Source organism: Lissotriton helveticus, chromosome 11 (genome assembly GCF_964261635.1).
Source record: "Lissotriton helveticus chromosome 11, aLisHel1.1, whole genome shotgun sequence".
NCBI classification, from domain to species: Eukaryota; Metazoa; Chordata; class Amphibia; order Caudata; family Salamandridae; genus Lissotriton; species Lissotriton helveticus.
In genome coordinates this window covers 116,143,597-116,287,775 of record NC_136072.1, presented here as the reverse complement: position 1 = coordinate 116,287,775, position 144,179 = coordinate 116,143,597, and positions in this window count along the sequence as shown.

Sequence of the window (144,179 nt, the reverse complement as noted above, 5' to 3'; positions counted from 1 at the left end):
TTTAGTGGGACACAGGCCCGACCTACGCCTTGCTTCTTGGTCAGTACCTGAAAGGAATACATCTCAAAGTCATAAGAACAACACTGCATTAAGCATCAATATCCATTTCCTCAGGTAAACAAAGGGACAGTTCCATAACAGAAACATCTCCCCGCTGTAGGAATAAACAATTAGTTAAGTGTAGTTCAAACATTTCCTTAAATATGAAACATTTCATTTGCCACAAAAGTATGTGGACGTAACTCTCCTCCTGTAATAGGAATTAAACATTTCATTAAGAATAATTATTCCATATAACAAGGTTGGGCATCCCTTTGGGAGAACTTCTCATTGGGCCCAGCTAACCATTGCATTAGCCAGCACTAACTAGGAGAAAACATTGCAATCTAGGTAACCATCCCCTTGTGCAGGTTTAACTGTATCAGGGCTACACCAACATTCCATCAGGGAAGTAGAAATCCCTACATTGAGCAGGTGTAAGTAGATCTCTGTTATAGCAGGGGTATGAGACCCTTCCCTGGGCAGGAGTAAACATTGCCTCAAATGAGGTCAACACCTTTCATTAGGCATAAAGTATTCCTTTAGGCATCACACACCATCCTATTACCTGATGCCTGAACAGGCAGGGCCTTCCCCCTATTAATCAGGAGCTTACAGGTAAAACATTTCCTGCAATAGAGATAATCAGTTTAGCAGAAGTAAAACACTTCACTGAGGGTAAAACATTTCATTAACCATTTCCTAAGGCAGGAATGAAACTCCTATGGCAGGAATAAAAACACGCCACTGCGGATAAAACATCTCATTAGGCAGTGTAACTATATCCTTATAGCATTAACGTTCCCCTACTCAGCAATCAACAGTTAACAACTCTTCAAGGCAGAGATAACCATTTTTAACAGGCAAGCCTGAGCTTAGAAGACTTGGTTTATGCATGTAAAGCCTTTTAGTAAATGTAAACATTTCTTTTAAAGCAAGGAGCACCTCACTCCATAACTGTGGGCATGTGCTCCACCTTTCAACCAACATGAATAAATGTTTCATTAGTCAGCAGACACAGTTCATTATGCAGCTGTTGGCGTTTCCACCCCCAGGCCAGGATCAACATTCTAATTCCTACATTAAGCAGGCATAAACCTTTCAGCACCCAAGAGTAATCTTGTAAATAAGTAGAGGTTATAACACTGGGGCAGGGGTGTAATAAAACTTCTATAGTTCAGAATAATCCTTGTTCCAAGCAGGAATAACCACTTCAAAACTCTTCCCCAATCATAGGTAACATCCCCCTAATCAGGAGTAAACATTACAGGGAAGGAATCAGGCATAGGCATTTCATTAAGTAACTTATAAATAGAACATTACTCATTGCTAGAGAGCAACATCTCATTAAGCAAGCACAGGCCTTGCTTTAGATTAGTAAAACATTTCTGTTAATTAAGGTGAACATTTCAATAAGCAATTCAGTAAAGCATTCTCATGAGCATTTTACTATGCCTTGGACTCCCCTATGCAGGGCTAAGCCATCGCAGGTGAACTCAGTATGTCTTTAGGCCTACGCCGGAACCAGGGCCCAAACAGTTAATGAATGGCAAGCCTGTCCTCAGGCATAAACAGTAACTTAATGGCCTCCACGTCACTAGAGGCACATAGGGGCCAACAGGTGAGCACTTAAGGTCAAAAATATAGCGTTTCTCTGGGGCCTACAAGAGAGCGCTTGGAGGCACAATTACAGCGCTTCTATGGGACATTCAAGAAAGCGCTTGGAGTGAAATTACAGCGCTTCCCTGGGCACTACCTCAGTTCCTCACATGACAGCGCTTGGCCACAGGCAATGCTGGAGACAGCGCTTCAGCAGGCAATCAGGTTTAGATAATAGCACCCTGCAGGTACAGCACTTCACAAGGCAGCAACCCCCTTCAGTACCTCAGCACTCTTCACAGGGACAGCAAAGGAGCGTTGGGGGAGCAGGGAGTCAGCGCTTCAGAAGGCAGCAACTTCTAGAGCCACAGAAGTTCTTGGTGACACAACGCTTCAGGGGGATAGCGCTTTTCAGGATTCACAGCGCTACGATATAGCAGGCAATTCACAGCAGAGGTAGCGCTCGGCAGACAGTTCATTCCAGGTAGCGCTGCTGAAGGGCACCACAGAATATAGCGCTTCAGGCAGGAATCACGCCCAGGATTCTAGCGCTTCACAGACAGCAGGGTGCAGGGCTATAGCGCTTTGGCCCACACGAGGTGGGGGCAAGACCAGCAGGTCTAATAACATTCAGTTCAGGGTGCTGCAGTTCAGGCAAATATAGCGCTTCAGAAGGCAGCAACCCCCTCCATTACTTCAGCGCTCTTCACAGGGTCAGCAAGGGCAGCGCTAGATATACAGGACAGGTGACACCCCAGTAGCAGGTTAGCAAGGGAGACCCCAGGTGACATCAGGAAACGCAGGGTCAGTACCGCGCCAATACCCGTTTGCTTCTTCAAAAGTCCTGTGATGATTTAATTTCTTCTTAGCGCTTTAGGTTTCTTGCGCCCTTGTAAATAGAGGCTTAGTTTCTTGTTGGTGTGATGTTTCTTGCGCCCTTGTAAATAGAAGCTTAGTTTCTTGTTGGCGTGATGTTCCTTACGCCCTTAGTTTTGTTGCTTGGTTTCTTGGTCCTTGAAGGGGGGAATAGTTTGGTGGCTGGTGTTCCAAGTTCTTCTCAGCCAATCCCTTCAAGTGGTCCCTGGGGGTTCCCTGCCGCGGGGTTAGGTCAGTGGGGGGGGGTACAGGATGCCTCAATACTTGTAAAGCAGCACACTAGGCCCTGTCATTCCAGCATCATAAGACCCTGCCCTGACCCCCACTGCCTATCCTCCTGCGTAGGTACTTCCCCAGGTCTCCCCTTAGTCCCTCTGACAGGAAAGTTTTCCTTCCTTTCCTTATACAGTGCCAGTTGACAGTTGGCAGTGGCAGTTGGTGTCACCTCACCTGTTCCAGAAGGTTCCAGGGGGTTCTAGGAGGTTCCACCATTCTACCTGTGGGCAGGCTGGCAGGCTAAGTTGATACATTGTTTGGAGGGTTCCAGCCAGGCCCTAGCCACTAGAATGCGCCCACTAACCCCGCTGCAGCAGCAGTGGTCAGTGGCAGCCATGTTAGGGGTATAAGACACCTGCATCTTAACATCAGTTTCACAGTACACAGGGCTTTCCTCACTACACAAGGCCTATACATTGTTGTTACCATGAGGGCATTCTGATTTAAAAGGGAAATAAAAAGGCGAAATATTTTGGGGAAAGGGCCAAGTCTCACACTGGCTATATGCAAATTAGTCTGTCCCTGGCCCAGTGCATCATGGGAACAGGGCAGACCAAACTACCAAGCCAATCCTTCACCAGAAAGGAGACAAGCTTCCGGGGACCGGTTTCTGCCATTTCAGGCGTCGTCGGCCCGGCTTGCTTGAATCCTGATGGAGCAGTGAGCAAGGGACTCATGTCTGAGTATACCCTTCCACGCTTATGGTGGACAAAATGATTCAGAAAGGGGGGTGGTGATGAACAGAGTGTCTGAATTAAGCAGACCACTCTTACCCAGTCCAAAGATCAGGGCTTGATCCATCACCGTTATTTAGCTCACTGCCCCATCCCAGCTCAGAACCTGGCTATATGCAAATTAGTCTGTCCCTGGCCCAGTGCATCATGGGAACAGGGCAGACCAAACTACCCAGCCAATCCTTCACCAGAAAGGAGACAAGCTTCCGGGGACCGGTTTCTGCCATTGTTCCCATCATGCACTGGGACAGGAACAGACTAATTTGCATATCGCCAAGTTCTGAGCTGGGAGGGTGCAGTGAGCTAAAAAACGGTGATGGATCAAGCCCTGATCTTTGGACTGGGTAAGAGTGGTCTGCTTAATTCAGGCACTCTGTTCATCACCACCCCCTTTTCTGAATCATTTTGTCCACCATAAGCGTGGAAGGGTATACTCAGATGTGAGTCCCTTGCTCATTGCACCATCAGGATTCAGGCAAGCCGGGCCGACGACGCCTGAAATGGCAGAAACCGGTCCCCGGAAGTTTCCTTCCCAGTACAAGAATTGGCTTGGCTTGGTAGTTTGGTTTGCCCTGTTCCCATCATGCACTGGGACAGGAACAGACTAATTTGCATATAGCCAAGTTCTGAGCTGGGATGGTGCAGTGAGCTAAAAAACGGTGATGGATCAAGCCCTGATCTTTGGACTGGGTAAGAGTGGTCTGCTTAATTCAGGCACTCTGTTCATCACCACCCCCTTTTCTGAATCATTTTGTCCACCATAAGCGTGGAAGGGTATACTCAGATGTGAGTCCCTTGCTCATTGCACCATCAGGATTCAGGCAAGCCGGGCCGACGACGCCTGAAATGGCAGAAACCGGTCCCCGGAAGCTTGTTTCCTTCCCAGTACAAGAATTGGCTTGGCTTGGTAGTTTGGTTTGCCCTGTTCCCATCATGCACTGGGACAGGAACAGACTAATTTGCATATAGCCAAGTTCTGAGCTGGGATGGTGCAGTGAGCTAAAAAACGGTGATGGATCAAGCCCTGATCTTTGGACTGGGTAAGAGTGGTCTGCTTAATTCAGGCACTCTGTTCATCACCACCCCCTTTTCTGAATCATTTTGTCCACCATAAGCGTGGAAGGGTATACTCAGATGTGAGTCCCTTGCTCATTGCACCATCAGGATTCAGGCAAGCCGGGCCGACGACGCCTGAAATGGCAGAAACCGGTCCCTGGAAGCTTGTTTCCTTCCCAGTACAAGAATTGGCTTGGCTTGGTAGTTTGGTTTGCCCTGTTCCCATCATGCACTGGGACAGGAACAGACTAATTTGCATATAGCCAAGTTCTGAGCTGGGATGGTGCAGTGAGCTAAAAAACGGTGATGGATCAAGCCCTGATCTTTGGACTGGGTAAGAGTGGTCTGCTTAATTCAGGCACTCTGTTCATCACCACCCCCTTTTCTGAATCGTTTTTTCTATTTAGCCATTTTGCTCAGTTTCCCTATATCTTCAACATTTATTACTTTGAATATTACTAAAATGTATACAGTAGTTAAGATATATTGATATCTGATTACCTTTACCCTTTACTCCTTCTTGTTTCCTTTCCCCCTTTTCATCTCTATTACTTTATGAGTTTGCAGACACATTTTTCTTATATTAACATTTTCTCATTATATTGTTGCATTTTATCTTGCATCAATAAACTTTCTCTTATACTAAAAATAGAGTGTCTCTCAGAAGGCACTGGATTTTTCAAAATTGTTTCCTGTTTTATTCTTACTATTCGGCTTCTAGAAGCTAAGGCGGTTCTCAGCCTTTCAAAGAAATGTTACATAAAAAGGAGGATCACACGTAGGTCAAAAAGTAATCTCGTAGGTTCATTGTTATGCAACCCTTGTTCCTTCACCCTAATTAGCTGCCTTTTCAGTAACTTACTTTTGTTCCCTTGTAATACATTATTACCAGCACTTAACTGCTCCCCTTCTTTAAGTTTTATAAATTCATTTAGCAGTCTAGGATTCCATACCTCTATTAATTCTTCTGGTCCTTGTAAACTTGACTGCTGCGTCCCCAGTGCTCTAAAGCATGTCCATGGATCTGAAAATGTTCTTGATTTAGCTACTATGAGACATTTGGATCTACAGGGCGATGATGTAGGATATAAACAAGAACTTCACATTACATCATAAAGCATTGATGTTCATTCTTCTGGCCAGAGGATCTTTTCAGAACTAGCTCCAAATACTATCTTTCTGTACCTTTCAGTATCTTTTTTTCAGTAGCCTTTTTATTTGTTTTCTAAAAAGCACAGTATTACTAGCGATTGAGAATTTCATTCCATTCTCTACTTTTTATTTTTGTCAAATGTCTAGCTAGATATTGCAATTTTAAATCATAAAATGTTCTGCATTCCATTAGCACTTTTCAACTTTTTGATTGCTGCCATCATTATATGATTTCCTTTCACTCTCCCAATCACCATTACTCAATTGTCATGGCTGTTATATCTTTTCAAATTTTTTGTTCTTGCCACAGAAATCTCGATCTCATTTAAAATCATAATTCTTGGGGATGCACAAACATTATACAATATGCTTCGTCTTTACCAGCAAACTACCAGCATTGTAGAACATAAAATGCAATGTTAAGCAAGCTAAATGTCTTGAAATTTGATTAAGCATTGCTTTTTTTTCTTTTGTTGGTATATGTTCATAATATTGTTACTTTCCTTAGCTTGTTTTTCAATTTTACAATTAAAATGTTGCTTTTTTGGCACACTCACAATTGTTTTACTTAAAGCACTTTCTTGAGTCACACTATCCTATTTCCATCTGTTAAGAGCTTTTTCTACTATTTCCCCACAATTTTTAAATATTGAAGTACTTTTTCTTTCCATCTACTCAGGCATTAACCTCTCAGACCCTGCGTTTTAGCATTTTGATTGTCTCCCATCATCTACCACCACCCCTACTAGCCATTCCTCTCCTCTCCCATTTAAAGGCACTGTTTGCCAGAGTGCCTTATTGTTGGAAATTGGGTTACTGGTTGAGGGGGTGAAACCCTGCTCAAGCAGAAACCACAATCTCTGTCAGGGTGGAAGACAAGCAAACCCCAAATTACCCTGTGCTTAACTCTTTGGTAGATTGGCGCAAAAGCAGGCAGGTTTAACTTAGAGGCAATGTATAAAGTAGTTTGCAGCACTTCAAACAGCAATAAAGCAAAAACACAGCACAAGAAAAATCTCACACAATTTTGGAAATATAGAGTAAAATGTAACTAATTACTTGAGATCCAAATGGCAAAACTCCAATCAGTAGAACCAGAGATGTGCTATTGTGTAGTTCCTACAAATATATATAGGATCTGCGCGTTTAGACAACATAAACTAAGGGATTGATGTTCAGACTGATTCCAGACCCCCAAAAGATATGTTAGTCTGTAGACCAGCTAGCTCACAGTGCCATTATAAGACCCACAACTTTACCAAGGAACGAATAGTTTCTGGCAACTATCAAACATAACAACCCTAAACCCTCGGGGATCGTGGAAACAGTACAGTACATTTCGCTCAGTCACTCGTGCTCTTTTCTTTTCAGAGAGATAGACAGAATAAATGAAGGGGATGTTTTCCATAACTATTTCTTGAACCGGTGTCATTCTAGTATAAAATACATATGCTGCGACAAACATTAGACAGAAACATATAAATGCGATTGCAAGCACCAACAGAGAAATAAAAGAGAGAATTCTACCATGGTGCTAAAACAGTGAATATATGCAGGCATATAGATACATGGCAGCAATCATTAGTACTCCTAAGATGCAAACCCTAACTAAGTGTGCCAACCCCATTACCTGGTGGGAGAGAATGAAGGACCCCGTCCTCGTCTCAAGTTGGACACCCCACAAAGGATGTCAGACCTCTGCATTCTGGAGTTTCTGCGTGTAGGGACTCCAGCATCTCTTGTTAGCATGGAAGCTTCTCCTCTGGTTCTCCCAGGAAAGATGTGGTGCTTATATACCCAAAAGGTACCCTCATGGGTACTGCCTAGATTTATGATGATAGTGTGGTCCTGTCGTACAAGGAAGACGATAGAGGTGACTTTTGTACAGAGTTATTATACAGAAGATGGTAATCCTGCTGTGATACTAAGAATCCTCATGCATAATAAATTATGCTAGTTTTCAAAGTAAACCACACGCCATTTATTCAGCACATAACTAACAAAAGGTCAGCGCCAGAGCCGTTATGTAAAGCAAGGTAGGACAAAAGTAGGTAAAAGGTCGTGCAGCTACCTAGGCCTATATTGGGGTATATTGGGGCTCATAACAGTGCAATTTCAACGTTTTACCTAAAAATAGTCCCTAAAAGCACAAAGACCCAACAGTGGCTATCTGGACGCACTAGCCTAGGAAAAAGTCACGAGTTCAGGCTGACTCTGATGGAGCATGGGCCAGCCACATGAACCCAGTTAGGCCCACTGAACAAAAGTGCCCTAAAATCTGGTTTGTGATTCGTTGCGAGATCCTGTATCAAGGATGCGTCACGCAGTTGTGGTTCTGAGAAGCTGCGGAGCTGCAAAGCGGAGTCCTGCATCATTGTTGAGGATGCCATCGATGAGGGGTTTATGATGCAAAGTCATGCGGTGAAGATGCGTCATGCACAGGCAGCTTCGAGGAGACGGCAAGCTGTTATGTGAGGACCAGCATCGGGGATGCATTGCACTGCAGTGGTTCCTATGCAGCTACGCGGAGATGCATCATGCTGTATCAGTTCTGCTTCACAGAACCACATATGGGCTGTCAGAGCACCTTCCTGTGCACTTGAAAGAATCCAGGACAGGGGTGGCACAACCTAGGGGGTAGGGCTCACAGCAGACAGAATACAGTTGCTGGGTTCAAGGTGGTTGGATCCTTTTCTGTTTGAGGCTCTGATCAGGAGGTCAGCCAACTAGCCCTAGGAGTCCCTCTGGTGGTCCTGGGTTCAAGATTTACGTCCAGTCCTATCACTCGGACAGCAGGGCAGTAGGCAGCAGGGCTACTACAAGAAACTTAAGAGGGTCCCTGAGATACTGAATGGAAGGGGAGGAAACAGGGAAATCAGTGTCTGTTCTTGTTGATTTCCCAGTAGGCAGCAGGGCAACAGAGTAGCAGTCCTTCTTGTAGAGCAGCACAGCAGTCATTTTGAGTCTTCCACAGGTCCAGAGGTGTACAGAATAGTTGGGTCTGATGGTGCAATATTTATACCTGGCTCACACTTTGATATAGGAGAAGGTTCTGTAGGTTTCCACCCCTAGTGTTGCTTGGCATTTCCTGCCTTTTTTCCCTTACCCTAGCTTGGTCACAATAGACTAGTGGCAAACCCTTTTGAGTGTGCCCTGGCAGTGCCTTTGTGATGCGCAGTGTGGTAGGCGACAACTCCTTCCCTTCGTCAAGTCAGAGATGGCCCCTCCTGCTAACACCTATGTTGCTTTGTCTCACTGTCTGGGAACAATATACAAAGACTAACTGCAAGCTACACCTAGTCATGTGACCCAGGAAACAGGCTGTAGGCACCAAATGGTTTAGGACACGAAAACCCTAATGTTCTAAAATTGGCATTTCCGGAATTCCGATTTAAATTTCAAGTATACTATTAAAGAGGATTTTAAATTACAACTCTTGAGACACCAAACTCAATGTTTCTACCTGCTTCCAATTGAAAGTGATCACTTAATAAATGTAATAAGGTAACCAAATGTTATCCTATGGGAGAGACAGGCCTGGCAGTAGTGAAAAACAAATTTAAGAATTTTCTTCACTACCAGGGCATGTAAAATTAAAAGTAGTTGTCCAACTTTTGAAAAACGCTTCACCTTATCCTATGGCTGTTTAGGTCCCACCCTTGGGGTAACTTATATGTATTAAAAATGAAGATTTAGGCTTGTAAAATGGTTTACTGTGCCAGGTCGCAATGGCAATTTACAACTGCGCACACAGGCTGCAATGGTAGGCCTGAGACATGTGTAAAAGCCTATTTAAGTGGGAGGCACAAACAGGGCTGTAGGCTCACAAGTAGCATTTAATTAACGAGCACTGGGCACATGTAGCACCACTTTACTAGGCACTTACAAGCAAATTAAGTATGCCAATTGTGTGTAAGCCAATGTTACCACGTTTAAAGGAGAGAGCACAAGCACTGTAGCACTGATGAGGAGCAGTCCTACAGCCAAACAAAATAGTTCTGAAAACAGGAGGGCAAGGGCAAAAGGTTTGGGATGTCCCAGCAGACAAGGTCAAGTCGAACGTATACAGTGCCAATGGCTCCTAACGCTGTCCCTGTCGAGAAGAGAGTAACCTTCAAGATACTCACCCACGCCTACAAATGCCTCCACAACACCGGACCCCAATATCTCAACAATAGAATCTCCTTCCACGTACCCAAGAGGAACCTCCAATCCACCGACCTTGCACTCACCAAACGCCCGAGCATCTGCAGAGCAAGAATGGGTGGAAGAACCTTCTCTTACATAGCAGCTAAGACCTGGAACGTGCTCACGATCGACATCAGACGTGCCCCCACCCTGCACATCTTCACGAAGACCCTCAAGACCTGGCTCTTCAACAGACCGGACCTGCAACCCCCCCCCCCAGTGCCTTGAGACCCTCACAGGTGAGTAGCGTGCTTAAACTTTATGACTGATTGATTGATTCTTCGACCATTGGTGCTAATGTCCACTTGAATTAAAATGTTAATTAATTATTTTTTTGTTCTGTTTTTTTACCTTTCTTTTATTTTTATTGTTCTGCATCTTTTCAAGTTGTTTTTACTTCCTCATTTGATCACTTGTTTTTTATCTTATTCTCTTCTCTTTTTGTGTATTTCTTGTTTTAATCTACCTTCATTTTTCTTTCTTCTTTGTTTTTTATTTTTTCCCGGTATGATATATTTGCACTTTCATAGATCCTGTACAATGTCATTCTTCTCATCTTTTGCTTCCTTTGCTTTTCTGTCTGCCTCAACTTTATTTTATCTTTCGGCTTACCCTACCCTTCTTTATCCGTCAGTTACTATTAACATTATGTTTCTGTTTTTTTCCAGGTCCAAATCTCATCTGTTATGTTATGGTGATTTGTGAAGTGCACTGTGCACTGTTACCCAAGAGGGTATACTGGCACTGGGCCAGCCTGGGGTTAGGAGTGAGTATTTGAAATGCCAGGTCTTCAACTTCTTACAGAACTCAAGAAGGAAGCATGAGGCTCGGATGTGTAGTGGCAGATTGTTTCACACCTTATGAACGATGTAGAAGGAGGCTTGACTGCCATATCGGTTTTTTGTGTATTTGTGTGATTATTTTATTTTATATTGTATGAATATTTTGCAACCGGGAATGTTGTCTCAAAACATTTGCAGATTATGTCCGTAAGGCATTTGCAAATGGGAGGGGTCCCCAAGGGGCCTCTTCCCTTTTGTGAATGGGGGCACCAAACATTTTTCAGAGCAGGCCCACTGAAATTTTTTTTTTTTTTAAACTCTTCATTTTTTTTAAATGCATCTAATTTTCCTTTAAGGAAACTGGCTACATTTTAAAAAACTGCTTTATTTAAAAAGCAATCACAAACATGGTGGTCTGCTGACCTTAGCAGGTCACTATCCCTGTGAGTGCTGGCCCATCCCAATGCGTCGCAAATTGTGACCCACCTCATGAATAGTAATGAGGTAGGTCATTTGTAACCCCATTGGGAAGTGCTAAATTTGTCTGAGACACATTAGCACAATTCATTATGTGACTCGATAAGTGTGAGAATGCATGCCTGCATTGAGAAAAGCAGGGGTGCAGTTCATCCCTGCACCCTGTGGCCGGCACCCCAATGTGCCTGCCACCGGGTGCAGGGATCCACAGAGGGGCACCATAGGTGCCCCCAGTCTGCCATTCGGCAGCCTTGCACCTATGGGGGCCTTGCTGGGGGCCCCTAAAGACAGTTTCCGACTGCCTTTTCGTGCCGGACAGACCGGCACGAAAAGGCAGTGAAAAACTGCCATTGTACTCCCTCGGTCACAAAGAGGGGACCGGGGGAGTACTGAAGGATTTACGGATGGCAGATCGTAGGCCATCCGTAGGCCATCCGGATATCCGAGTCGGATTCCTTTCTGACCGAGCCCATCGGAATGGCTCGGTCAGAAAGGAATCCGTCCGACACGTACCGATTCGGCATCGGCCCCTAAGTAGGCAGTCACAAATGCAGTTATCTTGCAGGCAATAGGTTCATGTTGTGACTGGTGCAGGAGGTGCACCAGGCCTAAAATATGTCAGAACTCCTCTCAACACCTAACATTGCCATTTTTTACAACTAAACAGGCAGTCACAATTGCACTGGCACCTGGGCCAAAAACTCTAGGGACCCCGCTAAACACAGATTATTGCTAAACTTTGCTACTAAACAGACAGTCACAAGTGCAGTTATCTAGCAGGCATTAGGGTCATGATTACAATGATGCAGCAGGTGCAGTGACACTGGGACCAGAAGCTCTAGGCACACCACTTACTAGCTAACTTTGGTATATTTTACTTCTAAACATACAGTCACAATTGCAGTTACCTTGCAGGCAATAGAGTTATGGTTGAAATGCTGCAGCAGGTGCAGTGGCACCGCGGCCAAAAGTTGTCAGAACTCCACTATACACCTAATATTGATATATTTTACTACAAAACAGACAATCACAATTGCAGTTACCTTTCAGATTAAAGGGGCAGGATTTCAATGGTGCAGCAGGTGCAGTGGCACTGTAGTCAAAAGCTCTAGGGATCCCACTAAACACAGATGATTGCTAAACGTTACTACTAAACAGGCAGTCACAAGTCACAAGTCACAAGTGCAGTTACCTTGCAGGTGCTACAGTCATGATTTCAATGGTGCAGCAGGTGCAGTTACACCGGGACCCAATGCTCTAGGAACCCCTCTAAACACCAAATATTGTTATATTTTACAACTGAACAGGCAGTCACAAGTGCAGTTATCTTGCAGGCAATAGGGTCATGTTTTGAATGGTGCAGCAAGTGCAGGGGAAACATGCCCAAAAGTTGTCCTCTAAACACCTAATATTGCTATATTTTAGTACTAAACACGCAGTCATAAGTACAGTCATCTAGCAGGCACTACAGTCATAATTTCAATAGAGCAGAAAGTGCAGTGGCACGGGGACCAAGAGCTCTAGGCACCCCACTAAACACTGATCATTGCTATATTTGACAACTAAACAGGCAGCTACAAATGCAGTTATCTTGCAGACACTAGGGTCATGATTTGAATGGTGCAGTGGCACCGGGTCCAAAAGTTGCAGAACTTTTTTTCTTACATTAAGGCTGCATAGCTTTTACTGTTTACCAATAAATCTTCTCCTGCCTGCACGCCGTTTGAAACATGCTTGTTTAACTCTGTTTTAGTAAGTGGAACTTTTAACTAATTTTCACATTCTTTATGCTATAGTTCCGCTTAAAAAATTGCAATTTATTTTCTGTCTCATGTGTTTGTCACTAATAAAATCATTTTGTTTTCTTTGTCATGTGTGTATTGTTGGTGCATTATGTTACATAAACCCAAACAAAGTGATTGGGGTGCTTTACATGAGTACTCTTGGTAGTGTTCTGAAGGGTTGTTTTAACCTCCTTCATCAGTAGGAACAGTTTCTGTATAGTATTACAGCACCAGACAACTACTGCAGAGTCATGGATTGTCAACACGGTCATGTGCCTGTTCTAAAAGTATTCCTCAAGTTTTGTGATTGCAGCCTGTTCCTTCTACTGGCCAGGAAGGGAGGCTTTATAGGTTCAAGAGCAGTGAATTTACAAATTCCAGCTGCTGGGCACTATTGTCGCATTGCGTCTAAGCTTGTCGTTGTGAGCGATTGTGTTTGGCGACTGTATAGGATGTGTGCTGCTGTTCTTTTTTCAGAAGGTATCTATTATTTTGAGAAACTTTTAAATAAAATAAAAACTGTTGTTTTCTTCTATTATCTGAGTGCCCCTCTTTTTTAACACTAAGGGCCCGATTCTGATGCGGGTTGGAAAGCTTCGTGACCGAATCAGTTTGGAAATGATTTCCAACCCACTTGGATCGGGAGAGTCTGACCGACAGAGTGCGATGCATCCGGATGCTTCCAGACACGATTCGGTTGGACTCCCATTGACTTCAATGGGAGCATATGTTCCTAACCGCATCATAAATGGGCCCTGGGTCGGGAAGACACGTTCCTGATTCGATTTGGAAGGAGCAAATGTCATTAGGAAGCCTTCCTAACCGCATCGGAATCAGGCCCTAGGTGGGAATCCTTTCCTAACCGCATCAGAATCAGGCCCTGAGTGTTTAGCTTATTAAGCTGGTAGATGGTAAGACTCTCTTTTTTTGGACTGGCCTTTACTGTGCAGCTTGTGTTGTTCTAGCAACAAAAACAAGTTATATCATTTGCTGCATTTTCCATTGGCCATATGAATAAGCTACATGGTAATTGAGCAATACTCTGTAAACTGAAGGAGGAGTTATTTTTAAATAGTGAGAATTTTGCCATTCATCTTTCCGTGGATGTAATATGCATTCATATTGATTTGCATATATTTAATGCACAATATTTTAGATTAATAATTGCTAAAAGGGTTTGAGTTCTTCTAAGTAATTCAAACAGCTTCCTGTATTTTCATTGCTACATAATATAGGAACACCAGCTGCACATTCTTAAAACAGGCAAATGCGTCATCTAATTTAGCTCGCTTTACTCCTGGTATTTTAGCTTAATAATTGATTAAAAAGGGGGTTTTAATTGTCCAAAGTGATTTAAACGGCCTTTTGTGTTTTCGTTGTTATATAATATAAAGCACACCAACTGTACCAACTGCACATTTTTAAAACAGGTAAAGTGCAGCTATCTAGCAGTCATGGTGCAGCAGGTGCAGGGGCACAGGGACTTATTATAACAAATGCCTTGAAAAAAATACAGTATTTGTTGCAACATACACATTTTAAGTATATAGCACAGTAATTGAAAATGTCACAGTAACTGTTTAAATGAAGAAAAATTGTAAACCATAAGTAGCACAATGCCAATGACAATGCCAGTGCAAATAATTACTCCATGCTCATTATTGTTTCAGAGTTGATGTTCATTTTTGTTTGCAATAATAAAAATAAAACAGTGCAAAACAAAAAGAAAACTTAATAAGAGAAATCTTTAGTAAAGAAAAACTGGCCATCTCAATAAAACAATAAGCTCACTTATAGTGTATGTTTCTTTCACTTATATTGTACAACTGCTCGAATACTCATTTGAAAATGTAAAGTTAATTTTCATTTGTTTATCTTAACAATGGAAAGTAACAGAATAACACCTTTTCATCTACTTTTTGTAATCTTGTTTTTTTGGATTGCCAAAAACAGCACTTACACTGCACTTGTATGTTTTTTCTTCCACCCTATACCTATTCTCCACATATCTGCCCCACTTTCATGCCTACTTATCAGGTACATGTTTTGTTATCTTTGTCCTCCACCATTTACCTAATCTCCCTACTTTATAATACCACTTGTAACCGCACAATATATTGCCATTTTGCACATAAACAAGTCAAAACACTTTAAAAGACTTTCTGTAACTTATATTGCACAACTACTCAACAATCTATAACTTACAACAAAAAACAGCTTATTGATAATCACACAGCAAAACCTAATGCATTTACTAATGCTTGTCTTTCAGTGGTGTGTCTTGGTGCCCACAAAAAACACTGGTACTCTTCTCTTGGAGCGAAGCTACGTCAGTTACTCTGTTGCACACTTATGCAGATACACTGTATTTTTTACTGATACAACTTTTTTACCTGCATTACCATACACTTTGAAGAGTAGAAAAAACATGTCTGATAAAAACTGCGTCAACATGTACTAAATGATGGGCATACGATTGAGACTTTATTTAAGCATTATTGACTTTACTAAGCAATATGTGAATTACCACAAATATTTATTAGGAATATCAGTTACAAATTGCAAGCCCTGATGAAGCTCTTGGTCTATGAGTGAAACGCATTGGCTGCTTGGCTGTATTATATGAAGAAATTCCAAAGAATAATAAAGAGATTAATTTTAATAACATCTTCTCAAGACCTTTGGAGCTTTCATTTTAGACTCATTGAACTAACTGTGGAATGTTGAATTGATCATGAGATGTTGCCTCTCCATTATTTAGTGATAAGTTATGAATTTCGGATTTTTGGACAGCTCACCTAGGGAGGTGGTCAACCTGTTTTACTAAAATAGAAAGGGAATTTACTGACAGTGTGGTAGAATAGTCCTTATTGTCTCACTAATGTGTGTGTGCCCTCTCCTTTAAACATGATAAAACTGGCCGGCACCTAATTGGCTCATTTTATTTACTTGTAAGTCATCTGGGATACTTGGAAAGCGGTGGTGCGTGGTTTGACACTACAGTTCATATTACAAAAAAATAAAAAGAAGCAAGATCAAAAACAACAAAATATATCGCTATTATTATAAGCTGAAGCGGCCCATATAACTGCAGTCCAATCGGGTTTATCCAACCAGGAGGAGCTCTTGCAAAATCTAATTGATCAAAGGGTATCTGTTAAAAAAAACTTAGGGAAAGTATGGTTAATAGATTTAACAAATATCGGGCTACACAATATGAATTTGGAGAACTTATGGGAAAGGTCCTCGGTCAGGAGGTAGCAGATGATCAGGCCAAAACTTATATCAAGGCAATTAAATCAGAAAATTGGATTTTATTTACAGAACCAAAGGGAATCTTAGAACAGTTTTTGACTTACTATAAGAAACTATATACTCCTAAGATTATAGTTAATGACCAAGACATACAACATTATCTCTCTAATACGAATTTGACAAAATTAAAAGAAGAAGATATAACTACTATGGGTAATGACATCAGCTGTGAGGAAATAATACTGGCAATATCTGCGCTACCCACGGGAAAAGCTACTGGGGAGGACGCGATTCCCTCGGAATTTTATAAAGTTTTCAAGGAACATTTAATCGAACCTTTTAGGGGCTTGATACAAGATATCGGCCAAAATGGAATAGTACCGGAATCATGGAATTTGACTCGAATAGTTTTTTTTCTAAAAAAGGATAAATCTCCTACTGAGTGCGGGTCTTATAGACCTATATCTCTTATCAATTCGGACGCCAAAATCTTTTCAAAAATTTTAGCTACTCGATTAGCACCAGCAATGACCGAACTCGTATCATGCCACCAACATGGTTTTATCCAAGGCAGAGAGACTACGTCACACATAAATACGGCTATCTCCGCTTTTGATTTAGTGGAAAAAATAGGGACTCATCTGGGTATGTTGCTTTTATATGCGCAAAAGGCTTTTGATCGGGTGGATTGGAAGTTTTTATGGGGGGTGCTGGAGAGGATGGGCTTAGGGGGGCGATTCAAACAATGGGTTCAAGCTTTATACTGTAACCCTTGTGCTAAACTAATGTACCTTGGCACACAATCGGAAATATTCTCCATACACAGGGGTACTCGCCAAGGTTGCCCAATCTCTCCTCTTTTATTTGCACTTTATATTGAACCTTTTATTTTTTCTTTACAAGTCAACCCTCAAATTATTCCATTAAAGCAAGGCACAAGTACATTAAAGGTAACAGCCTATGCAGATGACTTAGCCATATTTTCACCTGAACCAGCAAGAGCAATGATTGAAATAGAAAAAGAGGCAGACAGATTTGGTAAACTATCTGGATATAGGCTAAACGCACACAAAACACAGGTGGTGGTTAATTTTAATACAGGGGATAGTTTAATTGGGGTTAGCACGGTAGCTGTTTATTTAGGGGTTAGAATAACTTCGCGGGTTAGCCAAATAATCTCACTAAATTATGAGTTATTGTTTAAAGAAACGGCTTCCCTTTTAAAAAAATGGCACAAACTCCCGATTGGCATTATGGGTCGTGCAAATATAATTAAAATGAAGATATTGCCAAGATTCCTATATCTTTTCAGATCTATTCCCTTACGTATTCCCAATAGTTTTTTTAAAAGGTTGGACGGTCTTTTTAGTAGTTTCCTCTGGGGTTACAAGACTGCACGAAGAGCTATGTCTCTACTGAAGTGCCCTTTTGAACAGGGGGGCATACATTTTCCAGACTTAAAAATTTATTTTTGGTCTTCTTTTACAGCACGTGTTCAGAGCTTATTAATTCCCTCATGTTCAACTTTTTTTCATCAACTGTTATTAGGAGAAATTACCAATATGTATATTTATAAAACTACTGACCCTAACTATTTCAAGCGGGTTAGATTTAAAATGATACGGGACACTATCTTTATATAGAGAAATATTTTTAATAGCTGAAGCCAATCTTACTATCATAATAAACTACCGTTGTGGTGCAATCCAATGCTCCCGGAGATCTTTCATGATAATATATTACGACAGTGGGTGTTGTTAGGGATTCGGTCATTAGGGGACTTATATGATCACGCAGGGCTTGCTACATTTGAGAAACTACAAAATTTGTTTAAACTACCAGCCCATATGTTTTATAAATATTTGCAAATTAAGAGTTTTCTTTGGACGCATTCGAAACTGACTAGGATCGTGGAGTCAGATATATGGGACTTTCTATATCAGGACAGAGCTAAATGCAGGATCAGTTGCATGTATAAAATCCTTACTAGTAATCGAAAAGGGGATAGTAATAAATTAGCTTATAAATGGAGCATGATACTGGGCGAAGAAGTTTCGGAAAGGGACATAGAGCAAAGTTTAAATATCGTGCGGAAGTCTGTTCATGCTACTAACCTACAAATGCAGCAATATCATACTATTTGCAATCTGTATTATATACCAGAAAGAATAACTAAATGGGTTAATACCAGCCAAACTAGCACACGCACGAAGTGTCCTAAATGTGATCTCCAGGCTGCAAGTTTGATACACATGCTTTTAGAATGGCCTAAATTGAAAGATTTTTGGCAACAGCTCGCTAAAATCTGCTCTGAGAAGTTAGGGATTGAATTTATTATAAATTCAAGGGATATTATGTTAGGACCTCGTATGTATAGTTACCAACAAAACCGGCTAATATTGATATTGTTTGTGATGGGTAGACTGGTCATCGCTAGAGCTTGGATTGACATACATCCTCCTAATATTAGGGATCGGTGGGCTCTGCTGAAGGAGACATATTCAATGGAACATATATTAGCAAAGTCTAGGGGCTCACAGGCCCAGAATAAACTTAACTCTGTTTGGAGACTAATTTCGGAATATTTTTGATATGATTTAGAATTATTGTGATACATACGATCTTTCTCGTATTATTATAACTCTTATACTATTTGAATATGTTCTCTCTATAAATATTTCTGCTTATTATTATTGAATAAAACTTCTGAATAATTGAAATACTGTTTATATTATCTGCTGACTTGTTGCATAATAAAGATATTAAAAAAAAAAGTAAGTCCCTGATTGATGGTACTATATGTACCCTAGACATGTAAATTAAATGCAACTTGTGGGCCTGCAGCACTCATTGTGCCACCCACTAAAGTAGCACTCTAAAACATGTCTCAGGCCTGTCACCTGTAGGGCAGTTTTAAACTACCAATTCAACTTGGCAAAATAAACCTTTTCAGGCCTAAACCTTCCTCTTTAATACTTATAAGTCACTTCGGAGGTAGGTCCTAATAGCTTCTAGGCAGGATGCATGTTATTTAGAATGTAGGACATGTGTACTTACGTTTAAGTGTCCTAGCAGTGCAAAACATCTGAAGTAATTATCCACTGTGCTAAGACCTATTTATCCCAGTGACTAACACGGGGTTCCATTACTGGGGAGAGGAGTTGGCCTAACGGCTAGGGCGGTCGACCTCGAATCTGGGGAACTGGGTTTGAGTCGCGGCAATGACGCTGAACATCCTGTGATTCTGGGCAAATCACTTAATCTCCCTGTGCCTAACAAAAATGAATGTGTCCTCATGTAATGCAACTGGTATTATATAAAGCGCTCTGATACCCGATTCAGGTCAAGTGTGCGCTATATAAAACTCTGAAAATAAATTATTACATTTAATAAGTGCTAACTTTGGATCAGATAAGATCGAGATATGCTGTTTACACTCAAATGAATTATAATTTAAAATCCTCTTTACTGCTAAAGTCAGGTTTTAGGTCACAATTCTGAAAATGTCACTGATAGAAAGTTGCCATTTTCTTGTCTTGGCCATTTGCACCTTATGACAATATCCGGGAATCATGCTGTGAATGTCTCTGTTGTTGGGGTTTGTGAATCCCTTTCAGAAGGTGACACAAAGGGAACTAGATGTGGGCAGGTAAGGGCATTCCTGACATGTTGTGTGAGGACAGAGCTATACCCTGTCACATTTACATCTCAAATGGTCTTGATGCCAGCACACACACAGGAATTTGAGACCAGCCTTTAGTCACCCATGACAGTTTGAAGCCTTGACAGGGAATAGAAAGAACTTTCCAGAATGAGATTTTGGGGTAGGACAGGATGTCCCGCCACACACAAAGGCGGGCACCAGGTATAATATTGAACTCCCACAACAACTCTTGAGACCACTTCTGGACCTGCGAAAGACACAGAAACAAGCTGCTCTGCTGCCCTGCTTCTGGAAGGACTGTCCTGCTGTCATCTTGCCTGAGAAAAGAAGATTGGACCTGATCCTTGAACACAATACCACCAGAGTAATTCTAATCGCCTTGTTGGCTGGCCTCCTGGGTGAGCTACAGGGACACAACAAGCTTCGTAGACACCGCAATCTACCTGCCTGAGACTTCTGGTCCCTGTGGAGTGAGACTTACAGCCTGATTCATCAAAGACCAGTTTTGCGAGTCTATAATAGCGATTCATAAGGAATCGCTATTACAGACTCGCAAAACGGGATTCATGTAGGAATCACAAAAAGAATTGCGATTCCTACACATTCCCTATTTGCGATTAGCAAATTGCTAATCGCAAATAAGGAATAACTCCCCATTCATTCCTATGGGCCAAAAGGCCCACAGGAATGAATGAGGAGTATTCCTTATTTGCGATTAGCAATTTGCTAATCGCAAATAAGATAGCGATTTAAAGGGTGCCAGGGGTGTCCAAAGGACACCCTGTAGCACCCCTTAAATGCAAATTGAAACAGGTGTTGCGCACACACATGTCCAAAGGACATGTGTGTGTGCAACATGCAACTTAGAAAAAAGCTTTTAAAACCTTTTTTCTAAGTTTTCGTTATTTACCACGAGGTTTGACCTCGCGGTAAATAGCGGGCCGAAATTGCGAATTCGCAATTTTTAAATGGATGATGAATTGCATTTAAGGAATCTCAAATAGAGATTCCTTAAATGTAATTCCTCGCAAAATAGCGAAATCGCTATTACCGATTTTTGCATTTGGGATGATGAATCCCAAATGCAAAAATAGCGCTCGCAAAGGGCCAGATTCTCAGAATCTGGCCCTTTGCGAGCGGATTTCGGCTTGATGAATCAGGCTGTTAGTGCCCAAGTGGTGCCACCCCAGTTCTTGGATCATTAGTATTGTGTTCAAAGGGCCTCTACCTACCTTTTTCATTAAAATCTACTCTGAGAACCGAAGTATACCAAGACCTTCCTGCAGGCCGATCCAACAAAGATGCATCACCTGTGGAATTGCCATAGCTCTCGCTATGTTTTTCTCTGCAGCAGCAAATCATCTTCAGTGGGGTCTCCTGGCAACGGTATCTGACTTTGTGGAGCCCTCTTCAGCTGCAGCTTGCAGCCTCGTCCCACTCGGTTAATCCAAATTCCAGAAAAACATCTAAGTCCAAAGGTATAAATCTTAACAGGGCTCAACGATGAATCAGCAGCCCATCAACAACCTCCTTGGCCTAGAAATCTGGCTTCTCAAGCTCTGAGCTTTTCCACTTTCATTGATGGCTTCACTGAGGACTCAATAGTTATGCCTCCATTAGCCCCTGATGAATTTGGCAACTACAGCCCATCTCTCCATCATCAGCGATATCATTGAAAAAACACTCTATGCCCAAATTCAAAACTGCATCAATGCTAACAATCTCCTAAATGTGGGGGCGTGGCCATGCCAGCGAACATGATGGTTGCTCTATAACAAGCTCTGCTTGCCTGGCAGACAATCTGTCTCACTTCCGCCGCTCCCCGGGGTCATCCGATCTGGGTTGAGCCCCTAGCTGATACAGATCCGTAGCACCATCCCCATGCAATTTTCCTGTGCAACTTTAGAAATAGGAACTGGGGCCAATCATCGGACTTGAGGCAGCCTTCTTGCAGAGGGACTCAGAGGGCTGTGCGGTGACTAATTTCGGAGGAAAAAGGCGGGTTGAATCTCTGACATGGAGACCGCCTCTGTGAGACAGAGACCTTGCTTGCCGCTGTCTGCCCTGATAGCCCTGATGGAGGTGAGGTGTCGCAGGGCACCGGCGTGGTCGAGAGGCGGGGCGGCCTCTATTCAGTGCAGCGGCCTGACCACGGTGCTGGGCTTATGCCACGGCAGTACCATGGTGACGATGTCGGGCCCTGGAACAGAGAAGAGCTGGGCCGGTGGGGCAGAGGATGCAGCAAAGGACTGCAGGTAGAAGAGAAGCCTATCATGTGTGACAGGGGGCCCACCCCCTTTGCCGGTAGGGAGTCTTACACGGGGGAACCCTATGGTTGGACTGGGGAGTGAGCATCCTGCAAACCCCCCCGAATTTCACACAAGTCTTTGATACACAAGGCCCTTCCTCACCGTTGGCGTGGGAGGGTATGACCTGCAAGAGGCACCCCAGAGTCAGTGGGCCCCATGGGGGCTACGTTGAGGACCCCTGCCAGGACCAAATGGGCATTGTTAGCCCCCCTCTAGTGCTAGCCTCAGCCAATCCTGGACTGGCCAAGGATGCATGTACAAGATATCAGGTATATTCACTGAATTCTGTTGAGAAGGTGATGCATGCACTGTATTTTGCCTGCCCCTTGTTCTCTGGCCTCACAGGCAGACATTGCTAAAGGGACTCCTGAAGGCTTGGGGTCGCAGCAAAGCACCTCGGTGTGCTGGTTTGGGCCAACCTTGCTGGCTGGGGCCCCACTCTCCCATCTTGTTCAGGACACCATGAGTAGTCCTGCACACAGCACTGCATTTTTCTGGTGAGACATGGCCAGGGACAGCTGAGGCGGTTGCAATACAAAAGGCGGTAGTAGTGTATAAGGGGTCGCACCTCAGAAAAGTATGCAATTAGACTGGGCAATCGCAAATGTGGTTAGCTCTCATAGTAACTCTGAGCAATGGAACAATGGTTATGGAGCCACTAAGGGTAAAGGATGTACCCTACTACCTAGGGTACATGAAAACACAGGTACTGCCAACAGTTACTATGCAGTACAACATAACATAGTTATACCCCGGCACTCTAAAAGTTATATCCCTTCTAATGTGGAACCTTAATACGTTAACTTCACAAAATTATATCACCAATATGTCACTAGTAAACAACAAAGATGAGGTTGTGCAAAATACTTTCTTCTCTTTCATTTATACAGATATCTTGAGACATAACAATTTCAGTAAAAACTGTAAAAACTCCTGCTACAAAGAACATACAAATGGGGAGATATTGTACAAAGAGTTCAAAGCTATTCAGTCTTGATCGAGATGCGCGAGAACAGCCAACATGTGTTTCGTCACATCCAGTGACTTCCTCAAGGCTTTCTAGACAAGATTTAGTGCTCATGATGGTGGCTGATCCTGCTTCTTCATGTATTTTGTAGGATACGACCATGGTGTGAAACTCAACAGCATTTTTCGTATTTATCCCAAAGAAAATTCGACCTGTTTCACAAGCTGCAATTCCGGAGATCAACCTAATTAGTTATCCGAAATACTTATAGCGTAGATCCTAAATATATCTGTCTGTAGGATACAACTTATATAACAGATGTCCAGAGAGTGTTATAAATTGGCAGCACAAAGACAAATTCCAAGGTATGCTTGTCCCTGTGCACTTGTCGTGGTTCCTATGTTTAGTACTAAAAGGTAAGGGTGTCCCCAGAATTTTGTCTGTAAAACTGCATCCGTATTCAGAATTCCGACTCGGGCTATAAAAGGCCCCTCATAGTTGCTCGAGCGATTGGGCAACGTAGACTTCCAAATTCGTGTTTGTCAAGGAAAGGAGCTGAGGCGGTCATAGCCCGAAGCCAAGCTTTGGGCTGTATGGTACCCGTTTGCGGGTAGTGGTGTCTCTCCTACCTGAGTCAGGCTCTTCAGCATTTCCATTTCATAACAGCATCAACATAGCATGGGATAAACCTGCAGCAACAGCCTCCCAACAGAAAATCAACTACTTCACCAAGCAGCCTTCTACTACAGGGGAGGCAGGCTTGGTAGGAGGCGAAGCTTCAGCAGACGGAGATCCACAGACTTCATTGATTCTACATGCAATTCCAGACCTTAAGGTTACTCTCGAGTGCAAGATGCGGGGACTTAAGGTGACTTAAGGTGGATCTTGCGCTGATTAGACAAGACCTCAGGAACACAATGCGTAGAGTTACTGAAGTGGAAGACAGAGTGTCAGAGGCCGAAGACACAGTCAAATTGTATTAGGAATGCTTGGTCACTCTGCAGCACCTGGTAGGATAACTGGAAGTCCGCCCTGAAGATGGTGAAGAGAGGTTCGAAAGGAGGCTTCCACTCCAAATACGACATGTCAGGCTGCTTCATCGTGGAATGAGTGCACAGAGTGCTGATTTTCAAGCATCACATTGGTGCCTCTTCCAAACCATTTATTGTGCGAGTATTTAATTATGCTGCTAGGGATGCCGTCCTTCAGCTGGTCGACACACCTATCAATCCTCTCCAGTGATGATATTCCTAGACTATTCCTTGAAGATACAACAACAGCGCTAATACTTCCAGGAGCCTAAGCAACGAAGGAGAGCCATGGGGATCACATTCATGCTTCTATTCCCAGCCCGCCTGAAGGTCATAATTTTGACTCTCCTGACGTGGTATGGGATTGAATCAAGGGGAGACCTCCGTGGCACACAGCAGACGATTCACCTCCGGAAAAGAGGGGAGGTCCCGAGTGGTTGGTGGTGGACCAGCAAGAGAATGGCGCACAGCCTTGCGCAAACACTTGAGGCATAGAGAGCGGAGGGCCCGATCTCTGTGCCCTGACCATGCTGCTCCCAAGGAGCGATTGCCCACTCCCACAGATGGACACTCAGCGTTTTCTGGCATTGATGACCATCCACAGGCATCACCGGCTGCCTCGTAATGCTAATTGACAGTGGCAATAGTGGCTGATGTACACTTTCATACTGCTCGGGCTTCAATGTTCTAGTAGTCAGGGCCTTCATAAGGCTATTTTAGTTGGGGATGGTTTGTGTTGGGGAGGGGATATGGGAAGAAGGGATGATGCAGATCACACAATAGCCTTGTTGGACATGCGGATCAATGTGGATGTAGTAATGCAACAGGAAGCCCATTTTTGGAGTAAGAAATGCCCCTTCTTGGCCCACAAGGGCTATACTTAGGTGTACCACTCTGGGTTTCACATGGATCCTGAGGTACAGCCATCCTAATCCTGTGACGCGTCTCCATGGCAATCTCCAGGGTATGGCACGATGGCTGAGGCTACTATATGGTGGTGACAGGCACACTCCTTGGACACCTCTCTTTCTGATCTGTGTCTATGTCATACCCCCCTCACTTCCGAATTCCTGGTTAAACTTAGGAATCTCGTGAGGGAACTCCCCGAGACACCATGCATAATAGGTGACGTTTGCACTGGAGTGTATGATATGACCTTGGACCGCCTACGCTCCTGATTATCTTTGCACACAACTGGAATTTAACAGATGTGTGGAGGGCACATCACCCTGACAAGAGGGGGTATACCTTCTACTCGGGGGCACATTGCTCATGGTTGAACTACTTTTTTCTGCATGGCCGGGAGGGCCATTGGGTCGTCAATGTTCGGTTGCTAGCCTGAGGACACTTCAATCACTCACAAATGGTGATGGAGTTGGCTTGGGGATCAAGAGGGATGAGAATGAGGTGGCCACTGGACAGTTAGTATATCCCATAAGATGACATTCTGGAGATATACTAAAACATTTGGCAGCAATTTATAACTGACAACAAGGGATCTGTGATCTCCCATATCACGCATTTGGAGGCTCAGAAAGTCACCCTTCGGGAAGTATTATAAGCTACTCTAAAGGCTAAAAAGACAGAATCAGTCCAAAGGTCAGGGTCCTTGAAGAACCCATAATGGAATTAGAGCACCAATAACTGTCAGCACAGCAAGACTCCATATTGGAGATGTGCAGCATACTGAGACCGTTCTTTGCCAGGAGGTCATGCAGGGGGTGAGGGAGGCATGCTGGCCATGCGCAGTAGGGTTTACCAATAGGGTTACAAGGTCAGTACAATGCTGCAGTGGCTGTGCACCCCCAGAGAGGTGGGAGCCCCTGTTGCCTATTTTCTGCCAGATGGTGGCTCACGGGTGATTGGAAGTGAGCCCATCGCGAATGCCTCTGCGGCCTACCACCACTCCTTGTGAAGAGTGGACTCCATGAGCCCCCGCGCCAACCTTCATCAATTTGTATTAGATCTGCCAATGCCCCCTCTGAGAATGAGGCACTTGAGGTAGACATCACTTGCAATGAGCTATGTGCAGCTCCAGCTCAGCTACACGCTGGAAAAGTGCCAGGATCCAATGGCTTTCCAGCCAAGTTCTGGTGCCTGGTGTGGTCACAGACTGGCACTCTATTGCTAGAGGCATTCAGGGTGGCCTTGGAAGGAGGGGAACTACCACCAGATCTCAGGAACACCAAGATTATGGTATTACGGAATCTGGGTACAGAGGGCACTCGCAGCGGGGATTTCAGGTCAATCTCACTCTTGAACTCAGAAGCGAAAATCTGGGCCATAATGCTAGCCACCCACCTGGTGGGAGTCATCATTCCACTCTTAACAGTCTTGGTTCATGTTCCACTGTGCACCTGGGCACAATCTTCGAAAAGTTCATCATGTCATCGCCCTAAGTGAGGATTTTGCTGTGCGCCAACGACATCTTCTTGTTTCCAGATGACCCAGGCACGTTGGGCCTTAGATCGCTCGACATCTTAAGAATCTTCGGCTCTTACTCTGGCCTTAGTATGAACACCCAAAAAATGGTAATCTATCCCATTTCTCCTTGCTCGTTTGATATGCCATGGACGGAGGGGATACTGATCCTTCTCCTTGGGTCTATGTCACTGCTGATGCAACATGGTCATGCTAGAGAAACTTGGCACCGCAGTTGTCTGGCCTTGTGTGCGATGCCAGGTTTTGGTCCGCCCTGCCTTTGTCCCTCCTGGGATGCTTGGCTATTTTTAAAATGGTGCCCCTACCGCGCCTACTTTACCAACTGCAAAACCACCCATTTCCGAGAGACAAATATTTTTTCAAGAAAATCAACGTCTAGATATGGCTGTTACTATGGGGTAGTGGTGTGCCCCGTATTGTTCCAGGGAAATTTTGCAAACATACCTTGGAGGATGGGGTGCCCACACCAGACTTGCTCCTATAGTATAGTGTGGCCGATCTGCCTTTTGTAAGTGATTGGTGGTTCGAAGGCTTTGCAGATCTGGCATATGCCGCAGAGGGATGGTTGCTGGGTGGTCGGGGCCTCACGCACCTGCTGTACAGTGGCGCTGTTCCTATGATCCTCCCACCTGCCACACTGGTGGTGTTTGAGATTTGGAAAGTGGCCCTGGAGAAGGTGGGCTGGGCAGATTGTCTCACATTGGAGACTCCAATCTGGCAGGGCATTAGACTGCCACAGGTGATGGTTCAACAGGGCTTTCCAATATGGGACACTTTAGGCATCTCAACGTTAGGGGTGTGCTTCACAGTGGGACTCTTGAGTCCTTCCTACACAGTTCTTCCAATATCTGTAAGCTCTGTGATGCCCCACTCCCCACCATACAATCAGTGGATGATGTTCCCAAATTTTCCCCATAGGAAGCCGAAACCCTACCTACCAATCTCAAGGAACCATAGCTGTTGGAAATATATAAAATGCTACTGCGCAACATGCCCGAACCGATGGTGGGTGTGCGGAGAGCATGGGAGTAGGGACTAGGCCCATTAGATGATAATAATTGGAGGGAAGAAGTGAAGGCCCTCAGAGAGGACATTATAGGATCCCAATTTCAGGTAATTCAGCTGAAAGTTCAGTACAGAGTCTCCTATACCAGAGCTAGGCTCCATCACAAGGGCCTTATCTCAATGGGGAATTGCCTGAGGTGTGATCTGCACGGGGACTTACCTCACAAGTACTGGCACTGCCCAGCATTGGCCCACTTCTGGGGTGATGTGTTGAGGAAACTTGAGAGAGTGCTGGGATAAGATATTCCTCAGGACCCCTAGCTCATCCTTCTTCGGATGACCTGGGGGGTACATGCTATCAGAGGGTACTTTTGTGGCACAGCCTAATTGTAGCCAAGAGAGATATTGCCACGCCCCCCCCCCAGTGGAGGTATGAGCCATAGGCATGGACAACTGAATGGAACATGAATGTCCAATTTACCTGTCAAGGGGCTGCCCCCAGAAACACTTTAAGATTTGGAAGGATTGGGCAGAGTATATAGAGATTCAGTTGGAGCCCTGCACTGACAGGCCACGAACAAAGGATGGGGGTAGGGGATTTTGCAATGTTGCCGTTTCCAGTGCATAACCAAGGAGATAAGGGCATGTCTTGTTATAACACTTCACGTGATGTGGGTGGATTATGTACAGGAGTAGTACCACAGCCTTCTTTTTGTGTTACAATATGGTACTGTACTGTGTATGGGTGCTCAGCCTGCAGTTTTGTTTTTGCTGTACCATAAAATCATAAAAAATAATATTTTTTTAAATTTCAGTCCCCTACATGACTACCTAACTGACGTTAGATCAAGCTGCAGCATGGGGATCGCTACCTTACACATCATAGACAACACCCTCCTGCCCACACATGAAGATGACCCCTGCCACCTGATGTTGCTGGACAGCTCAGCTGCCATTGACACAATCAACAATTCAACCTTCATCCACCCCCTGAAGTCTCGTATACAATTCAGTGGAAATATCCTTTTCTTGTTCTTCTTCTACCATTCCAAGAGACACCAGTCAACATGAATACCTCCAGGTCTTAAAAGATTCCTATCACATCACACCATTCGAGTTTCTATATTGGCTCTTTTCATTCTCTACCTCCACATGGACCCATTGGGACTCTACTCACAGATGACAGCATCGCAATTCAACAATATGATGTCTAGCTCCTTTCTGTACCTCAAATCCAACCAAAATAAGAATTGTGTCACTTGCCAAGAACAACAAACAATCAATAGTACAAACATATCTCAATGACATTAAATATGACAGATTAGACCCCCAACTCTCAGAAGGAACACATTGCCAAAGAACAGAGACAACTTGGCATCAGCTTACTCTAATAACATTTTGTAAATATTTCTTCTAGAAAGTTACTTCAATACTATCTCATCTGGATGGTATTTATGCCCTGCTCTATGGCCTTCAAGACTCCACACAGGCACTCCTTAAAGGCCTCCTACACTCCACAGCATTTCTCATTCCCGACTGCACAGGTTGATCCTTATTCATAGCATGTCTATATATTAAATTATAACGTATTTGGGACTCAGCTCTCTTTTTCGGAAAGTCATCAATAGCTCTACTGACATGACTTCTTAGTCCATGATATTATAGAAGTAGCCATGTTTTGACAACTCATACTTCAATATTAATACAAGGAAAAGCAGGATTGAACAGAACAGGTACTTACTTGCAGAAGTAAGCTAAATGGAATTTTTCCTGTTAAGGCAAAAATAATATAAATAAATTGAAGGCTAACTTGTATAGACCTATTTACAATTGTGTTAATCTAACTACACAATGTGCATGACTAATTGCTTTTTCTGGAATGTGGGATGAACATGTGACAACCATCAGCCTTCCACATCAAACGTACAACATTTTCCAGTGTTTAATCTGGTTGAAAAGTACTACCTATATACCATAAACTATTGTTAATTCTAACTGCAGGTTTAATGAATATGCATGCTATTTAATGTCATGAATTTAGTTTAATAATTAATGCTGTGATTTTGCACACCTTTCTTTGCAATTCTGTAAAACTAAGATATAATATTGATAATAACAGAATAACACTATTAAGTAGATATTTCTGCTGCGAAAATGGGCATTCTATTAATGTAGCATTCCTTTGTTTTAACTTTCTCCTGACACTGGATTGCAAAAACTATTGCCTTTTTTGTTGTTGTTGTTTTTTTTAAAGAAAAAGTTTAACATGTAGTCTTTTTATTAAAAGAAAACAACACCTTAAGGTACTTGCGCTTTCTGGGCTGCCCACTTGTGCCTAAACAGAGAGTTTGAAATATGCACAATAAAATCCTCTGGCTTAATCTATACAATTCACCTTTGAATATTTCTTGGAAAACAGAGAGTCTCAATTCTATTGATGTGAAGAATGTGGGATGACATAGTGATACTTTGTCATAGAATCTCTTAAGAAGGGCATTTCACATTGTGCTTGAGAGAATGTGAGGGAATTCTAGGAATGACAGTTTATTTGAGTATTGCCTGATGGATGAGGTGCAATCAAGACCTCTGAAGAGTGTCTTTCCTTTGTTTGTGGTGAACATCAATTTTTTTGCATTGCGGTTGGCATGCCCTATTCGAGGATGATTGTACCTCAATATCACATTCCACGAAAGATACATCTTGAAATCAGCTCTTACTACGCTGTTGGATTGTATGGTTGCAGGAAGGGAGGAAAATTACTCTGGTGAGTACATGTTTCACTTCAGACGGGGGCTGGTGAGAGGTTTGATTCCTGATTTGACCTCAGTCATGCGATTAGTGCATGGTGGAAACCATCTGCGTTCCACTGCATCGGTTGAAGAACTGTGTGCCTAATTGGCTGTCAAAAGAAAGGATCACATTGGACAACAACTTACAGCTCCAGTGAAAACAACCTGAATGTGTGTGTGATTTTGCATGGTGGCCATCTTGACAAGTGAGTGATGCAAGCTCTACTTCCTGGAGAAAAAGGCCTTTTGGTATGCGTAATAATACACAGTGGCAATTTTAACAGTTAGGGTAGCTTTGTATTTATTGTAATGGATGCAATGAGATAGGAGCCATATGCATGTAACCACACCATTGTTTGTGGAGAAGAAATAGGGTGCACATGCCTGTTGACATCAGTGATTGGCACACCACTCTTGAAAGGATTAATTGGAGGCGTGATTGGTGATAGGCACACCAAACTATTAACTCAAGCATTTTTTAACAGTGGTTTCAGGATTACATTGAGCCTGTCATGATTGGTGATAATCACACATGGACATTAATCTGAAGCCATTTAGATTCCAGCTGAACAATTGATATATTTGCTCAATATATATTGAATGGACTCCTTAAGGTATATTTGGGAACACTGTGGGTAATGGTGGTCACCATTTCTCAAATTGGTACCACTTTGTTAATTGCTGTTGTTGCTGTGGGGTTTGCACAGTGGCTGTAGGTGTTGTGTGCCATTTTCTTTTAGTCACAAAGGAGTAAGGCGACAAGCAAAACGTCACTCCTCTTCCATTTTGCCTATGTAGTCCAGGTGAATGTGTGATCAAATGGCAGAAGTGGAAGAAAATATTTGCTAAATATGTGGTACAAATTTAAGTGCAGAATGCAAGTATACTTTATTGTTGCATTGCCTCGGTGGTGAGCAACAGGAGAAATTGGAAAATTTACCCGAGATAAGTAAAAGTGACCTAAGATCATTGAATGAACATGAAATCTCCATTTCAAAATGAAATCTGCATATCTTCCACAAGTAAACACCATTATGGAAAAATATTATTTTGGTCTGAGAGAGCAAGGTAAAGATGAATATGTGGAGGACTTTGAAACAGGTCTTCAGAAATTGGCCTCTAGTTGTAAATTTGCGGGGGGTAACAGATGAAAGGATAATACTTTGTATTACAGTGCTACAATGATGAAATAAGAGAAGAACTCAGATTGAAAGATGAACCATCTTTGGAGGAGGTGATTGAAATCGTCAAGGGTGTGGAACACATGGTGAAGTATGTTGATGAGTTAAGTAGAGGTAAGAATTATATGAAGGTGAGTCATGAAATGGTAGATGAAATAGTGAGTCAGGTTAAACCTAAAACTACTAATGTATCAGAAAGTAGAGCTACTCAGTAATTTAAGGGTTCATGATATAGATGTGGGAAAACAGGACACAAAGCAAATGCAAGTAACTGTCCTGCCTTGCAAGCTGTATTCAATATGTTTGGGAAAAATCATTTTTCCAATTAACATGAAGAAGGATGTCCGTTAATATACTAAAGAAATTGTATTTCATGTGGGAGGTGGCAAGATTAAGCATCCTACTGACAAAGTGAGCTTCAAAGGGGTTGTATTAGAGATGAAATTTGATTCAAGTGCATATCTCACAATGATTTCTAAGAACATATTCAATTTGAATGTCATGTATCTCCTGTGGGATATGGTGGAGTACCTATAAGGATGTTTGGATTTCTCATGGCATTTATTGAATTTGGTGTCAAATGTTGGCTGGCAAGGTTTACATATCAAGAAGGGGAGATGATTTACTGGATTTCCCTACTGCCTTGGGACCTACAATGAATAAAAAAGTTGTATTTTGAGCAGGCATATCAGCTAGAGAAGGGGATGAACCGATGAAACCCCAATTTAGGGAACATGCGCTCTTAAAGTCTGCTCAAGGAATGGAGCATTATTTAGTGCAGGTGGCTAACAGGCAAGACCAGTTTCTTCTGGCCAGGTTCTGGTTTAATCAGTTGCACCGCTTACTGGCCACACCCGGGGGAGGGGGTCAGGGTGGACCCCCAGCAATAGGCTCCCCTGCGGCTGCGACAATAAGTCTCTGCAGGACACCTTACATTTTGTTATGTTCTGTGGGTATTTTAGCTGGCCCAGAAAGAGGTTCCGACCACCACTGCTGAAGACACTGAATATTATGCAAGTACGCCCTGCTCCTATGTATTTGCAATTGTTCCCCAATGGACATGTTTTATCTGTTGTTGTGTTTCCTACAAGCAATCCTGGCTTCTAGGTGCTCTCGAACCGACTGAATATTATTTGCATGCATCTGGTCTTTTATCTTGTTTTTATCATATTTTTATGGAGTTTTTAATGTATATGTGTTTCATTCGCATGAATTTATATCTTTGTATTTTGCTCTTTTATGGTTGCTATGTACAACCAAATAAATATTTTATGATGCTGATACTGGGTTGGCCACATCAAAGATTGTTCAGAGTGACATTGAACCCTAATGCAGCACCACAAGTTCAGGTGCAAGAAAATGATAATACTATTGTATGTGCTTCCTAATGAGCTGGGTTGTCTTAAAGGTTATAAACATCACATAAAGGTAAAGTGTGGAGCAAAACCAGTTGTTGCCAAGGTGTGAAGGATACGCTTGAATGTGCAAGATGGGGCACAAAAAGAAATGAACGACTGATTAAATTGAAAATAATTAAACCAGTTGTGGCTCCTGAATGGTTGGCCCCTATTGAGGTAGCAAACAAAGCAAAGGGAGAGATTTGTTTATGTACTGACCTGCAAGCACCTAATAGAGAGGTTTTCTTTGACAGGTTCCCTCTTTCTAACATCGATGAAACATTGATGAAATCATATCAACGTTAGCAGGTGTCAATTTTTTCACAACAATTAACATCTGTCTACCATCAAGTTGAGCTAAAATCATCAAAAGGCATGACCGCTTTCATAACACCAGTAAGGACATATACATTTTTGAGAATGCCTTTTAGGTTAATCTCAGTGGCCTCTGTCTTTCAGAGAGTCATGTCAACTGAGCTTACAGAGGTCTCTGGGGTAAAATGCTATCAAGACAATGATTTGTGTTTTGGAAGTACAAGGGTACAGCATGACAGTTTGGCATGTGTTGTTTTGGGAAATTTTGGAAAGCAGGTTTGACCTTAAGGAGAAACAAATGAAGGCTATGTGTGGAGGAGGAAAATTAAACAGGTCATCACATATCAGGAACGGGGGTGTCTCCTAAAAATACATTGGTTGAGACTATTGATAAACCTTAAGAACCTTGTAAAAAATAAGAACCGGTTTCTTTCCTGGAAACAGTACTGAAAATGTATATCATGTTATGGAGACAAAATGGTGCATTTGAGGAAGATATTAGGCAAGAATACTAAGTTTTAATGGGATGAAAATTTCCAGAAAAAAATAATTTATGTGAAGGAAGATCTTAAGAATGTTCCTTGTCTACAAGCATTAGTACCTGGCAAGAAGACATGTTTAATAAGAGATGCCAGTGCTAAGGGAGTTGGGGCAGTTTTGTTTAAAAAAAGGAGCAGAGTTTAACATTTGATTGCTTGTGCCTCTCGGTGTCTTAAGGGATCTGAGGTAAATGACTCAGTTATTGAAAAGAAGGCGTTAGCTATCTATTCGGCGCTGGGAAAATTCTGAAATCTGATGTTGGGCGTGGAATTTAAGGTACTGTTGGATCACACACCATTGAAAGAATTTTTAGGAAAATATTGAAGATAAAAACCTGGAGGGTTGTTAACCATGGTCCATGTTCTCAGGGGAGAGGAAAGTGGTGAAATTGCTCAAAAATGCCATTAAAACTGATGATGGAAGGATGCAAAACAAGAGTCGAGTTGTGATGCTTCGGCCTCAGTGTGACTGTTGATCATCAGAATGGTGATGGTTTAGTTGGTGGGCATTTTTCTAATGAGGGATCTGCTGGGGTTCATGGGGATTTACATCGGAGATCAACAAAAGAAAGAAGAGTAAGAGTACATAAAACATCAATGTACATGAAGGTTATGTCTAAATTTAACTTTATAGTTTATATTGTTTTGTAAAAGAGGAAGAAGTGTGGAATGACATAGGGTGTTCTGTCACAGAACCTTATTAAGCTGGACATTCCACACTGTGCCTAAGATAATGTGGGAGAATTCTAGGGATGACAGTTGATTTGAGTATTGACGGTGGAGGATGAGGTGCAATAAAAACCTGCTTCAGCTTTTTCCCTTGGAAGAGTGTTTTTACCTTGTTTGTGATAAACACCACAAATAGGAATGTATAAAATTATACGGAAAGATCAAACTTTGGCAAAAATACCGACATTTTGAATATTTGAGTAAATTACACATTTTGGATGATAATATTGATGCTTAAAATATTGTTTTTAAAATATGCTATTTAACAAGGTTTTAATATGTTGTGTATCATATTTGTTTGTTATAAATTAACATATAAAGTATCGTTTTTTTTTAAGTTATAATCTGTTGCACATATTATGCTTTGTGAGTTGTGGGGTGTATTGGTGGTATTGGAAGGATAGTGTTATTTGTTTAATATGTGATAATTATTTTAAATTTAGTTTTTCACTTATTTCATTATGTTATAAATGTAGTTGACTTCAATATGGGCTGTAAGATTTATTGGGGGGAGTTTAAGATATGGTATTTTGATTAGAAAGTATTAGTCTTAAATATATTACTGATTTAAATTCCAATTATTTAATGTAATTAATTGGAAACAAATAAATACAAGTTAAAAAATATTGGAGTTCAATGATAGTTCATTTAATGTGTTTGCATTTACATTACTGAATTAAATACATTGATAATAATTTTGGACTCCCCTATTAAATGTGCTTTTCTCAAGTTCATTGTACTGGGGTTAGAACTAATATTTTTACCCCAGTAATATACAAGGTCTTTCTCAATAGTTAATAGGATTGGAGTTAAACAAGTAAAGTCTGACATTCCCTTCCCCAATATGTGCATAATTATTACAATAATTGAATGAAATTAGAGTATGCCTTACTAGATTTATTTATTTAATTTCAACCTTAACATCTTCTGACTAATAAATGTTTCTAAACCAAGGTGATTTTTACACATTTAAATAATATATTTTCATTGTTGTAATTTTTGTTAGTAAAATGTTGTTATCATGTTTAATATTTCTATGCGCATTTAATGTTATTTCAATGGTTAATCAAAGAATATGGTGCTAAGTATACTTCTTTTAAATTGGTAATTATATGTTTTCCTAATAAATATAAAGCACATAGGTACTAATATGTTCTTTTGCAATAATAACATTTTCTTAAAGCATATATTTACTTTCAATAAAAACATATTGTTCTGAATTATTAAATATATTTTGTAACACTATATTTGCGTAGATATTTTTCTAAATTCTCATGTCACTTTACTGTCATTTAAATGATACCACAATATTGTAGTGGGTATTTTGGTAGTAGATACGTTAACACTTTCTTTATTGTTTACAGTTTATAATATGGTTGTAGATATTTGGTCATTTTAATTTTAAGAATGAAAAATTGATATTTTGGTGGTAGATATTTCAGCATTTGTTTACGTACATAGATATTTTTGCAGTAGTTTGTACTAGATACATATATTGAGTGGGAGTCAAAGGGGAGGTTTAACATTTTTAACACCCCAAAGCTTACTCCTAAATATTGTTCAACAAATATCAAGGTAACTCAAAGCAATAATTTGAGAGATTCTTCTATAGCCAGTCGGGTACAATTTCAAACTAGTAATTCTGAGAATGATTTTGTTATCGTATAATACATTTCTAGCTGCTGCTTTAGATGAGATGCTGGTATGTCCAAGTGCTATGTAATGATCTCTGTATTTGTTCTAGTTTTACTCAGAAAACCATATTTTGCCAGAAGTGTTCATTATACCAAGGCACAGATATACAAATGTTTCATAGAATTCAGTGCAGCTTCCACAATTGCTGCTCTGCGTTGTGCAAGGTGGAAAACACAACGCACCAGCATTTCTGCTGGTGTCCATTCCATTCAAAACTTTATTTGGTCAGTAAAAACTGCCATAAAAGTACAATGACAATTATCAAAACATGATAAAATAGAGTTCAACTAAGAATACGATCAATAAAAACCCTCCCAGATATCAGCTCAGTGACACATCACATGAAAAAGATAAACAATCATAGGCCCTATACTATACCTTATACAAAAGATTTCCTAAAATAAATAGTTTTCAGAATAAAAAGGCAACACTAAAACATACAAAATGAGCATTTAGTGTAGATAGAAACATCTAGAAGCATCTTTATAATTTCTTATATTCTGTGCAACAAAAAGGGGTTTCAGATATAGGAATTGCAATTCCTTATAAAACTTGCAAAACAAAATAGAGTGCTATGTGCTTTGTTTGATTGTTCCACCGCGGGGGCAAGGAATCTTATCAGAGGGACATCATTTCATCTTCGTAAATGCAACCAAATGGTGAGCTATACCACATTTAAATCTAGTTAGAACATGCCATTTACATACATCACGTACTCATGGCAGCCATCCATTTCCATCAGGGACAGGTACAAAGTAACCATTGTTTTCCTCTTCTCATCGCGTAATCTGAGTTCAGACCTATGCTTTAAAAAGGTGACCTTAATAAGGTTGTTATTTAGGGATAGAACTTGGGATGGCTCTGCCCCTACTGACAAATTAAATATGGAACTATACACAGAGACTATATATGCCAACCTTGGAATACAAGAGGCATAGTCCAATTTTAGACAGTCAAGTATAATCAATTTTGTGAAGCTTGTTTCTTCTTTTGACCATATAGAGAGCCAAAGTAGCAATGGTTTCATTATAAGAAGATCCTCCAAATAGGACAACCCCACCTCTTTATGCACAATCAGAGACAAAGCTGAAACTGGCAAAGAAACCAGCCATTTTAAGAAGGAATTTTCTTCCACCTGTAGTGAATTACTAGAAGAGTAACCCCCACAATCCAGCCCCAAATGTATCACTGGTAAGTCCTTTATCTTTGTAGATCGCAATAATTTCCTTAATGGGGCGCTGACCCAATGTAGTTGAAAACCCATTTTAAGTTTAACATTTAAAATGTGTTGGGCCAAAGAGCCATTACTTGTAAACTGTACAAACCAGATAACAGAATGAATTCACTCTATCAATTAAAGAGCCTTCTATATGGAAGGGTCTACATGTGTTTGATTGATTTCCACATATCATTGTGAAGGTCTTTGTTTTATTAATTACCATATTTTTGGAAGCCATAAATTCTCCAAAGACTTTAATTAATTTCTGCAGTACAATAGGGTTCCTAGATATTGATACAACACCATTGGCGCATATTAACATCGGAATGGGGTGCCCAGAAATAAGGGGTGCATCTGCCTGTAAAGCCTGCAAAATGTCATCCACCCCATTGATAAAAACTGAAAACAATAGAGTGGCTAATACATAGCCCTGTCTGATACCATTTGTTACTCTAAAAGTAGGTGAACATTCACCCTAGGGACCATATTAGACTTTACTCTATAGAGTCTCGTAGGGGCAGGCCAAGAAACAAATAATCGCCATGTGGGCACCTAGACTGGTCAGAGTTGACCTGAAGAGGGAATGGTTAACCTGTCTAAATGTGATAATAAGATCAGCAAAGCAGAAATAAAGTGATCCCGGCTTAGCCCTGGTATTTTTCCCTATAGCAAGTCTAGGTTAACATATTGTTCCATTGTCCCTAAACCCCTCCTGAATCCATACCGAGCTGGTGACAAAAAAGAATTCTTCTATACCTATTCTTCCAACATCATTAACAAATCCCTGATCATCAATTTTACAGAGGAATCCAGGAGAGGAATAGGGTGATAACATTTAGGGTCCGATTTGTCACCCTTCTTGAAAATGGGAATGATTATAGATGGGGCCCAGGACTGAGGAACTGCATTTTCAGCAGCAGCATTAAAAACCCTTTTTAAGCCAGGTCTCCATAGTTGCTGAGATGCCTTGAAAACATCTACCGGTACCCCAACAGGGCCAGTAGGCCTTCCACTAGCACTTTAGTTTATGGCAAGGATAACTTCATCAATAGAAATATTTAGTAGGGATGGATGCCAACTCCAGGCTGTTTCTAGCTCCAAATCACTGCCCACATCAGTACATGGTTGCTCAAACCAACCCTTGCATTTGGATAGTATGCCTAGTTCTAGTCAGAAGTATATTAATGCCAACAGATAATAATTGTAAAACTATTAACATTCGCTCCTGGGTACTCCTTCTTCCCCTAAGCAATAACTATTCTCTGTTGTATTCATTTTTTTGCACAAGGCTATTGGGTTCGATTCCTGCCCATTTAATTAAGACTCCATTTGGCCTAACTGGAGTGATATTGGTGACTAGTGGTGAGTCTACCTATTTATGACTGCAAAACAATAAGGGTAATAATTTGGGTTGACCACTGAGTATAGTCGGGATAGTACAAGGAGTACCAAACATATTACTAGCAGCCGCAGACAACAACACGTGATCAATTACAGTACAGGTAGCTCTACCAGTAAAAGAGGGGATCCGTTCCCCTTTTGTACCACTTTTACTCTCAAGCATGAGAAAGCCGCATTTAAAAATTAGTAAATTTAACACATTACCGTAATCGTTATGACAAAAGTGCAACATGTCTTACCATACAACTTAGTAAACCTGCATACCTGCATCGCGGGTAGAAAACAACACTGAATATTAAAATTCCCTGCCCAGATTCAATTAAAGTTGGAATGAATTGGATGTGTACATTTTCCAGCCTTCGGGTAGAATGAAAAATGTTATTGTAAACATTAACCAGTACAACATCGGGTCCCCATTTAATAGTTAGCCATAACATCTGAGTATGTGGTCCAACTGAGGAAATTTGTTTAACTGTAACAGGGATGTTGTTTGTTAGGCCTTGTAGGGCTCCTATCGCCCTTCCCATAGGGGAAGGTATGGCACCGAAAAAATTGGAGGAATGACTCTCAACATGGAGTGGGTTCACACACCAGATTTCTTGAAGGCAAATAATATTCAACCCAGCGGTAATCATGATCCACTCTGGCACTCCCAGCTTATTATTTAGCCTGCATATGTTTCATGTAGCAAATAAATAGCAACCCTCTAATTCTTTGTTAGAGGTGGCCATCTGAAAATTCAACATTAGATGGCACATTATTACTATGTGGCTCACTATCCTCGATTATAGATTATATTCCCCCGTATTAACCTCCACCCGCATCATATTAATTTTGGCACCCACACTCATATCATACCACTCCTAATCACTGACCATACTATGGGGTCAATTAGGATGGCGGACGGATAAAGTCTGTCCGACATCCGGTCAGAGGACGGGACCATCCGCCACAGGGGCGGAGGTCCCGTGCCTTGAATTAGGATGCATCCGCCACAGTGGCTGGTGCATCCCGCAATGCTAAAAATGCATGTTGTGCGTTTCAAAGCACAACATGACAGGCACCATGCGGTGCCTGCCATGTTGTATTTTGAAACACAGGGGGGTACCCCCCAACCCCCCTTCACCCTGGGGGCCCGCAACGGGCGGCATTGCCGCCACAGAAAGGCATTGCCCACAGCACATCCTAATATGGCTGGCGGTGTCTGATAGACACCGCCACCATATTAGACATTTTCCGCTGCGGTCGCAAGGCGACCGCGGAGGAAAAGCGGCAGACGGTCTTCCCGTCCGCCGTGGTCCCCCCCGCCATTGTAATATGGCGGGGGGAAATAGGTGGCGGACGGGCACGGGTGGCGGACGGATCGCCACCACCTGCATGGCGGTGGTGATCCGTCCGCCATCCTAATCGGCCCCTATGTTTGAGTCAATTATTATCATGTAATGAAGCCAGCACAGCAAACCTTTTGGACGTGGCTAGTGGTGGAGGAAATGGATAAACATCCCTTAACACCTGTTGGTTAATTGGCCTAGAGTGATTTTATTGTTGTATAAGACATTTCTACCTGCTGCTTTCCACGAGATGCTGTTTTATCCAAGTGCTATGTAATGGTCTCTGTACTTGTTCTACTTTTACTTAAAAAACAATATTTTGCCAGAAGTGTTCATTATACCAAGGTACAGGTTACAAATGTTTTATACAATGTTGCACAGCTTCCAAATGTGTTGCCCTGCGTTGTGCAAGGTGGAAAACAAAGAGCAACAGCATTTCTATAAATACTGTCCTACTGCTGGTGTCATTCTCTATACTGGTACCCCAAAAAGGCAGGGACAGAAGTGAGCGTGTGATTTGCAGTGTACAATTTGTACTGGAGGCATACCTTTGGCTTTGGAGAACTTTTCACACTACGTTTAAGAAAGCAGCGTTAGAAATCTCTTCACGTAGATTGTGAATACTGAAAAGTAGTAAACGTACACAGAAGTGGAATCCACCCTTAGTCATTATTGTGCAATGTTCCTGGTATCTCACAAAAGGTACATTTGCATTTTTAGCTCTCTGAGGGTTCAAGAATATGGCCTGTGTGCAGTGGTCTTCTGCAAACTACCTATGTGAAATTTTAATATTAAAACTCCTCTTTTATGCAGAACAAAAGTGAAAATACATTCAATATTTAAGAGAGAGGTTGACGTTGAGATATACTAAGGATGTTGTTATTGAGCCCGGCAGACTAGCTAGTAGAAGTCCTTGTAGAGATGGCTGACTACATCCTCCTCCTATATTTTTAAATTATTCTTGATCAATTTTACTCGTTTTCAATTGTGGTATAGAAAAAGACACGTATGTTATCTGTGGTATTGCTTTTTAATTCTCAAGATTGTGATTTTCATCATGTTCATGATATCAACATCAAGGTGATCATTTTTAACAGCAAATATGTATTTCGGCCACTATTAGCCATGTTGCCCAAGGCTTTCTCAAGGCTCTTAAATAAATGTACCACATCTTATTTCTTGTACAATGCATGCAGGGTCATTAAGCAAATGTTTTGCAGCAGAAAAGCAAACGGAAGATGTTTTTTGGATAATCAATGTGTCAATATCCCACGTAGTGTACGTTGATATCCCCTGCCAATCTATCCTCATAAAATCTGAATATTGGGTAGTGTAGTACCCTCTATTATCGTCTTCTTGGTCTATGTCTCATCCCTGATTCTGCAGGTAATCTTCCTCTTGTAGAAGAAGTCTTGTAGGCTACTTTTTCCAGTAAACCTAATAAATGCAGAGAAATCTGCCAACAAGTTAATCTCTTGGCAATAAGATTAGGCAAATCTAGTCTATGTTTGTGGTTAATCCCTTTTTATGAAAGCAATTCATGTACCTTTCTCAAGATTTGGAGCAGAGGTTCTGATGACTGTTTTTCAGGAATGTGTACTTCAGTAGGGAGCTTCCCAAGGTTGGTCCATGTCCCTCTGCCTTTTGGGACATATTTATTGAGCACCTTGCACAATCAGGTCTTGCCAGATGGTGCTTGTTATGTTAATGGGAACCTGGAAATAGAAGGCATCTCATAAGGCAGTTGACTTGATGACTTAATCCCTCTTCAAAACATTTAGGCCCAGGCTTACTAAGGCTTTGCTCTGGTGCTAGTGTGACACAAAGTGACTCAAAGGGGCACATGCTATTAAATATACGATACACACAGTATCAGATTTACTAAGGATTTGTGCTGGCACTGGTGTGATGCCAAGTGATGTGAACCAAAGCAAAGTGTTGCAAAGCATGGCAAAAAGCAGCAATGGATTAACTTTCAAGCATAAATCATATTTTGCGCTAAAGGTTTATCTCTCAAGTTGCGCCCAAACCCCTTTGCGAATTACCTACATTTAATATGTGTGCTTTATCCTAAAGGACATAGCTTACATGTTTGTGCTGGTGTATATACACCTAGGAGTTTGTACTCGAGGGAGTACCTCCAGTACAAATCCTAGGCTAGTCGATGCCGAGCCTCCTCTGCCCCATAGTGCAAGGTCCTGTGTACATAAAACAGGCAGATTTAATGAAAGCACATTTTACTAAATCTGGTGCTACACTAACCTATTTTCAAGTTCAATAATTTAGAGCCTGATTACAATGTCGGTCGGACAAGCGTCCGACCACCACTGTAGCGGAAAGGGACCCCCCGACAAGGAGTTGGTGGTCCCGCTTCCATGATTAGGATGCGACCGCCTTCATGGCGGTCGTAAATGTATATTTTCTATTGCGGCTTTTGCTGCGGGCTACAGCACAAGCCACTATAGAAAAATACACTTTTAAAACATTCCTGCATCATGTGGCAGGCATCATAGGGACACGGTGCAGGGATTTGTAGCGGGGCACCATTGGTCCCTCCCAGACCCCATAGCAGAGGGCCAGGGGGGAAGAGACCCTGCTAGGGATCCCCAAAGTCACTTTCCGCCTGCCTTTTCATGGCGAGTGGACCGTTATGAAGGGCAGGGGAAGGCGAAATTGCAATCCCAACAGCGGAGGCGAGGCTGGCTCTGCTGTTATTTTGGGATTACAATTCCGCCCGTCTGGAGCGGAGTTGAATTTTCCCATGGGTTTCCCTCCAAAAGCCAATGCTCAGATCTCATAAAAAATGTGTTTCACCCAAACATAAGTATCAAAAATATTTATGTATTAAATATGTATGCCATGATTTGTATATTTATTTCAGATGTAGAATATATTTAAAACATTGATGTAGCACTATTTACTTAATTTTGGAATACATCTTTAATTGATGGAAATATAAAAAAAAAACAAATTTCAAAGTTTTAATTAAAATATACATTTCCACCTAGGGAAAATAAATAGCAAGAGAAGAAAGTGCAAAAGAAAACTGCAAAATCAGGCAAAGTGTACGCACAAGGAAGATATAGGGCAAATAGGAGAGTTGCAACAGCAGTGAAAGTTGAACAGTAGAAAGTATTTGAGTAGGAGTCAAAAACAGAACAGCTGCAAAAGGAAGAATTTCATGATGATGAGGAACAGGGTTAAAGGTGAAACTTGCAAAAGTATAACAAGAAAAAAAGGACCAAGAGCAGAAGAGGTGAACAAACAGCAAAGGTTGGACCTGTCAGTAGGATTTGTTTGGAACAGCAGGATGAGGTGAAATATAAAAAAGAGATAGGACAAAAAGTAAGGTAGGATGGAATGTAGAGCTCCAAAGGGAAGTAGTGGATGAGCAATAGAATGAGGCATATCACATGTAAGAGGTAGACACAAAAGTATAGGTGAAAAACAGGAAAATGTGTCAAGAGGGGTGAAACATTATGCTTAGCTGGACTATTAGAGGTGGCAGTTGTACAGAAAAAGAAAAGCACCTCCGGGTAAAGGGACTCTAAAGGGGGAAGCAGGATTGTAGGAAGAATTTAAAGAAAGGGAAATATTGAAAAATCAGGATTAGCTTGGGTAGCAGGGGACATCTTCCACCCACACTCCTGACATACCCATGCCCGAATTCCATCACTTACCCTGGTTTAGCCCCACCTTGTCGTCCTCGCAGCCCGCCATGATGTTCAGCATCCTTCAGAGAGACCACCCCCAGTTATTTTAGGGAGGGCTTCGAATGGTCCTAACCTCTCTCCCCCCCGCAGAACACTCGGGGAAGATGTTAGCTACCTTTTCCCTTTCCACGAGGATCAGATACTTCGGCTGCTACAACACTGAGTGGAAAGCAAATGCGCTCTGCCTGAAGATGGGTGGAGGAGCATTGTGAAACTCTTTAATAGGAAACCTCAAACCTATAGAGGCCCTTTAAACATGACGCTGCAGAAGACTTATTAGCCTTAGCTCTCATACAGGTTATTGAAAACATTAACACAGCAAAATATCAACAGCAGAAATTAAAATTTTATATCATGCCTTTATTGATTTGAACAAAGTATCTGTCACTCTAAAGTGAGGGACTGTAACTTTATTTTTATTACATGTTTATAAATGAATCGTTACAAACTGAAGGTACTATAAATATTGCTATTGTTCGAGGCCCTAGGGCAGCCTGTTTCAAGTGAGCTGATCTTTCCCTGTTTGCGATGTCCTAATACATCCATCCCTAATTGCAGGAACATGCGCCCCAAAAAATACTTTGTGGACGCAGTACTTGCGCATTACCAGGGGAACACTATAGAAGTTTGATGCACAAAAAATACTTAGAAATAGGGGTGGGCGCCGGTAAATGCTGCAGCGCGGTGGTTAGTTCACATTTTGAAGTGGAAAAACTGCAAACTCCATGGCAGAGCTGAGTTTACCACACACCACTATATAACAGAAGTATGGTAGATTCATGGCCATTCATGCAATCAATGCCTGTGATATTATTGAGCAAATAAGTATGACCTCTGAAACAGCCATGCTGATGCCTCTGGTGTCACCAACCAATAATTGTTCACTATCTCTCATGATTATTGACAAATCTTTTAAGAAAATGTGCATTGATCTGTGGCAGTAGAACCATAAATAGTGCGGACTGTATTCCAATCAGAGATGGGATGCCTTCTCCCCAGTAACATGATTGTGCTTCCCTCACCATAGAAACAAAAATGATGCTAGTTGAATTCCAATCAGAGATGTAATGCCTTCTCCCCACTAACATGACTGCTCATCCAAGGTATTCCTGACCCTACTCTTATGTTCACTTTAACATCTTCCAAGAATCTGACCAAAGACTTGAGGGTTGTAATCACACCTCAATCATCAGTTACCTTAAAAGGCATTTTTATGTCTTTCACATTTTCTCAAAGTTCCAGGTGTCCCATAGTTGTGAGCCAAAAACAATGTTCTACTGAGGACTTACCCTACACATTCCCAAAACCCTAGTGTTCTTGCAGTCATTTGGTTGGCCCACTTAGGGTCACATAAGTAGAAGTGGAGTGTGACCATAAGGTGTCTCAATATGAATTCTAACCCGTTCTCTGTTTTTGTCAGGTTGAACCTTACTGCTCGCAGAGGTAAACTGCAGCTCAGATCTATTAACATGGTTAGTCAATCTAAAGCTTACCCAAACATCTGCCCCAATATCTGTAATTTCTTTCAGAGGTCACATGACAGGAGTCAGAGTTCAAACAAAGGATGCTGCAACAGACATCTTAAGGCTTTCTTCCACTTAGCTTTTTTTTGCACCCCAGCTACTCTCACAAGTCTTCCGTGGTCACCTGGGGTTCAGAAGGTTCTTAAACCATGCAACCAGAAATATAAACTTGCATTTTAGGACCATAATGGACTTTTATTTAAAAGTCTGCTCTATTTTAATTTGCCCTGTACTGATGTAAAAATGATGATGTTTCCTTATCATGGTGCTAATTCACCCCATGCCTTATGCTCCCAACTTCCAAAACTATTTGCACTTTTACAGAAGATCTTGTGAATGGAATGTGTGCGTGACCATTGGTGGCTTAATTGGCATGATTCTTCAGTTTTGCTCTTTTCCCTTTGTCCCTGATTGCCCATGAGAGTGCCTGCCCAGGTGAGATAACTCACCCCAGTTGTATAAAAAAAACAATAGTTGCATACCCAGATATCTGATTTCTCTGTCTAAGGTACCCAGAACCAGACGACAGCAATCAGGTGGGTCAAAAGGCATTTTGTCTGGTTTTCACGTTTTGTTTTGCCCCTAACTGCCCTTAAGGGTAGTCTATCCTCCCTTGTTTGAAAAGATTACTTGTCCGAGATTATTCAAAGGCATTTAATAAACCTTCTTATAGTCTGTTGACAGGTTCTGCACCGGTAGTCCAAACCAGGTGTTTCTGTAAAGGACAAAACAAGCTAAGATTCACAGCCTATTATACCAGTCTTTTGCTGAGATGAACTTTAGAAGATTCCATGTGCATGTCATCATTCCACAGGTAAGTCATCATCTGCCCTATCGACTTCCACTCCCTTTCTCAACTACATGCATAATGCCATCTCAACCCACCTTTTCGGGCCTCACAAGCCTGTTTACGATCCCTAATGAACCTAATTCATCAATACACGACAGTTCACAAATATCACCGAGAAATAAAATAAATGTGAATAGAATCTTACATAAGGTAATGATTTCAGAATGTCCTGGTAAATGCTTACAGCTTACATTTATTTCTTTCATCAGATACCAAATACATTTTTTAACTATTTGCACTGAATAACAAAAAAAGCCTTTTTGTGATGCAAACTTTGTTCTAACCACTGATGATTGACAATTCTACCATCTCGTAATGTCTGTTAGCATAATTATTCAACAGAACCTCAGAGAGTTCCTTGCCAGCCAAACAAAAAAAGGAAAACCTTAAAAAAAACCTCTAAAGCATCCATGTGCATCTTGGCACAGAGCTTGCTATGATTTTCTAAGAAGTTTATCTGGCCAAAAATCAATGTGTGGTTATAGCACCAAATTTGCATTGTATTATCAGTCAGGCCAATGATAGGGCATGACCTACTTACTTCTATGCGTTAACATATTATGCACTTGCTTTTCCAGCATTTAACAGCACCTCAGTGATTCATTTATAATCAAGCCAATAGACTTCTTAAATCTGACAAGAATAAAGTGCAGTTGATAAGGAGTAAAATGCTTTTTGTACAGTTTATCTTCTTGATGACCTTATGGGTGATTTTTATTGTCCCCCCCTCCTCTTTTCTACTACTTTTTGTCCTCTTACATGGTGGCTTTTCATATCTTAGTCACATCCTAATCAACAATTTTCAAAGCCACTGTGGAAGTAGATATATTTCGTGAGCAACTGTTCCTCCATTTTATAAGTTGGACATGATTTTGCAGTTCATGTGAGTACGTTGCTCCTTTGCTCTTCGTCTGTGGAGAGACTCAGACCGTGTATGTGCTGTTGATAGCATGCAAACATCAAGTGCTGGATTTTTTTAGCTTGTGGTGTTGTATAGCGTTTTAGGACCCTAATGTAATTTTCCAGATTCATGCCCTTATATAGGTATAAAATACTGTATCCTTATATAGGCAGTGAGATCATAACCATATTAAGACATAACTCAAGTAGTCCTAATACGGCTTGGCTACTTCCACTAGTTCCGAAAATCTACAACGATTTCTTGGAAAAACCCGCCTTCAGCAGTCAGGGACCTCCCACTGCATAAATATTGATTTATCCAGGAGCTCATGGAGTTTTCAGAGAATTAAGTCTCTAATGAGGTTATGTCCAATCTTACGTCAAAGTCGGCACCTTCAAGGTATAAATATGCCCTCACTTGTCCAAACAAACAAACGGTGGTTTGGAGCAGTACGACTATCTACTTGTCCGACGCCCTGTTACAGCATGTGCCGAAGGAAGCCGACCCTTACCCTGATCTTTGGACTGGGTAAGAGTGGTCTGCTTAATTCAGACACTCTGTTCATCACCACCCCCTTTTCGGAATAGTTTTTGGCCACTATAGGTGTGGCAGGGTATACTCAGACATGAGTCCCTTGCTCACTGCTCCATCAGGATTCAAGCAAGCCGGGCCGACGAGGCTGAAATGCCAGAAACCGGTCCCCGGTAGCTTGTCTCCTTTCTGGTGAAGAATTGGCTTGGTAGTTTGGTCTGCCCTGTTCCCATGATGCACTGGGCCAGGGACAGACTAATTTGCATATAGCCAGGTTCTGAGCTGGGATGGGGCAGTGAGCTAAATAACGGTGATGGATCAAGCCCTGATCTTTGGACTGGGTAAGAGTGGTCTGCTTAATTCAGACACTCTGTTCATCACCACCCCCTTTTCTGAATCGTTTTTGGCCACTATAGGTGTGGCAGGGTATACTCAGACATGAGTCCCTTGCTCACTGCTCCATCAGGATTCAAGCAAGCCGGGCCGACGAGGCTGAAATGCCAGAAACCGGACCCCGGTAGCATGTCTCCTTTCTGGTGAAGAATTGGCTTGGTAGTTTGGTCTGCCCTGTTCCCATGATGCACTGGGCCAGGGACAGACTAATTTGCATATAGCCAGGTTCTGAGCTGGGATGGGGCAGTGAGCTAAATAACGGTGATGGATCAAGCCCTGATCTTTGGACTGGGTAAGAGTGGTCTGCTTAATTCAGACACTCTGTTCATCACCACCCCCTTTTCTGAATCGTTTTTGGCTACTATAGGTGTGGCAGGGTATACTCAGACATGAGTCCCTTGCTCACTGCTCCATCAGGATTCAAGCAAGCCGGGCCGACGAGGATGAAATGCCAGAAACCGGTCCCCGGTAGCTTGTCTCCTTTCTGGTGAAGAATTGGCTTGGTAGTTTGGTCTGCCCTGTTCCCATGATGCACTGGGCCAGGGACAGACTAATTTGCATATAGCCAGGTTCTGAGCTGGGATGGGGCAGTGAGCTAAATAACGGTGATGGATCAAGCCCTGATCTTTGGACTGGGTAAGAGTGGTCTGCTTAATTCAGACACTCTGTTCATCACCACCCCCTTTTCTGAATCGTTTTTGACCACTATAGGTGTGGCAGGGTATACTCAGACATGAGTCCCTTGCTCACTGCTCCATCAGGATTCAAGCAAGCCGGGCCGACGAGGCTGAAATGCCAGAAACCGGTCCCCGGTAGCTTGTCTCCTTTCTGGTGAAGAATTGGCTTGGTAGTTTGGTCTGCCCTGTTCCCATGATGCACTGGGCCAGGGACAGACTAATTTGCATATAGCCAGGTTCTGAGCTGGGATGGGGCAGTGAGCTAAATAACGGTGATGGAACAAGCCCTGATCTTTGGACTGGGTAAGAGTGGTCTGCTTAATTCAGACACTCTGTTCATCACCACCCCCTTTTCTGAATCGTTTTTGGCCACTATAGGTGTGGCAGGGTATACTCAGACATGAGTCCCTTGCTCACTGCTCCATTAGGATTCAAGCAAGCCGGGCCGACGAGGCTGAAATGCCAGAAACCGGTCCCCGGTAGCTTGTCTCCTTTCTGGTGAAGAATTGGCTTGGTAGTTTGGTCTGCCCTGTTCCCATGATGCACTGGGCCAGGGACAGACTAATTTGCATATAGCCAGGTTCTGAGCTGGGATGGGGCAGTGAGCTAAATAACGGTGATGGATCAAGCCCTGATCTTTGGACTGGGTAAGAGTGGTCTGCTTAATTCAGACACTCTGTTCATCACCACCCCCTTTTCTGAATCGAAGGAAGCCGACCCTCCAGCTGACACACTGAGAGACATTGTACTTTCTCCAGCCTAGAAATCCAGCTCCAGTGTTTCCAACCTGCCCTTGCGGGTTGTTGGGATATCGAGTCCTGAGAGAGAGATACCAGACCTCCTACATTCTAAAAACCAAGGTACGGAGCTGATTAGACCCTAAGAGAATTCTTGGATTAGATTCTTGGCAAAAGAATACTGAAACTAAGCTACACCTCACTTACTTCTTCCCTTGTACTAGACCTAGGTTAGGTACACCGGCGTAGGAGTATTTTAGAAGCACCAGTTGAGTACTTTTAGTCTTTATTTACTAATGTATGTATTCTATGTGTTTTATGGCTTAGAAACCATGTCATGCTTTTACAGTATTATTTTATAATACTCTTCGTACTGTACGCATTGTACTTTACAACAAGTATTACGATTGCAGCAGTTAATTTCTTATGCCTGAGAAAGAAGACTGTTCAATAAATACATTTTATTGAAAATGCCCGTCTCTCTATTTTCTCTGCACCTCTGGTGAAATGAAGCATGCATGATTGACTGAGTGAAATAACTATCTATTGTTTCCGCGACTCTAGAGATACATTTCTTATTCTGGGGAAACAAAGTTGTCATGATTTAAGCAGTTGTCAGAAACTAATCCCTTCTTGTGAATTAGAGAAAGTTTCTAGTGACCTCTGAGCTAGCTGGCACTCACAATTAAGTCTAGTATATTCGATAGAGACCTAGTAGACTTCATTCCTATGTCAAATCTATAGGATGTATTATTCCAATGCGCAGAGTCTATTGGGAATATAGGAACTACATTACAGTGGGTTTTCTCAGAATGTGCTTACAGGCAGTTTCAGTGCACCCTGGGGGTGCCTCCTAAATTACCCTCCTGATTATCACATGACCATAAATATTTACTGTTTGCCAACTGACTTCAGTGTAATGTTCTCCTACATGGCTCGAAATGTATAAAAGGCTGCTGATTGTACCTCGCAGCAGAATAGTGCAGTTGGTCGCTGGCTGTTCTCACTGAAGCTAAAGCAAATAAACTTTGCTTCCTGACTGCTTACAACTGTGTTTGTCCACACTTAATTTAGAATCAGAAGTTAGATTTAACACCACAAATAGCTTCTTCATTCAAAAAAATGTTTCATGATTTATCCATGCAATGTGTTGAAAGCTTTCTCAAAGTTCCAATCAGTAACACATACATTAGCCCTGGTTTGTGATAAAACATAAGCCCAGGGTGAAAATATTTGAGGTTTTGCAACAGCAAGACCTCAGCTAGATCGGTAAAAGTAAATAAAATAATGAATTAAAAAAGTATCATTGACTTTGGTATAACCACTCTAAAAGAACTTTCATTCCCGCGTACCACTAAACATATCTAACTTCAAAAGGGGATTGTTAAAATGTTTTTGCAATAATTGTTACATTTGTGAGCATGAAAATAGTTGTTGCTGTTGATATTAATTTAAAAATCATTTTAGGAATGAAGTAGTCAAAAACAACCATGTGTGGGTTCACAATCTCAGTGTAGCACACACTACAGAAGAATTGCCAAATTATTTCAAAGTTTAAAGAAACATGTTTTTGGGTATTTTACACTAAAATCCTAATTAACATATCAACTGTACCTCTGTAGTTCAATAACAAGTTTCAATCATTTTAATAGGTTTGATGGCTAAAATGTATTAGTGATGGTCAGGGAATTGTCCACATCTGATGCAGTATTCTTTTCCCACTTGCCATAAACAAACCTAAGAGTGAAAAAATACAAGTAGCATTGAGGATATGAACTATTTGTCTACTTGCTTTATACAATTGAAATGATGAGATCAGGCTCATTAACTTCTACCATAGCTTGTGATTTCCAATACAGAATGTTATTGCATTCAGTTTTCTGCTCCTCTAAAAGAAGCTCCGCAGCACTTCATGTTTTGGATCAAATTATTTCTGTATGTCTACACCATTTACTGCTGTGTTGAAAAACTGGCCCCTGCTATATCTTTTGCTTTCATAAGAGGCCATATGTTGCCACATACTTGCCTACCAGACACACATTTTTGATTGTTATTTGAAATTGCTGATCAGCCTACCTAGATGTGTCCCCTATATTTAAGCAAGTATTCAGTAGCTATATTGGTGGATAAAATCTACAATAGTTTGGACTTTAATCCAGTTTAAGAATCACCGGCAAAGACAGTGTACCCTGCTTCTTCATAATTGGATTAGGTACTTATGCAAGTCATTTGACATTTATGGGGTCTACCTTTTCCCTAATTTCGTTTTCTAGGTTCTCAAGCTCCACCTCATGAATACTTTCCAATTACCCTTTTGCATTTAGATCCTCTGTACTTAGTTTTGAAGTGTGCATTCCAGAATAGTTAATGTAAAAGGCATGTCTTGCTTTTCTGCAACAAGGAATAGACTTTTGTGATAAGATCCTTATTCTGATATATATTATTTCAAACCATATCCCATTCATTCCAACCTGCTACTATTGCTCCTAATTTTACAGTTCATTAATACAGTTCCTGAGATTGCATCCTAATCATTTACCCCCCTCCAAGGGGGACGCTAGTGAGCCCGACGCAAGATGGCCGCACTTTCGTGCAGCTCCGCCGGTCAAGCAACCACTATCCGCTAAATATCCACCCATCCGACAGTCCTTAAAAACAAAACCCCTGTGTGCTGCAATATCCTAGACGCAGATGGTGGCCCGAAAATTGGAAATTTGAGGCGGTAAAGTGTGGACAGAGCGTAAAGGATGAGCGGCCCGGCTGGGCCTATACTGTTGGTAAACACGTCGGAGGTAGGTCATGTGTCGACAGGCTGCCTTTGGGAAGCGGCCTGGACAACAACGACCGGCGGCTCCTGCAACCTAATCGCCAGTGTATTGTGCGCTCCTGGCCTGGCTGGGGGACACCCGGCACTCCCGTATAAGCCGCGACCGAGGCAGAGGTGATGTCTGCGGCGACCCAGTGAGGCCTGACCTAGGCGGAGGACGGGTGTAGCAGAGCTGATGGTGGAGCTCACCTGTGTGGACCGGGTGTGGCGCACAGCAGGGCCGAGACTGCTAAGGTAACATGCTCTGGGGCTTTAAAGGCGCCGTCGTGGAGGAGGACAGATCAGCAGAGGCTGACTAGAGGTAGGTGGCGTCGGGAGGCCTACTCGGATGCCGGAGCCGGACCTCTGTGTCGGCTACCGCTGGTCTGAGGCCTAGAGCTGCGGTGGAGGGTCCTGATACTTCGGGATGCCGCCAACAATTACCCGATTGGCGTAAAGAGGCCTGAGCTGCGGCAGCTGGGGTCGGTCTGCACACAGCCGGCGTGCTAAATCTGCCAGCCAAGCTTTGATGCAGCCATGTGCAGGCTGATTGTGCACTGCGAGATAGGCGGCCTCACGGAGGAGAATACAGAGGTTATAAAACTGAGATCCTCAGTGCGGGCTGCCAGGTCTCTGTGGGGAAAGGGGACACCCCCTGCAAATATTGCTGTCCCAATAGTGCCAGTGCTGTGGAGCTAAATCTTGGTGGCCCGTGGCTGGGGAGATTGTCTGCTATGTGCCGCGGAGAGAATCAGGTATAGCCATAACAGTGGAGGTGCTAAAGTCATGGCTGCAGTCCGGGGTGACAAACGATTGCTAATACATTAAGTGAGCTGCACAGTATACTCTCTCCCACCCTGTAGCATTGAAGCCTTACCTGCAAAAACTCAGAGCGGGTGCTCTACCTATATGACCAACTGTGACATTTCAGTCCCTCTGGCACCGTGGAGTCCCTACACACAATGAGCATATCGGAGAAGGGGCAATTGAAGCTCAAGTTTGAAGCAAAAAAGGTGACGCGATCCACACAGAGCAAACAGAGAGATTCGGAACCCAATACTACAACCCAGAGCTCCCCGCAGCTAACAGCGACTCTACAGGCTATACAGAAGAGTCTGCTCTCGCTAGATAGTAAAATGGACTCCCTGAATCAACAGATGGACTCCATGTCAGCCAAGCTGGAAAAACAAGCCTCCAGGATTACGGAGGCAGAGCAGCGCATCTCTACGGTTTATTTTATTTATTTTTATTTTGACAGTTTTGTATAGCGTGAACAAGACCCTTGCAGTTATCAGAGCGCTTTACAGGGCAAATGTAGGTGATTGACATATACATATAAATACGATGAGTTATACGAATACATTACTGATAACTACTAGAAACTAGCACATATCTATAAGAGTGTATAGTAAAGTTCAGGTGAATCTGGACAAGAAAATCAATTTCACAATTGTTTGAAAAAAGCAGCGGAAAAGTTCTGGGGGCAAGGCTTTCCAATTCCTTGGGGCCATTCCTGAGAAAGTACGATTGTATGTTTTGCTCTTGGAGAAACGTTGAGGTTTAAGTAGAAGATTATCAGAACTCCTAGTAGTTCTGTTACCACCCGATAGTACTAGTTTCTCCACAAGGTATCTCGGGGTTTTGTGGTGCAATGCCTTATGTGCATAAACAAAAGGAATCCTACTAGCAGGGAAGTGTTGCCCAACAAGGGTATGGGAGCACTTAGGCCCCGATGTAGGTAAAATAGATTTACCGATTTTAAATTACCGATTCATACCGATTCGGTAATTAAAAATCGGTAAATCTAAGGGGTTGAGATGTAGGAACATCCAGATGTTCCTGCTACCGAATCGGTAACAATCGGTATCGTGTCCCTACACTTACCGATTGGGTATCTACCGATTCGGCATTTACCGAATCGGTATGTCCCGAATCGGTATTTCCCGAATCGGTAGATACCCAATCGGTAGATACCGAATCGGTAATGGCATCCCATAGGAAAGCATTGTCAAAACCGAATCGGTAATTCCCGATTCGGTAAATACCGAATCGGTAAATACCGATTCGGTAAACACGTGATCGGGGAAACAAGGAAGTGAAACTACTGAAAGCAGCCAATGAGGTGGAAGCACCCTCCCCCACCCTAGCAGGGAGTGGCTACCCATGCAGGTGCAACTCATCAGAACTTTCTGGAAAGGAAGCCAGAGCTGAACAGGGAGACTGAGCAGCAGAGAGAGATTTGGGAGTACTGAGTACACAATCAAAATGGAAAGCAGCTCAGAGAGCCAGAAGGCTGACAGGAAGAGAAAGGTGAAGTTCAGCAGCTCGGAGCTGAAAGTATTAGTGGAGGAGGTGGTGTTGGTACACAGGCAGCTGTATGGGAGGCTGTCCCTCAGTGTACCAGAGTCAACAAAGAGGAACCTGTGGAGTGCCATCAGCGAGAGAGTGAATGCAGTTGGTGTGACCCCCAGGACATTGGATGACCTCAAGAAGAGGTTCTATGACATCAGGAGCCTCACCAAGAGGAAACTTGCGGAGATCAGCAAGCAGGCAGGACTGACCGGTGGCGGCAGGAACCCCGCGCCCCCCCTCACGGAACTGGAGGAACTGGTATCGACAACTATCGAGAGGGAGAGTGTGGTCGGAGTCGGGGACCTGGACAGCTCAGCCAGAGCCAAAGCTAAAGGTAAGAAGCATGCACAGCATGACACACCCTACCAGACACCTCCCCATTGGCCCCCGTGTACAGCCAAACCCCAGTCCAGTACTGCTAGCAATTTAAATGTGCAAAGCATGATGTGAAATGTAGCCAGCTAATGTAGGAACTTTTCACTTTGCACATGACACAGCAATGCACCTTAAGAAATAATCTGAGTAATGAACTTCACATGTGCAATGCATTTATTGTAGTGACAGTAAGACATTTCCACTCAGTTGACAAAATCTACTTTATTCCTAGGGCCACCATCAGGTAGTGGAGCAGCAGCTGCACAGGCCTCAGCACCAGCACCAGCAGACAGTGTGGTGGCAGGGCCAAGCAGCATGCCTGAGTCGCAGGAGGTGGAGGACAGCAGCGAGACTGCAATTGAGGATGACTCTGGACATTCCCTCTTGTTTCCCCACTCCCCCCAATTGTCCCAATCCCCAACACTCCTGTTCTCCCCTGAGAACTCACCCACACGATCCCAGCCAGCACCTGCCACAGCCACAGCCAGGAGGATAATAGTGGCCCCATTGTCCATCATGGAGGGAGATGCGGGTCAGGCACCAGATCCCACACCAGTCACACCTGTGGCACAGCAGCCCATACAGCAGACCAGCACCGAACGCCGCCGTCCACGCACTTCCAGCAGTGGCAGTGCTTTACCATCACGGGAGCCCAGCGTCTTCCAGGGGCTAGAGGGGAGCATGGTCCGGATACAGCGGATGCAGGCCAAATACATCCTTGCCTGTCACCGGCAACTGCGACAGCACAACCTGCAGATGGGGGAGTTAACAAAGGGGATTGTTGACTTAGTTGCAACCACCCGGGAAATAGGCACAGGTATGGGCAGAATGACAACTGCCATGACACAGCTGTGTGCAAAGTTGGACCAACATGAACACATACGGCGCAGGGATGCCCGAGTACAGAACCGGGGAATCAACAGGCTTGCGGCATCAACAGCCCTGCTATGCCGCCGTGGGGCAAATATGGAGGAGTGCCTCACTAATAACACTTCTGAGGTGACCAGGGGCATGGCCCGCATCACCAGTGCCATGGAGGCACTAATTATTTCAAACACTGTAGTCAATCCTGCCCTGGACGTGGCAGAGGCTGGGGACAGCAGCAGCCGCAGCAGTCCTGCCAGCACACTGTCCGAGCCGCGCCGGAGCACCAGGCGCTCGGCAGAGGCAGCCGGACACGCTGAAGGGGGGGAGGCGCATCCCAGTGGGTCAGCCAAGCGCAGCAAGAAATAAGACTGCCAGTGTGGGTGATGCAACCATGCACAGTTCCTGACCACCTATTGTTTTCTTCTTGTTCAATTGTTGCACATCAGTGCTGTCACGTTGTTCCTACATTAAAACATAGCATTTCTTCACTTTCACGACATGTTTGTGCATCTGTACTCACTCAGAAATAGTTGTCTGTTATCTCCTCACGTCTGTACCTCCCATCACTTGGTGTAGAGACTCCTGCAGGTTGTGTTAGTGGCACAGCTGTGTCATCGTCAGGGTCCTCGTAGTCAGACAGCTCTACCTCTGTGCCCTTCTTGACCGCAAGGTTGTGCAACATTGCACAGACAGCAATCATCTTGCAGCAGGTGATGGGGGTATATTGTCTAGCACCTCCGCTCTTGTGCAGGCATCTGAACCTGCTTTTCCAGATGCCGAAGGTCCGTTCTACTACATTCCTTGTGCTTTTGTGTGCACGGTTATACCTCCTTTGGCTGGGTGTTGAGGGGTTGAGGTAGGGGGTGAGTATGAATGAGCGGAGGGCATATGCACTGTCGCCTAGAAGGAAAAGGGGTAACATTACTCACATGCATACATGTACTTCACACAGCTATTTGGGTCATGGGGGTCTGACACTGTGTCTTACCTAGGAGGTATCCTTCACCAAATTCCCCTGCCGTCAGCCGTGCATAAATTCCGCTATTTTGAAAGATGTAGGAGTCATGGGTACTCCCTGGGAATTTTGCTACCACGTCAGTGATGACACACTTGGCATTACAAATCACTTGCACATTTATGGTGTGCGTTGACTTCCGATTACGGTATATATATTCTGTGTCAGCAGGGGGACAAATCGGAATGTGTGTGCCATCTATGCAGCCAATGATGTGGGGGAATCTTGCCATCTGATAGAAGTCTGCTTTTGTCTGTACCAGTTCTGCATGGGTTGAAGGGAAGGAAATGTAGTGGTCCATCCTTTCTATCATGGCGTCTAGGAACTTATGGAAGAACCTTGACAGGCTGCTCTGGGTCACCCCTCCTGCCACAGCAACTACACTTTGATAGCTGCCAGACGCAAGCAGGTGTAGGCTGCATAGCACCTGCACGTGCACTGGGATTGCGTGTGCCCTTGGGGTGGGGTGCTGCAACAGGGGTTTGAGGTCCCTAATGAGCTCCATTATGGTCTCTGGGTCCAGCCTGTACCTCTGTAGGATCTCTGGATCTGTCAGCATGAACAGGGTGATCCGCTGTCTATACACCTGCTCCTGTCTCAGCCATTCCCTCTCTCCTTCCTGCTGTAGCCGTAGCCGTCTTGCTATGACATAAAAAGCTGCCATGGTGCAAGCAGCAATGCATTTTGGGTCCTTTTTTGTAGGTTGCACCTGGTTACCACCTGATTCCAATCCATGGTAAATACCGATTTTTAAATACCGATTTTGACGCTAAATCGGTATTTCAGAGCTTTCCTACATCTCACTCTTCAGTTTTTCACACAGAATCGGTTTTATACCGAATCGGTAAAATTGCCGAATCGATAAATTTACCGATCGGTATTTTTATCCGGATTCGGAGTTTTTCCGAATCGGTATTATACCGAATCGGAGATTTTTCCGATTCCATGATTTTGACCGAATCGGTTTGTTACCGATTCGGTATATTTGCCGAATCGGGGATATTTCCGATTCGGTATTCTACCGAAACGGTTACCTTACCGAATCGGAATTTTTACCGATTCGGGCGGTTTTCTGACTGCTACATCCCGAGGGCTCGATACCGATCGGTAACGGCCGAAAATACCGATTTTCGGCCGTTACCGACCGACCTACATCGGGCCCTTAGTGTTTTGTAAAATACCCCTCACACACCAAAAGGCCCCTTGGTGTCATGCTTCATCATTGGGGTCTTCGCACCCCTCTATCGGGATGCGGCGTGCTGAGACCTACGACTACGCGGGAGCACTGAAATCAATGACCTGGTTCGTGGGTGTCTTAGAAAAAAACTTTATTCACAACCCCGAGGTGGCACTACTAAAAGAAGTGAAGTGCGAGGTAGTATCTGTCGTGGTTATGGACAGTACCTCATGTGTGCGTCGACATGTTTCGGAGCATGTGCTCCTTCTTCAGGACGGGGGCACAACTTCCCCACCTTACTCACGTTTCACTAGTTTGTAACAGAAAAAAATTTTTTTAAGTGTATAAAAAAGGCTATAATGTGCCTACAGCGTTTTTTTTGGCTCAGGATACATGCATTCGCATGACTTAATAGATACAAGTTGCTTGCTTCATGAGCACTCTAGAACGTCTGGGGGTTGATTGCTACTTTGTGCAATAAACTCAGGACGAGTTGTCCACCGTCTTACCCCACACGCTGCTCCACTTAAAAAATATTTTTTCACTTTTTGTTACTAACACAAAACTTTTGAGTTACAAACTAGTGAAACGTGAGTAAGGTGGGGAAGTTGTGCCCCCGTCCTGAAGAAGGAGCACATGCTCCGAAACATGTCGACGCACACATGAGGTACTGTCCATAACCATGACAGATACTACCTCGCACTTCACTTCTTTTAGTAGTGCCAAAACACTAAGTGCTCCCATACCCTTGTTGGGCAACACTTCCCTGCTAGTAGGATTCCTTTTGTTTATGCATGTAAGTCCGTGGAGTAAGAATCCTACTTCTATTACTCTAACTCCCTCCTTTGTTAATTTTGCAATGCCTTATGTGTCATACAAGAGAACAACAAGGGTTTGGCTAAAGCGCAGCAAGGCCACGCCACTATCAATTCAAACAGAACAAGATGCCAGTACTGCGTAGAACTTTAACAAATATCAGTGAACAATGAATCAAACAATTGTTCTTCCAATGACCTCCAATTCAGTCTGTATAAATCTTTTAATTACATTTTTTTGTAAAAGGATTTTTTGTTAGAAACATTCTTATTTACAATAGAGCAAAATTCGATATACATTTTATTTACACCATAGGTTTTACTTCATTGCAATTGCAATTTAGAGATTCCTTAAATTGCGATTTTTGCATTTGGGATGATGCATCCTAAATGCAAAAATACAGGTGACAAAGGGGCGGATTCAAAACAAAGTAATGGGATTGTTTGAATCAACTACAAATATAAGAGGCTTGAATTGTTTTACTGATCTGTTTTGTATCTAACTTTACTAATTTGTAAAAATAATAAAAATATTTTTGATACTATTCTACTGAGGTTGCATGTACATGTTGTCTACAATTGATATTTAGGTCCACCAATATTCTCATCATTCCTAAATGGTGATATTTACACATTAGATAATTTTCCTGTTTTAGGAATTTGTGTCAGGGGTACCCCTATTTTTACATACACTTATGGGATTGTTTTACATGGCTTACTGGCATACTGTGCATTTGTTTTACACGAGACCTCGCCTACATTAGTAATTGTGATTAGCTTCATACAGGAGGCCGGGTAGGATGGGAGGAGACACGGTGAGAATTCCTGTGTGACATGGAATGTGCGAGGACTCAATTCCCTGGAAAAGATACGACATGTCCTGGCCCAGCTAGACAGACACGACATCAAGGTGGGCCTCCTCCAGGAGACTCACCTAACTAAACACACTTAGGCGAGGGTGGGTGCACAGTGGGCTGGTTACCGCCTGGCCTCTTCCTATTCGTCCCATGCAAGGGTAGTTCTCACACTTATGAAGAAGGGTACTCCGTTCTTAGTGATTAAAACTGCCGTGGACGATGGTGCATGCTGTGTACTCACTCACGGTAAACTAGCAGATAGGTTGGCTACATTGGTAATTGTCTGCAGGCCCAACATTGATGATCCGAATTTCTTTGAAGGTATTCTAAATGTACTACGTGAATGGCCTTAGGCTGCAGTTATATGGGGTGGGAATCTCAACACTCACTTAGATCCTAGTAAAGACAAGTCGAGCCAGCAGGGGGGCCATTCGCCTCAGGCAGCCAGGGTTATCAGAAATGGTATGACTGAGCTAGGGCTTGTTGATGCTTGGAGGATCCACAATACAAACACACTAGAAGGCTCGCACGTATCATCTGCTTACGGAAGCTGGTCCCAGCTAGACTACTGGCTGCTAAGCGATGATGCGAATACATGTGTATCAGGTATAGATATACTCATCAGAACCCTGTCGTACCACAACACGGTTAAGTTGACTATACACATTCCAGGGACTGTGCCCAGCCAGTTCACATGGAGATTTCGGGCAGAGGCTTTGCTAGATCCCATATATAACACTATGATCCAGGAGGTCATTCTGTAATATTTTAGCATAATTAAAGGATCAATTAGTACTGCCTCCACGCTATGGGAGGCTTTTAAGGCCACCATTTGGGGGACATGTATCAGTACTAGTGCAGGTATAATGAAAGACATTAGAGGGCAGCTAGCAAGGGTTGAAGCTCTGCTGACACAAGCCGAGAGGGATCAGGAAGCTTCCCTGTGTGACGCCACTTTAGCACAATCAATTCCTAGTACTCGAATACAACGAACTGGCAGAGGGGGAGGTGCGATACCTGTCAAAACAACATGTGGCGCGTGCTTATGGAGAGGGTGGAAGACCTGGCCATAATCCTACGGACAAAATTAAGTACAGTGCTGCACAGCACACTATCACAAAAATAACTGATGAAGCTGAGACAGATCACTAAGATTCCAGGGCAATTTTAGAGCAATCGCAGGGGTTCTATACAGACCTATACACCTCTCGGGACTGTGCTGATCCTGCTGAACTGTACGGTTATCTGACAGATATCTCACTAGCCTGACTGTCTAATGGACAGCTGGACAACCTGTGCCAACCGAATGAAGCAGCCGATGTGCAATATGTAATTAAAGCTCTCCCGAATAAGAAGGCACCGGGCTCTGACGGACTCACGGGTGAGTTTTACAAGGAATATGTGGAAGAGCTAATACCACATATGCTGAATACGTATGAGGAGGCTTGCGAGTCAGGTATACTGCTGCTGTCCCTCAGGGAAGCACTGTTAATCACACTCCTGAAGAAAGACAAAACACCATTTAAATGCGAGACGTATCGGTCGCTCTCGCTCATAAATACTGATGCTAAGATTCTGGCAAAGTTGCTGGTCACCAGACTCCAGCCGCTGATGTAGAATTTGGTTTTACCGGACTGGGAGATCAGCTGCTGTATCACAGAGAAACTGAAACTGAATGGCAACCTGCGTATCATACACTTTAAATATATCCACCAGGTATACTATACACCAGTCAGGCTACATAAATATGGTCTCAGAGACAACAACACCTGTAAACATTGTGGCGCACAAGGAACAGACTTTCTGCACTTGGCGTGGGAGTGCCTGCGAGTGCATGAATTTTGGGTGGAGGTGGTGAACAAGCTACAGACTATGATTAATGCTGTGCTGGAATGTACTTCGCATGGGTGTCTTCTGGGTATCACCCCTGCACTAAAGGGTGTAATTGGCAAGCTCATGAATAGTGCGCTACTGTTGGCAAAAAGAAGGGTAGTGATGAACTGGGAAAGCAAGAAGGCTCCCAAGTCGGAACATTGGGTAAAAGACTTACTGTACTGCAAAGAAACTCTCAATTGGTATGCAGAGGAACTGCCAACGAGGTCGCAGCCCAAGGATATATGGGAACCACTAGTAAGCTATTTGAGATCAAGGGAACTATCTGCGCCAGTGGAGGAGGAGACATGAATGATTGTAAGACACTCCTAATGTCCTGATGTGTTTCTGTCATCTGTGCACAGCTATGGGGGGGAAGTACATTGGAAAGTGTACTCAGTGAGCCATGCAGGGTTTTTGTTTCTGTTTTTACTTCTTTATTGAAAATGATAAATATATATATATATATATTTTTTAAATGTACCCCCTCCAAACTCAGTAACTAATGTAATTATATGTTAAATACGAGTTGAGGGTTTCCTTAAAGAAAGATACGCTGTGCTTAGGGGAAGGTAAAAGCAGGTACTTTTACAAAAGGGGTAGACATGATTGTTCAATGATAGCAAAGTCAATGTGAACTGCATGAGCCTTGCAACATTAGTAGATGGGCCACTGAGAATCATGTGTCCATTCATATGATTCCAATTTGTCAAGACTTTATTCCTAAAGAAGTTGGGATGCATTCAGGTCACTACAATGTTTTAATAAAGGGCCCTCAAGTCGATTCACAGCAAAGCTTTGAATGTGTGGGAAGCTGCACCACATTTGAATCTAGGTGTGCAGATGGCCATTACATTCTGGGAGGTCACGTCAAGATCCTGACTGCAGGAGAGCAGTCACTTAGTGTCTTATGAACAATATCAAGCCATTTGAGTTTACTTTTGATCTTTCCATGGTAGACATTGTAGAGATTTCAAGTCACATGTGAAGTGTTTGGGCAATTTGAGCCTCAATGTACACCAAGCAGCATGTATTATGCTTTGAAGTGTTCTGACTGGAAATCCAATATAAAATGTATTGCTCTAGTCCAGTCAGGAGAACACTGCCTAAATCATCAAAGTGTTTTCATGGATGTGCTGCAACTGATGTGGGACTCCATGTAATATGATAGACTCGTTAAAGTATGATCCCTTAAGGCTATTTTGAAGTGTGAAATCAAGAAAAGTTGACTTTCAAAGAACACACCCAGGTGGCATATTTTCTGCACTGATTTCTGGGTGTCCTTGTTGGGTCATGCCAAAAGAAAGCAAGAGTGACTCCCATGTAATGTTTTCCCCAATTAATATGCTGCTCCGAGAGGAGGCAACAATAATTTCCAGGATTCCTCTCAACATTACCACATTTATTGTATATATTTATTTACTTATTTTTTGTGAAGTGCTACAAATCACCAAATAATGGCTTCACTGTACTTAGGTCGGGTATAAATGACATTTCTATATCTTGCAAGAAGCACTGAAGGTGACCTAAAGCCCATCAATCATCTAACAGAGAGTATTGTCAAGTTAGGTTGAATGCGATGAGTTCAAAAAGAAAGCAAGGCATTGAAAAGATGAATTTTAAAGCCAGTCGAAGGAGGAAGAGGTGCTATTCTTAGGTATCTGACTGGGCAGGACTGAAGGTTCCATAAGGGAGGGCGGAAGTGAGGTCCGGTTAGTACCCGACTGCCTAGTTGAAAAGATGGGTCTTTATTGATCTTCTCAATTTTAGGGAGTTCCATAAGGTAGGGACATGTGAGATGAAGAAAGGCCCACTTCATCTTTTGAGCCAGCAGGGTTGGAGCTGCAAAATTGTTTGCAGATATGAGGCGTCTGGGTGGTTGGTAAAGGGAGAAAGGTTTTGCAGGTTACTTGGAAAAGTGGCCATGGAGAGACTTGTGTACAAGGCAACATGCTTTGAAGGTCACTGTTAGACCTGTCAGCCATAGGGTTTTTCTTTCCCCAAACCTTTTGCCTTCACCCTCCTATTTTATGCTAAATTCGTTTTTGTTGGCCTTAGGTTTTTTTATTTTATCAACACTAACCAGTGCTAAAGTGCTTGTGCTCTCTTCTTTAAACATTGTAACATTGACTTACACCTGACTGGCATATTTAATTTACTTACAAGTCCCTTGTAGAGTGGTATACCTTATGTCCAGGGCACATACATTCAAGGTTACTAGTGGGCCTGTAGCACTTACTGTGCTATCCGCTTAAGTAGCTCCTGAAAACACGTCCCAGGTCTGCCACTGCAGCCTGAATGCAGTTCTAAACTGCTAATTCGACATTGCAACATAACCCCCTTGCCAAGCCTTAAACTCCCCTTTTATTGAATATGAGTCACCCCTATGTTAGGCCCTAGATAGCCCATGGGACAAGGTCCATTGTAATTAAAAGGTTGGACATGTACTTTTAAGTTTTATTGTCCTGTTAGTGAACAACTCCTAAACTTGTTTTTTTCACTACTATGAGGCCTACCTGTCCCATAGGATAACATCGGGTTGCTTTATTACATTTAATAAGTGCTGACGTTTGATTGGGAACAGGTAAACATTTCATGATTGTTGTCTGAGACATTGTAATTAAAAGCCCTCTTTAAAGGTTAAGTCAGATTTTAAGGTACAATTTTGAAAATGCCACTTTTAGAAAGTCTATATTCTATAAAGGGTCTAGCCCCCACCACGTGTTTATGGACCTATCCCCTTTTGTTCATAGTATACTTTTAGAAAAGTTGGCATTTTCCTGCCCTACATCATTTGGTGCCTGCAGTCTCTCCTAGGTCACATGACAGGGTGCATTTGGCAGTTGTACTTTGTTTATTCCTCCAAGACAGCCACACAACAGAGGGATTAAGGGTGCCTGGATGGGTCATCAACTGGCAGGATTAGGGGGGGCAGAGCTGGGGACAGCCCCACCTGCAACTGAATAGGCTGTGCTTTGCCTTCACACAGGTAGGGGAGTCACGAAATTTCAAGTACTTCAAAGGGAATTCTCTTGAAACTTCTCCTACTTCAAAGAAGGCACCAACTATTAATAAGGGACCCTCAGAACCACTCTTCAGTACACTCCTTGAACTGTGGATGCTGCAGAAGAAGGACTGCTGTGCTGCTTTATTGCCAGAAGTACTGCTACTCTTCTGCCCTGCTACCCTGTGGCCTGCTGCCCTGCTTTCTGAGAAGGAAGACTAGACCTACACCTTTCATCCCAGGCTAAAGTGGCTCCAAGGGTCAGCAGATTTTAAAAAAAATTCTGAGGGGCAGGGACATAACAAGATCCAGAGTCTCCCAACAACTGCCCAGCTGATCTGCTGCCTGGACCAGGAAATGGACCTACAGCTGAACCTTCCTGAGCCCAGCTGGCTTCTGCTGGAGTGAGTTCCTTACCCCCAAGAGATGCCCCTCAGGTCCTGGACCCTTGGTGTGGCCTCTATTGAGGTCCTCTCCAAAGAAAAGGAGGAATCCCGATGGTTTGGGCTCTTCAGAAACTCGGATGGATTAGTTTGCTCCAAGATCTTGCCGCTCGCCCACAGGACATTTCAGCAAACCTGACTCTTCCTGCCACAGCAATCGCAGCAATGCCCAGCAGCGCGAGATCGGCACTTCTCGCTATAGCAACGACATTTAACACAAAGCTCCAGCAACTCTTTCAGCAGGACTAACCTGGTCCATATATCCAGCCCCTGCTCCATCGTGGTCAGCATGAACTTGTGACCCTCATCCGGTCTCACAGTGGAGCTTTGTGCTTTTAGGCGCTATATTTACCTGAAATCTTTAAATTTAAAATTGCATATCTCTGGTTATACTGATTGGTTCTTTGTCATTTTGGTGTCAAATAATTTATTAAAATAAACTCAATTTTTCTAAAGCGGAGTGGGGTTTTTTCTTGTATTGTGTTTTCACTTTATTACTTTTTGTGTGCTGCCTAAATACTTTACACATTACCTCTAAGTCAAGTCTGACTGCTTTTGTGCTAAGGTATCAGAGGGTTAAGCACAGGTTAATTTAGTAAATATTGTGGTTCTCCCTGATGGGAATTGTGGCTCTTGCTTGCATAGGGGCCACCACCCCTTCAAGCAAAACCTTAATTCTCACATTCACACTTTCTTTTACAGGTAACCAGTGAGGGAATGAAGGTCCAGGTTCATTTGGTAATAACATTTCAAGCTAAACAGTAGATGAGTTGCAAAATGTTGAACTCTCTAGAATTTCCAGAGGGAAGAGGTGGGTAGGCCAGTATATAAGCTGTTGCAATGGTCCATGCAAAAAATGACCATGGAGGATTGCAGCCAGCAGTCATGCCACCAGCGTAGGACCGCTTCACATCAGGTGCACTGTGTGGTATCACCATGTCATGCCTGCCACACAGTACATGCAGGAGAATGGATTTGTGGAAGGGCACATCTTGAGCCCCCTGCCTCCACCCCCGTGGGCACATTTTCCTGGGGGCCCCGTTGGGGGCCCCTTTTCATACCTTTCCGCTAAGCATTTAATGACAGGCTTACCGCCATGAAATGCAGGAAAGGCAGGTTGCAATTCGCTCGGCACCTGCTGTGAATTCGTCCTCCAATCCACACCACCGCTGGATCCTGGAGGTGGCAGCGATCCTGTGGCAGTCTGACCACCACACTCATAATAGAGCAGGTGGACCTGCAGTAGTGCCTGAGGTCGGACCGCCATCTCGAGAATGGCAGTGCCAGGACTGCCGTACTTGTAATAAGCCCCTTTGTCTACATAGGCTATGGGGAAGCCAGTTGTGTATGCCAGGATAGAGGGAAGTGGAGAATTCCCGTTTTGTCACCATTAAGACATAGCTAGTTGTTCTGCATCCATCTGCATATGGAAACCCTATGTAACTACATAAACAACCTCAAATTACTAGTGCTGTTTTTTTATTAGCCAGAAGAGTAAAAAAATGCCGGATATAGGAGATTGTAACCTCTCTAGAGCATTAGTGGAATCATCCACAGAGGGTCATATTTGAAAGCTTGTCTATCTTTCAGGGGTGGCTCCTCCCTTATAGTGGCAGAGAGTCGCCCCACTGAAATGCCCCCAGAGACCAAAATAAAAGGGTTCCAAAGTTAATTATTTACCATTTTATTTTTCGCCACCCTGTCCCGAACGGAGTGTCAGGACAGATTGGGGCCTGCTGAATGGTAACAGCAGCAGCGAGTTCGATGGGCTGCATTTGCACATGTTTAACCTCTTGCCTGCGGGGCTAATTCCCCCGCTGTGCTGGGGGGGGAGGCGCACAGCGCCCCGGTGCTCGTGACGAGCTCAGCTTGTCATGAGCCACGGTGGCCGTGTGCTCATGACGAGCTGAGCTCGTCACGGCCACGCCCATTCCAATGGAACGCCCAGCACAGCAGGGGAATTATCCCTGCGTGGGCGCCGCGCAACGGTCATGAGGAGCTGAACTCGTCATGAGCATGGGAGGGGTTAAATTGCGCATGTCTCTTTGGCCACCTGCAAACTTTAAACGTCAGGCCTTCAGTGCGCTGTGGAGCACCGAGGCAGGCTGCCCCCTCTAATCGTTACGCTGAACTCATGCATGAGAGCAGGCCAGGATTGGCTTGAGAGCCTGCCTCAAGGAGAGAATACATTTTAGGACATCGTGCTCATTGCAGGAAGGTGTGTGTTACTTAAGTTTTTATTTTTTTTGTTACCTGCCTTACCAGCCTCGGGGCATGCCAGCCGCCACTGCCATCTCTACACTGAAAAGTTGCTTGTAAAACTCTAGAGAAACCTTGAAGGTGAATTAACCCAGAAACATAAAACGTCTCGTCCTGGAATGTAATGTTTTTTTCAGGTGGATGCAGGGTATGGAATTACATAGAAAAATATGTAATTTGAAATACTATGATATTTTGGTGTGCCTGCAGTATGTTCGGTGGTGTAACCTATGAACCGCATAATTATATATAATTCCAAAGCAGCCACTACTGCGCTCTGTGATTACACCGTAATGGTGTTTTTAGACTGTAAAATCCTGGCAGGTATAAGGAAAGAATTACTCACCCTGCATTATACTAGCATTACGGCACAGCTGGGTATTACAGCAAGGCCCATTAACACCCTTCTTAGCTATGACAGCCATGAACCCAAAATGTGCCTTTAACAGACATGCAAAACACGCCAATCCATTTTGAGGCTTAACTAATATCTTAGACAGGGTAGCTGTTAAAACTTTTTTTTTCACAAACTCTGAGGTTTATTCCAGAAACTGAAGTGTAGCGGGCTGCAACGTTCGTTGCAAACTTATGATCAGGTGTTTTAAAGGGATTCATTTATTTCAAGTCGAGTATCATCCAAGCCGGGTTGCACGTGCAATGGATTTCTGAATGGCGGCACGTGCTCCCCACTGAATGGAGGCGTCCGCGCGCGTCAGGGGTTAGAGGATGTTTCAATCGGCGTGAAGCACGCTTTTGAAGCCAGCAGGGTGCCTTTCTGAGATGCTCTCAATGCCTAATTTGATAGATATTGTGGCACGAGCTTTGTAAGCCCTCCGTAATGAAGAAAGTCAAAATTTCATAGATGCGCAGAGGAGGAGCTCTCACGGATGGAGTGTTTTTAAATCAGGTGTATAATTTACCCAGCATCAAACCGCGTGGATGGTGCATTACTCAATTGAACTCGAACGCGGATAGAAATGCTGTTTTTTTTTAATAAGCACTTCTTCAACTTATTGGCTCTACAATTATTTGCACCAAATTGCCAGCAGCTGCTGCCGTTTGGTGTTTTATCCCAGAAAAAAAGGGGAGTAACTAGTTACCAATCAACACACCATTCACTGGCTCCGCACTGCACTCAAGCTTGATTTCTACTTTTATTTATTATTTATTACTTATTAATTGGGATCCCTTTTTCCACAATATATGGGGCGGGGTGATGTAACTTTGTCACTGCTTTGCGCATTTTTGTCTGTGATTGCTGGTAAAAGTTGATTGAAATGAGTAAATTATGCACCGAGATTTTTCTGGGGAATCTTTTTGACCAAATAAAGCTAAAGTGTACGGCAATATTATAGAGTAAAGAGAAAACATATTTGCTGGGAGGAAAAATCCCTTTGTATGGTGATGGAAATGCACCCATGTGGTGAGTGCCCAACTATATTGATGCCTGGATCCCCTATGCTGATTGTTGTTGCCTTGGCCGAACATGGATCATGCGTGTGTGCCATGACATAGGCCTGTCTCATGGGTTGCGGTCTTTTTGGACAAGGAGGGGCACCCAAAGAGTTACCTTAATAGTGGTGAAAATGCTACTTGCTGCCTCTGCCAGGAGGTGAGCTGCATAAGCGTGGTGGTTCCAGCATACCATGTAGGCAGTGATAGGAGTAAGCAGGACCTTTTTAACCTGTGTCACTGAGTGAGGCTTCAGGGACGCAGGTTTAAAGTTCTGCTGTGGTGTGCTTAACTCACCCAAGGTCTGCATGGGTTTCGTGTGTAGCATTGCACAGTGCGGGGTTTGCTATACTTGTGCTGGGTGTGTATGTGCCTGTGAATGGTACAATACGGGTAGAATAGAGAGCTGTGCAGTGCGAGTATATTATATGCATGTGCTGTGCTGGGACTATGTCTGACTGTGAATGGTACAATACATAAAGGATGTACTGCTGTGTAGCGTGTGTATGCAAAATGCATGTATGAGTGCCTGTGAAGACTCTAGATTTCATTACAAGATATTCATGGCTCATTGGAGGTACATGAGGAGTGGAGGTAGAGAGATGCCCCCGGACAGATTTGTGTATTGCTGCCTTCTTGTAAGATGGGTGAGACACACTGGAGAAAGGGAGAGCCAGGCTCTTTGTACACTTCAAAGGGTCTCTTTGTTTGAGAGAGAGGTCACTGGGAAAGGGGCCTGGGCACATCCCAGAAAGATGGGGATGATAACAAAATCAAAGAATAGGAATGGGTTTCCTGGGGTAACCTTTGGATACACCTATCACCGTGGATTACATCCAGGTGTGAACCTCTAGTCACTACCATTGCCTGTGTTGTGGGCCTATCACATTTGGAGCTGGTACTGCTGTGACAGACTGCTTACTGGACGAAAGGCAGGGCAGAGGAGAAGGCATTACAAAAGGAAGCAGAGCCCCAACATAAACCTCACAGATTCAGATTCTACATCACATTTGGTGTCTGGGCATTGACTATAAGCCGGTCGGGTTATGTGTGGAGAAGGTCTGTAAGACTTCTGAGGTTGACCAGCACAGGGGAACAAGGCCTGCTAGTCTCCCAGCTGGGTGAGTGACCATCACCTAGGGTATCCAAGAACACCTGCACGTGGTGCCTGGAGTACAACCGCTACCTACTTGCCAAATCCAGCATGCAATGTGATGGAGTGGAGAGCATTAGGAGGGGACGAGGTCCAACGGAGGGATCCTGGTGTTTAGATCCCCTTAGTGGGGTGTGAGGAGTGAGAATTGAGGAGTGCGGTATGAGGAGACGGCTGCTGCACCAATTGGATAGTTGCCCATGTGCAAGGAAAAGTCGATAACACCTCGCATGCCAGACGAGGGCCGCCACAAAGTGAGCCGTAGGAATTGCTGCACTGAATGGAACATTGCCATGTGCAGTCTCATGTTGGCGACATGTTGGAAAATAAATTTATAAAACGTTTAAAATGGAATAAGGCAACTCAAATGTTATCGTATTCGAGAGGTAGGCTTGGCAGTAGTAAAAAACAAATGTAAGATTTTCTTACTACCAGGACATGTACAATTAAAACGTATATATGTGCTACATTTTAAACACATTGCACCTTGCCCTCTGGGATGTCCAGAGCCTACCCTAGGGTTGACCTATATGTCTTGAAAAGAAACATTTGCATCTGTCAAAAGGCTTCTTTTGCCAGGTGAAAATAGTGGTTTAAAACTACACACACATGCTGCAATGGCAGGCCTGAGACAGGTTTAAAGTGGACGGCACAATAATAACAATCAGTATTGCTGACCCACTAGTAGCATTTAATTTACAGGACCTTGGCAAATGTAGTGGCACTTTACTAGGGACCTACAAGTAAATTAAATGTGCTAATTGGGTATAAGCCAATTCAACCATGTTTTAAGGTGCGAGCACAAGCACTTTAGTATTGGTTTAGCAGTGGTAAAGTGTGCCGAGTCCTAAGCCAGAAAAAACAATGCCAGCAGAACAGGAGGTCTGAAGGCAGAATGTTTGGGGGAAACCCACACCAAGGATCCTAGGTCTAACACCATCCATATCTCCACCATCTATCTCAATACTTTTTACACCTGCAGACATTCATACATTTTCTGCACCCACACATAGCCAACCCAAACAGTCTCATCAAAATGTACTCAGACAGCATGCAGCAAAACATTGAATGAACCTTGCAATTCAGTGTGATCAGAGAAGACATTCAATTGAAATGGCTGACATACTTGTCTCACACACCCTTAGCACCATTTGCATTACAGAAATCTGTTCTTCTCCAACCACCACATGCATCCTTAATGCCGTTGTACCCTAAAACTACAACATTCAGCCCATCAAGTAGCAAAGTCATTGAGGTTGCCAGGTCAAGGCTCTGCATTTTACAGCAGCAACCAATGTCCTCCGTCAAGATCCTTTCCTGTCATTTGCTATATCCAGTAGCCTAGACCGACTCCTTCCACCTAATCTACCAATGAGATGCACCAACCTTTCAAATGTGAGTGGTCCAACCATACAGCTGCTAAATGGAACACTGACATGTGACAACTACTCCATATAGTTTTCTACTTCCTTTAAGTAAATTGTGATTGTCAAGAGGAGATGTCGGTGTAGTGATCATGGGTAATCTATAACTTGTGTGGTGCACAACAGCTCCCATTAAACTTAGTAGTGATTCATAAACATGTTCAATTATATTTTTCATACATTTCAGCATGCCTGACCGATTCAGGCACAAGTGCTGCAGAAATTGATTAAAAAAACATCACAATGTAATCACAATGCTCAGAAACACAAAAAGGCAAATAGTTGGACCTTTAGAAAAATAATTCAGATAATTCAAAAATGTCTAAACTTTCCTAATTCTACTCACAATTACTGTGTGCAATATGAAGGGCCTGATTAAAGTATCACCCGCCATATTAAGAGATCTCCACCGGCCCTAAGGATATCTGTCTGGCTTCACAGGAGCCGCTGCTGCAGTAGACAACTGAAAGGTTTCAGAGCAGCTGCAATGTTTCAGGTGCCACTCATCAAACTTTAGTTTTCCAAAATCCAATTCAATTAAAAAAATCTCTATTCGATATTGAAAAAAAGAACAGGATAAAAACAGTGCAAAGACAACAACATAAGTTAAAATAAAAAAAACTTCAATAGAGATAAAAATAGACAGAACAAATCACCATATTGTGCCTAATATATAATCCCAGTACAGCTCCCAAACACTGTCATTGACAACCATTATAAAAAAAAACATCAAAACATTTTCAAAACAGCTACCACTCCCTAGACTTCCTACAGCAGATTCATGTTTTTAAAAAGGAGGATCAAGTGACTGTCAATTTTATAATGCCTTGCTACACTTTTTAAAAGCCATTGGTTTCATGATATGTTAAAGAAATAAAAGAAAACAAGCATTTACAATGCAACGGTCTCGCCTTTGCAAAAGTTAGAGCTATTGGCATTGTAAATGACAACATTTTTATTTATGTGTTGGTTTTGAAACAGATAAATAAATGGCATTGTCATTTACAATGCCAATAGCTTAATCTCTCGCAAATGCGAGACCTATTGCATTTGCACCCACACACACAGAGCAACACACAGAGCCACATGCACCACACACACACACAGAGCCACACAGAACCCCCCACACACACACAGAACCCCACACACAGACAGAACCCCACACAATGCAAAAAAAACTTTTTTGCTCCAAACTTGTTTTGACTGACAGTGTTTTTCATTTTTCTCACCCTGAACAATAGGGGGAAAGAATGCTGGCATACTAAAGGCTGGACTTGTAAATGAATTATAAGGTCTAATTTGTAAAACTACAACAGAAGATCCCATAATGCAATGCAATAGTATTTCATTTGTTGCCATGATCCAAAGCATTATTCACAAGGCCGAAACGTGCTGACAATAAGCTCAATATCGGAGAGCAAAGTGTGCGACGTTCTATTTTGCCAATGAGGAAATCTATGATTCCTGGACCGTGCATTCCTGAAATTCTGGCACCGACGCTGTAGGGGCTGATTCCCACCACAAATGGCGCAGTAAGACAAGCAGATATGGGGATCTCCCGGAAAAAAGGACACACTCACATACAGCTATAGCTATTGCTGTCTCGTAACCACTTTTTATATTAATAAATGTATCAAATCTATTTCGGACACCGGAGTACATGTCAGTCTGTTTTGTGAATGGTCCTGCTTACATCACACATTTCCTCATTCACAAAACATAGAAACCACAGATATCCGCCGGCTTCGGGCCCTATGCTTCTGCTACTTTAACAAACCAAAATACTCTTCTGCCTCTCAACGTATGAGATATCCTTTTTATATAGCACATGGAGTCCCTTATGCCTGATATTTTCTGATCTTCTTTGCACTGGTCCCTCGGTTCCTCGGGTCCCACCTTCCTTCAACCCCTTTCGCCCAACATTTTTTCAGCCCCCTACCCCACCTAGATTGCACCATTTCAAACACTCTATTCCTTCAGTTTTTCTCTCATCTGAGGAATATGTTCTTGTCAGACACGTCATCTTACCAAATCAGAGAAATACCACTGGCAGTCTCCATCAAATCCAGTCACTATTGGGCACTCCTTACAAGTAACATGAGGCATGGCCTGTTGTGATATGTGTGGTAACTGCGGTTGAGCACATCAAAATTGTGAGTTTTATTATAAATATCGGCAGGTCAACACTCCAGATGTATATTGGAGGAAAAAGCTCAGTATTTACTGGAGCATGCAGATTTTGGTGCAGTAAGCTCCAAGGTCCACCTTATTACCCAAAAATTAGCAATATATATTTATCGTAACTGAAATTCCAACTCAGCCGCGTCAGATTTGATCAGAAGCAATAAATATCACACCAAGAACTGGGGTCTCATAATGACGGCCTCAGATTCCACGAGGCCGCGCTTGCCAATTTTTTTCCAGTGAAACAAGACCGAGAAAAAGTGGCAAAACGTGAAATTATGTGGTAAAAACAGATTCTGCACATTACAATTCATGCGCCATTTGATAATTCAAGAACACGAGGTATTTACCACACGTGGTAAATACCTCGCTCTGGGTTAATCAGCTGGAGCTGGGAAGGCCGGAGTGAGGAAGCCAGGCTGCTCTATTAACTTGAAGTTAATTATGCTCTGTCAATATACACCAGCGGTTCCACTGTGAGGAGAATGTGGATTCAAAAGCCAGTGCTAGAGAACATATCCAGTTCTCAGTAATCTGGCTGTGGCCACTGTCATTAGGTTCTCTTGCCCTGTGCAATGCTCACTCGTGGACTGAAACCCTTTCCAGAGCTGAGGCTTCAGAGCCACGGCACCTTTAGTCATCTCTTCTGCGGACAGGGGGTGAACGTTCAGCTTACTGCAGGAAGATCCAGCAGAAGGCTACCTCTTGCTGTTGCGCCTCCATGTCCTGTGAACTGATTTTGCGATGACTGGCAACGATCCTTTTATTAAAAATGTAACTACAAATGTGTCAGAGGACTCGCTGAGGAATTCATGTGTTTTAGGGAGGAAAAGTGCAGATAGCACTGCTTGGAAATTGCAATGGTGGGACAAGTGTAAAGGAGCTGAAGGGTGAACGGGGGAACTTAACAGCTGTTAGTTAGCTCCGGTCGCGAGCTCTCCTCGTGCATCGTGGCTCAGCTGGGGCTGCCGCGCTTCTGCGAGAACTGGCTTCCTGGGGAGCGGGATCAGTTTGTGCTCGTTCTTGGGGAAAGTCAGCCAGGGAAAGCCTCAAAAACACTATAATCTGCGAGAAGCAGCAGCCAGGAGATGACATAAAAGGACCCCTGATGACCCTGGGAAGGAGGTGGGAGCGGGTCCCGTTAGAAGGCAAAAATATTACTAGCACCAATGGTGCTTCTAAACAGAAATCAGCCACTCCAGCCAAACTAGATAGGAGAGGGAGACCCGGTTGAGAGAGTAGTGTGAGCAGTGTGAACAGATACACACTGAGAAGTAGAGGTGTTTGGGAGAAAGGTGATTCTGTTTTGGGCTCGCTTATCGCCAGGGAAAACCCCATGTGGGGTCACCGTCCCCACAAACAGAACAAGGCACTATTACCTCCCAGGCTGTACGTGCTCCCCGCGACTCTAAAGTAACAAGCACTCACCCGAGGACGATTTCTGGATGATTTCTTCCGGCGGGCGGCGGTCGGGGGAAATGAGTAAACGCCTACCTCCCAATGACAGAGAGAAAAGGGGCGGGACTTAAAAAAAGACTCAGAAACCCCCACGAATCGCGTTGTGACGGGGGAAAGAGTGATTGACAACCATCTCTTCCAATGGCTAGCCTCCATTTACGGAGCTAGCCAATGGAAGAGAGAGGCGGGACAAAGCCCCGTACTGTCTAACATAAGATTTCGCCTGCGCAGTGGACGCCAGGCGAAACCTAAAAACCTGGCGGGGAGGGGCATTGAAAAGTGCTCCGTGCCCCTCTCACTGAAGGGGGCATTACTTTATTTTCAAAAAGAAAATCCTGGTCTGGGATTTTCTTTATAAAAATAAAAATAATATTGTAAGTTTGCAGTATGGCTCCGACAGTCAAACTTACAATGCATTGACGTAACTGTTGTGATGGTGGTTCTTGCCACTGCTAGAAATGTCTGCAGGGCCGGCGGGTATTTCTAAACTTGACTGGTGGCACCTCTGTTAAGGCGACAGAATAATTTACTTTGTCGCTACGGTGGAGAAACAGCGAACCATCACGATTTAACATGGTCCCTTAGTTCTCTTGCTGAAAGACCCTCTGCATTTTAGGACGGGCTAATCTCTTCCTGTCAATTGTCTTGCGGCCCATATCAAGGGCTATGCCTGCCAAAATTCAGGACAATACATGTAACATAAAAGTTATGCAGCAATACAACATACTACAGAGGAGCAATAGATATGCAGCAGCCTGCCCCTTGCACAGCTTCACTGACATATTCAGGTTGATGCCACAGGGAGGAACTCACTGCTGTTGCTGATTGACCACAAAACGTAATTCAAAAGCAAAAATACATCTCCACATTCACATCAAATAGTAACTAAGGGAAAAGTATGGATTTCAACAAAATACCCATTTTGGCAACAACATTTTTTATTTTGTTTATTCAGAGTTTTATATAGGGCGACCATGACCCAAAGGGTATAAGAGTGCTTAACAATTACATAGTAGCAAAATTACGACAAAAGAGAGAGGCGTCAACACAAAGGAAAAAAAATGTACGTTTTCACTCACTTAATATTACTTCAATCAGATATGGGAATTATTTTCTTTGCCTCTCAAAAATGCCAGCTCTAGTCTTAAATTTTGAAAGTAAGGTGTAGACATTCCAGATTGTTACCCAGCGTCCCTGAGCTCTCCAAAGTAGCCTTCTGCCGCAGGTACGGCACATGCTCTGAGTGCGGTTTCCACAGAGTTTATAAAATCACCTCAAGATAATATCACTAGCAAATCTGTCATAAATATTAGAAATATTTCTGTTTGCCTATCCATTCTCTCCTTGACATTGGAGTCAAGCTAGCCTGACTGATGAGGGATGAAACCCCGAGACCAGTCCTAGGATGCTTGTTTCTGGTCCAGGGAGAACCTGGCCTAGCAGTTCGGGCTGGACTGTTCCCATGGGAAACAGTGTCAAGGCTGATTTGCATATGGCTGGGTTTCAACTGAGATGGCACAGGGAGCAAAAAAAATGATGGATTTAGGCCCAGATCTCTGTACTGGGGTGAATGGTTGACATTGGTCAGCATTCTGTCCATCAATTGTTCTTTTTGCGTCTGAAATATGTATCAAGGAAGATGTAAAGCCACGATGCATGGGAACTACAGCCATCTGAACACATAGTACAAGATTTGCAGTCTAGAAGAACAAAGGCATTTCATCCCAACTAGGCTCGCCCCAACAAATGCCATAATTTTGCCCAAAATATAGAAAATGTAAAGTCCCTAAATCAGAGAGCGATTGCAACACATGAGCCAACCTTTTGTAAGCGGGATTCTGCGGAAACTTAAAAATAATAGTCTGTTTAAAAAAAAACATTATGAGGCATTATACATCGTACATTATATAGCATGATTTCTAAATGCAGTGCCTGAAACATAGGTATTGTAGACGGTTTCGAAGAGGAACTCACAAAGTAATATAGAAGGCTAGCGACATTGGTAAAGCCTGGAGCCTTCTTGCTCTATAGCTGCTAAGATGTGCCCAGCGTCTACTGGGAACACTGGGTGCGCAGCAGACTGTATGTAGGACTATACGATGCGCAGTAACCTAATGGAAAACAATCACCATAAATCTTTGACAAAAAAAATAACAGCAGCTTTAAATACATCCATCCTTTACGCATCCAGCAAACTCCATCAACCATATAATTCTGTAAGAAACTAAAGACTCATCTCTACCCTGCGTAACCTCCTGGGCTACCAGACTCCTATTAAAAACTGCCCCCACCCCCTACCATAATTTTGACTTCCTACACCCTTCTAGAAGTAGCACTCCCCCTTTCTGTAAACTTCATTCGTACTATCTTTGGCATCCATTGCCTCTTACTGTTCAGCTCTCCGCTGCTTTGCAGATAGGTTTGGCTACATGAGTACCATACATACAAAAATACATACAGACACAATGCCAAGGGGCATACTCTTTCTACTCTATTTAATATCCCATTAGAATTTCTGTGCCACAAAATAAAATGTCAGCAGAATTGCTGCCCAGCTTGTCCTGTCTTTTCCCCGCAGGCATTTTCTTTTGCAGAGAGCACATGCTGTTCAACCCCTTCAGGTCTCCGGAAGAGGCCTGGGGCCACTTGCTTCTTGATTTTACATGCTGCCAAGAAATGGCTAATTGTCACTTACAAGTGATTGGAGTAAATGATGTTCTTATGGAAAGATTAAAATAAGAACCATTCACATCCGACAGCGCCTTGCCTCGTGGGATGTGTCCTACACACTACACTCCAGCACAAGGCTTCCCCCAAAGGTTTAGAACCAATGTTAGTAGTTTCTACAGCAAACGTTTCTTTTCAGACAGCAAACACGTCATTGGTGGAAATATCTGAATCATTGTGGACCAGAAATGGACCATTACCGTGATTTTGTTTCTGCGCCTAGGTGAGCAGGAATTGAAACAAGCGGGAGGCGGCTCGGGCGCATCACGTCTTCCCGAGACGTGCGCGTTCACAGAGCTGAATCGGCTCGTGCACAGGCCAGTAGCGGCTCGTGCACATCTCTATCTCCCTTGCCAGTTAACACGGTGACTATAGAACTCGCTGGCGGGAGCGCTTTGCGCTCCAACGCCAGCTCGACCTAAAAATTACCATATAATATTGCAAAAGAAGATAAAATGCAATGACTGAACTGGCGTCCCATCACAAGGGCAGGGGGGCAGCTTAGAGTCCCACACCTTATGCTCCCCAGGGAAGCACAGGGAGCGCCAAACTGTGCCAGGCCTGAGGCAGAAAAAGAATGACCTCTTCCAGCGTGTAAACTCAAATTTAAATATGGGGCGGATACTCCTGTCGATAAATTAACTAAAAATCCTGGACAGAATTCTGGTGTAAAGCAGTATCATTTCTTAGGGAGAAAGCCAACTCTTCGAAGCAGGATTTAATCAGCCTCTTCTCTATCTTGCAGATGAACTCTGGCACGGAAAACAATTTTCTAAGACCAATATCAGGAAGAGTCTTATTGATATAGTTTAACCAAGGAATTGACAAGCCATTATCCAGACCAAAAAAGCCATGTATAACCTCTTTGTTGAAAGGGGCATTGTTATTAGTCCATAAATTCACCCACAACAATAGAGGGTTCAACTTAATGAGGTAAGAAATATTGTCCAAATGAAGCTCAGAATGCAAAATAAAATTAGAACTAGAGGGTGGTACATTCAATAGTCGCCTACAGAACCTATTTTCCTCTGTCTGTGTAGCGGAGGAATTATGATAGCCCCACACCCCTTCCCCATAGGTCGCTGTGGGAACACATTGCAGATTGTAGATCCTTAAAAATGGGGATATAGTGCTCCTTACCTCCTCCCTAGCCAAATTTAATGAGGAACCTGCCGTCCTTCGAAATTTCACATGTGTGGTATTTACCTGTAGTTGCCAGGAATTACCGGCATCGAATATAATACCCGGAGAGCAAAAATTGTGCACCGAGCCTAAGCATTGCTGATGCATCACCAAGGAAGACCAGCTTTTCGGCCCTGGGCTGCTGGCCGTTATGTGGGAATTCCTGAAGTTGATCTTCATGTCTAGGTTGCTCATAAATGTAACAAACGAGCTCAAAGCCCAGGGCGTCCTGGTCATCATTACTGAATCATCTGCATATAATAATGCCGGGACGGGGAAATTAGCAATCCTAGGGACATCCTTGACTGAAACAGACAACTGAGTGGAAATATTATTAATGTAAATAATGAATGTCATGGGTGCCAGAATGCACCCCTGATACACCCCGCTATCTAAGGGAAAAATGTCCAATTGTTCTCTTGATTTGCCATACTGTACACAGGCACTCAAATTCTCTCGTAGGGATTGCATTAAATTAACAAAAGAAATGTCAACCCCAAGATTAAGCAGAATCAACCACAATTTGCTTCTCTTCACCCTATCAAAGACTGATGGCAGGTCCATAAAGGCAATCTCCAGTGGGTATCGCCTTGCGACAGTGTATTTGCTCACTATCAGATGTAGATTCAAGCACTGCTCCACTGTATCTAACCCAGGACGAAAGCCATACTGATGGCTGGACAGAATATTGTCGTCATTGACCTAATCCTTAATACGTTTAAAAATAACCCTCTCCAGAATCTTCCCAGAGCTGGCAATAGGTGAAATAGGCCTATAACATGACATGGATCTTCTGTCCTCTTTTATAAACCAGATACAATGGTAGAAAGGGTCGAGGTCTCCGGAGTCAACAGGTGAGACCATTGATCAGGATTACATTTGAATAAATCCATAGGAATCCTGTCAGGACCAGGGTTTTAACATTTAAACTATATTTAAAAGCAACCGTGACTTCTTGGAGGGTAACCTGAAAAGTCAGCGAATCTGCTAGAATTTCCTCTATTCTGTGTCTGCATTCTATATCATCATGCATGTGATAAATCGCAGTAAAATGCTTAACCCAATCCTGTCCGGAGAAGTCCCCATCAAAAGATGGTTAGCAGGAGCATCTCGCTGACGAAGATGATTAACTATATCACAGAATACCTTGCTGTACTTGTGAGCAGCCGCATGCTCAAGAGAATCCCAATCCTTGACAAACATGGTATGCTTCCTCTCTTTAAGAACCAACTTTTAAGCATGCCTCACATCTCTTAGAGCCCCTGCATCTCTGGGGGTTCTGGACAACTTCTGCCTCAAATTGCGATTAGCGGTTGAGCATCTAGCATCAAACCAACAAGAATACTCAGGCACTGAGGTAGTGGGTTTCAATAGTTGGCTCCTAATTGTAGTGTCACATAATAGCTGAAAAAATCAGGAAGAGTGTCGCCCGGAGCACTACTTAAACAGCCCAAGAAGACCTATAGATGGTTTTTGATAAAGCACAAAGTGTAGCCTCTGGATGCTTAACCCCTTCAGCGCTGATGACAAAGCCAGCTCGTCATGGGCGTTACCTGCGCTACGCGGATGACGAGCTGGCTTTGTCACAAACCGCGCGATTTTCAAATTTCAGCGCACAGCGGGAAAACCCGCTAGCACGGTAGAGGTTAAGAAACCGCACCACTCTTAACCCATCCCTAGAATGCTTATTAATGTGATCAGACTCCGTTTGAGGGTTATCTCTACACAGAGGGAAGGCCCCCATAAGTGAAAAGGCATTGGTTTCAATTATCTCCCTAGCAAGACACCAATTCAGTAGTTACCTGGATGCAACTATATCTATCTATCTATCTGGTCATTTGTAGAGCGCACTAGTCACCCGTAGGGTCTCAAGGCGCTGGGTGGGGGGGGGGGGGTGCCGTTACTGCTCGAACAGCCAGGTCTTGAGCTTCTTCCTGAAGGAGAGGTGGTCTTGGGTCAGGCGCAGGTCGGTCGGGAGTGAGTTCCAGGTCTTGGCGGCCAGGTAGGAGAAGGACCTTCCTCCTGTTGTCGCTCTTCGGATGCGGGGGACGGCGGCGAGGGCGTGGCTGGTTGATCTGAGGAGGCGCTTGGGAGTGTAGAAGTTGATCCGGTTGTTGAGGTAGCTCGGGCCTTGGTCGTGTAGGGCTTTGTGCGCGTGGGTGAGGAGACGGAAGGTGATTCTCTTGTTGACCGGGAGCCAATGCAGATCTCTCAGGTGTCCGGAGATGTGGCTGCGTCGGGGGATGTCGAGAATGAGTCTGGCCGAGGCGTTCTGGATCCGCTGGAGTCTCTTCTGGAGCTTGGCGGTGGTTCCGGCGTAGAGGGCGTTGCCGTAGTCCAGTCGGCTGGTGACGAGGGCCTGGGTGACCGTCTTCCTCGTCTCGGTGGGGATCCACCGGAAGATCTTACGTAGCATGCGCAGGATGTTGAAGCAAGACGAGGAGACGGCGTTTACTTGTCTGGTCATGGAGAGGGAGGAGTCCAGGATGAAGCCCAGGTTGCGTGCGTGGTCCGTCGGTTTGGGTGCGGTGCCCAGGGCGGGGGGCCACCAGGAGTCGTCCCAGGCGGAGGGCGAGGAGCCCAGGATGAGGACCTCCGTCTTGTCCGAGTTCAGTTTCAGGCGGCTGGTCGTCATCCATTCGGCTACATCTCTCATCCCTTCGTGCAGGTTGGCTCTGGCGGTGGCGGGGTCGTTGGTCAGGGAGAGGATCAGCTGGGTGTCGTCGGCGTAGGAGATTATGTTGAGGTTGTGTTGGCGTGCGATGGCCGCGAGGGGGCTCATGTAGACGTTGAAGAGGGTGGGGCTCAGCGAGGATCCTTGAGGGACGCCGCAGATGACTTTGGTGGCCTCTGACTTGTACGGTGGTAGGCGGACTCTCTGTGTTCTTCCGTCGAGGAAGGAGGTGATCCATTCCAGTGCCTTGTCCTGGATCCCGATGTTGCCGAGGCGCTGTACTAGGGTGCGGTGGCAGACAGTGTCGAAAGCCACGGAGAGGTCCAGGAGGATGAGGGCCGCTGTTTCTCCGTCGTCCATCAGAGTTCGAATGTCATCGGTGGCAGCGATGAGGGCGGTCTCGGTGCTGTGGTTCGCTCGGAAGCCAGACTGTGAGGGGTCGAGGGATCCATTGGTCTCGAGGAAGGCGGCCAGCTGTTTGTTGACGGTCTTCTCGATGACTTTGGCCGGGAACGGGAGGAGCGAGATGGGACGGTAGTTCTTGAGGTCGGTGGGGTCTGCTGTGGGTTTCTTGAGCAGAGCGCTGAGTTCGGCGTGCTTCCAGCTCTCAGGGAAGGCGGCGGTGTCGAAGGAGGTGTTGATGATGGGGTGCGATGACAGCGTCGGCCTTGTTGAAGACGTGGTGAGGGCAGGGGTCAGTCGGAGATCCGGAATGGATGGAGTTCATTGTGCGGATGGTGTCTTCGGTGCTGATCGGAGTCCAGGTGCGGAGGGTGGTGGTGGGTGGCGTTGTTGCGGTTGTGGCTTGCGTTGGTTGGTTGCTGAAGCTGTTGTGTATGTCCGCGATCTTGTTGTGGAAGTAGGACGCGAGGGAGTTGCAGAGGTCTTGTGACGGGGTGATGTCATTGTTTCCGGCGTTGGGGTTGGAGAGCTCTTTCACGATGTTGAAGAGTTCCTTGCAGTTGTGTGCGTTGTTGTCCAGCCGTTCCTTGTATGTATTTTTCTTGGTGGCACGGATCAGTTGGTGGTGTTTCCGGGTGGCGAGCTTGAGGGTGGTCATGTTGTCCGTAGTTGGTTCCCTTCTCCAGACTTTCTCGAGGGCTCGACAGTTCTTCTTGGAGCTCTTGAGTTCGTCGGTGAACCATGGTGTTTTTCTGCTGCAGGGTCTGCTGGGTGGGGTTCTCAGAGGGGCGAGTTCGTCCGCGCAGTTGTTGATCCACTTCGTGAGGTTGTCGGCGGCCTGGCTGGGGTTCGCTGAGCTGGCGGGAGGGTGCTGGCTCAGGGAAGTGGTGAGCTGGTCGGCTGTGATCTTGTTCCAGCTTCTCCGGGCAACCTGTTGCTGGTGGTGGTGGATCGTCGTTCTTTTGAAGGTGAAGTGGACGCAGCTGTGGTCCGTCCAGTGGAGTCCTGTTGCGTGGCTGAAGGTGACGTCTTTGCTGGATGAGAAGACGGCGTCGAGTGTGTGTCCGGCGAGGTGGGTGGGGGTGGTCACCAGTTGCTTGAGTCCGAGGTTGGCGAGGTTGTCGAGCAGCCTGATGGTGTTGCGGTCGCTGTTGTTCTCCAGGTGGAAGTTGAGGTCCCCCAGGAGGATGTAGTCGGCGGAGGGGAGGGCATGCGGGCTGACGAAGTCGGCGATGTCCTCGCTGAATCGTGTGCGTGGACCCGGGGGTCGGTAGATCAGGGTGCCTCTGAGGGTGGTCTTCGGGTTGGTGTGGATCTGGAAGTGCAGGTGTTCAGCGGTGGTTAGGGTGTCGTCGGTGTTGGTCGTGATGCGGATGGTGTCTCTGTGGATGATGGCGATGCCTCCTCCCGTCTGGTTGGCGGTGCGGTCCCTCCGGATGATCTTGTAGCCCTCTGGGATGGCGATGGCGATGTCTGGGGCCGAGGAGGCGTTCATCCAGGTCTCGGTGAGGAAGGCCACGTCAGGGGCGGTGGTGTCGAGGAGGTTCCAGAGTTCTACGGCGTGTCTGTGGACGGAGCGGGTGTTGAGCAGGATGCACTTGAGGTGGTTGCTGCTGATGTTCGGCTTGGCGAGTGCTGGTGCAGGGTGAGTCCGGATGCAGGTGAACTTGCAGGCGTGGCAGCTGAAGGGTCCGTGGGTGTGCCTCGGGGCGGCTCGATGACATCCTGGGATGCGGCCGGTGTTGAGTGCGATGAGATCGGCGGCATTGTAGGTTCGTCGGGTCGGCTTCCGTCGGCCTGGGCGCGGTCCAGGCGCGGACGGCGCAGACGGGCTTACCTTTGGCGCGCCTTCGGCGCACAATCGGCGCGCCCGCTGCGCGTCAACGCTGCGCGTTCGCACGGTCGCCATATAAGGCGAAGTGCGCGGGTGGGCGGAGCAGCTGGGAGGCGGGAGCGGGGAGGGAACAGAAGGAAAAAAGGGGCGGGGTCGGCGGTGGTGGCGGGAAGCGGGGGGCGGGGAGGAAGGCGGGAAACAGGGAGGAGAACGGGCAAACCTACGAAAAACAAGCACAAATGATGGACAAAAGATACGCTTAACACGGGGAAAAACTATGGAAGAAAACAAGCACAAATGATTGACAAAAGATACGCTTGACACGGGGGAAAACTATGGAAGAAAACAAGCACAAATGATTGACAAAAGATACGCTTAACACGGGGGAAAAACTATGGAAGAAAACAAGCACAAATGATTGACAAAAGATACGCTTGACACGGGGAAAAACTATGGAAGAAAACAAGCACAAATGGATGACAAAACAGAGCAGAGCAAACGACGGCAGGGTCAGCCGGCAGCGAGGCAGGCAGCGAGGCAGAGGGCACAGCAGAGGGGCACACGCAGCAGCTGGTAGCCGTGCGGCGCGGGGGTGTCCCACAAGTGGGTCACACTCACCTGTGTCGCACGGTCGCCATATAAGGCCAAGTGCGCGGGTGGGCGGAGCAGCTGGGAGGCGGGAGCGGGGAGGGAACAGAAGGAAAAAAGGGGCGGGGTCGGCGGTGGTGGCGGGAAGCGGGGGGCGGCGAGGAAGGCGGGAAACAGGGAGGAGAACGGGCAAACCTACGAAAAACAAGCACAAATGATGGACAAAAGATACGCTTAACACGGGGAAAAACTATGGAAGAAAACAAGCACAAATGATTGACAAAGGATACGCTTGACACGGGGGAAAACTATGGAAGAAAACAAGCACAAATGATTGACAAAAGATACGCTTGTCACGGGGAAAAACTATGGAAGAAAACAAGCACAAATGGATGACAAAACAGAGCAGAGCAAACGACGGCAGGGTCAGCCGGCAGCGAGGCAGGCAGCGAGGCAGAGGGCACAGCAGAGGGGCACACGCAGCAGCTGGTGGCCGTGCGGCGTGGGGGTGTCCCACAAGTGGCTATAAGGCTATAAATGACCCACGTCCAACTTCCCTTAATGTAGTCTTACGGGGCCCAGTACCCCGAAAATACTCCAATACATCCACCAGATCCAATTTAGCAATCAATCTCTTGGGCTTGTGCCATTTGGCAGCCCCCCTGGTGCAGGCAATTGAACTCACACAACCTATCTCCCCTATGTAGGGTTGTGTGCAGTCTAGTTGTTGTTGGGCGGAGCTAGGGGGACAGAGGAAGAGGAGGAGCGGCGACAGGAAAGGGTTAGTTAGAGTAGGGACGGGGAACTGAGAAGAAGTGAAATAAAGAGCTCGTGATCATTGATTATCGTGTAGCGTCATTCTTGGTAACACGACGCTACAGCTGGCGACGAGGGTGGGATGGTGCAGTCTGCCACCCCTAAACCCCGACAACGAGTGACCCGTCCCCGGACAGCACACCGAGAAAGTCGCCGTCGCGATAGTGTCCGGCCAGCGGTAAGCGCTCGATGCTCCGCGATCAGCCGATCGCGTGGAGCCCAAGCGGGAGAAGCCCAGTGAGTGAAGCGCTAGCCAGCGCTGAAATTGCCCCCGCTGAATTGCGCAGTCGAGCGCTAGATTGTGGGGCCCACCTCGAATGCGCGAGGTTGCTTGGTGTGGAGGATTAAAGAAGATCGGGAGCCCACCCCGATCTTACCTTCTGCTCCAGGGTCCACGGAGCGTGTGGAGGTGCTGCCGATTGCAGGGACCGGCCGCCGGTGAGTCCCGGTTGAAGCGTGAGCCTGCAAGAGTGAATGAGCCTGAGATCTCGTGGGAAGCGAGATGTTCATAGCGGCGGCCATCTTGGAGTCAGGCGGTGAGCCCCAATCCCTATTCAAAGCATAGGGTGGCCATCTTGAAGTCAGGCAACAGCAAAAAATAGACAAGCACGAGCAAAGGCAACAGCAAAAAAATAAACAAGCACGAGCAAAGGCAACAGCAAAAGTAAACAAGCACGAACAAAGGCAACAGAAAAGTAAACAAGAACAAGCAAATGCAAGAGAAGAAAGAGAAACAAGCACGAACAAAAGCAAACAAGCACAAGTAAATGCAAGAGAAGAAAGAAAACAAGCAAAGGCAACAGCAAAAGAAATGAAGCATAAGCAAAAGCAAAGGAACAGAAATCAACAATGTCGACGTCACCACAAAGGAACGCGGCGAATGCGGAAGCAGTCACGCTAGTCACGACCAGTGTCTCGAATCTGCATACTCCTGAACCACTGGCCCTCATAGCTGGAGGGGGCATGGGACCCAGATGGGAGGAGTGGTTGGAGGACTTTGAGGACTATATGAAAGGATCAAAGGTCACGGATGAAGAAGAGAAGTTAATTGCATTGCAAAATCTGGTCGGGAAAGAAATCAGTAAGTTAATCAAGGAATTGCCACCTGCTGAAACTGGATCATACGTAAAGGTGCGAGATGCCCTGAACAAAAGATTTTTACATAAGAGAAATGTGGACTATGAAAGGTACATGTTTCATCAAGCTCGTCAAGAAAAAGAGGAACTGATGAGTACGTTTATAATGAGACTGAGACGACTGGCTCGGTATTGTGAGTTTGATACATTCTCCACAGAGGATGCCATAAGATTGCGGATAATTGAAGCGTGCCAGTCAGAAACCCTCAGAAGGCGACTACTACGGAAAGGTCACAGCCTGGATGAGATTGAAGAGATGACCCGGGTACATGATCAAGCAGAAGAACATGCTAGAAGAATGGAGACGGGACATGGTGAGAGGCGGGAACAAGTGCATCAGGTACAAGCCAAGGACACTCGCAGACGCTCTCGAGATCGACACCGGACATCCAGGACATCGTCCCGTCAACATTACACAGGGCGCAGACGCCGTGAGTCTGGCCGTGGAGACAAGAAACGAGATCGCCCCCGCAAATGCTATTGGTGCGGATACAACTTTCCGCACACTGATGTATGTCCAGCACTCGGTCAGCAGTGTTGAACATGCGGAAGAGAAAATCATTTTGAGGCTATGTGTGGAGAATATCGCAAGGAAAGGATGAAGGAGACGTCGAGATCGTCTCGCCCTGACACAAGGCGGCATCATGTGAAGGCAGTTCAGGATCATCCAGAGTCATCCTCTGTTTCCTCACACTCCAGCAGAGAATCTCGCAGGTCTCAATGGGAGAGAAGATCTCCATCCAGAGGATCCAGGTCAGCATCTCGGGAATCGGTGTATACTGATGAGTATGTCTGCATGGTAGCTGATCCAGATCAATTAAAAAAGTACCCCAGACTAGATATAAGTGTGGGAGCTCATCCAACCAAGTTCGTAATGGATAGTGGGGCCTCACTGAACTATATTCCTGTGACTGAATACATCAAAATGAAACGCCACCCACCTTGAGCCCGGCCTATGTCAGAGTGTTCACGTGGATGTAGAAGAAACCTCTCCATTGCCTGGGGAAATTTGCAACCACACTCAAGCACGAAACCACCTCTGTGCAAGCATATATGCATGTAATTGAAGGTCCGGAGGCTGACTGTCTCCTCAGTTTGCCCACAGCAGAGCGTCTTCGCCTGTTCGAAATTTTGTACAGAGTAAGTGATGATCCAGACATCATACACAAGTTCCCTAAACTCTTCACCAGACTCGGAAAAATGAACAAGTGCCAGATCCGGTTGCACACAAATGAACGAATACATCCCATCGCACAACATCACAGGCGAGTACCCTTCCACCTTCAACAAGCTGTGGAAGATGAAATTCAAGAGTTATTGCAAACAGACATTATTGAGAAGACAGAAGGGCCAACACCGTGGGTGTCACCAGTTGTCATCGTGCCAAAAAAGGGCACACCCGGGAAAGTGCGCCTGTGTGTGGACATGAGGCTTCCCAACACGGCCATTGAAAGGGAGCGTCATCCAGGACCCCACCTGAGCGATATGATTTCATCACTAAATGGCGCGAGAGTCTTCTCCAAATTAGACTTGAATAAAGGTTACCACCAGTTGGAACTACATGAGAAATCGCGATACATAACAACATTCGCCACTCATCTAGGGCTGTTCCGCTCAACAAAGACAAGTGTGAGTTCCATCAATCCACTCTTAAATTCTTTGGTCACGTATTTTCTAGAGCCGGGATGAAGCCTGATCCTGAGAAGGTGATAGCCCTAAATGATACCAAAAGTCCACAAGACGTGAGCGACATTCGATCGTTTCTGGGCATGGCAAGCTATTGTGCCAGATACATAAAGGACTATGCCACCATCAGTCACCCGTTACGAGCCCTCACCAAACAAGGACAGCCATTCCTTTGGACTCCTCAATGTGAGCAGGCCTTCCAGGAAATCAAACGTGCAGTTGAGTCAGCGGACAATCTGGCATACTTCAACCCTAAGAGGAACACTGAGATCACGGTGGATGCCAGCCCTGTTGGATTGGGTGGCATATTAGCTCAGTTTGACAATGAGACAGACCAGAGGCCCATCGTTGCCTATGCGAGCAGAAGTATATCGGACACCGAGAAAGCCTATTCCCAGCCAGAAAAGGAAAGCCTTGCGGTTGTGTGGGCGTGCGAGCACTTCCACATTTTTATATATGGCAAACACTTTACGCTAGTGACCGACCATCAGTCACTAGTGACCATCTTCGGGAATCCCAGAGCCAAAATGCCACCTCGAATTGAGCGCTGGGGTTTGCGTTTGCAAGAGTACACTTATACCATAGTGCACAAACCAGGAAAATCAGCGAATCCGTCTGATTAAATGTCGAGACACCCTCAAGCATCACAGGCGTCACGTCCATCTGTGGCGGAAGAGTACATACATTTCGTTGTGGACCAGGCCAGACCACCGGCGGTTCCATTGGAGGGAATATGTGAAGCCACCGCTCAAGATGACATCCTTCAAAAAGTGATGCGCCGATTGCAGACCAATCGATGGCGTCATGACAGTGAGGAGGAGGTGTGTGATCCACGCATCCGCCAAGAGATGCAGGCTTTTAGGCATGTGAGTGAAGAACTATCTTCCAGCTCAGAGGGGCTCCTACTGAGGGATCAACGGATCGTCATTCCTATGCAAGTCCGACAGGGTGTCATCAATTTAGCCCATGAGGGTCACCGTGGAGTGGTCGCCACAAAAAGAGCGCTGAGAGAGCGAGTATGGTTCCCGCTACTTGACCAGATGGTGGAGCTCACTCTAAAAGACTGCCCCCAGTGCCAATTGGTTAATCAAGGAGATCCTCCAGCGCCCCTACAGATGTCAAGGTTACCCAGTGGTGTATGGCAAGAGGTCGCCATGGACTTTTATGGACCCATTCAATCGGGCAAATATGTCTTAGTAATAATGGACGAGTACTCCAGATTTCCGATAGCCCAGTTTGTGTCATCTACCAGTGCCACCAGCACCATTGCGGTGTTGGATTAAGTGTTTGCTGCCTGGGGTGTTCCTAAAGACCTCAAGACGGATAATGGCCCCCCTTTCAATGGTCACGAATTTGGAGAATTTGCGAAACACCTACATTTCAGGCATCGCAGGATCACTCCCCTATGGCCTCAGGCCAATGGCATGGTGGAGCGATTTATGGCCACTTTAAAAAAGACATTCCAGCAAGCCACCAGTGACAAGAAGGACTTACAAGTGGCTCTCAATGAAGTTTTGAGGGCATATCGAATGACACCTCATGCCACCACGGGAAAATGTCCTGCCACTCTCATGCTAGGACGACCGATCAGAACACGGATACCCATGTGGGAAGGGGCCCTGCGACCGGTATCACCAACAAGAACACATGAGGAGATAGTAGTAGCTGACCGTGAGCGCAAGAACAAAATGAAATCCTACGCTGACACTCGGAGGAGAGTCAGATCTCCATCTCTGCATGAGGGGGACTGTGTGCTAGTCAAGCAGGAACAGCAGAAAAAGACAGATTGCAAGTTCAGAGCTGAACCCTTATTGATCACTCAACAGAAAGGTACAATGATAACGGCAGAGTCAGAGAACAGGAGAATTACCAGGAATGCGTCGCACTTTCAGCGGTGCAACCCTACTGTTAAAGATGCTCTCCACAAAATGACTGAGATACTAAATACCGAGAGATCTGGCAGTGCAGCTGCAGGACAGGGATCTGAGACTTTGACTGAAGCTGAACCTGAAGAGAGAGGTGTGATTCTACGACCCAGATGAGATATTCCACGACCTGTACGGCTGATCGAAGAACTATGACCAAGTCAGACCTCATTTTCTATTTTGTTAACAAAGGGCGAGATGTAGGGTTGTGTGCAGTCTAGTTGATAGTGGGCGGAGCTAGGGGGACAGAGGAAGAGGAGGAGCGGCGACACGAAAGGGTTAGTTAGAGTAGGGACGGGGAACTGAGAAGAAGTGAAATAAAGAGCTCGTGATCATTGATTATCGTGTAGCGTCATTCTTGGTAGCACAACGCTACACCCTAGTCCATCCCTCATTTTGGCAGTAAAACCTCAGCTTAAGAAAAGCCACATTCGTGACACTTGCACCCCCCTGCTCCTGTTTATAGACCTGTGATAAAATAAAAAAGGTCTACAAATAAACTGCAAGAGGAACTTGAAAAATCATTATTATAAAAATGAATCATATAAAAACAAAATGCATTGGGCTTATCTTTTACCCTGGAACGAATGGCTAGCTGTTTTCCAAAATCAAACTCCCAATAGAGCGGGGGACTGTTATTTTGGAGGACAGTTTATTCCACCACTTTTGTGGTGGAATTCCGTGTTCTTAAAATTCTTTAAACACATGGTTCACAAGCCTTTCCCTGATCCTGTCTTTATGCAAGTCTCTGTAAGGTGGAACCAACAAATCTAAGTAAAAAGGTCACTACAGATGTCTTTATCCAAACCACCGCCTAAAATAGGCCAATATAGTGCAAGCCACGGGTCTGATGTAAACGTTGCCAAGGTTAAATCTTACCTTGAATTACAAAATCAGATATATTCTTCTAGGAAACTGTATTCCACAGAAGGCTCAAATAGAGCTGCAGATCGTGTAGATATTGAAGATGGACCACTCAAGAAAACACTCAAATGCAGACTTGACTGGGCGCTCTGATAGGACTAAGTGCATCAATTGTTGGTCCACATTCAGGATCCTCGCAGTTCATTCAACTACATTTACAGGATACAAAGAGAATCAAATGACTCATTGAAGCAGTATCATTTACTATTCACAATCTGTCCTACCTTTGCTGTAACAGTATGGAGGTATAGAAAGGATTACTCTTTCATCTTTTAATGGGAGTGCTTTAGTTTGGTTCTTAACAGGCTTGCAGAAAAGTTGCAATTTCAGGGAGATGTTAAATGAAGACTACACAAAAGGTAGCTTAGCTGTTTGCAACACCTCTCCTTGCATGGACACTTTGAGATATGTGAAGATGGATCTCAAGAGCCATTGGTCCTCACCCTTAGGGGATCGCAAGAATGCATTATGACTATATGAAACAAGAAACAGAATCATGGTCTCTGTTATGTGATGACAACAGAAAACAAATGAAACAGTGCCAAGGAAAGGGGTCAATAATTCTTATAGACACAGGCTCATAAGTACATTAGAAGAGTCTATGCAAATGCACAAGTCAAGTTGGTAAATTCTGGAATCATACACAATGATTATAAATCATCCTTCTTAAGTATGTTTTGCTATCAAACTATAGAACTTTTTAAATGGTAAGACTTTTGATATTTAAATCATGGATCGATAGATAATAATAAAACGTCTTTAGATGTTTACTGCCATTAGGATCTAAACAAATATATCTTTACATTCATTTCTGGCAACAGATACACCATATTAGTTCAGATATATCAATGTATATAATCAGTTCTCTCGCCTGTTTTTACTCATGTTCCCAAAGCAATTTACAAAGCTTGGTAGTCACCTTAGCTCTAAGAAAAAATAACATAGCACATTCAGAGTTTCTGAACCATACATGTCTTAAACCAAAGAGCAGGAGAACAAAGATTGAAGCTTTCTTCTCTCTCTATAACTCTATTTTCAAAAAGCAAAAATATGTTCAACCTCCCCTTTGCAAGTATACATGGTTCATTGAAAGAAAGTAAAAATAGTTCCATAGTATGTTTTGCGAAAATTCAAGAGGTGATTAACTGATTCTTTATATTTAATTGCATCAAGGTAGGTCATTGTTTTCTAAGATAGAAAGAGGAACATTGGGCATAATGTACTAACCTATTTTGATGTTGCAAATGCTGTGAGTTGCAAAATTGGAGTGCTTACAGACTTTTTCGACCAGGGTTTGTGAACAGAAAGATTGTTACACAAAGCCCAACTGGAACAGATTTCATCTCCTCACAATGGTTAAGTCACTTTTTTATGTAATGGTGTAGGAATATTTCTGTTCATTTTGGCCCCACATTTTAGAGATACATTTTGGATTAATAAACCTAGGGGCATATTTACAAGAGCTTATCGCCACCAGGACGTCACTTTTTGTGACATACTGGTGGCGATAAGCCCTTCGTCTTATTTACAAGGTTGCGTTAAGCCACGCCGCCTTGTGAATAAGACCCCTTTTCACGCAGCACTTAGCATGATAGGGGCAGGCAATGGGTGTTGCGGTGGGCCTTCTGCCACACCACCCATCACTTGTTTACGCTGTCCAGAGAAAACCTGGTCCTATCTTGGCGAAATGAGCAGACATGATTAATTTCTTCTCGTTTTTGCTGTTTCTCTGTGTGCTGAATTCTGCAGCACACTTAGAAATAACAAATCGCAACTAGTGATTGTTCATGTGCAGGAAGGTGTCCCTTCCTGCACATAAACAATCATTAAAAAATGACGAGTTGCAACTCCAAAGTGTGCTGCATAAAACAGCACACATAGACATTACTTATTGTTTATGGGCAGGAAGGGACACCTTCCTGCACATGAATAATCATTGCCTGCGCTGGCGCAAGGCAACCAAATTTAGCACCAGCCCTATCGGAAACGCAGGGGTTCTCTGCATTCTTGTAAATACGGCGCATCCCTACTTTTGGAAACTGTCAGAGTGCAGCATGCAATCTTGGCTTAACGCCGCACTCCGACAGTTTCCTTGTAAATATGCCCCCACGTTTTTAACCCAAACATCATCAAAAGACATTTTTGTAATGGTGATTATACATTTTTGGTATAACAAAGATCCTCAAATAATTTAAGAAGGGGAACATTTGGGATTTGCATTTAACTTTTGCCCAGCACATAATTCGTTTTAATTACAGGATGCAGGTGCTGAGCAGTGTACCACTGCCTTACATTTTCATTGGGGCACCCAAGACAATCTTAACAACCTTTATGTATTTCACTTTCACTTATAACTGTATAATTACTTCCAATAGCACTCTTTATTCTAATTTTTTAACAGAAGCCACCCATATTGGAACATCATTAAAAAAAAGCTCCCATGCTAAAGTGTAATTCAGGGGTCACCCCTTTTGACAGGAAAAGGGCTTGCAAATATCTCTGTATGAGTTCTTGCCATGAAAATCTGGAATTAAATGTAACCAACTTTTTGACCTTGATCATTAGTTAAAGCCAAAATCTCAGAAATTAACTGCTACTCACAATCTTGATCTATCTTTATTAGAGGTGATATTTTAGCTCTTTTACAGATCAAAAGGTTATAAAAGTGACAATTAACATTTGCTATGGAGCATCCATGATATGTCAGTGTGGTCTCTCCATTTCCTCTACTTGCCCCTTTCGGACCCTCCAGACTGTTGTGTATTAACGTCGAGTAATTACTTTGTTTTGCTGTTTATCACAGAAATGAGTGCTCATGTATCAATGTGATTTTTTTGGGAGATGGTGTACTCAGTTTGTGGTGTCAGCATTGTTCTATACCCAAAAGTATTTTCCCCAAATTCTGCATGTCTCAGTAATTACTAGGCCTTTTCCTCCAGTAAAGTTAGGCAAAGTTAACCTGCCAAAACTGACTTGGAAAAAATTGCAGGATGCAAAGCTTATTGGACCTGGTAATTACCCACACAAAAAGTTCCACTGTGGTTAGAATTCTGATCCCTCAACAAACAGGAATTATTGCAAGCACATTCTGCCCCAAACAGGAATCAGGAACAAAGGCTCTACCTCAAGTAGTGGAACTTTTGCTTCTTCATAAACAGGGTGAACATACTTTACTCCATTTTGATATTTAGGACAGTTATGAACCAGACTCCAAAAGCTTCTTGGAAATTATACTCTTAACTCAGTCCAGTAATGTTTCTCATGTTTTTTTCGCAACTCAGTTTTTCTGGTCTATACCATACACAGAAAATGGTTTGTGATTAGGGAGTGGAAATTCAGGAGAAATTCACATCTAAAACAGCGGTAAGACACATATACTTCTAAAAAGCTAAGTTATTGCGACCGGATGATATTTTGTCTAAGTGTATGCTTGGAATTACAATTGGAGTCATCCAAATGTGAATTTCCATATACAAAGCTTCCAGATGGAAAATCAACGCATAGCATGCAGTATGCATAGCCAGTGTTATATTATTTTAGACATTTATTAATAATATTCGGATATATTATTTTTGCCAGATGAAAATCCTGTTTTCATATTTGTCTCTGTGTTTTACACACACCTTGGAAAATTGGGAATTTGGAACTCTATCACAACTTTTTGCAGTATTTTTTGTTCACATCCTTTGAGAATAGATTTCAGAATGACCAGATCTCTATTGATTATCCTGTAGAATGTATCTATTTTTAGTACACATTAGAGAGGATGGGTTTATCACACTCATTTTGTTTCTCTTATCACTGCCCTACCACAGTTATAGGTTGTGGGACGGCTGTCTTCAATATGGCAGAATTGATACTCAGCCGTGGTCGGTAGGGGAGTACCTGCCGGGGCGGTGACATGGGGAGGGGGAGGGGCAGGGTGGGTGTTAGTAATGTATGGATAATGGAGGTTTGCAGGTAAGTAAACATTTAAATAAATCAAACGAATTTTGTTGCGCGCACTGCATTGCATTTGGGGATGCAGTGCGCGCAACAAAATTCGTTTGATTTATTTAAATGTTTACTTACCTGCAAACCTCCATTATTCATACATTACTAACCCCCACCCTGCCCCTCCCCTCGTCACCGCCCCGGCAGGTACTCCCCTACCGACCGCGGCTGTTGATACTGGGGAAACCCTTCTTCACAGAACACCAAGAAATAATTATGCCTTTGAGAGACCCACCCTCTTTAAGTTAAACCTTCTGATGCCATGATCACCAGCTTTTTACCTGTCCAGGTCTGTTAGGCACACCATGGCGGTCCCAATAGGAAAAGTGAGTAAAGGTCACAAGTTCCGAAACTAACAATGAATCCCATTTTTATTTTATGATCAATCACCTTAACCTCTTAGTTGTCAATTATAAGGCAACTGTAAAATAGTTTAGCAAATGTGGACATACACAAAGAAAATGAGGGAAGCAGAGCAGAATAACAGTTTTGGTGGTTATTACCAAGAGATGCAGTGGCCCTTGTGTGGCACTGTGCAGTTTTCTTCTGTGGCCGCAAGCTTTTATAATGGTTAGTAAATTGATGCAATGCTTGGCCTCTTTTCCCTTGGTGTCTTTGAAAAATCTAAGCCCAGTCCCTTTAGTTAGTTAATAATTCAATTACTGCAACATTTTTTAGGCCAATCACCACTGAAGTGATCCCATCCCAGAGAGGCAAAACTGGACTGCCCCCTACCCCCATTTCTAGTTAGTTTGTGGCAAATATGCCTCCATTTTTGGAGGTCGATGTACCTTATCTGCCAAAATAAGGGGATGCGAGGGCACACATTGTAGAGTAACCAATGATAAAGGTATTTTAAACGTTATGCAGAGAGTACTCAAGTACTCAAGACACAGGTACTTTCACTTGCGGATTAGGTGAAGACCTGCCTAGTTATACATTTTGGCACATATATCGATGTTTTCTTTTGGTAAAAGTTGGTTGAAGTAGGAATGGAAGATGGAGACTGGTGAATTGGAGGAGGTTCAGTCATGTGTATCTGGGAATGACTGTAATAAGGGAGAAATATTTGAAAAAGTGCTTGGCTAATGACTGTAAGGAGGAAGGGATATTTGTAAAAGTACTTGGCTAAGGGTAACGTAAACTGTGTTTACATTTTTAGGGGATTGCACTGCTTTAACTATTTGCATGGTGGGAGCTCAGTGTTCCTGATACTCAAAGCATTTGCTTTGAAGCCCCACAAGTATTAGATGAAGTTGATTTATGGGGTGCTAGCAAGCTGCTGTTGAGTAGATAAGCTTTTGGATGGTAAACCATAGGGGAGGAATTAGGCTCTTTAGCCTGGAACTCCATTGTCAGAAATCTCTAATAAACTAGGGGTTTTTGCATAGAAGGCTGGAAGTTAACCTTGAAAAAATGGGAGGGTTCTTCAGATTCCACTTCCAGGGCATCATTAGAGCAGGAAAATAAGAAACCTCTAAACAGGGGGAGGGAAAACAATAAGTAAGGCAGATGGGTTGGAACAATTGCATTAGCTATTAAATAAACATGGTCTAGAGAACCTCTTGTTGCAAAGAGTTCAAACATCTTTGGACATTATAGTATGGCGGAGATTTTAATTGCCATTTCGAACCCCTGGAAGGCTTAAGGGAGGGTGCCCTTACCACCGAAGATGATTTTTGGGGTGTCCCACCATGTTCATCCCCCTACCCCAAATCCTGGTCCCCACTCGTTGTGCAAATCATGCCCCTCACTTTAAACTACGCACTGAGGGCTTGTAACGGCCGCACTCCGTCAGATTGTCCCTCATCGTGCACCTTCAATAGGAAGGGTCACAAATCCAGGTTGGATTACATTCTTGTCGACATTGGGTCATGGTCCAGGGTTCAGGACTTTAGAGTATCTCCCAGAACTGATAGTGACCACAACGCTCTTATATTAGACCTGAAACATCCAGCACCTTCTGCTGACTCGCTATCTATTAATCACAAGGATGACCCGGGATATCTGGCCCTTAGCTCTAACAGGCGCAGGGTAAAATGGGGGAAAATAGTCAGTACCGAAGAAAACATAAATCAAATCTTTGATATTGTACTCCCGAAGTTTGTGGAATTGGATGAATTAATTAATCAGTCTAGATCCACGGACTTCAATCTCAAACTGGGCCAGATACACGCAAATCTAGTAGGCTCCCTATCAGAGGTTTTCTATCCTGTGGCAGTTCCACGGTGTAAAAAGACACGCACCTCAGCTTGGTACAACTCTTCCTGTCGAAAGGCCAAGAAAGAATTAATTGCCAATATCAAGGCAGGGTCAGATAAGGGTTCCCTGGTGAATAACGGCACGGGAGAGGTTAAAGCTGCCGTGGAGCCAAATATTGTGCCATCTGTATGGGAAGCCCACTTTGGCAAACTGTACTAGGACAGAGTATTGCCCGACAATGAAGTGGCTCCTGATGATATAATCACTCCTGTATCTGGTTTAGAATTCACTCTTGGTGAGGTAGTTGGTGCAGTAGAGAGATTGGCAATGGGGAAGGCCCCGGGTTTGGATAGGTTGCCCGGTGATCTTTTCAGACAATATCCTGAAATTTGGGGCCCGTACCTCCTTATTCGTTTTAATGCCATCCTGGGGGGTATGGAAATCCCCTGCACTTGGCTGGGAGCAGAGATAGTGCCAATTTACAAAAAGGGCTCTCCTCTTCTCCCAGCCAACTACAGGCCGATTCGCCTCATAGACGTGCCCCAAAAACTCTTCTCTCGTCTCCTTTTGGACCAGCTCCTTGATTGGATGGAGGCAAACGAAATCCTTAGTCCCCTCCAGGCTGGCTTCAGAAAGAACACGTCCACCATGGACCAGATCTTCCGCCTCATCCTCCTGTACTGGAAAACGGTGAGGATTGAGGGGGGGAGGCTATACATGGTGTTCGTGGATCTGAGGTCAGCCTTTGACTTGGTCCCACGGAAAAAACTATGGGAGGTCCTAAAGGAGCTGGGTGTACCAACCCAGCTCCTGCATGCCATAATTAGGCCCCACAATGGCAATTATGCGCAGGTTAGGTGTGGGAGGGATGGAGCGCTGTCCTCAAGGTTTCCTGTTCTCAGGGGGTAAGGCAGGGTTGCGTTTTGGCGCCGACCCTGTTTTGCCTCTTTGTGAACAGTGTTATATCCTACCTTGAGGACGTAAAAGATAATGACGCCCCTTCTCTGGCAGGTAGGAGGGTGCCAGCCATCATGTTTGCCGACGACACCCTCCTGCTTTCCAAAAGCCCGATGGGGATCCAAAGGATTCTGGATGGATTTGGTCTTTTCTGTAGTCAACATGGTCTAGAGATCAATACAGAGAAGACCAAATTCATGATTTTCAACCCATCACCAAAGAGAAGACCATATCCCACCCTGTGTACAGCAGCCTAGAAAGGGTTACAACCTTTCAATATTTGGGGGTGACTCTGCACGAGAACCTATCTTGGGACCTCCCAGATAGCGAAATCCCGGCTAAAGTTGTCCCAATTATCTGGTGCTATCCTGAAGGTTGCAAATACTTCAACCTTCAAACCTATAAGTCCAGCACTGGAATTGTATAAAGCGCAAGCCAAATCGTCCGCAATGTACGGCAGTGAGCTATGGGGGTATAGAGCAGGTCTAGATCTCGCCAGAGTAGAAAACACCTTTCTCAGACACCTACTGGCTCTCCCCGTGGTACACCCTTGATTCCTCTGAGATTGGACGTGGGTTTACCCTCTATCACTGCTGAGCTGGAGTCTAAGCCAGTAAGATTCTGGCACAGGCTCTGGTCCACCAGCGAGCTTGAACATTATAGGAGTGATCTTACCCATGTATTGGCCCTGAATCAACGAGACAGAATCCCTTGGCTGGCCTTCGTTAAGAAGGAACTGTACCATTTAAATCTGTCTGAACTCTGGGAAGCTCCAGCATCGGGCTGCCAAAGGTTATCCCGGAAACGTCTAGTCCAAATTTACAAGGAAAAAAGTCTCAATTCACTTATGACCTCGACCAATAACGGCACCCTAACTGAACGTTTCCTGCAATCCAAAAATTCTTATAAGTTTGAGGATTTTATGGATATTATTTTCCCAATTCTTGCCAGGAAGCTGTTTATACAGTGGAGGTTTGGCACCTTACCCATCAAAACTTTTACCTCCAAATGGCTACAGAGGGATGATAAATCCTGTCCGGGTTGTAACTCCCATGATGAGGAAGAAATCCATCTTTTTTTCTTTTGTCCTGCATATTACAGACCTAGGAAATATTGGTTGGTCCCTTTATGCAGGAACTTGGGTTTCAGGAGCCGCATAGATGCTTATAGAGTTTTAAGAACTAGTACTCTGCCCCATGTAGTTTTTGCTGTGGCGAAATTCATTATGGCTATGTGGCTTATCAGGAAAACACTGTTAATTGCACAAAACCCTAAATTATGAATTTGTCCTTATAACCATGGACTCTGCTTTTTAATAATTCATGTATGGTCTTCTCCTGATTATGAAATGTATATTTCCTCCCTCATCATGTCTGGAACGACTCGCTATTTATTTTATGTAAATGTGTTTTTACAATTCTAATTCCTTTTTTAAGTGTTGTTAAAATGTATATATTATGTATCTTTTATGGTCTTGTAGACCGAAATAAAGAATTTTTGGATTGGATTGGATTATAGTACAAAGGCATGTAAGAGTTTTGGTTGTAACCAGGTAGGGATCTTGAATGAAACAAAAACGTCTGTGATGTGTATAACAAGCATACACTGATTCGAATATTACACACTTATATGAAGGTTTTTTTTAGATCATGTGGGAAGAAACAAATGACTCCTTTTTAACCACTTGGATGCTAAGCCTATTTGTTGATTCCCATGTAATTTCCATTGAAACCAATGGAAACTCCATGACGAGCTGGGCTCGTCATGAGCGTCGAAGGGGTTAAGGCTTTGAAACGTGGATCTTTTCCACCTTTTCCACTTTCTGTGCTCATGACGAGTCCAGCTCGTCATGCTGCACGGTGGTCGTGTCCTCACGACGAGCTGGACTCGTCATGCTGCTGTGGCGCCTCCCACGCGTGGCGAATTCCTCGCATGTGCGAGCGTTCTAAAGGAGTGTGCGGAGTCATGACAAGTCCCGTTCGTCATGAGCACAGCTCCACTGTGCAGCATGACGAGCTGGACTCCTCATCAGTACCGCAGCGCCGCGTGCAGCCCCTCCCCCCCCCGCACCACAGGGGAATTAGCCCTGCGTGGAAGGGGTTAAAATATGCAGACAGTAACAATTGAAAAGGTTTGCACTTATTCAAGCAGTTTAAACAAAGGGGCACATTTATTAAGCGTTCATGCAGTGCAGCAATCCACCTTGCTGCGCTATGAGAAAGGGCAGGAATGCGCCGCATTTAAGATGATACGACTCAGTCCTGTCCTTTTCTTTATCTGGCACACAATTTGCTGCCTAGTGCCAATGCAGGCACCCTTGCGCCATGCTGCAAGGGTGCCTGCGTTGCAGACAGGACTTTTTTTGTGCAGGGGGGGACACAAAAACAATCCTCTGAGGCATTTTCCTCTTTCTATGTGTACTGCAGAATGCAGCACACATAGAAAGAGGAAACAATGAGGAGAAATAAAAATATTTCTTCTCGTTATGCCTCACATGGGAAGGCGTAGCTTTTTGACGCATTCCCAGGTCAACCACTAATGGTAAAAATAGCAATTCGCCAAACTCCATGGGTGGATGCATGGAAACAGCCACGCTCCACCCATGGAACACCTCCATGGGGCAGAGTAACGCAATACAGCAATTTGCGCTGCACTGTGTTACTCTCGATTTTTCAAGCCGTGGAGGGCCACGCACAATGGCCTCGCATGGCTTGATAAATCTGACTTACTTGTTGCGTCGCCCTTGCGCCCTCTTGCGTGGTGCAAAGGTGGCGCAGCTCATTGATAAATATTCCCCAAAAAGTCTACTCTTCCTCATATACTATTGTTTTGCAGAAAGTACTTGGACTTGTGATCCAAGTTTTATAAAAATATAGTTGAATATTCAGCAGTGAGTAAAAATGAGGATCTCCTTAACTCCATGGTTAATTATATGGATTTTTGTGTTTGGTTTTCTCTTGTGAAAATTTGACTAATCCTTGTTTCTGTTTTTTGTAAATTTAAGACTCAGTGTTCATCCTGACAAACGGTATTGTATGGTTGTAATGCATTTTATATTGTTGTCAATAATCCACACAATCAAATGTTTAAATTGAATTACCAAGAACATCTAGGATTTATTTCCTCTCCTGACAATTACGAAACGTACCACATTATAAACTATCAATTACGCAAAAATCTGTCATACCCTACTATGAGCTGTGCGCCTGTAATGCGTGGTGTTTGCAAATACCACAACAAAACTGTAAGGGTACCAGTGGCGGCCAGCACTGATCAGGGATGGCAGTGCGGAGAGGCTGCAGAGGCTGGGGGAGGGGGTAAATAAAAAATGTAAAACGTAACTCCTGTCCACGTCGTCATATCCTCCTCGGTGCGTTTCTTCACTCCTTCCTCCCACTGGAACAGGAAGGATCCAGGAAGCACCCAGACTCTCCTGAGTCAATCACAATGCTGCAATGCAACGTTGTGATTGGTTGAGCGCCGTGGTTGGGTGCTCAGACGTGGAATGGGGTCGTGTGCATGTTTTCCACCCAGGCTGTAATACAGCCTGGGTGGAGAGCATGCTATGTGCACATGAATGTTTGGCTGTCCCGAGACGGCCGGCCAAACATTCATGCGCATGTAGGGAGTGAAAACCACTCCTCCCCTCCCCTGTTCCTTTAGCAGAGCAGCCCTGCATGCTTCCCAAAGCTGCCGTGCCCGCAACAAGAAAAAAAAAATTAAAATAACATTGAATTTTTATATTTTTATTTTTTCTTACAATGCTGAATGGCAGTGGAGCAACGCGTCTCCGTCTTAGCGAAGAAACCACCACTGAAGGTTACCATGTTTTTGTTCCTCAGTAGCAAGATAAAAACATTTGAAGGTACAGAAACTAACATAACAATACACTAATTAGTCTAGTGCTTTGGTTTTTCACTCTCTGTTTTCAGTCTCAACTTGTGCAATACAGTTTATTTTGTTCATAAAATGAAATGGAGCATTATCAACTTCAGATTAGAATACCAAATTTAAAATGTTTCATTACTTGTCCTTGTTTACAATTCTTCAAAGATGCAAATAGAATTGGCTTGCACTGTGACTTCACCTACCTCAACATTAGCATTTACGGTTCCTCCATGTGAGTTTTACAAGTTGTCCTCATCCAACCTATCCTACATTCCAAGATGCAAGGAGTACTGTACTGTATACTGTGTGACCAGAAAAAAATAGATCCTTCATTGTATTACAGACTGCTATTCCCCAAATGGCAGACATAATATTTAGTTTTATGACACTAGCAATGATTTGCAGAAATTACTAGAGCAGTATGGATATTATTGAGCTAGTGAGGGTCTGGCTATGTCCATGTTTTAGAGGCAAAACAAAAGTGATTTCTGGTCTTGTATGTATCTAGATTGTCATTCTGTAAAAAAACATAATCCAACACATCAGTAAGAACCTCCAAAAATTGAGTATTGTATACAGGTTTTAACAATGTAATTGTGATTTGCAAGAACATGTATACACACAATGTAGAATCTGGCTCCAGTACTGTTTATTCAATGTGGGATGTTAATGGTGCCGTTAAAAGAATCCATATATATAATTGTAATTGGGTAACAGTGAGGTGAAAAACATTCCCTCATTCACAGTTAATCCATCTAGAATTTTATGTTATGTATAGTCCCTCTGTAGGGGCAGAAGAGTAATGGGAGAGCCACATATAACATGACCACTCCTCCCTGTCCCAAATGTAAGCAAAATACAAGGACTTTGGCTAACCACCCCACCACCCTCTGTGCCTCCCCAGGCTCCACAGCCCTAGAACTGTACTAAGGCATGACTGCACTGACATTCTGTCTGAGAGCCCTGTCAGAGAATCATGGCTTACCTTTGTGCAACCATAGCAAGCTTGGAAAGCAAAAGTAGTTTTCCACTGTTCTAGACCTGTTATCCTAAGAATATTTATCACTGTGTGAGTGTACAGAGAAAGGTGATGGGGCAAGCCATGGCAAGTGGGGCAAGCCATGGCAAGTGGGGCTTTGCACCCCCTGTTCTGTTAAATAGCCACTGCTACCCTCCTCCTCCCACAATCAGGTACACATCTGCTGCCTCCCCAATGTCCAGGGTCGATTTCAATTGGAGCCCAGCTGTGTCGAGCACTCACACCTGAGCAGGAAACGTTACTGTGCAAGGGTTTCAGGCACAATGTGTGATTATGCCCCTTCACTATGTGACCTGTAGGTGAGGAGTAGTAGCATATGAGTTGTAAGGTCTGCTGTTACTACATCATAGCCTTAAATAACCAGTTTTAAATATTGTATTTGCACTAGTGGCTTACAGGGACAGCCATACATAACAATACTTTTCCCACTAAAAGAGTTAAATCGTTCAGTGTGTGCATTGATTTGACCACTTGCAATGTTCAAAACGACAGTAACCTTTCTGATGCTAATAGCACACAGCTAAAGATGCAAGTATGGTACCTGTTTTACTGCACTTAATCCGTATTGCTGTCCTGCAGAGCTAGTCCACGAATTTGATTACTATCATATTAGTATCCAATTAGAGAAAAGTGGTGTATATCCAAAGTCAAACTCTCATTATTTTCAGTATTGATATTATTAAACAATTCAAGTAGTGTCCTAAAATAAGCAAGAACAGATATACAAGTATGGAGTTAGAAAAGTACCAGGTTAACATGTATGTAAGTTATTTTAGCTAAGAGTTTTAATTCAAAGAACCACTAGTCCCATGCTTGTGGAAAATACCACATTTTTATTTGACGCTCATATTCTTTATAAAACGGCAGGAGTCATCTTAATAGCTGAACCAAGCTGATCTTACTCCGAAATTTCATTAACTTAAATAATGTTTCCTAGAAGTAAAATGCATCATGGGTGTTTTGAGGATTAACAGGTTTTTTGTTAATTATTTACAACATTGTATCAATATATGTTTTCCTTCCTTGTCCTCTTCCTGTGTTATTTTTCTATTAGTCCTATGCAACTGTTAAATGCTCAATACTGTGCATATAGTTACTTTAAAATGCCTTATTTTGCAACAAGGCTTTTCTGCTGAATTTCAAACATACACAAAATAGAATATATATTTTTCATTGTCGTTCTTCCAGTGCAACATAGGTTGAATGTGTATATGTTATTGATCAGTTGATGACATATACAATTATAAATGTGTAACAGTGAATAAGGGGGATGTTTTTCACCTATTGGTTCTAAAATACATCAAAATAAGAACGAAGCTCGAGTTTCCATTTATGTCACTCACAACCCTGAGATGAAAAACATCCCCTTTATTCATTTTATGCACATCTTTAATTTGATGTTATGTGTAGCCCGGCAAAATCATCTGCCCTGCTGCCAATATCTATGCAGGAGCAGAAGAGTAACGAGGGAGATTTATATAACATGGCCTCCCCTTTCAAGAATAAAGAAAACACCTATCCTTCTTCCATCAATCCCCTCGATCCTCCATATTCAGATTCTTCCCATCTAAATAGAAAAAATATGATTTGGTGTTCCACAACCTTTCCTTATTACCTTCTCTTAACCCTCAGTCTCCTCCTTCAGCCCAACTGACTTAAGATAATATCTGGGCTCTGCCAGCCATCCCCCCACTCATGTGTCTATAACCTCACCAGCAACATGAGAGGTCACATCAACACTATTGCAAAAAATGCCAGATTCCATCGGAACTATCTCAGGAAATTGAAACCGTTCATCGACACTGCTGACCTGAAAACGGCTGTCCAAGCTTTGGTTATCTCAAGGATTGCGTATGGGTGCACAACTCTATCAGGGCTCCCTAAGATTTCAACAGCTCCACTAAAAGCCTGCCTGAATGCTGCAGCAAGACTCGTAACAGGTACAAGAAAATTTAACCACATCACTCCACATCTTAAAGCACTCTAATGGATACCATACGAGGCAAGAATTCAGCTAAAGATGGCATGTATTGCACACAAAGCTCTACACTACAAAACACCACTTTTCCTTGCCCAGAAAATTACGATTTCTGGAGGCCTTCAATCTTCGAGGGGGCAGGTGATTTCCTACTGAAACCAGCAATTTTCAGGAAGAAAAGAACGTACGACAGAGCTTTCTCTGGAGCTTTGCCAAGAATTTGGAATGCGTTGCCTCCGAATATCAGAGGAATCACCTCGGTCTTGAAATTCAAAAAATAGGCTAAGTCTTTTCTCATGAGTAAATTCCTCCCTTAACTAAACGGGTTCTCTCTCTGCTCCATTGAGACCGTTTAGTCATTCCTGAAGCAAATATTTTCAGCTGTTCTAATAAGTGAAGATAATCAGGAGATTGGACAGCTATTATCTGAGTAATGACTCCAGAGATAGCACAAGTCATCGGGCTTTCACCAAGTCTCACCTATGGACCTCAGTCAGACCTGGTGGGATACCCATGTCCATACGCAAGACTCAGGGACGCTGGCTAAAGAAGGTACCTCTATTGAGCCACATGGTTATTGGTTTGGTTTGTAACTGTCTTCGAGTTCTGACTTCACGTTTTCTTTAGCGATGTTATTACATTTTATATGCAAGAATTTCATGTACTATTATAACCTAAGTGGTCACCTAGTAAAACTTAATATGTATATTATTGTAAATTTGTAAACGATGAACGAAACCGATTGCTGATGAATTTGTAAAGCGCTCTGACACCCAGGATTGGGTCATGTTTGCGCTATAGAAAACACAAAATAAATAAATAAAATAAGCCCCAAAATTACAAAATAAATGATATGGCCCCATTTCTACTACTAGAACCCGCTGTGCTTTCCTTCCTTGCTCAGAGCTGAGCTCTCCACTCATATGAGAGTGCATCATGCATGTGTGTGTGGAGACCTGGGAGAGTAGAAAGAAGATGCAAGGGAGACCAAAAACCTACATTTCGTACCTCCACTCTGTTCTCCATAAACCCATGTGAGTTACGGGAATCATGGGAAAAGTAAAGAATGTCCCCTTGTAACATCACAACAGTGGGAAACAACTTTTGTTTCAAACTGTGATTATACAATACCACTTAATAATCCTAAATATATTATTTAGAATGATGAAGCAGGTGGTTGTACACTACCAGAAAGCTGCATTTTGAATGGTTATTAACTCGTTGTTATCTAGTAGATATCAACGAGTTACTAACCAATCAAAATGTATCTAGTCAGGAAATTCATAGCTAATTCTTGAGACAAGCCTCATTACAGCATCAACTCATTACTATGTCTTCTTCCCTTAACAGCTGCCTGTGACTATCACAGAGCTGTAATAGAAAACTGGATTTTTAATCTGTCTCACAGAATCTGCCTGTACTAGGAAAAACGATGCTCCAAAACAGCTTCAGAGACACTCACCTTCCTGTGTAGAAGGCTGAAAAAGAACATGAAAATTGTTTTTTCCCCAGGTACTACAAGTTATGAAATAAATAAGCCTTTTCGTTTGTTCACGTAATATATTTTAAGTTTTCCAAGTCTTCTGCAGCTCATGACAGTTTTGATGGTTTTAAAATAATAGCCTCATTGTTCTCTCTGATTTACAATGCTATGTATTTTAAAAATGTCAATTAATTACATTTATAATATATATAAGATATATTTATATACATTATACGATATACAGTGTAATATTTTTTATAGGCTCTCTCGGTCTCTAATTATATTTACTTATATATGAATATGAATTCACCAGAAAAGTCACCACAATTTCCTTGAATTAGTATGGCACCACTAACAAATAGTTTATATTGTGAATAACATCTATTATTACCCTTTCTATGTGCAGCTTTTTGTTACCCTTTTTAAAATAAAAAGGTTTATTGATTTTATTCATAACAAAGGCCTGGGTATATCAGGATATATTTCCAGCAATTAGCAGGTAAAGTCTGGTGAAATATATGTCACCACAGTGCCGAGAGACACTATCCAAAATCCGGATATGAGAGAAAAAAAAATTGTAAACATGCACAGTAACATATAGGTGATAATTTTACATATGCCTCAAGGGGTACTGGAAAGCGGATACAGTCAGGCAATAAATTAATCTATTCCAAGCAACCAAGCCCAAAACCTACTCCCCTCGTGCAAAATCTCATCTCTAAGCTCATAACTGGTTTATACATAATGGAACATTTCTTAGTAGGGACATTCATCTCCCGAGCACTCCCATCCAGTAGCGGTCGGTGGTGGGAGTAGCTGCCGGGTGGTGATGTGGGGATAGGGAGGGGCAGGGTGGGTCCGTATGGATTACGGAGGATTACAGGTAAGTAAACATGTAAATAAATAGAACTAATTTCGCATTTGGGGATGCAGTGCTCGCAATGAAATTCATTTTATTTATTTATATGTTTATTTACCTGTAATCCTCCATAATCCATAGATTACTAACCCCCAGCCGGCCCCTCCCCCTCCCCACGTCACTGCCCAGCAGCTACTTCCACCACAGACCGCTACTGCCCCCATCCAGACATCTGGGCATAATTCTGCTGGGGTCAGTACAGCGTTCAGCTTAGTCATATAGTCCTCTCATTGTTCCATGAGGTTACACCTCCCGTCCCTGGCCAATCTTTTTGACATCCTTAAAACAAGTTTTTCACCACAATAGACTTAAACGGAACAAAAAGGAAAGAACCTTATCACCAAAAAATCCAGCAGCTGTGCTTAATGTAAGCTTCCTCTTAAATAGTCCCATGACAAATACACCATTCAACAGACATTTTGTGAAATCACCCCAATGTTAAAATTTTGATTGCAATAGCAATATAATCGATCAGAGGGGGAACTCCCAGGTAGCTACGATCCGGGTGGAATAGGGCCCTCTACTTTGCCTTGCGTCCTCTAACTCTGCTCCAGTAAATAAATGCCAGAGAGTACCCTCCCACCTGGATAATATTGCTTAAGTATAACTTAACAATATATGTAGAAATAAAATGGCAACGTTTTATGCTATGGTATGGACCTTTATATGTATATCACTATATTGCTACGTTAGATGATTAATTATAAAACTATAATGCTGGTAATTTATTTTCCACTTTCGATACAATATGTTTGTATGCAGTCAAAGTATTTGAAATGTTCATGCACCCCAAAGAAGTGCTCCTCACTAAGAATTATCAAGAACTCATTTTAATCCGAATAGTTTACATCCTTAGTCCACATTCACAGTTAGTCTTCTAATCTTTATTTTGATGATCCGCATACTACAAAGTCACAAAAGTTTGAATGTAAGTCATATTTCTTCCTTTGAGCTGATTGACAAATGTATGTATGAATAGTGGATGTAGTACTACAGGAATACTATTTTTTATGTGAAATCATTTTAGTTTGCATCATAGTTCTTAAGTGCTAACTGCGGAAAGTACCACTTGCTGTGGCCAGACAGGGAAACTGATTAGTTAAAGCCTGTGACAGTATCCCTTCCTGCACAAAAACAATCCTGCTTCTGAAGAAGGCACACTTGCACTACGGTGCAAGGGTGTATCCATAGGTATAGGCATCACACAGGGTGCCAACACAAGGAGAGAGCAGAAATGCACCATATCTTTATAAATATGGAGCATTTATCCTCTCTTCCGTTCACACAATGCAGTGCAGCAAGTTTCCTTGCTGTGCCATGTTGAGTGAAATACTAAATAAGCCCCTCTGTTGGTACTGCTGGCTTACACCATTGACTGATAGCCGAAGGAACACAGTCAACAGATGTCAGATTGTACACCCTATTCAGGTCAGATGTGCCAACATCGTATTTCCATGTCAGGGAAAACCTAGCAGTGTTTATGGGGGCACTATGTTTGCTATTTACAAAAAGGTAAAGTTTACTTGTCAGTGGATTTGCTTGTGCATAGTATTTCCTCAGTATGGAGAAAGTTGGAGTGTTCAAGGGTGGAGATGAGTGAAAGCTTACAATCCAGTTGGTTAGTACGTATTCACAAATTTGCGATACATACCAGTCCCATCGGCAATTGGATATTTACTCTTTTTCATGATAGGAGTAAGTGCCTATACGGATTTGCATGAGATGTATAGATGTGTAAATCCTATATTATACATGTTTACATGCGTATAGATGGGGTTAGCACAGCATTTAAATAAAATTCTATAATGACTCAGTGGAAACTGTCTGTGTCCATCGGTGGTCTGGAATCCTATGTAATCTCCATAATAGACACAAATGTACTCAAATTAGTAAATTGCTATGTTTTGCAGGAAACTTAAAGAACACTCATCATAATATATTTTAGTATTAGAATGTAAATAACTTGTAAATAAATTAAAGTTAATGTGTTTGACAAGCAAGGTAAATTTGTTGATGGTCTTAGCAAGCTTTTATATGGCAGTTTGGTAAAAGATTTTGGGGCATATTCTCAAGAACGTGTAATAACCATCGCAAAAGTTACTTAACGCAGCTTCCAACATGACAGTGTATCGCAGGAAAATTACGCTGTGTTAACCAAGCATTCTCATCACGGCGGTACCATGTGATACTCTCCAGATAATGTGTGACCTAACTGCGTTAAAATCAACGCCACGCCACAAAAATGCGGAACATGAACGTAAAAAAAGCTGCGATGAGGCCAATCACGATACTGAAATTAGTGAAAACCAGCTACATGCCTGGAAGTCACATGTGCCAGGTGGGAAAAACCACCATAAAAGTAGAATAAAAACTGACAAACAAATGCCAAACAACAGCAAAGCACAATGGACGTTGCCGGCGCAAGGACGGAGGAGAACCAGAACCCCACAAGCCCCCCCCCCCCGCCCCCAGAGGACCTGCCTGGGACCTCGGGGTCAGGGAAGGCCAAGGAGAAGAAGAGTAGGAAGAAGCGCTTCAGTCCACAGGAAAACAGGATCCTGATAACGGAGGTGGTCGAACACCATCAACTACTGTTCATCACCTGTCATTGGCAACCAAAAATGAACTATGGCAGTCCATCGTGGACAAATTGAATGCAGTGGGAGTGCTTTAGAGGACAATGGAAGAGGCAAAGAGGCACTGGAATGACGTCAAGCGCAAAACCAAGCTGAAACTCGCCATGGATGACATGGAGGAAATGGTGTCCACAGTCATCAGTGGGGAGGCAGTGACTGGAGTCGGGGGACCTGACACTGCTCAACATGACCGGACACAACAGCAACATGGTGAGTAACGACCAGGGACTGGGGGGACAGGGGAGATGGCCACAATTGCACACATGCCCAATTAAGTAGAGCACATCCGCAGACAAACCATGCCCTAGGCCCTCAACACCCACCAACAGACCAATGTACCCAAGTATGACACATCTCAGAACTGTATAAGCACAGAAGGCAAAGAAACACTGCCGGAAAGGGATACGGGGCAGCAAAACAGAGCAGCAGTGGCCACCCTCCGAAATGCAGCACACAAACATAACATAAAGAGCACAGCAACACTGACAACAATGTGGCACAAACCGCAACACGTCCACAACAGAACACAGGACACAACAGGTGCCAACTGGGTGTAGACACTGGCCAAGCACAAGTGGCATTGCAGGGAAATGTGAGACGACAATGTGCAAGTACGAAAACACACACGTCTGTCGTAGAAATGTCCACTGTCCCCCATCAAATAGGCAGCTCCTCCCAAACAGCTACGATGTACACAGTCATGCATTCTGTACAGGGCCGGACTGGCTACCGGGCAGTTGTGTGTGCTGCCGAGCTGGGGGCTATTTTCTCTGTGGTGGGGGCTGTTTTCATTGATGGGGACCTGCTTGCGCATTGAAATATAAAACGCAAAACGAATTTCGTTTTTCACGCGCAGGTCCCTATCAACGAACTTAGTCCCCAGCTCGGCAGCACACACAACTGCCCGGTAGCCAGTCTGGCCCTGATTCTGTATGTAAACATGTACAATGCGACAACACAAATGTGAACACATTGTTAAACTGCATCTGCCCTTCAAATTGCAGAGGGACAATCAACACCTCCTGCAGAGCAGCCTGACCCTCTCTTCTCTGATGACAAAGAGGACCACCACAGCTTCGACTCTGATGCCCGCCAAGAGTTCATTGACAGCCTCCGCAGCCTACCTCCAGGAGCAGGACAGCCCAGCTGCAACGAGGGCGCCCCACCCCCTGCACAGACCACACAGCAGGTAGCACCAACCACCATGGCTGCCTCCCAGGACCCCCACGAAGAACACATGGCCTTCCAACGCCATGTGTTGGGATGCCAGAAGAAGCTGGCTGAACAGGTGTTGATGGGCTTTGACCGCATGGCAGACAAACTAGATGCCATACGTGGGTGTCTAAGTCCCATCAGGGAGCACTCACAATCCCTAATGGACACCCACAGTCCGTTCCATGCTCTCCAACGAACCGTGGCTGACATCGCCAAAGTCCTGACTCATAGACAAGAATGACTGACTACTCAGAGTGGCTCCATCGAGCTAGCCCATGAGTTGGAAACATGCGGAGGCTCATGGAGAGCATGGAACGGGCCAATGCGGAAAGAGCGGCTGCCACGGCTGCACACCAGTGAGTGGTAGCTGGGTTCCTCAATGACCTCAAAACCATCCTCTTGGCATTGCTGCCACAAGGCCTGGTGCTGGTTCATGCTGTTGCTACCACTACATCCTCATCTCGGCCCCCTGAAGTGTCAATGGTAAAATGTTATTGATTGTGCAGTTGACAACTTTTTTTATGCATGGCAGTTTTAACTTTTATATTGGTTTTTAAACTTTGTTATGGATGTACCTTTCAGCTTTTATGATTCCCTTTGTGATTTTGAATAAAGCTTACTTTGACTTGTACATATATATCACAAAACCATATAATTTCAGCAGTTACAGTTACCTGAATTAACTATAAGTTACACCCCCTCGATGCACAGCTTATAACCTCACATATTACATCACTCATGACATTTTCAGTGACATCACTGATGAAATCACTGATGACATCTCAATTGGCATCACTAATGAGCTCATCTCATGAGTGTGTTTTGTAAAGGTTTCTAAGACTTAACAATATATACTAAGCTACATCATAAGTTACATTACTATTCTTTCTGTACTTGTAATTAGTCATACTGTTTCTAGCATATCTCATCTGAGTGGCTGTGTGACTGTCTGTATCAGTGTGTGAATGGATGTCTGAGTGGCTGCATGGTGTGTGAGTGGCTGTATGGATGTGTTAGTGGGTATGTGAGTAGCTGTATGGGTGAGTGAGTAGGGTGTCTGAGTAGCTGTATGAGTATATTATTGGCTGCATGAGTGGCTGCATAGGTGTGTGAGTGACTGTGTGAGTGGCTATGTGGGTAACTCAATGGCTGTGAGAGTGGATGTATGGGTGAGGGAGTGAGTGAGTGAGTAAGTGGTTGTGTCAGTGGCTGTATGGGTAAGTAAGTGGATGTGTGAGCAACTATATTGGTGATTGAGTGGCAGTGTGAGTGACTCTATGGGTGAGTGTGTGGCTGTGTGAGTTTCTGTATGGGTGTGTGGGGTATTGTAAGGGTGTATGATCAGGTGTGTAAGTATGACTGGATTTGTGAGAGGCAGTATTGGTGAGTGAGTGGGTGCATGAGTGGCTGTATGGGTGAGTAAGTGGGTACATGAGTTACAGTATGAGTGATTGGATATGTGAGTGGCTCCATGGGCTGGTGATTGCTTGTGTGAGTACTGGTATAGGTATGTGAGTGGGTATGTGAGTGGGCATGTGAGTGGCTCTGTGGATGATGTCATCAGTGACGTCATTTGAGTTGGAGTGATGTCATCAATGATGTCACTGACCATGTCATCAATGATGTAGTATGTGAGGTCATATGCAGTGCATCGCGGGGGTGTACGTTATAGTTAACTCAGCTAACTATAACTGCTGAATTTCTATGTTTTTTACAAGTGAAATCTGAGCCTAACTATAACATCCCTGTAAACCTTGTTTTTTTCTGTGAATTTCTACAGTTTTTTAAATTATATTTCCTAACTATAACGTCTCTGTAACCTTTGTTTTTTTATACATTTCTAAGGATTTTTCACTTTTTTTCCTAACTGTAATCTGTAACCTTTGAGAGTGCGTGTTATTGAGTGCATGACTGTCTCAGTGGGTGTGTGAGTGAGTGCATGAGTGTCTCAATGGATGTGTAAGTAGGTGTGTGAGTGGGCCTGGTAGTGGCTGCTTAAGTGTATCACTGGGTTGTGGGTAGGTACGTGAGTGTTTGGATACATCTACGAGTGGGTACATGAGTGTCTGAGTGGGTGTCTCAGTGGGTGCATGAGTGTCTGAGTGAGTGTGTGAGTGGGTCTGAGAGTGTCTAAGTGGGTTTGCAAGTACCTCCATGTGTGTGTGAGTCAGTCTGTGAGTGAATGCATGGGTGTCTGAGTGGGTCTGTGAGTGGGTGCATGAATTTGAATGGGTTTCTGAGTAGATGCATGAGTGTATCCGTGAGTGTCTCATTGGGCCAGTGAGTAGGTGTGTCCGTGAGTGGTCTTGCAAGTGCCACCTTGAGTGTGTGAGTCAGTCTGTGAGTGAGTGCATGAGTATCTTAGTGGGTCTGTGAGTGTGTATGTGAGTCTCTGAGAGGGTCTGTGAGTGAGTGCATGAGTCTCTGAGTGGTCTGTGAGTGGGTGTGTTTCTGATTAGGTATGTGAGTTTCTGAGTGGTCTGTGAATGGTGCATGAGTCTCCGAGTAGGTTTGTGAGTGTCTGAGTGCTCTCTGTTCTGCCCTTTTCTGGTCTGTTTTTTTTCTGCAAGTTTTTCTTCCCTTTGTTTTGCCTTTCCTGCTCGGTTTTCTCCCCTTTGTTTTGCCCTCTTCTGCTCTGTTTTGCCTTTCCTGCTTGTTTTTTTCTACCCTCTGTTTAGCCTTTTCTGCTCATTTTCTACTGCGTCGCAGACCCCCCGGGCCCTGGGGACCACCACCTGCCCAGGGCCAAATATAATCTTTAAAGTGGCAGGGGGGCTGTGTGGCCTCCTCCCTGACCACATACGGCCCTGGGTACCACATCCCATGGGGCCCAGCCTTAACTCAATGGTGGAGGGGAGCCAAACATACCCCCTCCCTAGGCCCATATTGGCCCCGGAGACCCCATCCCCCAGGGCCCAGCCATGTGTCTCTGGATGCCCTGGTCCCAGCCAGAGCACACAGTGTGCACAATGGGGACCCTGAGGGGAGCCTCAAGGCCCCTCCAGTCCCAGCCATCTCCCGCCTGCTGCGGAAGACATCAATGCTGCTGCAGGCAAGGAGCTGCTGGAAATGCAGCTCCCTCCGTGTTGGAGCAATAGTTGTATCTCTTTCCCTGCTCGCATTTCTGAAGGCAGGGACAGAGATGAAACCTCCGCTTCCAGCGGGCAGGAGGTCTTTGACAGCTCCTGCCCGCTGGAAGCAGAGTGTTTACTCTGACTTGGCGGGAGCTGTCAAAGCCCCAATTTGTTAAATGTATTGCCCTGTGGAGGTGATGTCCCCCAAGGTTGTAGTAAGCCCAGGAGTGGGTCCACGCTGCCCCCCCTCCATTATGTAAATAAAGCCCCTTGGAGGTGGTGGTAATTGGGCCCTAAGTGCTTTAAGAGGGGGGCCCCATGCGCATAACCTTTTCCATTAGCACTGGAAAAACTTTGTGTAGATTCATCAAACGACAGAAAAGATATAGGCAAGTCAAAAACGCTTTTCCTATGGAAATATGGGAGACTGCTAGTGGGTAATATATATGTGTGTGTGTGTGTGTGTGTGTGTATGTGTCTGTGTGTGTGTGTGTATGTGTGTGTATGTGTATATATATATATATATATATATATATTCACTGAAAAAAACATAAGTTTCAGGCATGTTATAGTTAGAAATTAGCATTTACAAAACCTTAGAAATTCACTTAAAAACCATAGGTTTCAGGCACGTTATAGTTAGAAATTAGCATTTAAAAAAACCTTTGAAATTCACTGAAAAAAACATAGGTTTCCGGCATGTTATAGTTAGAAATTAGTATTAAAAATAACCTTAGAAATGTACTGAAAAAAACATAGGTTTCAGGCATGTTATAGTTAGAAATTAGTATTAAAAATAACCTTAGAAATGTACTGAAAAAACCATAGGTTTCAGAGTGAAATTCCCCCGTTAAAGTTAGTTCAGCTAACCATAACTCATGCCCCTGCAATGCACTGCTGATGACGTCACATATTACATGACTCATGACATGGTCAGTGACATCACTGATGACATCTTAAATGACATCACTGATGACATACGCCACGTGATAATTTCATGCATCTTCTCACACCCTAATATAACTTTTGATATACCCACTCTAAATTACAAACTGCCATTCTCAAAAACATAGACCAGAGCTTTCCAAAGTGTATGTCGAGACACAGTACTGTGTCGCCTCCCATGTGTGGGTGTGTCGTGCGACGATGACATAACGTTGCTGGCATATTAGGGAAAATGCTTGCATTCAGTGACGCAGTACAGTACAGCGACGTACACGGAGGAAGGAGAAGCTGAGCGCACGTCCTTATTCCCTTTCCGACACAGAGACCACGGAGCCGCCTTTGCTCCCCAGGCGCTTGATAAGCCAAATCTTCGAAATTTTAAAACTCTATTTAGGCCGCACTGGGATTGCATTTACAAGTGGGTTGGATTTCAACAAACCCTCTAATTACAGGTTGGTAATGGTTTAAAGATCGAACTACCCCTCCTCTAGCCCCAACCCCCTCCATTGTAGATTTGAGCAGGTCAAAGCCCTGGGTATCAGATTTGAACGGGTGTGATAAATACCATCTATCCATCAATTTAGGGTCGCTACCCGACAAGTATTTTACCATTCTGGCTAGTATAGAAAAAAGAACCTCGAGATAACCATCAAAATCAGGTCCCAAATCTGCCTGAAAAAGTCTTCAAAGGAAGTGGTAGGCTGCTGGGAAATGGGGCATGCAATCATGGCAAGGTCGGTGAGTGAAAATAAAAACGTGAACACTGCACTGCGCAAACAGCCAGATCCAAGTAGCAAGCACTACACAAAAACACATATATATAGATTAACATTATTATTACTTCCAACCTATTTAGTCTATCTTACCCTCACTTACAGTGTTATAAAACTATTACAGCAAACAGAATGTAAAATAGATGACACCATTATATATCAGGAATATTTATTACTGGAAAAGAAACATCTCTGCATGTTTCTACACAATTTGAGACACATTTTTTAACCTTACACATTAAATTGATTTAAAAATATTTCTGCAAAATAAAAACTGCTTTTTAGTGTGTTTAATTTCACAGTGTGGATTCTGCTATGATTTTAATTGGACGCTCGCTCCCTGAGCCCTGGTGCCACTGATCATGCTGAGCCTCTGATAGCCATGGTTCAGTTACACAGAGCTCCCCTAGGCTTTACCCCCAGCTCTCAGTGTGAGGATGAATATTAAATATTTTCCCTTTCCTACCTCTATATTTTGCTCTTTCAGTCTAATTGTTTCTCTCACTTTACCTCGCTCTACTCTTTCTCTTGCGTTCTTAGTTTTTGCAACTGTTCTCCATCAGTTTTCACTCATACTTTCCATTTATCACACCTACGTTTCCATTGACACTTAACACCTTGCCCTCCCATTCCGGTCACCCTCTCCCTTCTCATCGTTCTGCCACCCTTTGTCTATATCTATCTCTCTTTGACTCACCTTTCCTTTTTATCTTCGCAAGTTACATTCCTTCTTTCTCTCTGTCTTTCTCGTCATTTCTAGTCTTTCTTTTTTCCTCTTAGTTCCTCTCCTTTCTCTTTGACTCTTTCCCTCTTTCCTAGAAAAACTTGCTTCAACCAATCTAGCCCCTCTGTTTCTCCCACTTTGTCAGTTTCTACTGTGGCACTCATTCTCTCTCTGTCAGTTCTCTACAAGTTTAACCGAGAAAACCTCACTTTTTTCCCATGACACTTGCTTTGCACCTGTCTCTGTTCTCTTTCACATGAGCCCCTTTCCTAATTCCACTGTTCATTTTCCTTATAAGTAACTCTTCTGAGTAGTGCTTTAAATGAGCCAGTGCTCACAGGTACTGGGTACCTGCACTTCTTTAGTTTGAGAGGGAGATAGTACTTGCTCTTCTCAGCTTTTAATGGGCGAGTACAGGCTTCCAAAGATCACACTTGTACTCCTGGGCAAAGAGTACTTCTACATCTACAATTCCATTTCAAACACTGCTTTTGCGTGCTTTTTTGATGGCATTAGAGAACCTGTGCAGGCAGCACCAGTGCAGGCAAAGTACATTCCTTGCGCCTCTTTTCTTCTACATCCCTTCCTCTGTCACTTTCAGTGGCAAGCTGTTTCCCTATTTTTCCACACCAACTCTTGAAATCTCTGACTATTTCCATCTCTTCATGTCCCTCTTTTCTTATTCTATATTTCTCTTCTTCTATGCCCTGTGCTGCCACTTTTGCACGATGAAACTAAACTATAATACCGGCCCATCGACTAAATCCTAATGTCATTCTGGGTAAATCCCTTTATGCTCCTGGGCCTCTGTTAGCAATGGGATGCTAAAATGTAGGTAAAATAAAATACAATGCCCTCTCTAGGGAGGAAGAGCATAGAAGTAACTCATTTGACAATGTGGCGCTATCCATGCTGCCTTTGTCACTCTTTCATGTTGGCTGTTGTTTCGATTCTGCTCCTTATGTCCAGCTTGTTTCTATCTCCCAGCACCCCTGTCTGTCCTCTAGCAGTCTCATAACTATCGAAGAGATAAAGCACATAGCTGTCATGCTGTTTGCTCTTGTGCAGGCTTTGCCTGCGTTCATGATGGCAGCCAGAGGTCAGTATTTAGCAGCAGCACTAAGGGGCCACTCTCTGGCTTTGGCCCCCAGCGCCTTTCCAGAGGCAAAGGCTGTTTTTAGGTCTCACATGTTGTATTCAGAATATGGGCTTTAAAAGCTCAGCCCATTTTCAAAGACTGCCCCCTGTTACATGTATTGTCACCGAGAGCTTGTGAGCACTATTTCTTTCTTTAAGTTGGAGCATGAGAGTCCAGTGCTCCTAGTTCACAGAGCTCTGTTGTAAACAGGGCTGTAAATCTTGCTCTTATCTTGCCACATTTGCTGAGCATTCAAAGTATGAGGTCTGTTTTGGCTGCAGCTACCTCCTCCTCCTTCCTGCTTTTAAAATGCATGGCCTGGCATCACCTGCCTTCCTATAGCTGCTGCCGCCTCTGTCTCAGAGCTCAACAAGCATTTGCAATGGAATAGGTCTCACATTTGCGAGAGTTTGATCTATTAGCATTGTAAATGACAATGCCTTTTATTTATGTTAGGAAACCTGCCAGTGGTGCGTAAACATGCACTTTGTACTCATAGCTGTTGCTTACAAAAAACAAGGCTGGCAGTAACTGTGCCTCTTTTACTGCCAGCCTTGCTTCTCCTAAGCAAGCACTATAAGTTTAAAGTGCGAGTTTACACACCACTTACAGAATTTCAAAACACACAAAAAAAGGTATTGTCACTTGCAATGCCAATAGCTCAAACTCTCGCAAATGTTCGACCTATTGCATTGCAAATGCTTGTTTAGGAAAATAAGCAATCTAGTTTGGCGGGGAAGACCATGGCATGAAAATGTAAAGGCCTTCTAATATAGGATGGAGTATAATTGTGGGTTCTGGACAGCTCACTTGGCATCCTGAGTCTGTCCGAGCCAGGGACAATGCATTTATTACTTCTCTCCCACCTTATGCTGAGAGCTCTGATTTCACATGATTATCTACTACTCAAATCCTGAAATGTTACTAGAGAGAATGAGGACTGTAAGCAAGGCGTAAGAATGTTAAACGTTGTATCTCATGCTCTACCTATCTCTAGATTTCCACATTTCTTCATTTTCCCGGAAGGCAAACAGAAACTCAAAATGGATACGTTTATAATTAGGAACCAAAAAGCTGGTGAACATGGCGTTGGCGAAGAACAAAATGTAGCAGCTATTGAGCAAAGTACCCAAGAATCAACTGTGCGGTCTGTCTCATGACATAAGAAGTGTGAAGGGAAAATCTACCCTCCTTAATATAATGAGGCTTATATGAAACTGGGGTTCACGTTTTCTGCTAATGAAAACCATCCTTGTCCCCAGTGTTTAGTTTGTGGGGAAATACTTGCAAATGAAAGTATGGTACCAAATAAATGAAAATTACATTTTACCACAAAACACAGCAATTTGTCAGAAAAACCAGTAGAATACTTTTTGAGCTTTCTAAATCTATAAGGAAGCAGTCTGTATGACAGAATTAGTGAGCAATTCCTGTGTTGCCTAGAACTACCATTGAGAACTAGAGGTGAGGATATATTTAAAACTTTAGATTGCTTCATTAAGGAAAACAATATGCGCTGTTTAAATTGTGTGGTATATGCACAGATTGTGCACCCTCAATGGTTGGATCAACAAAAGGTTTTATAGCTTTAGCAAAGAAAGAAAGTGAAAATATCATATTTACTCATTGCTTTTTACATCGCGAGGCAGTAGTCGCGCAAACCATTGGAAATGAATTGAGAAAAGTTATGGACAAAGGGATTCAAATGGTCAATTACATTGAATCATGAATATTTGCTCATATTTGTGAACAAATGGGGGCAAGATTTAAAAGCTCCTACTGCACACAGACAATCGTTGGCTCTCAAGAGGTCACGTGCTTTGTCGTGTATACGAATTGCGGGAAATGATGCTTAAACTTTTTGAGGAAAATCAGCAACACGAATTCTGCAATCTAATTAAAAAAACTTTGGTGCACAAAATTGGCATATCTTGCTAGCATATTTGAACATTTGAATAAAATTAACACCAATATGCAAGGAATAGGAGAAACTATCTTAAAAGCAGTAGATAAAATGTGTGCTTTGAGAGACAAAATAAAAATGTGGGAAAGGAAAGTGAAAGAAGGTAGTTTTGAAATATTTTCCAAAACTGATGAGTGCCAGCTGAAAAATGAGATCAGCCCGCTGATTGTTGACCATTTAACATTGCTCAGAGAGAAAGTTTATCATTACTTCCCAAATGTTGAAATCCAATACTATGATTGGATCAGAAATCCATTTCTTTCAACTGCAACTGGGAACTTTTTACTAACTGAAGAAGAAGAATTAGCTGAAATAAAAATTTATCGAAGTATGTTCATGATGCATGCAGAGGGTGATATAGACAGCTTTTGGATTCGTGTTACAAAAATGCATCCAAATATAGGTAAAAAAGCGTAAAATATTCTCTTGCAGTTTTCTACCACATACATTTGTGAAGTATCCTTTTCAACTACGACAAACTTAAAGACACTGAAACGTGGATGCTTGATGATGAAATGCGATTATCTTTATCAAATATTCAACCAAATATTGACCAGCTGTGTTCATCCTATCAGCCTTATATATCTCATTAAAATAGTAGGACAAGTGCTGTTGTTTTTAATCAAATTTTGTAATTTGTGTGCTATGAGAGACAAAAGAGCAATTTGGGAAAGCAAAGTGAAAGATGAAAATTTTGAAATGTTTTCCAAAACTGCTGATTGCCCGCTGAAATGTGATATCAGCCCCTGATTGTTGACCATTTAACATTGCTTGGAGAGAACCTTCATCATTACTTCCCAAATGTTGAAATCAAAGACTATGATTGCATCAGAAATCCATTTCTTTTAACTGCAACTGTGAACTGTTTCACTTTCTGAAGAAAAATTAGCTGAAATAAAACATGACACTGAAAAGTGGAAGCTTGAAAATGCTTAATGATGAAATGCGAGTGTCTTTATCTAATATTCCACCAAATATTGACCAGCTGTGTTCATCCTATTCACCTCATTCATCTCAATAAAATAGTAAGTGCTGTTGTTTTTATTCAACGTTTTTCATTCTTGCACATAATGACATATTATTGCTCATAAAGGACATGTTTTAGAAATGTATGTGTGTTATATTATGACTCATATTTTTTTTAAATCAAGTAAAGGTTTTCGTGATATATTGTGTCCCAATACATTTTGATATTTACAATTTATATGACAAATATGCATTTGTCCTTATCTCTTATATCCAGTTAATTTTACCTCAAAGTGCTGAATGGAAAAACATATGTCTCGTCTTATTTTCTGTTGCCTTTTGGCGCGCTGCGATGAGGAAAGCGGTCCCACGTGAGTGTAATGCTCAGAGACCGGCTGATTCAACAAGGCAGCATGCGGACTTTGTGCATGGTTGAAAGGGTTGGCAGTGCGTGCACTCCCCCTTTTTGTGCCGTAAATCACTGGGGCATGTGTCAATGTGTGCATGATTATATTCTTGTTTCAGGCACAAACCTAACCCTGCTTACACCCAGTTTTGCCAGTCACTGTCTTTTTTAGAACAGATTCAACATTGCTTTATTAACCTTACTGCTTTCTCAAATTTGCTTGAAAATGCACCATTTGCCCACTATTTTTTCAAAATTTTCTTGGGCTTGCTCTCTGAGCTCACTCGCATTACCGTCACAATATGAAGATTGTTGAAAAGGTGTGTCACCAACATGAAAAGTTTGGAAAGCTGTGCCATAGACACTCCAACACCAATAACTGCATACCCACTCACTAATTCTTAGGTCTACACACACATCCACTCACTCACCCGTACAGTCACTCATACTTACGGTCACTCAGTACAGGACTATCATATGCCACTCATCGATAGAGGTACTCACACACCTAGTCAGTCATGCAAATAATTAACCACACTCCCATTTACTCACCTATACTGTTACACACACACCAGCTCACTTACTCATACAAATCAATCAATCAATCAATCATGCCATTTGTATAGCGCACTACTCACCCGGGAGGGTCTCAAGGCGCTTGGGAGGAGGGGTATGCTACTGCTCGAACAGCCAGGTCTTGAGTTGTTTCCTGAAGGCGAGATGGTCCTGGGTCAGCCGAAGGTGGATGGGGAGGGAGTTCCAAGTCTTGGCAACCAGGTAAGAGAAGGATCTTCCTCCGGCGGTGGCTCTTCGGATGCGTGGTACGGCTGTGAGGGCGAGGCTGGTGGACCGTAGCTGGCGGGTGGGCGTGTAGAAGGTCAGGCGGTCGTTGAGGTTCTTGGGGCCCAGGTCGTGGAGAGACTTGTGTGCGTGGGTGAGGAGCCGGAACGTGATCCTCTTGTCGACGGGGAGCCAGTGCAGGTTCCTCAGGTGGCTGGAGATGTGGCTGCGTCGGGGGACATCCAGGATGAGTCGGGCGGAGGCGTTCTGGATGCGCTGGAGTCTTTTCTGTAGCTTGGCTGTGGCTCCGGCGTAGAGGGCGTTTCCGTAGTCCAGTCGGCTGGTGACGAGTGCCTGGGTGACAGTCTTCCTGGTCTCGGTCGGGATCCAGCGGAAGATCTTGCGAAGCATACGCAGGGTGTTGAAGCACGATGAGGAGATGGCGTTGACTTGTCTGGTCATCGAGAGGGAGGGGTCCAGGATGAAGCCCAGGTTGCGTGCGTGGTCGGTTGGCTTGGGTGCGGTGCCCAGGGCTGGGGGCCACCAGGAGTCGTCCCAGGCGGAGGGCGAAGATCCCAGGATGAGGACTTCCGTCTTGTCCGAGTTCAGTTTCAGGCAGCTGTCCTTCATCGACTCGGCGACGTCTTTCATCCCTTCGTGTAGGCAGGTTCTGGCGGTGTCGGGGTCTCTGGTGAGGGAGAGGATCAGCTGGGTGTCGCCGGCATAAGAGATGATGTTGAGGTTGTGCTGGCGTGCGATGGCTGCGAGAGGTTTCATGTAGATGTTGAAGAGGGTGGGGCTGAGTGAAGATCCTTGCGGGACGCCGCAGATGACTTTGGTGGCCTCGGAGCGAAACGGGGGGAGGCGGACTCTTTGTGTTCTTCCGGCGAGGAACGAGATGATCCACTCCAGTGCCTTCTCTTGGATACCGATGTTGCTGAGGCGCTGGACTAGGGTGCGGTGGCAGACCGTGTCGAACGCAGCGGAGAGGTCCAGGAGGATGAGGGCCACTGTTTCCCCCTTGTCGAGCAGGGTCCGGATGTCGTCGGTGGCTGCGATGAGGGCGGTCTCGGTGCTGTGGTTGGCTCTGAAGCCGGACTGCGAGGGGTCGAGGGATCCGTTCGTCTCGAGGAAGGCGGTCAGCTGTCTGTTGACGATCTTCTCGATGACTTTAGCAGGAAAAGGGAGGAGCGAGATGGGGCGGAAGTTTTTGAGATCGGTGGGGTCCGCTGTAGGTTTCTTCAGGAGGGCGCTGATCTCGGCGTGCTTCCAGCTCTCCGGGAAGGTGGCGGTGTTGATGCGATGGTGGAGTCGGCCTTGTTGAAGACGTGGTGTGGGCAGGGGTCGGTCGGTGATCCGGAGTGGATGGTGTTCATCGTGCGGGCTGTGTCTTCGGTGGTCACCGTGGTCCAGGTGCGAAGGGTGGCGGTGGGGGGCGTTGGTTTGACGGTTGGGTGCGTGGGTGGGGCGCCGAAGCTGTTGTGGATGTCGGCGATCTTGCGGTGGAAGAACGAGGCGAGGGAGTCGCAGAGGTCTTGTGACGGAGTGATGTCGTTGGTGCCGGTGCTGGGGTTGGAGAACTCCTTGACGATAGTTAAGAGCTCTTTGCTGTCGTGGGCGTTGTTGTCCAGTCGTTCCTTCAGGGATTTCTTCTTGGTGGTGCGGATGAGCTGGTGGTGCTTGCGGGTAGCGTGTTTGAGGGCGGCCATGTTGTCGGTGGTCCGGTCGAGGAGCCAGGCTTTCTCAAGGGTGCGGCAGATCTTCTTGGAGTCCTTGAGGTCGTCGGTGAACCAGGATGCCTTCTTGCTTCTGGGTCTGCTGGGAGGGTTCTTTAGTGGCGCTCTTATACAATCACTGATACCAGCACACACTCCTCCATACCACCACTCTCACAATCACACACTCTCACTTATAGCCATTTAAATACTCTAACAAACTCTAACAAACATATATACTGACTTTCACATATGTAGTTACTCACACATGTACCACTGAGATATACATTCACTCACTAACACACCCATACACACACTCACCCACCCATACAGTCCATCACAGATGCACTCTTGAAGCCATGCACACAGTGAATCAGCCACTCACACATCTATGTTCAGAGTCACACACACCCCACCCACACAAACACTCAGGCACCTATACAGATACTCAGACAACCAATCAATAACTCATATAGACACTCATGTAGCTATTCACAAACCCATGTAGCCGCTTACACACCAACACACAGATGGATACAGACATTCACACAGTTTAGTCACTAACCCAAGCATTCAGTAAGATACGTTTAATCACTCACTTATAGACTCAGTCACGCACCTACTAAATCATCCATTCAGACACTTATACACCCACTCATTCTTCAATACGTCTTTCCCTATATATATATATATATATATATATATATATCAAACATATTTAAACTTTACAGAAACACACAGTCACTGAATGATGTCATCAGTGATGTATTTTGAGATGTCATGAGTGATTTCACTGACCATGTCAGGAGTGATGTAATATGTGACGTCATCAGCAGTGCATTGCGGAGGGGCAAGTTATAGTTAACTGAACTAACTATAACGGGGGAATTCCACTGTTTTTTTTTTTTTTTTTTCTTAGTGCATTATTTTATTTTGCCCATGACTCGTTTCGAGAGATCCCTCCCTTGATCACATGACATCTCATTGATTTATTTATTTTTTTTTTTTTTGGGATCAAAAACTTTTATTGCATCTTACAATTACACTGCAGAATGCCTACAACCCGTTGGGCCGGCCGCTAACATTCAGTCATGGTGGTAGAGTTATGTTATACATTTTACAGAGAGACAGCCAACAAAATCAGTAGTTTGACAACCGTTACAGTCACAGGTCTTGGCATTTCGAGCGGTAAGCCAGAAAGTGATGGCCGTTGATTTCCCAGTTTTTTAACCAAACAAACAAACAAACAAATAACCTTTAGGAACAAGAGTGTGGTCAGGTTTAGTGCAACATTGATCATGTGGAAGTATCTCCCTGTGGTTTCCCATAACAGATCCTTCTAAGGTGGCAACCTATCCCGCAGTAGGGAAGCCTTCAGCTAATCCTGCGGGCCAGTAATGCATACGTCCATGTCCTCCTGGCCCTAGTTCTCTGTGGGGTGCTGGTACAGTTGTCTCCCCATCTAAATCCGTGCCTCTCAATCTCACACACCGCTTATCAATCTAATCCTCCTCCCCCTCTCCATCCGAGTCCTCAGGGTCATCCTCTGGCAAAGGGTCACAGATCTCCCCTCTATACGTATTCCACCTGGACCAAATTTTATTCCATTTCCCCGGGCAGGCGCGGCTAGAGTAGACTGCCCTTTCTGTCACCATTGTCTTGTCCATGTTCAGACACCATTGTGATTTGGACGGTGTTTCTGGAACCCCCCAGCGTTGCGCGACATCTCTCTTCGCTACTGCCAATCCCACCGTGACCCAGAGTCTACTGTGTCGTGTGAGGTCTGTAGGTTCCCATATATTGAGGAGGCACCTCCTCGGGTCGGGTAGTAGTGTCAATTCTAGTGTTTGCGAGATTGTCCGTAGTATCTGTCTCCAATATTCTTGAATTCGAGGGCAATCCCATATGGTGTGGAAGAATGAGCCCTCCTCCCCGCACCCACGAAGGCAGTAAGGGTGTTCGATCCTGTGAATATGATGTAGCATTGTTCTAGTGTAGTATACTCTATGTACTATCTTCAATTGCACTAGTCGTAATCTCGATGAGATTCCGACCTCCTTAGGCGATGCCAGCGCCTCACTCCATTCATGCTCGTCCATCTCACCAATGTCCCCCTCCCACTTCGCCTTTAATTTTAGTGTCGGGTCCGGTGAATTATTAAGTAGTTTGCGGTAAACAAGGGACGTTGCGCGCTTCACCATGAATTCAGTAAGAAGACGGTCCTCTAATGGGGCGGATTCCGGCAGTACGGTGTCTGCAGGCAGTACCGCCAGTAGTGCGTGTCTTATCTGGATGTACCTGTAGAGCTCCCTCTCACTGAGGTCATACAATTCCCTCAATCTACTGAAGGGCAGCACCCCGCCCGACTCCCAAAGATCTTCCACTGTGGAGATCCCTATCGTGTCCCAATGTGAAAACCCCTTACTGTTTCTCAAGTGACCGAGGACTCGGGAGTCCCACAGCGGGGTTAGTCTGGTGATCACTCCCTTCCATCCAAGTACAGCTGTCGCTGCGTGCCAGATTGCAACCGTTAATTTAGTGGGACCCACTAAGGAGCGAAGTTTGCGGTGGTCGTATAACGGAGCCAGCATGTTATCCAAGCCCAGTTGCCCCCTGTCTGTCCGGAACGCCGGCTCACCCTGTGAAGCATGTAGCCAGTGGTTGATGGGTTTAAGGTGCGCTGCCCAGTAGTATAATTTTAAGTTGGGTAGGGCGATACCCCCATCAAACCAGCCTCTGTGTAATTTAGATTGGGCGATACGGGCAGGGTGGGTCCCCCACAGGAGGCTGGAAACCAGTGCCGCCACCGTCTGAAAGAATTTGGGGGCTATCGGGTAAGGCGTGTTCTCGAGGACATATAAAAACCTGGGCAGAGCCATCATTTTGTAAAGTGCGGCCCGTTCCAAGAGTGTCAGAGGAAGGTCCGACCAGAACTTAACATCTCGTCTGAGTCTATCCACGTGGGGTTTCAAATTTTTTTCAACGAATTCTGAAGGGTCCCTGGTGACATGGATGCCTAAGTATTTGAACGATGAACCTGCCACCCGTAGAGAGCAGCTCGGGTCAAGGGCTGGAGGCTGTCCCCTCAGGACAAACAGTTCCGACTTATTCCAGTTCAGCGTATACCCCGAGATCCTGCCATGGGCATCACAAAGTTGTAACAAGGCCGGAATTCCGTCAGTGGGATTAGACAAGTAGACCAGCATGTCGTCCGCGTAGAGGGACAGCCGGTCCTCCCACCCCTCCCTCCAGCAGATGCCTTTAAGTAGGGGCGAGGTTCTGATGAGCGTGGCAAGGGGCTCCAGTGAGATCGCAAACAACAAGGGGGAGAGGGGACAACCTTGTCTTGTACCCCTCCCCAGGGAAAACTTCCGAGAGACATGGCCATTAGCCATCACTCTAGCCTCCGGGTCTGTATAAAGCAATCTGACCCATGCAATGAAGCGGGGCCCAAACCCTAGGCGCGACAGCGTCTCAAACAGGTACGCCCATTCCACCAGGTCAAAGGCCATCCTGGCGTCGAGTGCCAAAATTACTGCCTGGGACGTTATCGAGTCAGCCTTAGCCAGCACGCCATGTAGGCGTCGCAGGTTCAACGCCGTGTTCCTGTGTGGCATAAACCCGGATTGGTCCGGGTGTATCAGAGAAGATAGGTGGGGCAAAAGTCGCGTCGCCAGGAGTTTGGCTAGTACCTTCACTTCCACGTTGAGCAGTGAGATAGGGCGATAAGAGGAACATTCCTCAGGTGGTTTGCCCGGTTTGGGGATGGTCACTATAGTTGCTATCCGTTGATCAGGCGGGAGCGCACCCTTCTCCTGACATTCCCTGAACATGCCCAGCAGATGTAAACTAAGGGCCTCCGGCATTGCCTGATACCACTCTACCGGTATCCCGTTGGGCCCCACGGCCTTACCCGGGTTCAGGGCCTGAATAGCTAAGTGTATTTCCTCAGCGGTGATATCCGCCTCCAGTTCTCCTGATGCTTCCGGGGACAGTGCTTGGACTGCGATCGGCGCTAGTGCGTCTCTGGCCATTTCCGAGGTGACCACCCGGACAGGGGTGTAAACCTGTTCAAAGTAGTCTGCAAGGAGGTCCACAATTCGCTCTGGATTGGTGTGCAGTGTGCCATCTGCGTCCCTCAGACGCGGAACCCCCCTAGAATTCCCTTCCCGCTTATCGAGCCACGCCAGCAGTTTCCCGGCCTTATTACCCACCTCGTAGACCCTATTCTGGGTGTCTTGCAGTTGACCCTTGACATACATACGGAGATGGTCGTTATAGATCTGCTGGTGTAATGTCAGTGCGTGTAGGGTGGAGGGTGTGGGGGATTGTTCGTGTTTCTCTGCTAGGTCCTGCAAGGTCAGGTCTATACTGTCCAATTCTCTGGAGCGCTCCCGCCTGTACCCTGTGATTGTGTTTATGGCTTCCCCCCTCAGAACTGTCTTATAAGCCTCCCACAGTACCTCGGAGGAGTGCACCGAGTGTATATTTTCAGTAAATACTGCGATGTCACCTTTTTGAGCACCTTGCGGACCTGGGGAACCTTGAGATAAGCGGCCTGTATGGGAAACAGTCGTTTACGTGATCTCGTCTGTGAGGAAAGTGTGAGTGTAAGAGGAGAGTGATCCGAGATCCCTCGAGGATGAATCGTCATTTCCTCCGCGAGTCGGAGACCATCCCCCAGAGTTAAGAAAAGGTCGATTCTCGACAGACTCCCATGTACTGAGGAGTGGAAGGTGTATCGGTCAGTGTTAGGGTAGAGGTGTCTCCAAACATCAACCAGGCCCATGGCAGTTAAGAATCGTTGGAGGCGGGGGATCCCCCCGCGGGGACCTGTGTGGGGAATCTATCGAGTTGTGTGTCAAGGACTGCGTTGAAATCCCCTCCAAGGACAATCTCACCCTCCGGGAGGGCCAGAATAAACTCACCCAATTTGGGGAAGTGTACTGAGTGCAACGCTGGGGGAATGTATACTGAAACCAGGGTGATGAGCTTTCCCTCCCACTGACCCTGCAGGGCCGCGAAGCACCCTTGATCGTCAGTTTTCGTGAGCATGGGGATAAACCGTGTATTCTTCTGCATCAGGATGCCGGTGCCTCTGGATCCGGACGTAAAGTCCGAGTGAACTACCATCTTGTACCCTCGTCTATCTAGGGCTTTGACCGCCCCCCCTGTTAAATGTGTCTCCTGCAGCAGTATTATCATGGGTTTCTGTCTCCTGATCGCGGTAAGGACCAAACCCCGTTTAACCTTGTCCCCCAGCCCTCTCACGTTCCAGGACATGACCCGCAAGGCCGGGCATTGCGTTTCAGCATCCCCCACTCCCCTCACAGGACTGGACGTATCTGCCATTGGGTATTCAGGGGCCGGCAGTGTAGTGCAGGAGAAACGTGACCCGGGTACCGGGCGCGCCTCCGCCCACCAGAAAACAGGAGGATCCCACGAGGGACACCCCCCTCCCCACCCGGGGTTGACCCACCCTCAAAGGCTCTGCTGGGAGTTGCATCTCCCTGTTCATTACTCTCGTCTCGTTTAAACACATATGGAAACCTAGTTACCTTCCTTGACCGTGCATGTATGTTCCTAACAATAACAAAACCCCCCCCTCCCAACTGCCCCCTCCCTGCATCCCTGCCTAACGGACTTCCAACTGCCCGCCTCCCCAACTGAGCAGAGCGCTTTACCCATCCCACAACCAGAGTACTTGCGTGTAAGGGGGGAGAGTATCTCCCTGAGCAGGCGGCATCCCTGCGTGCTTCTGGGGCAGTGTCGCCAGAGTCCAAAAAACAGCTACCAGGTGATGTGACGACGATCAGCAGTTGTTAGTGAGGCCCTCGTCCGAGTGGGAGTCATTCCTCTTCGCCATTCCCTGCAAGTCCATGCGAGTGTGATCCCTCTGCCCCACTCCGGCCGGACGACTGCGAGCCAGTCCCGTGGTGTCCTCCGCGGTCGTTCTGGTGCCTGGATGATTTGCGCTGTCGGTCCACAGTGTGCCATCCCTCCAACCAGTCCCGGGCAGCGTCCGGGGTGTCAAAGAACCACACCTTCTTGTCTGCTACCACCCGCAACCGGGCCGGAAACTGCATCGAGTACTGTAGTTCTTTTTCCCGTAATGTTTTCTTGACCTCTAGGAATGTCCTCCTCCTCCTGGCGACCTCCGCCGTGTAGTCCGGGAAGAACGCTATCCTCGAGTTCTGGATCTGGATGGCCGGTGCCACTCGTGCGGCCTGCAGGATGGTGTCGCGGTCTCGAAAATTGAACAGTCTTGCTAGTATTGGCCGAGGTGGCCCTCCAGTCTTAGGCTTCCCCCCCGGCACCCTGTGGGCCCGTTCCACCGAGAAAAAGTTCGATAGTCCCTTAGGCTGGAGCTTGGTCCTAACCAACTCCTCCACATAGAGATCCATGGCACCCGTGTTTTCCGATTCCGGCACTCCCAAAATTCGGACGTTGTTGCGTCTGGAGCGCCCTTCCTGGTCATCCAACTTGTCACGAAGCAGTTTGTTATCCGTCTGCAGTCGTTCCATCGCCGTCTGCAGTTCCGATACATCCTCGACCAGGGATTTGGTGACTACCTCCATCTGCTTGAACTTTTCCGACATCTTGTGGAGGTCCGCCCGGATTAGCGTGACCTCAGTAGCAGTAGCACCCACCGTCGCCTGTACCTGCGCCAACGCCGCCAGGACATCCTCAATAGTGGCCTTCTTGGTGCCCTCCGACTCCATCGTCTTCCCCCCCGTTTTGCACTGGTCTTGGGGTGGGGAGTGCTTGTCATACGCAAATTTATCCAACCTGGCCTGGGCGGCAGTTTGTCTGGGGCCTCTCTGTGACATGTCGGACACCCTCCGAAATGTAAGGTCCGTCGTGAGGGTTAACGGGTACTCCGCCCGTGCACTCGTCGGTAGTTCTGGACCTCAGCCGTCACAGCAGGGGATGTGGGGCGCCGTGTCTCCGAATGGCGTCAGGTGTAGTGGCTTCCCGCCCTGGCCAATCCGTGTGATGCTCCGTGCCCCTGGTCAGCAAGATGTGGGTCAAGCCAGGCTTGTAGGTGTGGCCCCGCCGCCGTTAATGCGTGGCCCCCCTCCAGGTGTGTGCAAGGCAGTGTCCGCTCGCACGTGTCCGCCAGGCAAGTAGGGGGGGAAGGAAAGTCACACCCCCGGTGCCCACCTCTCCCAGGGCGAAGTCAAGGGGTCGCGGAGCCCCCTCCAGACATCCGGGGCCCGGGACCGACCTCCGCCAAGCAGGGGGGGGGGCCGCCACTGATGGGATGCGACGTGCGTCCAGCGCCTAAGATGGCGGTACCTCCTTCGTGGTGCTCGGTGTTCGTGGAGGCTGTAGGTGGTGTCCACGGCCCCCCGTTATCGCTGTCGGGGGTCGCGGAGCTCCGCTCGCGTCACCAGGTGTCTGGGGAGAAGAAGGACGGAGTAGCTCGACTTCTATGGCCAGCCGGCACTTCCGGCCAGATGTGACCGCCGGGAGTCAGCTTCCGGTCGGCCTCAGGGGCACTGTGGCTCCGGTGCTTACTGGGAGATGACAGGCCTCACCGGTGCTTGGGCTTCAGTGGCGGCTCAGGGGTCGCAGACGTGCCGAATCAGCCTCAAACCCACACCGCTGGGTGCTGCATGGATCCCGGTTCTCCTCCGCCCCGTCTGGCACTGGTAGGAGCCGGATAAATATGTCGGATGTTTACGGGAAGCCTTACCCGCTCAGGAGCCTCCTCAAGCTGCAGCCGCCATCGATGGCCGCTAGCCACGCCCCCTCCACTGTTTTTTTAGACAGGTACTGGTGGTAACTGACTCTGACTAACCAGGCCTAGGGCCAGTACTATGCTAAAAGACACTTATAATACAGTGAAAACACCTACATGCACTAGGGAACAGTATGCATTGGGGCACCCCTGTGATTAGCATGACCTCCTCTGTAAGGCCCTAGTTCATAATAGGGCAGGGGAATTAAAACTACCTCTAAGTCAGAGGTGCAGAAATATGCTACTTTAACTAGCAGTCGCGTTTGTAGAGTGGAGGAGAAAGGGTGCTGGGCATCCAACCAACGCTCAGGTATTCCGCTGCGTAGGACTTATAGGAGGTACCAGGAGGGATTCTTGGCCCCCAAACTCCCTCAGGACTAAATTGGACTTCATCCCCCATCCCGTAGTCTGCCAAGAGGCATGTTTACAGAGTGGTAGAGAAAGGGGGCCATGGCCTCCTAAGACGTCTTAGCAATCCCACTGTGTGGGACATACTAGAGGTACCAAGAGGAGTAATTGGCCCCCAAGGACATCCTTGGGGGCCAACTTCCCAAACTATTACCTCCAGTCAGTCCCACACAGCAGCATTTGTAAGTACTCGTACCAGGCCACGCCCACTTTGCCCACCACTCTACAAACGTGCTCCCTGGTGCCCTCTTAGATGGGGATTGAAGTCCCCTTCACTGCTGGGGGTCCATTAGGGGCCAATTAGCCTACCTTTTACCACCAGTAAGCCCCACACAATTGGATTGGTAAGAGGTAGACAAAGGCCATGCCCCTTTTCTCCACCACTCTGCAAACGCCCCCCCCTGGTGCGTTGTAAGTTGGGGGATTAAGTCCCCTTGAATCCATACTAGCCCACCAGGTACATCCAGTAAGTGCCACAGAGCTGCGTTGCAGAGAGGTGTAAGAAGGGGTGTGGCCTGGACCACCTCTCATCAATGCAGACCTGTGGCTCTTACTGGAGATACCTGGTGGGCTAGTTGGCCCCCAGGGGCCCTCGGGATTGAAGGGGAATTAATTATCCAACTTAAAACGCGTCACAGGGCGTGTTTGCACACATGTCACCTCAGGCCCGCCCCTTCCTTCACTACTGTGCAAACACGCCTGTGGCACGTTTTAAGTTGGGGTATTAAGGTCCCTTGAATTCTGAGGGTCCCTGGGGTCCAACTAGCCCACCAGGTATCTCCAGTAAGCATCACAGAGCTGCGTTGCAGAGAGGTGTAAAAAGGGGCGTGACTTGGACCACCTCTCTGCAACGCAGGTCTGTTGCACTTACTGGAGGTACTTGGTGGGCTAGTTGGCCCCCAGGGGCCCTCAGAATAAAACGCGCCACATGGCTGCCAACACTTTCTGGTTTGGAGTGTTGACAGCCAATTAGAATAAAGCTTGTGGTCCGGAGGGTCCGTGGAGCCACATTTTTAGATTTTCTCAGCAACTACTGAAAGGGTTTACACCATTTAAAAAAAAGGGCGCTTTCTGAACAAAGAACTACCTTTTGCCAAATTTGGTGTAATTCCGTTTAGCAGTTCGAGCTGTAGCCATGTCTAAAGTTTCGTATGGGAAATTCATTTTCCGACCTCTTTTTTTAACATTTCTCAGGAACTACTGAAAGGATTTCCACCATTTAACAAAAAGAGTTCTTTCTGAAACAAGGGCTACCCTTTTGCCATATTTTGTGTAATTCCGTTCATCAGTTCTGGCTGTAGTTGTGTCTAAAGTTTCCTATGGAAAATAACATGGAGAAAACATGTTTTTGGACCCCCCTTTTTTCTCGGCCCCCGCTTACTGAATCACCCCAAAACTTTCAGGACAGGAGCTGACCGGAACGCCCCACTAGTTTTGAAAAATTATTGGGAAAAGAAAAACGCTTTTCCTATGGAAACTAGGTCCTAACTATGACTATCTACTCGCGACCGCCAGTAGATAATATATATGTATCTACATCAGAATCATCCAAACACGCCCTTTCACTTCCTTTTGGTGAGAAAAGAGAGCACGAACTCCACTTGTAGTAGTGCGATTTCCTTTATTTTTCAGTTTCCTGGTCATAACGCATTTCAGCACTAAGTGACCTTGATCACAAGATACATGTACAGGGACAAGTAATGAAGAGCCATGGAGAGGATACTATATGCTGTGAATTTGCTTCATAGAGAAAACCATCTTCCACCATATGGGTCCTTTGTGGGTTTAATCATTTGCTGCACAGACAATTCAAGTACTCCCTTAATCCTAGCAGCTGTCAACAATTCAGTGGGATATGGCAAGATTCTTGACCAAATAAATATCTGCAAAGCCTTTTGTATAAAATCTAGTTATGAAGACATTTTAACTTAAGGGAGAAAATTCTCACGAGACAAAAATGTAAAAGAGCTCATATCTATATGGACATTTTGGGCTTTTACTAAATAGTAACATTTCCTACCTACATTGCAGGTCACACGCTGCACCTGAACTTTTCCAATGTGCCATAATTAAATAAAAACATAGGGCCCGATTCACAGAACTAACTTAAGACATCATCCTAAACTTACTACTTTTGGTATTCACAGAAGTTAGGATTTTGTCTTAAATGTGTCTTAAGACAGACTTAAGACAGACTTAAGTTAGGATTTTGTCTTAAGTCTGTCTTAAGACAAACTTAAGAAAAATTCCTAACTTCTGTGAATACCAAAAGTAGTAAGTTTAGGATTTTGTCTTAAGTTAGTTCTGTGAATCGGGCCCTGAATTCTTCCAGAATACCTATTGCACCTTCACTGAAACTGAACACATACTTCTAGCTAAGCATATGGCCAGCAATCAGAGGAGGAGAACACAATGTAAGGTGCATAGACCAGGAAATAATAGGTCAGTGGAGAAGTAAAAAATATATTACATGTAGCTCATCAAAGTAGCCAATGTGTCAATGAATGGAAATACTAAATATGACATATTTTCAGTGAGCTAGCCAGCTTAGGCACACTAGAAAGGCCATTTCTACAGCCCCACCAAACAAATATAACTTACATCAACACAGAAGGGGAAAATGGAGAAATGAAAGACCACAAAGTAATGCCTTCTAGATATAACAGTAAACATAAAAGGTGCTAGTGAAGCGTGTACCTGAATAAAGATGGGAGTGGTGTGTCTGTAATGTTGTAGATCACTTCAACTTAAAGAATGTCTCCTAGGTTTTGTATGGCATGTCAACCCGGTGGCAACAAAAATGTAGGCATGCCTTCTTAACCGCAGAGCTGATCACAGCCCCCTTTTTGTTATTCTTCTACTACCTTTGAGAAAGTCTGCCCCCATCTCTGGGTTTCCTTTATGACACCACCCAGTGGGTGAGACACTGTTTATTGGCCTGTTTTTTATAGTGAAATATTGTCACAGAGTGCACTTTTTTATGTATTCTACTATTTGACATAATATACATGTCTTGCTGGATTTTGCAACCTTTGCTCTCAATGCAACTCTGTTTAACAAATTTTCTTTTCTCTCCCCTTGGCTATATTATCAAGTCTTATTCATGCCCCGTCCATCTGAACTTAATAGAGGCGCAAACCCAACAGGAGGTGGGCAAGCAATCCCCCACTTTTTCCTTTTTTTAAGCAATTTGGTTAATTTCTATAGTGTATGTAGTACCTGCCTTCTGCCACATTCAAAGTGCTATAATTGTCTGCTTCACTTATAGAAAGCACCCACCACTAGACAGACACACGTTTAGGCTGTATCGAGGAAGTGACAAAATAGACACAGACCTGTGCTGCGAACCAGGTAAGTAACCAATTTTGTACAAATCAAGCACCATGCCAGATGCATCCTACGAGAATAACAGAGGCAGCTGCTGCCAAGTTTGTATATTGTGCCCTGCAGCAATATCCCCTGTATCAGCAAATCAGAAAGCTGCAGGCAAAAACCGGTGGCGGGGCGCAGGGCTGAAAGTGAGGCTTGGAGCACGATGTGTTCCAAGCCTCATGGAAGAAATGTAAGCTACAGCGCGGAGTGAAACAGAAACAAGTGAAAGGCACTTGATCCGAAGGCAAAAACATTTGACTAACCAATTAAGCCTCCTTACAGAAATATCAGCACTTGAAAAACACGTACACTGCAATACATAACAAAAAAACCTCAAAAAATGGTTCCACAAAACCGGATGAAAACAGTATTTGGCCGTGGGACAATGATAAGAGAAATGCATGGGAGGAACAGCAGGAAATAGTATCCTACAGCTAACAAAAACGGAGGCGAAGTAAGTGGCAAGCACACCAACCAATGAAAAGTGAAGGCGGGATGTAAGTCCCTTTTAAGATGTATATTAAATACAATAGATTTCTCAAGCATTGCGCAAGCCCTGTGGAGGGGAATCCTAAACACCCTAACGGGCTAAGTTTACAATCCATTGGCATCCAAATGACATTACCCCCAAGGTATATAAGACTGTGAACATTCAGATTAATCTGGGAATTGCTCACACTTTAACAGTACGCATCTGTTCCTCAACTGCTTCATGTCCCTATAGCTCCACATGGTCAACCTGCACGGAAGAGTCTGTCTCTTTTCAACTTTCACCTTAAGGGCCCCAATGGAATGTTATTAAATATCAATTTATTTGTGCTTTGGTCTCTAAATTGAAAAAAAGAAGGTCAAGGCATTGCAGGCAAACTGGCAACCCTATGCATACATACAATTAGTGTTTTAAAATCATCTTGTACTTCAGTGACACTTCACCGGGGAATCATTTTGCCAAGTTGTGATGTGTGCAGAAAAGTCAAGGATTCTAAGCTGCTTATTATTATAAGCCTGAAATGGTGTGGTACCAAAATATTGAGTTTTAAATATTGTCTTGTGCATAGGTCAACTCCAAATTATTAACTTGCATTACATTGGCAAGAAAATGTGGCACTGCAATAGTAAGTCTATACTTCACTATGTGTGCTTACCTTAATGATATAAAGCAAATCAATTTTTGGGAGTTGAGATATGTGGAGGTTGATCGTTCTGTGGTCAATAATTTGTCATTTGACCGTATGAACTCACATTTATGCATAATGTGGGTACTTGAATCTTTTGCTGCTGTTTTATTTTTCAATGTATCTGGTTCCGTAGAGATTACCTGTCAGTGCAGTCATCTATCTGTATAAAAAATAGCATTTAATCATGAAGACACCTGTGGAGCTGAGTGGATCTTCTGGTGGTATATTTTCTTCTAATGCACTTGGAATATTTACTTAGAACTTTGGAGATTTTTTGTCCGATTCACAGAGAGCCTCTGCAGTCGTGGCGGAGGCTCCACAGTCGTGGCAGGATCTCCGCACTTGCCGTGGGATCTCCAAACTGCATTTTCTCAGTGCAGAGATCCCGCCACGAGTGTGGAGATCCAGTGACAACCACAGAACTTCCGCCACAAATGCGGAGGCTCTTTGTGAATCGGCCTGCAGTGTGCATGCTCTAGTCTATAGTAACCACTGCTATGCAATGAGTATGCTCTCTAAAAACAAGAAAGTATCGTAACGCAAAATTATGAGGTCCTCCTGTCGAATATGTGAATAGGCCTATGATACTGCCTTATGTGACAGATATTCATAGTCCCGAGACTGAATGGGGACCATCTAAAGGGTGAAGCCCCGTTGCACCACAGGGGCTGCAGTGGTACATATCATGCTCCTGCACCGAGATGCAGTGCAAGCTTTCATAGTCCTGAACAGATGCTCAGACATGTCCCAACTAAATCATAGACTTGCTGATAGCATGCTTTCTAAGAACAGTGAAAATGTTTCGATCATGCTCTGCCAGAGATTCTACAGGTAAACTGTTAGAACCATGATGGTGCACTGAGCATGTTCTTTCAGAACCACTGAACAGGGATGCTATTGCGCTCACAGTCTTGGAGAAACTGTAGAAAACATTCTTTCTTAGAAACATGGAGATGCACTTGGCACTCGAAGAACCAAGTAGGTGCACTGAATGTGTGACTACAGAACTTTGAAGAAACAGTGAGCATGCTCTCTCTAAATCATAGAAATCCAGTAGGCATGCTATCTTAGAATTATGTTTCTGAGGAATCCACGTTTTATCAGAGTCTTGAGATGAGGTGATTACACCACTCAAAACTATGGAAATGCACTTAACATGTCCTCTCAGAGTAGTGCAGATGTGGGAAAGAACATACATGAAATGAACAAACTGATGGATCCTTAGGAAACCTATTTAAAAAAATGGTTCAGTAAAAGTTGCATAACGTGCATCAAGCACTCAAAGACGAGCAAACTTATGGTTAAAAATGTTGTGCCCTCACAGTACAAACCAGTGCTACAGAAGAAGCCTCATTGCCCCTTAAGTAATACAGAATATGCCACCAGCAATCCTCTTGGTCCATTTACAGGGGGGTTGCCCTCATTGAGTAGGGATGTTCCCAACAAAAATGAAACCATTCACCACATGTGAGTCAAATTAAAGAGCGAAAGCTGGCAAAAACACATTCACCTGAATTGTACATAATGAAGTATGCAATTTCAGGGCTTATGCACAGAATTCACTCCCAGTGATGAATCCCTGGTTGTGGAAAGAAGTCAGATGAGGGTCCCATCGAACAGACCCAAGCCTGAATGTGCACCAGAGCATTCATGCCTCTTTCAGAGTTGGAAATCAGTATGGTGGGGCTCTCAAACTTTCTTCAGAGGCCAGGAAGGAGCTGCCAAACAGGGAAGGACATGTGAGGCTACCATTTTCTCAAGTACTATGAATTAGGAGCATGAGCACATACTTAAGCAGGGAGGACCAGTACTTCCAAGCTGCAGACCAAATTACATTTACTGGAGTGCCTGAATATTCTCAGTAGAACACAGGTCAATTTTAATGCTTTATTCACATAAGACAGCTCCAAAGTTTCTAGGACAACTACATCATCACTTAAAATCAATAAGATATATTGGGCAAATTGCTATCCATTACAAGTGAAAGAAAGAATGTCAATGTGCACACATTCACATTCAACTTATAGATTGGTTCAAATCGAACATTCACACAGTTTAATGCACACCTATTTTAGAGATATCATTAGGGTGTAAAAGTATGTGATTCTGAGCAAAATACAATCTCCATGTGACTGAAATTATAAGTATGTGTAAAACCTAATGCAATTATAAATATGTGAAATGTAATGATAGTGTGCAATTCAAATATGTAAAATGCCTAATTGACATGCCTGAGCTTGCACAATGTAATGTACAGAGCGCTGTTGCTACAGAGCTATGTTTACACTTTCAAAACACCAATACAACCTAAAACTATGTTCTCTCCCACGTTTAGTTTGGGGACTGAAGCCCGCCCTTGCAATGCCCATTACCTTTTCTGATTAGGCTAAGTATGTACGGGTGGATAAACCTTGGAGGGTCATTGGCAGAGTTCACTGCCAGTCATACAGTGTTGATGTCATACAACCCAGGGATTTTGTAGGGTCGAGCCTCCATTGCTAAGAAAGCCCAAGTTGCCTGTGAAGGAGGGTGAGCACAAACACTGAAAGCTCCAGCACAGCATACTGCCTATCGAAAGCTAGGCTGTACAGCAAACGTTTTACTGCATTTATTAAAGTTCAACCAGTAATGTAACTGGCGCTCCTGTAAATCACTTCAGTACCTTCGAGTCACGCTTGCGCTATATATTAAAACAAGATAACATGTGGGCAAAATTGACTCAGTTTTGTGAGAGATGGATGAGAACACTGGAAGCACAGGTAGGGGTCGCGATGGCAGGAAGTTGCATCAATTAGAAACGCATGCGCTTCCTGCCCGTCGCCACCGAAGTCATTCCCGACTTGCTCCACGGCCGCCGCACCTGAAAAGCTGCGCGAAGCTGCGGCAACCATGACAGAAACCCCAGGACTGAAAATGTTGTGATGGTGACATGAAATAAAAGCATAACAGGGGGAGATTACGTAAACAACACAGCACAAGCACTGTGCAGGCTAAACATAAAAGAAGTTCCACAAAAGAGGATGAAAACAATACTTGGGTCATGTGGCACTGAGAAAAGAGAAGCACATGAGGAACAACAGGAAATAGTATGCTATAGCCAATAGAAACGGTGGATAAGTAAGTGACAAGCACAGGAACCAATGAAAAGCAACAGTGGGATGTAAGCCCCTTTGAAGATTTATATTAAATACAACAGATTTCGCAAACACACGGCAAGCACTGTGCAGGCGAAACATAAAAAGGGCATAATGGGGCAGGGTGAGCCGACACTGATTTCCAAGTGCATGTGGACCCACCCAAAAGGGATACACTAATACAATAAAAATAATTATGAAAAATATTTTTGTGCATATAATGTTTAATATTGTGCCGGATGTGAATAGAAAAATAAATAAGTTAAATGGGAAGGGTTTGTTAAACAAAAGGGTTCATTAAGAAATTTAGTATGACAGAATGAGGTGATGACACCTCCCCTGCCCTTGCCCAATCAGAGTCCATGATCCAGTAATATTTGCAACGTTTGAGGGTGAGACATGCAGAAATAAAGAGTATAACTAGAGTGACTTAAGTTGAGAGGGGGTTGACGTTGATGCTGAGTGAGGTGTCGGTGAGGGCTGCTGCTGAAAAGAAGAAAACAGACTGGGAAGATTAATTCCTGAAAGACAGCCTGATTAGATTAAAGATTGCAGAAGAATATCAAGGAGGGAGAGAGAGTAGGAGAGGGATGCGCTCTGGTGCGCCTGGGTTCTAGAGAAGTTTTAGTAAGTATTATCCTATCCTGATCCTGTCCTATAGTCTTTGTCTCCTGATTCTTAATCAAGAGACCTCAACCAGTCCTTTGGCCAAAGGGTTGGGTTTCCAGTTTCTCCATTGGGTACTTATTATTCTGTCTTAAATTTGAAAATCTGTTGCAAATGTTTGATTTATTGTGTCTTTTGTCTCTTCATCTATCCACTCCCAATGCATTGAATTGTTGAATTAGTCTGCAAATTAAATGTATTTGATAAGTGAATTTTCTCTCCCATGAAAGTTGATGAAGTTTGCACTGTGGATTTGTGCAGATGAGCATTCACTTATGACTGAGATTTAGATAAAATCCATTAAATCTTACCCAGAGTCTGTGGTTATTTCATTAAGAGTTATAAGTCAATTAGTTAATGTGTTAATATCACCATCAATTACTCGACTAATGGTCCATTGACCAAAGGAAGAGTGTTGATCTGTGAAGATTAGTTAGGCATTGACTAATCAAGATCAAAGTGAATATAAAACTTGACCCCCAGCGAAACAGCCAGGAAACTTGAATGTGTATATGGGCTCATTTGCTAAAAGTTTGTTGAATTGTGAAATGTGTATCCCTGGCCTTTCACTGGATCAGTCCTATCCCCCACCATTCTTGCTCTTTCCAACATGGATTTACTGTATATCTCTATACTGTAAACGAGCTTCAGTTTCTGTCACAAGTAGGAAATGCCTCTTTCCTGCCATTATGTATTGGTTAATCAAGTCTTTAAAAGCCTCCTTTCCTGTCCTCTGAGTCACATCATCTCACCTGCATGTTTCCAAAAGGCCTCAGTACTACCTTTAAGTGAGAAGCCGGAGTGAGATACTGTCCTCTTGACAGACAAATATTTATATTGTAAAAGTAAAGACAACGAGGAGCAATCATCAATGTTTGTAGAAGAACACAGTAAATACAGTCTTCCTCAAGGCTCTCCAGCTGCAGGAGAGTGAAAGGAATCAAAGTGCATGATTATTGCATGATTGTCAATCTAGCATTCTTATCTTGTTCCCACAGTCATAAATATTACAGGGCAACAGCCTATCAAACGTGTCTGCAATAACATATTGCAATGACATTATCCGGTCCTGTGAAGAAACAATAGCCTTTAAAAAGTATAAACTGACATCAAACAGTAAATCTGTGCTGGAGATAGCTGGACTAAGTTACAGCCAGAATATTGTTTAACTCAGAAAAAAATCTATTTCAATTATGGCCTTAGTTTCGAATCGCAGTCGTTGAACATGTTGTGCATAATGTGAAAGGATAGGGTCACACCAGTTTTCCACTTTGGAAACCGGTTCCCTTCTCTCTCTTCACAGTTGTGCTTAGCAGACCGAGCAATGACTGTAAATTGAAATTTAACACAGCCCAGTGATTTCTCCAAGAATCAATTTCTGTTTTGTTTACGTTTCCGCCTTTGTAGATACTCAGGAGGACTCTGTTATCTTTGTTTCACAGTCTGTGCACCTTGACAACTTTGTTTCAAGTGAATTCATGCACAGAGCAACATCTTCACCGCACACTGGGACACCTAAATACAGACATCCAATGCATTTTTTTCTCTGTAAACAAGGAGAAATACAGGAAATTTGTTGTATATTCTTACTTGGCCTTGGCAGTTGGTCTGGTCAGCTGTGAGGTTTTACTGCTCTGCTGTTTTCTTCTATCTAACTTAATAAATATATCTTAATAACCTGAAAACGTGTCCTGCTGCTTACCTAACTTATTTACAACAAAATTGTATAATATAGCGCCAAAGTGTTAGGCGCTAACGTGATACAAATATTAGCCATGCAGGTTTGTAATGTTTATTACAGTAAAGTTATCAGCATCAAACAGACAATTTGCTCCACTAAATTCAAATTAGATGAGGATATATTTTTGAGAAAGATCGGGAGCGGTGTGTTCTATTTTTACCAAAACCATTTTTTGACTTTTTGCAAATAACAGAACCCAAAGTGAAACGTAATAAATCTGCACAAAGTAAGTCAGAACAACTCGCTGAATCATTCCTTCTTGCCCCCCACTTCTTACCCCAAGAAAGAAAGAGATCACAATCAGAGCATGGCTGTACAGTGTTAGTTAAAATGCAATGCTGTACACTTTATTATTACTTCAGCATCACAATAAAAAAAATTTGCATGTTCTATACTCTAATTGTGAGTGATAAATAAATGCAAAATATCCCAAATGTTGTCCGTGGGAGCAATGAACAAGCGATATAGAAAAATAATTATGGATTGTAATAAACTGCAGTAAATGTTGCATAGGGTTCCTGAAGAATTTCTTTCTCTTGCTGAACTATTTGGACTCTGTCAGCCATCATCTAAGTAATCCTCCCAATCCTGGGCATATCTGAAACCTAGACACCCTGAAGAAGTTAGGGCAGTATAGATTAGGTGGATCCTAGCAGGTTTTCTTACTCAGAAATCCCTGCGAACATCAACATGTGGGTCAAAGATTGTATTGTTTGAGTATTTATGTGGCAGAAAACTCTGGCCCTTCCATCCAGTGGACAAAGACTTACCTTCCAGTGTTTAAATGCTTCTCCTGATTGAAATGTGGGTGCCAACATGTGGGTGAACCTAATGAACATCATTGGAATTGACCAAAACTGTAACCATGTGGAGACATTGATACCGCACTGGCTTCATACACTGTTTGATTGGTTCTGTTGTGGGTGATGGGCTCACCCAAATAAGCCAGGTACTGTTTTTATCATGAGAAATGTAGGGATATTAGGTGGTAAGACTTTGGTGGATCACTGCAGAGTCTGCAACTTTCCCTCACAGAAATCGGAGGTGAATCGGAGGTGAATGCTTGTTTATCTCCAAAGGTTCACATTTGCACAGTATTTTTGGTAAGAACAAATGCAGTAGGATCCACAGAGGACACACCAACATGGACTCCTCTTGGTGTATACTTTTCAGGAATGCATGGGTTCTGTAAGTTTCCAAGGATGACGGCCAAGCCCAGGGGCATAAACGGGTAAATTTTCAAGGTAAAATATTGATGTCTGCATTGCATTTTCAAGCCTTTCTTGTCTAGCACATATGTGGGGTATCGTTTTTTGGGAGAATTGTGAAATAATTATTGGCAGGAACTTTTGTAAATCGCTGCAGATTATGGAACTTTACCTTATAGAAATATTAGAAAAATGCATTATTTTTGCCCATGTTTGATGTTTCCTTGCCATTATGGTGACGGTAATGTAGCAGAATACTTGCAAGTGACCCCTCTATAGACCCATCTGAGTGTCTAGTTTTCAGATATGGCTGGGGTTACCATGTTTCCCTGGGAGGCAGCACACCTCAGTTTAAATACTTCAATATCAACATCGAAAAAAAAATATCAATTTTCAAGGCAAAAACGTGATGCCTCCATGTTCAGTTATTCAGCCTTTCCTGTAACAAGTGAATGTCCAAGGCACACATGTAGGATACAATTTTGTTTGAAAGAAGTATGGGAGCACTCCTGGATAACTCGCAACGAAGATTCCGAAACAACTATAGCTCCAAAACAGCTGTCATCGCTCCCACAGACGTCATATGCACCATCCTCGAATGAGGACAGAGTGCCGCCCTTGTCTGCCTCGACCTCTCTGCCACTTTCAACACTATCTCCCACCAGACACTCATCACCAGACTACACACAGTAGATGGAAATACAAGGGCCAGTACTCAAATTTATAGCTTCCTTCATACCAGAAAAACACAAGTGAAGCTTTCGCCGTTCACATCAGAATCCAAGGACCCCATTGGTGAAGTCCCACAGGGATCATCACTTAGCTCCACACTTTTCAACATTTACATGACTCCTCTGGCAAACATCATCAGACCCCATGGAATCAACATAATCTCCCACACCAATGACACCCAGCTAATATTTTCCTTCTCAGAGGACACCATCACCACCATGACAAACTTCAAACAGTG